The sequence below is a fragment of the Seriola aureovittata genome, chromosome 20, assembly GCF_021018895.1.
Source record: "Seriola aureovittata isolate HTS-2021-v1 ecotype China chromosome 20, ASM2101889v1, whole genome shotgun sequence".
NCBI lineage: Eukaryota > Metazoa > Chordata > Actinopteri > Carangiformes > Carangidae > Seriola > Seriola aureovittata.
Window position 1 is genome coordinate 271,445 of NC_079383.1, and position 143,882 is coordinate 415,326.

A 143,882-nucleotide genomic window follows, 5' to 3' on the forward strand; every position below is an offset into this window, starting at 1 on the left:
GTCTCTGTCATGTTGTGTGATTGTGTCTCTGTTCTGAAGGTTCGGTCTGGTACCAATGTTCTTGTGTGTGGACCAAACGGCTGTGGAAAGAGCTCCCTGTTCAGAGTGCTGGGAGAGGTGAGAACCAGTTACTGTAGCTAACTGGGAACCAAAGCTAAACCAGTTTGTTCAGTAAATAGACACATTTTGAACATGTTGGTTTGTTTATTAATATAAAGTTACTCCACATGTGTTTACAGCTGTGGCCTCTGTTTGGAGGAAGCCTGACAAAACCTGAGAGAGGGAAGCTCTTCTATGTCCCACAGGTAAACATCCTCTGTAGCTCACGTCTTCACTCACACCTCAGACTCTCACACTTCAGACTCTCATGCCTCAGACTCTCACGCTTCAGACTCTCATGCCTCAGACTCTCACACCTCAGACTCTCACGCTTCAGACTCTCACGCCTCAGACTCTCACACCTCAGAGTCTCACACCTCAGACTCTCACGCCTCAGACTCTCACGCCTCAGACTCTCACGCCTCAGACTCTCACGCCTCAGACTCTCACGCCTCAGACTCTCACACCTCAGAGTCTCACACCTCAGACTCTCACACCTCAGACTCTCACGCCTCAGAGTCTCACGCCTCAGACTCTCACGCCTCAGACTCTCACGCCTCAGACTCTCACGCCTCAGACTCTCACGCCTCAGACTCTCACACCTCAGAGTCTCACACCTCAGAGTCTCACACCTCAGAGTCTCACACCTCAGACTCTCACACCTCAGACTCTCACACCTCAGACTCTCACGCTTCAGAGTCTCACGCCTCAGACTCTCACGCCTCAGACTCTCACGCCTCAGACTCTCACACCTCAGACTCTCACACTTCAGAGTCTCACACCTCAGACTCTCACACCTCAGACTCTCACACCTCAGACTCTCACGCTTCAGACTCTCACACCTCAGACTCTCACACCTCAGACTCTCACACTTCAGAGTCTCACGCCTCAGACTCTCACGCCTCAGACTCTCACGCCTCAGACTCTCACACCTCAGAGTCTCACACCTCAGACTCTCACACCTCAGACTCTCACGCCTCAGACTCTCACGCCTCAGACTCTCACGCCTCAGACTCTCACGCCTCAGACTCTCACGCCTCAGACTCTCACGCCTCAGACTCTCACGCCTCAGAGTCTCACACCTCAGAGTCTCACACCTCAGACTCTCACACCTCAGACTCTCACACCTCAGACTCTCACACCTCAGACTCTCACACTTCAGAGTCTCACACCTCAGACTCTCACACCTCAGACTCTCACACCTCAGACTCTCACACTTCAGAGTCTCACACCTCAGACTCTCACACCTCAGACTCTCACACCTCAGAGTCTCACGCCTCAGAGTCTCACGCCTCAGACTCTCACGCCTCAGACTCTCACGCCTCAGACTCTCACGCCTCAGACTCTCACGCCTCAGACTCTCACGCCTCAGACTCTCACGCCTCAGACTCTCACGCCTCAGACTCTCACGCCTCAGACTCTCACGCCTCAGACTCTCACACTTCAGAGTCTCACACCTCAGAGTCTCACGCCTCAGACTCTCACGCCTCAGACTCTCACGCCTCAGACTCTCACGCCTCAGACTCTCACGCCTCAGACTCTCACGCCTCAGACTCTCACACCTCAGAGTCTCACACCTCAGAGTCTCACACCTCAGAGTCTCACACCTCAGAGTCTCACACCTCAGACTCTCACACCTCAGAGTCTCACACCTCAGAGTCTCACACCTCAGAGTCTCACACCTCAGACTCTCACACCTCAGAGTCTCACGCCTCAGAGTCTCACGCCTCAGAGTCTCACGCCTCAGAGTCTCACGCCTCAGAGTCTCACACCTCAGACTCTCACACCTCAGAGTCTCACACTTCAGACTCTCACGCCTCAGAGTCTCACGCCTCAGAGTCTCACGCCTCAGAGTCTCACGCCTCAGAGTCTCACACCTCAGACTCTCACACCTCAGAGTCTCACACCTCAGACTCTCACACTTCAGACTCTCACACCTCAGAGTCTCACACCTCAGACTCTCACACCTCAGACTCTCACACCTCAGACTCTCACACCTCAGACTCTCACACCAGATGTGTTCCAGCTGCAGTTATTTTAGTTATGATAGTTGTTATAGTTATAAGCAGCAACACGGTTTATGCTCAGGTAAAGTTAGCTGATCCATGACTCATGAGACCCAGATTCTGGATCAGGACATAACGTAGTGAAATCAGACACTGTGTCCATGACTACAGATACAGGTTTTACAGTGTGTTTGTACTGAATGTTTAGGGTTAAAATCTCAGTTCTGTTCAAACATCAAAGTTCAGTGATTTAAAATAAACTGTGAGAATTAAACTGATGGAGGAGGAGCTGAGTCTTCTGGTTCTGTGTCTGTCCAGAGACCCTACATGACTCTGGGCTCTCTGAGGGACCAGGTCATCTACCCCGACACCTATGAAGAGCAGAGGAGGAAAGGCATCTCTGATCAGGTGAACACCACACACACACACACACACACACACACACACACACACACCTCCACTGCTGTCTGTGTGTTTCTAATTACAGTCATCATCTGTATGTGTGTGTCCAGGTGTTGAAGGATTACCTGGACAACGTTCAGCTGGGTCACATCCTGGACAGAGAGGGCAGCTGGGACTCAGTCCAGGACTGGATGGACGTCCTCAGTGGAGGGGAGAAGCAGAGGATGGCTGTAAGGAAGCAGCACACACTCACCTCAGAGTCACATCACTGACAACACGTCATTCTGTTAGTTTAGAAAAGATCATGATTGATTTTCAGATATCTGCAACAACAGTCGATGCTCCTGATTCCAGAGACGGACTGACCAGGACTGAATCACCAGTTTCTGTGCTGAATGTCTAATTAGCATCAACATGTCCCTGTTTCTGGAAGATGAAAAGTTATTTTTTAGTCTGTGTCAAACTCTCCTGGGCCTCGACCACAGAGGAACCTTCTCACGAAGCTCAGTGGTAAACTGTCTGTCAGTCCTGTGGTTGAGGGTTCAAATCCCACTGCTGCTCCAATCCCAGCTTCTCTTCATGATGTCTGATGATCATCAACACGACTTTAAATCCAACATGTGAACAGATGAACTTCCTGCCTTCATCTGTAGATCAGATCAAATCAGTCTGATCAATCAGGTGATCAGATTTAAAGTCAAACCGAAAACATTAGAGATGGATGAGAATGAAACATTGAATTAAAAGTTAAATATATGAGACTGAAGGATGATGGTTGAACTGTTCTGTCTGCTGGTGACTCATTAATAAGGAGCTTGCTCTCAGTCCAAAGGTGAAAGGTTCAAACTGTGATTCACTTCACCAGGTTGCTGGTCTGAGTCTGTTCCTGTCTAGACCTGGTATCAACATCTGTCTCAGGTGATCCCATCACAGTGGTCAGCTCTAAGTTCAGGTGTTAACACCAGGTCTGAACAGGCCTCTGTCTCATGATGAAATGAAAACAAACACATTTCATTAACTAATGACAAACAGTCATCCACATGTTCCTGGTGCTGCTTCCAGACTTGTTTGTTTGTTTGTTTATGTTAATGAAGATGTTGGGGTCATTCAGTCATGAGACCATTGATCTTTTGTATCTGTTAAACTGTCAGAAAACCTGCATCAGTCACAGATTACTGGACCTTCATTAATGATTCTAGTTTTAGTTGATGATGATGATGATGATGATGGTGATGATGATGATGATGATGATGATGATGATGATGATGATGATGATGATGATGATGTGTCTGTTGCTGTGCAGATGGCCAGACTGTTCTACCATAAACCTCAGTTTGCCATATTGGATGAGTGCACCAGTGCAGTGAGTGTAGACGTGGAGGATTACATCTACAGCCACTGCAGGACGGTACGATACAACAACAACAACACAACAAGAGATACAGCAACGCACAACAACACAAGAGATACAACAACACAAGAGATACAACAACAACAACACAACAAGAGATAAAACAACACACAACAACACAACAAAAGATACAACAACACATCAACAACACAACAAGAGATACAACAACGCACAACAACACAAGAGATACAACAACACATAAACAACACAACAAGAGATACAACAACACACAACAACACAAGAGATACAACAACACACAACAACACAAGAGATACAACAACACATCAACAACACAACAGGAGATACAACAACACAAGAGATACAACAACACAAGAGATACAACAACACAACAAGAGATAAAACAACACACAACAACACAAGAGATACAACAACACATCAACAACACAACAGGAGATACAACAACACAAGAGATACAACAACACAAGCTCGTCACCTCCTCTTAGTCAAAGAAGAAATCATGTTGAACAGTATTTTCTCATTAATGAATTGAACTATACAGATTAGCATGTCACGTGTTGCTGTTGGTGTTTGAATGCCTCAGAGAGAGAGAGAGTGTGTGTGTGTGTGTGTGTGTGTGTGTGTGTGTGTGTGTGTGTGTGTGTGTGTGTGTGTGTGTGTGTGTGTGTGTGTGTGTGTGTGTGTGTGTGTGTGTGTGTGTGTGTGTGTGTGTGTGTGTGAGAGATGATTATTTCATGATGAAGCTGTTCATCAGATGTTAGAGTTCACCGTTCAGCCTGGTGACCGTGTGATGGAGAAGTTTCCTCCGTCACAGTCCTTGTTGTACTTCAAGTTAACACAGTTATAACCTGTCTGATGTAGATGAGGGTCTCTTCCTGTTGATCTGGATCCAGTACTACCTGTGTTTTCTTTGATTGACAGGTGGGCATCACCTTGTTCACAGTGTCCCACAGAAAGTCTCTGTGGAAGCACCACAAGGTAAGAACAGATGGTTCCACTGCTTCACTGCAGGATGTCAGTTCACACACTCAAGTAAAACATGTCTGTCCACAGAGAACAACACCAGGTGAAGATGTGGGAAATGGTCAGGTTTTACTAAAGTGTTTTCTTCTTCAGCCTCTGAGCTTCAGTACGTTTAATGACGATAATGACACTCGTTAACAGAAGAACAGTGTGCGAGACGGAGCTCGTTAACAGAAGTAACTGGACACCTGGTTCTCAGGCAGCTGTGTGTCTTTTCATGGTTACACACAGACAAGCTCGTTTAGATTGAGGTGTAGTTTTGTGTCAGTGTGAGGAGTAAAGAGGTGACGCTGGAGTGAAAACTAGAAGTGACCTGGTCACTGAAGAATCTAACCCAGTACAGAGACGCTCCTCACTAACTAACTGACTAACTAACGAACGACCTGCTCACAGCTGCAGAATCTGGTTAGCTCATACCCATAATACACTCTGTCACAGTCTCCTGCCGAACCAGATAAACTACTTGGTGTCACTCTGTTATCTTGGTTGAGGTCCGACCAGCTTCAGGTCTGTGACACCCTCCTGACACCTGACACTTTTATGAAGTGTCCATAATTTGATTTCAAACTGAATGTGCTGAAGTTCAGAGCCTGAAAAACAAAGTCTGATCAGCCCTAAACTGAGTTCACGATTTCAATGAGAAAACCAAAATCAGGAAACAGCTTGTTTCCCGGTTACCATTTAGAAAAAGGGAAACAAAAAATGGAAAGAAACAAAACAAACTGTTATCTGTTTTTCTGGGTCACACCAAAAAAATCAACATAAAATTGAGAAAGATCATTTGCGCACTGGTATTTCAATTCCTGATTTCAATTTCTAATCACATCAAGGAAAAACACATGAGTTTATTTTGTAATTTTTCCGTTTTTTGGACCGTGTTCGTTCAGTTTCACTGATCGTTTCATCAGCTTGACCTTTGTGTTTCTCTCATGCAGTACTATCTCCACATGGACGGCAGAGGAAAATACGAGTTCAAGCCCATCACAGAGGAGACAGTGGAGTTCGGCTCCTAACTGCTGAGGATATCCCAGAATGCACTGCTCTGATGAAACCAGTCCATTGATTCTTTGCACTCGAGACAGAAGTTATAGCTAAACCTAGAGAATAATGTTTTTAATCATTTGTAACTCTCAGCCTTGTTTCTCTTTTTATGGAAAGGATCTAACCATTAATTTGTTCAGTGTGATTATAAAACATCTGTAATTTATGTTGCCAACATCTGGGTGTGTTGTACACACTGGAGACGAGTGAGTGAAGTGAACAGCTGGAGTCAGCTCAGCTGTAATGTAGCTCAGTCTGGCTAGGAGACTGAGGAACCATGTTCCACAGTAAACTGGATGGATGTATGTACTGTAGTATATACTGCAGTATTACTACAGTATATACTCTGTAAGTATATACATGAGGTGATGGTTCAGAGCATTAACTGTGATCACATGATCACATCACAGTGATCTGTGGGTAAGACTTTGTTCCTCTGTCTGTTCCTTCCTGACTCTTCATCAAAAAAAAAAAAAAAATATATATATATATATATATTTTTTTTTTTTTTTTTTTTTTATATATATATATATGAGTCATGAATCATCACAACCACAAAATCAGAACGTCAGAATGGCAGAGACAACAGAAATCATTCCTGGTAAAACTGGCTTTAATTAAAATTAAAATGACCATTAGATCATGGTCTTCATCACATCATCATCAGATCTTTATCTCTAGATAACGTGATAATTAATCAGTAATAACGAGATGAAGGACCTAGGAAATCAACAGCAGCTGCTGGAGCTCCAGGACAAACAGGAAGTGAACAACCTGGTTCAGAGGAGACAGATGTTAGACCGACCTCTGACCCTCCAGTCGCTGTACGTAAACATTCCTCCTCTAATATGTTTGATGAGTATCAATAACGTTAATCTGTCATTGATCTGTGGTGGGAGCTGACAGGTGGACCTTAGACCTGGTCTCTCTGATAAACAGTCATGTGACCAAACCACTGAGGAGGAGCTGAGAGTGGGCGGGGACTGTCAGAGGAAACAGGAAGTGATGTAAGCTTGCTCCACCTTAGAGACACAGCTCGGTCTATATTCACATGAACTTCACTCTGATCTGGTTTAAACTACAGTCATTAACTGATCAACACTGATCAATCATCAAACACCATGAATAAATAATGAGCCAGTGAAGAGGGTCAGTCAGTTTATTCCTCTGCGTTTGTTGTGATCAGCTCAGGTGAGGAAACTGAAGTGAAATCTGATTGGTGGATTAGCTCAGATGAAGTAACATGATTGGTCCAAACTCAGAAAACATCAAAGTTTCATTATTATTATTAATTATTATTATTTTCATATTATAATCTGATAGTTAGCATTTCCCATGAATGAATTTCTGTTGGATTTAATATATTTCTGGGTGTTGGATGAAAAATTGTTGATAATTGTTAATTTGATTTAACAGGAGCTCAGTGGCTCTAAAGTGCAATGATGGCTTCTCGCAGTACGACATCAGACCCCCCCTCTGCCATGACCCCCCTGTCTCTGTCACACTAATACACTGAATACACTGTAACTGTATGTGAGGATGGAGAGGAGCCTAGCTGTACCATGGTTTTGTAATAATACTGCATTAATAATAAAGTGTAGGAGTAATGAGTTTTCATAAAGTCGTCTTTATTCTGTCTTCTGAGAGAGAGGAAGAGGAGGAGCGTGATGAAGGTGAAGATGAGGATGTCTGTGTGAAAGTGACTCCTTCACACAGACGTTTCACACTGGACTTGTTATTTTAATGAGGTGGTTCATTTTCTATGAGGCCAGGACATCAGGTCGTTACTGAATGTCCTTAGTTTGACCACGAGTTATTAATCTGATCAGCTTTGTCTCTAATTTGGAGAAACATCTGCAGAGTGATTGAACTGGACGCTGCTGCTTCTGGAGAAGATGAAGTTGAACTGTCGCTGTTCACTAAAGAAAAGGTGATTTTATTAAATTACATTTTATTTCTTCACAATCACCATATTTTATTTTGGTTTAAGCTGAAGTAAAATGTGTTTGTGTGTGTGTGGAATATTTTATTTTATGTTTCCAGTGAAACCAGTTGAGAGGTGTGTAAATCATTGTCTGTAGCTGGTCTTTGACAGAAATGTCACTAAAGTGTTTGATAACAGACGTCAGTCTCTAATCAGCTGATTTGAAACAGCTGTGTTCCCCCTCCCCCCTGCACTCAGAGGTTGCCATGGTGATTGTAACTGCCAACTTACTGTACTGAATGAGACTTGAAATATACCTCTCGAACTGAGGCTTGCCAGTGAAATATCGTAACTGTTATCACATGAAGGTATATATTTTCTGAGAGAGGAAACTGCTGAACGCAGGGATATAAATATTTGTCTGTGGTGTCAAACGCAGGAGGTGCAGTGATTTTAAAATTCCTTCACTTCCTGTTTTTCCCCTGATTTCCCGCTCTCAGTAGATGAGGAGGACGTGGACGATGACTATAACTTCACCTCTCGCAGTTTATTAATGAAAGCAGGCAGTGATGACATCACAGTGACAGAGGACGACCAGCAGAGGGCAGAGGAGAGGGTCAATGTACACAGGTGAATCAAAGCAACTGAAGACAAACTCAGAGGTCGAAGGTCAAACACCTCAGCTCTGCTTTATCAACATGAACTATGTGCACAGAATATTGGTTTATATATACAGTATGTATGTCTATATATGTGTTTGTGTGTTATGTCTCCCCCTCAAAGTCCATATCTGATTGACTTTCTGGATCACATTGTTTTCGTCTGGGTGTTCACCTAAAATCAACACAACAGGAAACAAGAAGTCAGAGTGAAACTAAAAGAAACAACAGAGTGTGTGTGTGTGTGTGTGTGTGTGTGTGTGTGTGTGTGTGTGTGTGTGTGTGTGTGTGTGTGTGTGTGTCTGTGTGTGTGTGTGTCTGTGTGTGTGTGTCTGTGTGTGTGTGTGTGTGTCTGTGTGTGTGTGTGTGTCTGTGTGTGTGTGTGTGTGTGTGTGTGTGTGTGTGTGTGTGTGTGTGTGTGTGTGTCTGTGTGTGTGTGGGTCTGTGTGTGTGTGTGTGTCTGTGTGCGTGTGTGTCTGTGTGTGTGTCTGTGTGTGTGTGTCTGTGTCTGTGTGCGTGTGTGTCTGTGTGTGTGTGTGTGTGTGTTACAGATGATGTGTCCCAAACATCTTTGTCTTTATGTTAACAAACAACCAGGAAGTGACAGCTGTGGTCATGTGACAGTTTACATTCAACATGTGACACTGTAAATGCATCAGTAACATTTTTACAGGCTGATAAGTGAGAGTATGTTTTACAGCCTGTTAAACAGGTTCATGAGCTGAGCTCTGAATCTAAACTCACATCACTCCTGTAGCTGTGATGTAATAAAGTACACAGCCAATCAGAGAGTTAGTTACACAACATACAGAAGCAACAAGGTGTACATGTGTTTCACAGAGAATCAGTGTGAACACATGAACTCCACGTGTCTGCACCGTTACACCAGCTGACAACACATCCGTACAAACCTGCAGCAGCAGCACAAACCAGTCAATGAGTCATTGACCTGCTGTCAGCTGATCCTGTTTGTCTCACTCTGATCCAGGAAGTCCCTGAGTTCAGGGCTCAGACTGTTTCACTTCAAACAGGTAGAAAACAATAGGATCATGGTCAGACCTCAGAGTATCCTGCTGCTGCTCCACCTCCAGGCCTGCTGCCACCTGATCCAGACTCTGGACCCAGGTACTGACACACACACTGACTCACTCACTCACTCACAGGATGTGAACGTTTGATGTTTCATCCCAGAGGGAGGACACATACACAGACCGACTGTATCGTCGTCAATAGAGAACTGATCCGCTCCGATCAGACACTTCAGATTGTTTCACTCAGTTTGATCCTGAGGAGAAAAAAGACTTTTCAACCTCAGCCAATCAGAGGAAGTGACAGGAAGTGTGTGTTTGCTCCACAGCTGCCCTGCGGTTTGTCGTGCTCGCAGACTGGGGGGGTCTTCCCGTCCCCCCGTACTACACCCCTCATGAGGAGGCTGTTGCTGCAGAGGTGGACCTGCTGGCCCAGACCGAGGGTCTGGACTTTGTCCTGAGTCTGGGGGATCACTTCTACTACAACGGAGTCAAGAATGTGGAGGACCCCCGCTTTAAGGTCAGCTCACACAATATCACTCAGGGAGGGGGGCACATGTCTGACTGTCCCCCAGCTCCGTCACAGTGATTATTAATCTTTCACGGTAGGAAATGATTTCAATAAATTTGTAATTAAATTTAAGGTGAAAATAAAAGTTTGAAGAAACATCTGGATCAGAGCCACAGAATGAAGCTGTTACATGTTATTAATACAGTTTATTCACAGTGAATAATAACAACAACAATAAAAAAATAACAATAATAATAATATACCAATAATAATACCAATAATACCAATAATAATAATAATAATATCAACAACAATAATAATAATAACAATAATAATAATAATAACAATAATAATACCAACAATAATAATAATACCGACAATAATAATGAGTGGTTTCTGATCCACAGTTCACATTTGAGCGAGTCTTCTCTCAGCCATCGCTGCTGCACATCCCCTGGTACCTGATTGGAGGAAACCACGACCACAGAGGAAACATCTCTGCCCAGATGTTTTACTCCAACACGTCACACCGATGGTGAACAGACAGATTCATGGTTTAAACAGAAACCTCCAATACACAGCTGTTTGATTATTGATCCACATCAGAGACTCAGTGACTGTCACCTGTTACCTGTGTGTGTGTGTGTGTGTGTGTGTGTGTGTGTGTGTGTGTGTGTGTGTGCAGGAATTACCCAGGGCTGTACTACGAGCTCAGATTTGACGTCCCTTTCTCCAACGTGTCGGTGAGCATCCTGATGCTCGACACCGTGGTGTTGTGTGGGAACACCTACGATCAGACCCCGCCCTCAGGACCAGAGAACCCCAGAGCCGCAGAGCGTCAGTGGGACTGGATCAGGTCCAGACTGGCCAGCAGCAGGTGAGCCGCCATGTTTCACACATACAGTCAGACATTTTTATTAGTTACACTGCACTGTAAAAAACACAGTAATACTCAACAAACATACTGTGGAATAACAGGCAACAACTACAGTCATTAAATTAAGTCGTTAGCTTCTGAGATCTTTTGTTCTGATGAAGGATGTTACACATGTAAAGACAATGAAATGAAATGACCTGTGAATGTGATCAAACAATGCTGTAACACAAATACTGAGTGCTGTTAGAAGGATTTTATTAAATGATTTTTGTAAAACATATTTAACCCTCCTGTTATGTTCGTTTCTCAGGAACAGCAATGATGTTCCTGGGTCAATTTGACCCGGGGCATGTTTAATTATCCAGAAGTGTCAGAAACCAAAAAATCCCAATAAACATTGTTTATATCTCATTATTAACTCCATTACTAACCATTTCAATCAATATTTAGTGTAATGGTGTTCTTTACCTCTCACAGATCATGGTTCAATGAGGATAATTCACTCGTTTTTCATTCAAAAATGCATGTTAAAACTTTTTTTAATGTACTTTGGAAAGACCTACATATAAAATACAAGTGTTTTACATTACATTATTTTTTATTTTTTAATTTTTTTATGGAGTGATGTTGATAAATTAACACGAGACACCTCTTCTGTTCATCCAGTGTGACATTAGGGCCTGTGTTATAGAGTAGTGGAAGTTGCTCTGCCCACTTGTCCTACACTGTCCTGATAGCTGCCAGCTTGTCTCTTGTCTCTTGTCTCTCTCCCGTCTGACAGCCCTCGTCTCTCGATTATCAAATCGGATTACTCTGGAGAAAATATGAAAAGTCTCCAGAGACATTGTGGCATGAAATATAGCCCTGCCTGTCTCTGCATCCCACAGACTGGCTGTTAATTCACCCTTTGACTTATAGACCCCAGCCAGGATGAGGACCCCCAGATATGCATGTAAATGCATTTTATCCTGTTCCTTCCACTTTCATTTCGAGAACGATTTTCTGTATTGAGTTGGGCATGACCAGCTCAAAAGCTGACTTGATGTCTGTCACACGAGTCACTGTCATCCTAGTGGGTCCTGGACCTGTCTTTATTATGTTTTCTGCAGACAGTTTTGCCTGAAGTATATTTGGGGATGAAGACCGTCTTGCTTGAAGGAATATGAATAGCAGTTTCCTCATTTGGTTCATAATCAGAATCATCAGACTCAGAATTGAGCTCAAGATGGTCTTCATCTTCAGACACATCCTCCTCTATTTCACTGTCATGATCAAAGATGAGTTCCAGAGCCTCCAGGGTCACCTGTTTACTTCTGCTGCTCATTTTGTAAAGCTCTGACAGAAAGTATTCACACCCCTTCACTTTCCCCACATTTTGTTATGTTACAGCCTTATTCCAAAATGGATTAAATTCCTTTTTTTCTCATCAATCTACACACAATTAACCCATAATGACAAAGAGAAAAAGGTTTTTTAGAAATTATTGCAAATTTATTAAAAATAAAAAACTGAAATATCGCATGTACATAAGTATTCACACCCTTTACTCAGTACTTTGTTGAGGCACCCTTGGCAGCGATTACAGCCTCAAGTCTTCTTGGATATGAAGCTACAAGCTTGGCACATCTGTATTTGGGGTATTTCTCCCATTCTCCTCTGCAGATCCTCTCAAGCTCTGTCAGGTTGGATGTGGAGCGTCGCTGCACAGCTATTTTCAGGTCTTTCCAGAGATGTTCAATCGGTCTCAAGTCTGGGCTCTGGCCGGGCCACTGAAGGACATTCACAGACTTGTCCCGAAGCCACTCCTTCGTTGTCTTGGCTGAGTGCTTAGGGTGGTTGTCCTGTTGGAAGGTAAACCTTCACCCCAGTCTGAGGTCCTGAGCGCTCTGGAGCAGGTTTTCATCAAGGATCTCTCTGTACTTTGCTCTGTTCATCTTTCCCTCGATCCTGACTAGTCTCCCAGTTCCTGCCGCTGAAAAACATCCCAACAGCATGATGCTGCCACCACCATGCTTCACCGTAGAGATGGTATTAGCCAGGTGATGAGAGGTGCCTGGTTTCCTGCAGATGTGACGCTTGGCATTCAGGACAAAGAGTTCAATCTTGGTTTCATCAGACCAGAGAATCTTGTTTCTCATGGTCTGAGAGTCCTTTAGGTGCCTTCTGGTAAACTCCAAGCGGGGTGTCATGTGCCTTTTACTGAGTAGAGGCTTCCGTCTGGCCACTCGACCATAAAGGCTTGATTGGTGGAGTGCTGCAGAGACGGTTTTCCTTCTGGAAGTTTCTCACATCTCCACAGAGGAACGCTGGAGCTCTGTCAGAGTGAAAATCTGGTTCTTGGTCACCTCCCTGACCAAAGTCCTTCTCCCCTGATTACTCAGTTTGGCTGGACGGCCAGCTGTAGGAAGAGTCCAGGTGGTTCCAAACGTCTTCCATTTACGAATGATGGAGACCACTGTGCTCTTCAGGACCTTCAATGCTGCAGAAATGTTTTTGTACCCTTCCCCAGATCTGTGCCTCGATACAATCCTGTCTCTGAGGTCTACAGACAATTCCTTTGACTTCATGGCTTGGTTTCTGCTCTGACAGGCACTGTCAACAGTGGGACCTTATATAGACAGGTGTGTGTTTCCAAATCATGTCCAATCAGTTGAATTTACTACAGGTAGACTCCAATCAAGTTGTAGAAACATCTCAAAGATGATCAGTGGAAACGGGATACACCTGAGCTCACTTTTGAGTGTCATAGCAAAGGGTGTGAATACTTCTGTACATGCAATATTTCAGTTTTTCATTTTTAATAAATTTGCAAGAATTTCTAAAAAACCTTTTTCTCTTTGTCGTTATGGGTTAATTGTGTGTAGATTGATGAGAAAAAAAGGAATTTAATCCATTTTGGAATAAGGCTGTAACATAACAAAATGTGGGGAAAGTGAAGGGGTGTGAAAACTTTCTGGATGCACTGTATATGTGTGTGTGTGTGTGTGTGTGTGTGTGTGTGTGTGTGTGTGTGTGTGTGTGTGTCTGTGTGTGTGTGTGTGTGTGTGTGTGTGTGTGTCTGTGTGTGTGTGTGTCTGTGTGTGTGTGTGTGTGTGTGTGTGTGTCTGTGTGTGTGTGTGTCTGTGTGTGTGTGTGTGTGTGTGTGTGTCTGTGTGTGTGTGTCTGTGTGTGTGTGTCTGTGTGTCTGTGTGTGTGTGTGGTGTGTGTGTGTGTGTGTGTGTGTGTCTGTGTGTGTGTGTGTGTGTGTGTGTGTGTCTGTGTGTGTGTGTGTGTGTGTGTGTGTCTGTGTGTGTGTGTGTGTGTGTGTGTGTGTGTCTGTGTGTGTCTGTGTGTGTGTCTGTGTGTGTGTCTGTGTGTGTGTGTGTGTGTCTGTGTGTGTGTCTGTGTGTGTGTCTGTGTGTGTCTGTGTGTGTGTCTGTGTGTGTGTGTGTGTGTGTGTGTGTGTGTAACAATTTGAAAACGCAGCAGTATTTTCTTGTGTCATCAGTCATTTGACAGATTAGATCGTTCTCTGAGTTTCACCTCTCTGAGCCGTGACTGTGTGTTATTAGAGTCACAGGTTGGAAACCTTTCTCAGTCAGTACATGTGTCGTGGTCCCTGTGGATCACACTGACTTGTTGTGTGACTGGTTGTGTGACTGGTCCCAGGTCAGACTACGTGGTGGTGGGCGGTCACTATCCTGTGTGGTCCATTGGCCACCATGGACCCACTTCCTGTCTGGTCAACAGACTGAGGCCTCTGCTGAAGAAGTACAGAGTCTCTGTTTACCTGAGTGGCCACGACCACAACCTGCAGGTACGTTCAGGCATAAAGTCATGTGACATAGATCCAGGCAGGAAGTCAATGTCTGTCCATCTGTCCATCATTCACACTGTAGTCCAACTCCAGCTGTTCTAGTTACTGAGACATTTATTAAAGGTCCAGTCAGGTCACATGGCAACATTTTTTATATTTGAACAGTTTATGTTCTTCATCTCTCAGACTTCAGCTGCTTCTTCACACCAACTGAAACACAGTTTATCTTCAGCTCGTTCAGAAACAGGTGAACTGACTGACTAACTGGTCACATGACGTCAAGAACCACATGAATGTTCCCAGGTGTTTGTTCCTCTACAGTTATATATATATACGTACATATGTACATTAATGTGCTGCATGGTTCTGTTCAGACTGATTCACACACACTGAGCAGCAGAGACTCGACAGTCAACACACAGTCAAACTATCATCAGATCAATGATCAAAGATCAGAGAAGAAGAGTTTCTGTTACTGAAGAAACTCTAATTATTTATGTACAAAGTCAGTTAAAATGCATGTTAGAGGAAGTGATAATGTTTTATGATGATAATAATATATGATCAGACTATTTCAAGTATCTTAAAGGCTGTTGGCACCAGGTTACTGTGTGTGTTTATGTGTGTGTATACATTGGTTGTTAATGTATACACACTGTCCCCAGGTGAGACCTGCACTGTGCTCACAGCAGAGATCTATAGACTTTATGAAGCTGCATGAATCAAACAGTAGAATTAAACAGGTGGAGATGAATTAACATCAACTCCACGGAGGTTAAAGGCTACGTTTCTAGGCAACACAGTGGGTTACAACAGTCAGTCAATTGTTGCTCACGACGTTCAGACAGGTGAGTCTGAACGTGTCTCACCTGTCTGACTCTGACATCTTTATTCTGCCTGTTCCCTCTCACAGTTCATCAGAGAGGATGATGGGAGCTCGTATGTGGTCAGCGGCAGCGGGACAGTCAGCGACCCGGCCTCCACCCACAGGGACCGTGTCCCTCAGTCCTGGCAGCTCTACTCCAGTCCTGTCAATCACACGGCAGGAGGCGTGGCTTACTTCAAGGTGACTGAGTGTCACATGACAGTGAGCTTCCTGCAGACTGATGGGAAATGTGTTTACCAGGCTGAGCTGCCGAGACGCTCAGTCAGCAGAGACGCTGTGTGACGCTGCAGTCACAGGTAGAACAGGTGGAGAGAGGAGCTCACCTGTGGAGAATATAACCTGCTACAGGCTGAACATCACTCAGGTGATTCTCTAATCAGCTGATCGGACTCTTGAGTTCAGATCACATCTGAAAACTAAGAGCTGTGTAGAAGAACAAGTTTATTTTCTATAGAATTAAACTAGAATCTCGTCTTCCACTCAGACGAGTGCATTGTCACTTCCTGTTTGTCCAGAGTCAGAGAAAATATTAAATATTAAACATCTGTGTGAAACTTTGTCACAATTACTGTGAAGTCTTGAGTAATGGGTGTTTTTCTGAGGTCAAACTGACCTTGACCTTTGACCTTTGGGTCCAGGTGACATGAGAAATCATTAATCATCAGTCATCAATCATTCAGTCTTTGGTCAAAGACACAAGGTGTTCACAGACCTTTAACCAGAAGCAGAACCTGATCCAGCAGGAGTCTGGATCTGGACTCTGGGTCCTGGTGCCACAGAACCACTGAAGACCTCGTCCTGCGGAGGTTTCTAATACCTTGTATAATATAAATTGATTAATTAACATGTAAATGTGATTGATAGGGTCGTATATAAATACTAGAGAACTGTAGTAACTCCTGTGTTTAATGACTTTAATGTTGCTGCTGCCACATCTCTGTTTCTCCTCCACTGTAAACTCTTAAGTAGCTGTTTTCCTCATGCTAACTGCTCACCAGTGCTCAGTGCTCCACCTGTCCTCCGCCCTCTCACCTGTCAACCCTCCAGCCTGCATTCAAGCTTCATCTCCAGCTGGACTCCTCCATTAACATCCACCGCCCCTCAGTCAGTCTCCCTCAGTCTCCTAACACTAAGGCTACGTCCTCACGACTCCACCACTTTTCAGCCTCTAAAACAGAGACTTTCAGAAACGCTGCTAGGCCTGTTTTATTCTGAAAACTCCTGGGTTTTATTTTGAAAACTCTGTGGTTGTGTTGTATCTTGACGGACAGAAACTGAGACCTTTGTAAACGATGACGTCACAGCCACGGCCTCTCCTGATTGGCTCTCATCAGCCTGGACTACCAGAGGTGAATACAACATGATAATGAATGACAGTGTCACTGACCTTGTTGTCTTAGCAGCTGTTGTTCACTTACATTCTCTGTTTTAATGCTACAGCTGTCTTTGCTGTTCCTCCTTCAGAGGAGACGATCTACTTCCTGTTTACACCGGCTTGCACATGTTCAGTGTAGTGAATGGTCATGTGACATGTGTGGATGCAGATGGTTTTTGTTTGAAACGCTGTTTTAAAATGAAAACGTAGTCGTATGGACGCAGCATGAGAAACATTAGCTTCGTACACAGGTCCAGCCCCCGACCCTTTGGCCCCCGACCCTTTGGCCCCCGACCCTTTGGCCCCCGACCCTTTGGCCCCCGACCCTCCATCCATGTAATGACACATCTGAGGCTGAATATGAAGATGAACAGAACAAATTTGTTTAAAATATTTATTCTTTAAACATATTATAATAATAATTTTTTAACAACAGCCTCATATACAAATATGTTAATTTCAATTAAGCACAATAAATTACACATAAGATACAAAAATAATATTTACAATTTCCCAGTCCCAAAGATCCTAGTGACAGTCACTGAAAGTTAGTACGACTATAAATAAATAAAACCAGCTGGTAGTGTTTGTTACAGCTTCAGCAGTGTTGTGTGTGTGTGTGTGTGTGTGTGTGTGTGTGTGTGTGTGTGTGTGTGTGTGTGTGTGTGTTCAGTGTCTCTACAGTCTCTTGTTCTGCAGTTTTCACACATTCAGTTCAGTTTCATAGAAACTAGAGGAAGAGATTCCAGTGTTTGACCTCAAAGCAGTCAGCTGTACCACAGTGATCAGTGTGTGTGTGTGTGTGTGTGTGTGTGTGTGTGTGTGTGTGTGTGTGTGTGTCGGTGTGTCTGTCTCTATACATCCCGCAGTGGCAACCCCTCCTTCCCTGTGGTCCGAGCATTCCTGCGGCATCTGCAGCAGATGACGGTGACAGCGATGATGATGGCGATCAGCAGCAGGATGAGGAAGATGGCAACAGCGATCACACCCACTGAGTACACTGTAAACAACAACAACACAACAACAACACAACATTACAGAGCTTGACTTCAGCAAATGATCACAGATTAATGATCAGGATTGATCCGTGCAGGTTCTCACAGGGATCTGTCACTCTGCACAGAGCTGCTGAACTCTGCCTGCAGGGGGCGCTGTGGGGTTTCTGTACACTCTCAGACTGAGGGGAGGGGGAGGAGTCTTGATCCTCTGACCTGTTACATCACATGACATCAGCTGCTCTGACCTCTGCTACTCCCTGCTGTCACTCACACTGAGGTATTGATCACTGATCATCAGCAGCTCTGTGATTAATGAACCTGAGACTCTGAGTCCATGTGCCGGATCACCTGATCACCTGAACACCTGATCACCTGAACACCGGATCACAGAGGGGGGTAGACAGACAGCCTGAGTGTGACAGGGGACAGTCAATGATCACTGAATCATATGTGACATATGATCTGTGCTGTTTGTCCTGTTACTGTGAGTCCACAGCATCTGTACAGATGTTGTATCAGTATAAACGGAGTGATATTGATCAGCTCAGCCTCACTGATCAGCTGTTAGAGAGTCTGTGATCTCTCCTGTCTCTAACAGGTAGGTCTCTAACAACCTGAGTCTGACTTCATCAGCTGATTTATAATTAATACAACAAATGATCTAACACCGGTATATACTGATCAATACACTGATCAATATACTGAACAGGGTCATGTGACAGACTCCCAGAGTCTGGGAGGAGACCTGTTCTCCATATCACAGACCAACACAACAAACCAGCTGACCATTTTATTTACGCAGAGACGGTACTTCACACTAACACACACACACACACACACACACACACACACACCTCAGTGTTGTCTGTGTTCAGCAGCAGTAGAAACCCTAACCCTGGACCTGGTCCTGGTCTCTGTGGACTCACCATCTGAGATGGACGGGTCCTCGACCTCGGAGCACTGGGTGTGGCTCAGCTCGCCCAGCTGCTTCTTGAAGCTGCGGCTGGGGATGAAGGCCTGGACGTTGAAGCAGTAGCTCTCCCCCCGGTCCAGACCGCTCATCTCGATGATGTTGGTCTTGAAGTCGGCAGATTTCTGCGGACGACACAGAGGAACAGTCAGGTGATGACATCCCCTTCAGGAGTGTTAGGTTCTCACACCTGGACGGAGGCGGGGCTCACCTTGCCGGTGCTCTTGTTCCTGCGGTAGGTGACTCTGTAGTGCAGCTGCTCTGAGAACACGTCCCGTATGCTCAGCTGGCGGCCATCTTTGAAGAGGGCGGTGAGCGGGTCGGTCACGTACAGCGTGGTTTTCTTTTTGTCCTCACTCACCTCCAGCTTGAAGTCAGGTCTGCCTATATCAGCTGTGGGGGAGGGGCACACACACACACACACACACACGCGGTTAATGTGGAAGTGTAGAGACCTCTGACCATGCGACCATGTGACCATGTGACATCACTGCAACAAAGTCAACCAACAGCGTGTCCAGAATATCTAAGATAGAGCTGCTGCTATTAGCTGATTAATCACATTATTAATTAGTTGATTAACAGAAATTCAATAGTTTAAGTTTCTCAGTGTGAAACTTTGCTGCTTCTGCTTCCTGAACGGTTTTTAATCTGATGACAATTATCTGCAGATTTATCAATTATGAACTGAATGATAAATCAATATGAAGTGATGCATCATCTGACAGCTGGAGAACAGTCTGACACCGTGAACCTGTCGGCGGTCAGACTGTTGCTCCATCATGAGGCTGTTGTTTATTAGAGTCACTGCACACCTGATCGACCTCCGTCATAACGTCCAACAGGTAAATACTGAGGCTGGTTCTCCGCAGGAGGAGCTGGGCCCAGCTGCACAAAAAGACCTTCACCTAAAACTTTCCTTAAAGTCTGAGTTAAGGTTTAAGATTTCCTCCTTATCTTAGTCTTATACTTAAGGAATCACTTAACCTTAGTTAAACTGTAACTCTAAGACCTTAGAGAATTGAAAGTACGGATGGAGCTGGACTAGAAACAGCTCTCTGTAGCAGAGGGACCTACTGTCTTTGTAGGGGCAGAATCGGGGGGAGGTGGTGTAGGGGAACTCGATGAGGTCGGAGGTCACCCCCAGTGGCGGCTCAGACAGGATGTCAGCTGTGTAGTTGGCGTTGAGGTCGGTCAGAGAGCTGGACAGATCACACACCGTGGCTGAGGAGCGGACACAGTGATGGTTCCTCTGTCTGTCCCGTCCAACCCTGAAACAGTTTGACAATGTCCACATGACTGATGGAGACAAAGACTGAAGAGACAAAGACTGAAGAGACAGAGACTGAGAAGAGACAATGACTGTGGAGACAAAGACTGAGAAGACAGAGACTGTGGAGACAAAGACTGAGGAGACAGAGACTGAGGAGAGAATCAAAAAACAGACCGGACAGTGAGACAGTGAGACTGTGGGACAGTGAGACAGTGAGACTGTGGGACAGTGAGACTGTGGGACAGTATTTTACTTCATCAGTACAAATCTTGCTGCTGGCCTTTCTAAACTGTGTTTGTTGGATGCTTCATGTCCCTGTCTCTGTTTGTCTCTTGTTGTCTCACTGAGCTCACTTTTCCTTTTACTGGATCAATACTGGCGTCTTATCACGCCCTGCGCCATTCACCCTTCCTCCAACCACCTGACTGTCTGAGACGAATGCACAGGTGAGGGTCTGACACAGGTGAGGGTCTGACACAGGTGAGGGTCTGACACAGGTGAGGGTCTGACACAGGTGAGGTCTGCAGGTACTTACACAGAGAACTCCACGGTGTAGGAGTAGTCAGCTGACGGTTTGGGCTCCCAGGACAGAACGGTTTTGAAGTTGGTGGATTTCCAGGTGACATGCTGAGCTTGAGGGAAGGAGCCTTCAAAATAAAACACATCATGTAAAACACTGTGATTAGAGACATAATTAAAACTTAACTAAACTAAAGGAAAGACTTTCATGTGATTAACCCTTCATGTCGGACTGTTAGAAACAGACGTTCAGACGCATCTTCATCAGCCTCCTGAGCTCACAGCGTCTCGTGACCTGAGACTCGTCGCTCTTATCACAGGTCATTAAAATCCTGGCTCATAGATTTTATGGACTGATTGTTCAGTCAAACTGAACAGAGAACAGCTGACTGACTCTGAGGCTCAAACCTCAGTCACTTCTTCTGCAGATTTAAACTGTTGTTGGCGCTGAGAGCAGATCATTATCACGGTGTAGGTTACATAATCTCCAACAGTTCCCATGAGACCAAACAGAAATGGACATTAAACAGCAGGACGACTGAACATGAGAGATAACGACAGACACACTTTCAAGTTCAGGCTGAGAGAGAGAATTTAAAGTGATTCAGCTCGTCCGATTTCAAATGCTACGAACTCACAGAGGACACAGTCAGACATTTACCCCCTACACACAGTCTGCACTAAATTCAGAGGATTACATTTGTACAGTGAGATCAGCCTCTTCTTACAAACAGACTTTAATGTGTTTGATCTGCAGACTGAAGCACGTTCACCTCACCACACCTTCAAACTCTGTAAAGCTCTTTATAAAACTATTTCTTCACTTCAGCCTTTAACTCACTCTCAAACTTTTCACTTTGCTCCACATTTCTGCTCAGCACTTCTTTTACATGTCTTCTCATTTAATGGTTTATTTTATTGATTATTTTATCTAATTTTACATTGATTTTAATGTTTTTCATTTTAGATCAATGCTTTTCATGTGAAGCCCCTGGTGCAGCTCATTTCTTTGTTGTAAAGCACTTTCTTGTATGAGATTATTATCATTTTATTATCATTATTATTATTATTATTATTATTATTATTATTATTATTATTATAAAGCAAAAATAATAAACACATATTTCATCTAAATACAAACTGACTGTACAGAAAACTGTTTTACTGCACTAATAACTTTACATTTAAACCGTTTTCTATATATTATTTAATCGTGCGTGTTAAAAGTATTTTCTTTCATTTTCATACATGTCTGATTGTGTATATTAAAGAGCACGAGACCCGGTGTTCACAGTGAGACTCACCTAAGACAGTGGACAGCAGGAGGAGGACACAGACGGCAGCAGGTCTCATGGTCTCCATGTCTCTGATATAATCCAGCTTCAGTTCGGTTCTCCGGGTTCTTGGTTTAACGGGTCTTTCTCCGTGTGTTCGCGCTCAATCCTTTCGTTTCTCTTCTCTCCCAACCTCAGCTCTCAGCATATAAACGCGTCGGGCGTAGCCAAATAAGGAGCGTCCGGTCTGACGTCACCGGACAGCGGTAGCCACTTTTAAAATACAGCACAAGTTCATCCCGAGTTCAGCTCATACAGACTATCCATCCAATAATCGACTTATTATTAGTAGTATTAATATTAGTATTATTATTATTATTATTATTGTTGTTGTTGTTGTTGTTGTTGTTATCAGACCTATTATTATTATTATTATTAGCATCAAACGGTTATTTTAAGCAACTGATGATGATGATGTGTTGATCATTTAGTCATAATGTCACAGTCAAAAGATTCAGATTTTTTCCTTTTTTACAAAACATCCTAAACAGATGAAACCTGAGAGAAACTTCTAATCAATCAAATGATTAATTACTTATCAAAACTGTCATCTGAGGATTCTTTAAAACCATCGTCTCATGATTACAGATCATTAAAAGTAACAGATTTTAAATTTGCAAGTAGGAAAATTTTTGCTTTTCTTTATTACAAATTGTGTTTTTCCCCTGAACTTGTCACGTGAATGAGTCAGAACACAAGAACCACACACACGGTGTTCTACAGTGTGAGACCAGATCTACACATTCACACACAGATTTGTCCAATCAAGAGCAGGAACCGAATCCACACCTGATCTAAAGGCTCTGCACCCTGCAGTCTGAGGTTCTGACAGTCCAACTGTATGGACCTGATGGGGGGTTTCATCAGGTTCTGACTGAACCCTTTGAGTCTGGGTTCTCTGCAGGAACTGATCAACGTTCTTCATGTTACAGTTCCTGCTGCAGACTGAAGGTTTCATCTCCTCCACACATCAACAGGCCAGAGACACAGGTTCTCTGTAGCTGCGCAGGTGAGACAAGGTTACACAACAGTTCACCTGAGCCTCAGTGCTTCTCATGTCTTCATCAGACACTGAAACAACCCGTGACCTGTGGATTTCTTTACACCCACAGCTCGGCTCGATGAAGAACTGACCTCAGTCGGCTCCAGAGACGAGAAGCAGAGCTGCAGCCACGATAAGTCATTTTATTTTTACTATTTATATTTTTATTTTCAAGACACACTGAAAAGCATGATATATTGTCCGTCATGTGCACGTGTAACAGATCCACCATGTAAAGGTTGATTCACAAATTGTGAATGATGTATTTAGTTTATGTTTTTTAGTGATGCTTGTTTAATGCTCACACACTGTCTGTGATGAGGAGCACAGTGTTTCTATAGTTACAATAATCCATCACTAATATTTGTTTTATATATGTTCAGCTCTATGTCAATGTGTTCTACACAGAATCACAAAACTCAACATTAATAAACAGATCTAACCATCATCAGGAGGTGAAGGTGTTTATGATTTATAAACAGTTGTGATGAATTTATGAATCATGAACAGTTGTTAACATGAAGCAGACACAAGCAGCAGTGTGTAGTAGTGTGTAGTAGTGTGTAGCAGTGTGTAGTAGTGTGTAACAGTGTGTAGTAGTGTGTAGTAGTGTGTAGTAGTCTGTAGCAGTGTGTAGTAGTGTGTAACAGTGTGTAGTAGTGTGTAGTAGTCTGTAGTAGTCTGTAGCAGTGTGTAGCAGTGTGTAGTAGTGTGTAACAGTGTGTAGTAGTGTGTAGTAGTCTGTAGTAGTGTGTAGTAGTATGTAACAGTGTGTAACAGTGTGTAGTAGTGTGTAGTAGTCTGTAGTAGTGTGTAGCAGTGTGTAGTAGTATGTAACAGTGTGTAACAGTGTGTAACAGTGTGTAGTAGTGTGTAGTAGTCTGTAGTAGTCTGTAGTAGTGTGTAGTAGTATGTAGCAGTGTGTAGCAGTGTGTAGTAGTCTGTAGCAGTGTGTAGCAGTCTATAGTAGTGTGTAGTAGTGTGTAGCAGTCTATAGTAGTGTGTAGTAGTGTGTAGCAGTCTATAGTAGTGTGTAGTAGTCTGTAGCAGTGTGTGGCAGTGTGTAGCAGTCTATAGTAGTCTGTAGCAGTGTGCAGCAGTGTGTAGCAGTGTGTGGCAGTCTATAGTAGTGTGTAGCAGTGTGTAGCAGTCTATAGTAGTCTGTAGCAGTGTGTAGCAGTCTATAGTAGTGTGTAGCAGTGTGTAGCAGTCTATAGTAGTCTGTAGCAGTGTGTAGCAGTCTATAGTAGTGTGTAGCAGTGTGTAGCAGTGTGCAGCAGTGTGCAGCAGTGTGCAGCAGTGTGCAGCAGTGTGCAGCAGTGTGCAGCAGTGTGTAGCAGTCTATAGTAGTCTGTAGCAGTGTGTAGCAGTGTGTAGCAGTGTGTAGCAGTGTGCAGCAGTGTGCAGCAGTGTGTAGCAGTGTGTAGCAGTGTGTAGCAGTGTGTAGCAGTGTGTAGCAGTCTGTAGCAGTGTGTAGCAGTGTGTAGCAGTGTGTAGCAGTGTGTAGCAGTCTGTAGTAGTCTGTAGCAGTGTGTAGCAGTGTGTAGCAGTGTGCAGCAGTGTGTAGCAGTGTGTAGCAGTGTGTAGCAGTCTATAGTAGTCTGTAGCAGTGTGTAGCAGTGTGTAGCAGTGTGTAGTAGTGTGTAGCAGTCTATAGTAGTGTGTAGCAGTGTGTAGCAGTCTATAGTAGTCTGTAGCAGTGTGTAGCAGTGTGTAGCAGTGTGTAGCAGTCTATAGTAGTCTGTAGCAGTGTGTAGCAGTGTGTAGCAGTGTGTAGCAGTGTGTAGCAGTCTGTAGCAGTCTATAGTAGTCTGTAGCAGTGTGTAGCAGTCTATAGTAGTCTGTAGCAGTGTGTAGCAGTGTGTAGCAGTCTATAGTAGTCTGTAGCAGTGTGTAGCAGTGTGTAGCAGTGTGTAGCAGTGTGTAGCAGTGTGCAGCAGTGTGTAGCAGTGTGTAGCAGTCTATAGTAGTCTGTAGCAGTGTGTAGCAGTGTGTAGCAGTCTATAGTAGTCTGTAGCAGTGTGTAGCAGTGTGTAGCAGTCTATAGTAGTCTGTAGCAGTGTGTAGCAGTGTGTAGCAGTGTGTAGCAGTGTGTAGCAGTGTGCAGCAGTGTGCAGCAGTGTGTAGCAGTGTGTAGCAGTGTGTAGCAGTGTGTAGCAGTGTGCAGCAGTGTGCAGCAGTGTGTAGCAGTGTGTAGCAGTCTATAGTAGTCTGTAGCAGTGTGTAGCAGTGTGTAGCAGTGTGCAGCAGTGTGCAGCAGTGTGTAGCAGTGTGTAGCAGTCTATAGTAGTCTGTAGCAGTGTGTAGCAGTGTGTAGCAGTGTGTAGCAGTGTGCAGCAGTGTGTAGCAGTGTGTAGCAGTGTGTAGCAGTGTGTAGCAGTGTGTAGCAGTGTGCAGCAGTGTGTAGCAGTGTGTAGCAGTCTATAGTAGTCTGTAGCAGTGTGTAGCAGTGTGTAGCAGTCTATAGTAGTCTGTAGCAGTGTGCAGCAGTGTGTAGCAGTGTGTAGCAGTGTGTAGCAGTGTGTAGCAGTGTGTAGCAGTGTGTAGCAGTGTGTAGCAGTGTGTAGCAGTGTGTAGCAGTGTGTAGCAGTGTGTAGCAGTGTGTAGCAGTGTGTAGCAGTCTATAGTAGTCTGTAGCAGTGTGTAGCAGTGTGTAGCAGTGTGTAGCAGTGTGTAGCAGTGTGTAGCAGTGTGTAGCAGTCTATAGTAGTCTGTAGCAGTGTGTAGCAGTGTGTAGCAGTGTGTAGCAGTGTGCAGCAGTGTGTAGCAGTGTGTAGCAGTGTGCAGCAGTGTGTAGCAGTGTGTAGCAGTGTGCAGCAGTGTGTAGCAGTGTGTAGCAGTCTATAGTAGTCTGTAGCAGTGTGTAGCAGTGTGTAGCAGTCTATAGTAGTCTGTAGCAGTGTGCAGCAGTGTGTAGCAGTGTGTGGTGTCGTCATGGTTTAAAGAATGGATGACTGGCTCCTCAGCGGTATGCTGACCACACAGACACTTACTACAGGAGGCTGGATGGAGCTGACTACAGTGACAACATAATGTGTGACAGATGCTGCAGCTCGGTGAGTCAGGACGTCCGTTCCTCACACAGCTCCAGTCTATTTATACAGCAGATTCCTCAGAGCTGGAGCTGAATGTCAGTCTTTATCATAATGACCAGTTAACAATAGCACTGAAAATAGCATCTTCAGTTCAGACTGACAGAGGTGTTGTTGTAGGACAGTCTTTACACAGCAGACCGGGTTCATCAGTGCCACGGAAGCACACTCATTTTCGTATATATGAATCATATATATGATATGAATTGCGTATATGAAGTAAACTGGACAGACTTCTAGTGAACATCAAGTAAAAACACTGGAGGTTTCATGAGGGACAGTCCTTTTCATGTGGGTCTTGTTTTTCTCTTGGCTGGGAATATCCATGTGGCACCGTGCCAGAGCTGGTCCCCCTGCCCCCATTATCCCTCACCCACCTCCCCCCACCCCCCCACCCCCCCACCCCCCCGGCTGTGAGAGGCCCTCTGTACCACAGTCGACTGTGGCTTTGAATACCAAGGCACCTCTGACTGGAAGGACTGAAAGCAAATGCATGAGTTCCCCAAATTCTTTCCAGTGCAGTGGCATAAGCCTCCAGAACACACACACACACACATACACACACACACACACACACACACACACACACACACACACACAGAATGGAGTGATACTCACCTGAAAGTTATGTAAATTATGAAGGATTTCTATGGAAAACCCGAACACAGTTTTTCCCTCACAAATCTACTGAGGACAGAAACAGTTTCCTGTGACTCCACTAAACTCAACTACTGGAAACCAGTGTCTGGTTCCCGGCACACTGATGACTCTGGAAATGGTATATTATATTTATCCCCTTCATCGTAACTGGAGGGTTTCAGTAGTGAAAGTGGCCTGTAGCCATACGCTGCCTTCATTGGCTGCTTTACATAGAAATATACAAAGACATGAGGTCATCAGCTTCTCTGTCTATTGTAGCAGAGCGAGGAGGGAGGATCATCGACTCGGCCTTAATTACATTCCCAGGCTCGTTCCTGCAGGAGGAATAGCAGCAGCTCACTCTTCACTGTATGTGTGTGACATGAAGCTGGAGTTCAGACAACAGGCCTCTGTGTTCGTCCTGGTTCCATCACGTCCAGCAGAGTTTGATTTCCTGTTAATTCCATGAGCAGCTCAGGCTCGTCACAGCACATGGTTCAAAGATGTCTGCCTCCACCTCTACACAGCAGCATCTCTGTAAATCCTCACAGTCCCTGTTACTATGACCACAGGCCTCAGTGTAGCTACAACCACCTTCTACCAAAATAAAAGTCTCTGTGAAAACAGAGGTGTGTGGAGAAACAACAACACTGTTTCAGGAATTTAAAAGTTACTATCATTAAATCTGAGTTACACATTGGAATAATTCACTCAATCATTGAGGTCAAACAAACTCAGCCTGTTGTCACTCCTCTCTCCTCCGTTTTTATTTTGCTTCCTTCACAGATCTGCTTACTTTTAGTTTTGTTTTTCGTCCTACTTCCTGCTCATTGTTGTCAGGAGGCTCAGTTCAGATGAAGTCATGTTTCATATCATGTTCATCATAAGAATAAATATGAATCCTTGATTTGTTGATATTGAAATGTAGTAAGATACTTGGTCATAAATAAATACATTTTGTGTATTAGTGTAACAGGAGTGTGGTCCATAGAGACTCACACTGAAGTCAACAGGTTAATTCCTGTCTGCAGATTGTTTGTCAGAAAACATGATGTCATTATATCACTAAATATTATTACCACTGATATAATGTCAGGAGCCAGAACTGATGGTGTTTGTGAGGATCAGCTGGTCTCTGTTCTCAGGAGCCAGACTTTTGTACCATCTTCACTTGTTTGCTTAAAGTTCTGAGGAAAAGGAAATTTCTTAATCAATTCTTGGGGGGAAATGTCTTAAAGACAAAGGCCTGAGACTGAGGCGGGGCGTCATCCCCCACTTCCTGTTTTGCATCTTGTTAGTTATGGTTTATTTACTAAGAGTCGGAGCCAGCATCCTCTACCAGAGAGTGTAGACACGTTAATGCTGCAGGGTGAGGGATTCCTCAGTCACTGGTTGTGACTGTTAGTTTGAGCCAAGCACCAGCATGTTAAACCTGTATAAATCATCTCAAGTGATCAATGTGCAGAGCTTATTGAGAAACAGTAACAACGTGGGGAGTCATGTAGAAATATTTACAGCAGAATCTCCTGTGTTTAACCGGTCAGAGACTCAGCTCTGCACCTTCACAGGTCCTCTGGAGGGAGCTGGACCAGATTCTGTTTAGGAGACAGGACCTGCGGTCCAGACGGTCCAGACGGTCCAGACGGTCCAGGTGGTCAAGGCGGTCCAGACCAGTCCAGACCGGTCCAGACCGGTCCAGACAGAGGTGTGGTGCTGTTTCTTTAAGTAGCGGAGCGCACAAGTGTGAACAGGCTCAGTTAAGATGTGGCTTGTTTTGCAGGTTGTGTAACAACTATTCCTATGTTAACAAGTTTACATAGATCAGTGAACTATGATCACATGATCAGATGTTAGACTGACTGTATGAACAGATTCATCATGTTGAGAATGTGACAAACAACATATCGTCTAATAGGACTTAGCTACATGTTGGACTGACTGCAGAGTCATATTATATCATGAAGCAAATGAACACAAGTAGTTTGTGTTTGGAATTATTTCATTACTCACTTTTACTGTGTTAGAAACATCTATTTGGAGAAAAGCTGCAGTGCATGCAAAGGTCAAGCTAAGCTAATAGGCTAAACTATGAAAACATAGCTAAGCTAGCTTTCATTTCCTGCAGCACAGCTGGTATAACAGGCTAGATTTATAATGTTTCTTTACAGATGAAATGATGATTTCTGCCCTTTCATATTTACTAATTAATACAGCAGGTAGGAAAAAATATATTTGAATTCACTGAGCAGCTCAGAAGCGACCAGCAGCTACCAGCAACTTTTCTTGCATGATTCTGAATTAGCGTTGCCAGAGGTTTCCAAGATTCTTCTTTTATTTTGTCCCATAAACTTTTTTCCCAGGACACAAATTGTTTTCGTGAAGATGCACTTATAATTTAGAATTTCATAGTTTCAAATAAAACCATTTGTTTCCTTATACTGCTTTCTGTCTTCTTCCTGGGTATATTCAGTATGATTGGGTGTACGCGCAACGGGCGGAGACGCCCTGAGCAGCGAGTTCCCGGTCTGACTCCTGGCTGGCCAGACTCTTTGCTGCATATCAGTCCCGTTCTTTGTCCCTGCATTTTCTGGCAATCTCTACTGTCCTACTGTTTGATTGGCTCTATGCTTTACTGATGATTGGATCTTCAAGTGCTGAAAACAATGTGTGAATTTCAACATGGAGCGGGTCTCTGGTTCCTTTTGAGACGGACTGTAACATTCAGCTCTGAATGGTTGAACTATGTGCTGCTTTTATTGATCATGTTCTAAAATATCTTTTCAAACATGAAACAAGTCATAATATGAATCAGCTGTCTGGATGGCGATGGTGTGTAAAACGGAGGGAGACCGTGTGTGAGCTGAGGCATGCTGGGAGTCAATCAGCAGCAACAAAGGGTGTCTGCAGTCAACCTGCTTATCAGCTCAGATGACTGATAAGAGCTTGACACTGGGTTTACATTCCTGTGTTGGAGGAGAGGCGGGGCAGCCGCTCATTATTCAGTCACACTTATTAAACTTATTATGGTCATTGTCAGCACCTATGGCTTCTTGCTAATCCAACCTAATCTACATAAGATCATACATGGTATTCTTTTGTCCCTGTCTGAAAATGTCATATTTGATAATAATAACTAGGATAAACTTTATACAAGAACTATGAAAACAACTGCTTATCTTTTACATCTTGTCAAAAACGCTTCTGTGAAGCTTCAGGTCTCTGGGTCTAATATTATCAGAGCTGAGGACTTCATAGTTTATTTTTTCACGGGCGTCCATGAACCTCTCTAAAAGGAAAACTGGGGGCGTCGTGTAGCGTAGTGGTTTAAGCAGGCGCCCCATGTGTAGAGGCTACAGTCCTCACTGCAGTTGGCCCCGGTTCGAATCCCACATCGGACGGCCTTTCGCTGCATGTCATTCCCCCTCTCTCTCTGCCTCCCTGTTTCCTGTCACTCTCCACTGTGCTGTCCATTAAAGGCATAAAAGCCCAAAAAATATATACTTAAAAGGAAAACTGGACAAATGTACCTTAACTCTTTAATGTGAAACAATAGAAAACATATTGAAGAAACGTTTTTTTATGTATACAGTCTATGTTTGAAACCATTCATATATATTTTTATATACAGTCTCTGATGCAGACCAGAGCTGACCCTCGTCTCATACACTTAATGCCTGTTGGCCTTAGCTCAGAAGTGCCCCACCCCCCTTGTCTGCTCTCATTAGACAGGGCAGACGCTTGTCTTCAAGCTAGAACGAGTCACACAGGCGGTAACCAATAGCAGTGCTTTGTTGCACTCTGACATGTTCGCTGTCTCCCGGGCTGTGATCGGATGTTTACAGAGAGCCCTCCATATTGTAGCTAAGAAGCTAACGAACACGATGTACCTGCTGACGCAGGCACAGATGTTGCAGGAAGAGAGAAGTGAACTGAGAGAGCAACATGAACTGAATATTTGAATTCTGGAGACTCTAACCGATCTAAGGAGGTACAGTCTGTCTATTTTGACTAAGGTTTAAGCATTTAATCTGTCAGGACAGTTTGGACCGTGGCCGGGCCGCTGGGCCACTGGGATGTATGAGGTGAAACGTGGGGAATCAGAGGAGTAAAACAACTGCACAGTGACTGATGTCTCTGGGGTTTACAGGTTGATCTGGTTTTGTATGAACATAGACTGTAAATAAAGATGGATGTTACCTCTGTGACGTCACCCACATGTTTCTGGAGAGGTTGTGAAGTTCATAGTGGGATGTTCCACGCCATCTTGGCAGTGTCTTACTCCCCCTAACCCCCAGCTAATATAAAAATGGCCAAAGAGGAGGGGCATGATTAGAGCTGAGACTTCTTTGCATGTTGGTTTGTTGCAAGCATAAGCTCACCCACCTGTCAGTCAAAGAAGCCACACCCTCAATCCTCCATAAGTTTAGTCCTTAATCAAATGTAAACAGGTGAGTTATATAAACAGGTGAGTTATATAAACAGGTGAGTTATATAAACAGGTGTCATGAAAGAGGAAATTAGCTCTAGAGACCAAAGCAGTTTTTGTACCAGGCTGTAAACATGTTTATTTCTGCTGTAAAGTTGGACATTTTAACATGGGAGTCTATGGGGACTGACTCACTGCTGGAGCCAGACTCTAGTGGTCGTTAGAGGAACTGCAGCTTCTGCTTCTTCACTGTTGGCTTCATGTTTTTGGTAGTTGATGCTTGGGTATGAATAAGAGTTCAAAGGCACAACTGGCCAACTCTCAAATTCATATTCCACACCGATAGTGAGCAGCATACACCCCTCCCCCTGTAAAGTCAGACTGGAACAGATCCTGGTGGACCTTCATAAACTCTCTGTGTACCTGTCAATCAGGGTGTAAATGAAAGCATGTTGCAGGACTCAGTTCACTGTCCAGTCACAGCCAGGTTTTAACCCTCCCCCTCACACTGAGCTAATGTTAGCTTGAATATATCTAACCTCAGTGTAAAGCAGTTGTTGACATGTTGTTATTTATTATTTCTGTAGCTGTATGTTTCCTGGTCCACATACTGCTCCATAGTGAATGAGCAACAAAAGTTGGGTGGAGCTTATAAAGAGCAGATGATCTGACATATTTACTAAAGAACTGAACTGGTGAGCAGACATCTGAAGAGTCTAGTCTAATGTCTGTCCCTTGTCAGAGTCGTTAACGTCTTTCTGATGTTACGTTAGTTTCCGGAGCTTCTAGGCTGCATGCTCTCAGATGCTCTCTCTGCAGGGCACTCAGGGCAATGACTGAATATTGATCATGTATTTAATGTGAATTTGGAGCTTGAAGGAGAGAGAGTGATGGTGTCGGTCTGAAGCAATGTTTGTCCTACTACTTCTAATCCATGAAGCTACACAGAGCAGAGGGACGTGGTGGAGCAGCAGTGAGCTCTGACCCACAGGGAGGTGTGGTGTGTATGGGGGGGGGGGGGGGGGGGGCAGTGAGCTCTGACCCACAGGGAGTGGCTCCAGACTAAACCCAGCCTTGTTCCCATGGAGCTGAAGTGCTGAGGTGTCAGATTCTCCACAGACAGATAAAGGCTGAATGAAGCAGCTACTGTTGTTCACCAGGAGAGAGTGGGAGGCCTAATGTTCACTCACTCACCCCCCCACACTGGAATTAATTAGTGGGAGTTGTGATGGGATAGTGGGAGTTTAGAGGAGGTTCAGCCCTGGTTTCTGTCAGTACTTATACATTTTCTTTCTGTTCTTTGAGAGCAGAGTCAGCTCAGTGTCTCGGTCTGTGTGTAGTTCTATCTACCTTATTATACAGTATATAAACAGTGTGTCACCACCTTTACAGTCTGAAGCACTTCAGTACATCACTCATGGATTTGACCTTTGAAAGACCTCTGGCCTCAGTACAGTCCAGTCTATCTCTAACAGCAGACAGGTGAAGGGACCTCTCAGACTGTGTCACAGAAACTGAAATGTCTTTATCAAAGATTATAAAGGATATTATTTGTTTTTCTCCACTGCAGTGCTGGGAGGTTTATACAGGGTGTGACCTCAGAGTGCATCAACAGGCCACCAGAGTAACTTTGGTGCTGTGGTAATACAATATGTGTACTTTACAGTAACTAAACAAAGCTCTACCCTGTTGTGTGTACTTGTATGTTGTATCATGACAGTAGTAGACATAAGAGCACTAACAGGTTCCAAAGGTTGTGTAGCACCAAACTGCAGCAGTGAGTCTGCAGGCAGCATGAACCAGGAGTGATATCCACTGGCCAGCAACAGTGAGTCTGTTATCTGATGGTGTGTGAAGGAATCTGTTCCTGATCACTCTTTGTTCTTCATTGAACAGGAAGTGCTGTAGAAGCAGAGTAGGTGGGAGAAGGTAAGAGCTTTGTCAGCATGTGGCAGAGAGTTTCAGTGTGACCCTGGTTCATAAAGACACCAGCAGAGAAGGTCAGTTTAGTTTGATCTTGATTGTCCACTGGAGCTTTCAGTATATGAACAAGACAGAGTGGAGCTCTTCAGTTTGTGTCTGGCTTGGCCGCTCTGTGTTTACATGCAACACTTCCTCTCTGTCATTTCCCCTCCAGCACCTAAACACAGGAAGAAAGTGACCATGACCAAAGGACCAGGACCTGAACCCATCACAGAGTCTAACTAAAACAAATGAACAACAGCACATCTTCATGATGTAAAGAGCTTCATGCTGATGTTGCCTCAGAACTAGATTCATGTTTTAACCTGAGAAAAACCCTGCTGCTTGTTCTAGTTCTACCTCTGTGTTAACTTGCTGTTGTGTTCTAGTTCTACCTCTGTACTAACCTGCTGCTGGTTCTAGTTCTACCTCTGTACTAACCTGCTGCTTGTTCTAGTTCTACCTCTGTGTTAACTTGCTGTTGTGTTCTAGTTCTACCTCTGTACTAACCTGCTGCTGGTCTAGTTCTATTTCTGTACTAACCTGCTGCTGGTTCTAGTTCTATTTCTGTACTAATCAGCTGCTGGTCTAGTTCTATTTCTGTACTAACCTGCTGCTGGTCTAGTTCTATTTCTGTACTAACCTGCTGCTGGTCTAGTTCTATTTCTGTACTAACCTGCTGCTGGTCTAGTTCTATTTCTGTACTAACCTGCTGCTGGTTTTAGTTCTACCTCTGTGTTAACTTGCTGTTGTGTTCTAGTTCTACCTCTGTACTAACCTGCTGCTGGTTCTAGTTCTACCTCTGTGTTAACTTGCTGCTGGTTCTAGTTCTACCTCTGTACTAACCTGCTGCTGGTTCTAGTTCTACCTCTGTACTAACCTGCTGCTGGTTCTAGTTCTACCTCTGTGTTAACTTGCTGTTGTGTTCTAGTTCTACCTCTGTACTAACCTGCTGCTGGTTCTAGTTCTACCTCTGTGTTAACTTGCTGCTGGTTCTAGTTCTACCTCTGTACTAACCTGCTGCTGGTTCTAGTTCTACCTCTGTACTAACCTGCTGCTGGTTCTAGTTCTACCTCTGTGTTAACTTGCTGTTGTGTTCTAGTTCTACCTCTGTACTAACCTGCTGCTGGTTCTAGTTCTACCTCTGTACTAACCTGCTGCTGGTTCTAGTTCTACCTCTGTGTTAACTTGCTGCTGGTTCTAGTTCTACCTCTGTACTAACCTGCTGCTGGTTCTAGTTCTACCTCTGTACTAACCTGCTGCTGGTTCTAGTTCTACCTCTGTGTTAACTTGCTGTTGTGTTCTAGTTCTACCTCTGTACTAACCTGCTGCTGGTTCTAGTTCTACCTCTGTACTAACCTGCTGCTGGTTCTAGTTCTACCTCTGTGTTAACTTGCTGTTGTGTTCTAGTTCTACCTCTGTACTAACCTGCTGCTGGTTCTAGTTCTACCTCTGTGTTAACTTGCTGCTGGTTCTAGTTCTACCTCTGTACTAACCTGCTGCTGGTTCTAGTTCTACCTCTGTACTAACCTGCTGCTGGTTCTAGTTCTACCTCTGTACTAACCAGCTGCTGGTTCTAGTTCTACCTCTGTGTTCTGCAGACTCTCAGTAGTTAGAGTGGCATTAATCCAGCAGCAGTAATGAGCTTTATGCAGCCAGCCTTTCCTGTAATAACACGTCAGACTGAAAACATACTGTTCTGCTCTCCTGCCAGGACAATGAGCCAGAAACTGTTACCAACCAGTTTTTGGAAGGGCTTTGTACGTGGTGCACGTATTATCCGTGGTATCTTCAGTACGTTAACGTGCTGACGCCTCAGTGTGGAACATGTCTATTCTTTTACCATTTCAGTCAAGGTTTGGACTCGTGCTTAAGGAAACACTAACTCAGTTTGAGTGAACAGGGCTCAGGTTGAACAGCCTGGAGCTGGAGTGTGTAAACAGTGAGTTTCCACTCTCACAGATGGGGCTGGGCCTCGACGCCTCAGCTTGCCCAGGAATGTGCAGAGGGATGTTTGGTGTGTTGGTATGCAGGTTGTTGGTAGAGAACAAGTGGGATACTCACCTGTCGGAACACGACTGTCTGCACATGAAACCAGGGATGAAAGAACAAGTGGTATCAGATCAGCAGATAGGTGTGTTTGTGTGTGTGTTAGCGTGTTAGTGCTTGGCTTCAGACTCTGGTTCCTTTGGAGGGATAAGAGGATGATGGTGGTGAGACGTGTACGGGAACTCACAATGAGTTTCTGTGGAGATAAGATCACCCTGAACCTTTCTGATGCAGTCTGAGATGACCTGAGCAGATTAACAGGAATCTCGTTTCAGTGAGCGAAGACGAAGAGCTGATGATGACAGAGGGTTTGTTAACGATGTAGCCCTCAGCCAGTCAAAGTGAAGAGGAGCAACAGGGTATAATCTACAGTGAAATGAGTTCATGTCAGTCTGCTCAGTAACAACGCTCCAGTGTATTACAACGTGTGTTCTCACAAGGTTAATGATCAGGATCAGAATACTTTATTGATCCACAGGGGGAAATCAGGTTGCTCCCCTAGCAAAGAATAGAGAATAGGAAGTGAGATTATAAAGATAAAATGTAAAAATATGTCTTTATCCCATGACATATAAATAAAAAAATAGCACTATGTAAAGAAATATAAGCCACTACTATTGAAAGGTGACAGTTAAAATATACAACATAAATGCAATTACACAGATTAAAGTTGCACTGGTTTCAGTTCAGCAGGCTGTGGAGGTCGACCTGCAGAGAATACATCGATGAGCTGAGTTATATCTACTTGCTCTCTTAGGGGCCGACTCAATGATTTGGGCCCCTATGCAAAGACACACACATCCCCCGGTGGGCCCCTTGGGCCCCTGTTTGGACATGGATCTGCCCCCGCCTCCTCTGAGCCCGACACAGTCATCAAGGTTGGGAGTCTCCCAGTAACGGTGTCACTAACATTTGCCAAAACATGCTCAGCACACTGATGGGAACTGGCTGCAACCCACACAACATGAATCACCGATCATCATCATGTTGTTGTCAATCCTCCCAGATCTGTGTTGTGTCTCAGAAAGTGATGGAGAGGATAATACAGGTGACCTTTGGCCCGTTTACATTGGCGTGGAGGTCGTTTCCAGACTGTGGTTGAGGTGTGTCGGCCTCTGTCAGGTCTTATCACCGTGATGTCTGTCTGAGTGATGTCTGACCCAGATGCACATCGCACCTGCAGCTGTGTGCAGTGGGTGTGTCTTGTTTGAATCTGTTATCTTTATTGAACATTACTGTTGGAAACATTATGAGTTGGTGTGAAAACACTTCTGCTCGGACCAACTGTGACCTCAGCACGCAGCGGATGTGACTCAGGAAGTGTTGGAGTGTGGAAATGAACACAGAGGGATCAGAGTGGCAGCGACTCTCCAAAAATAACCTTCTGTTGAAATGATATAACATACTGAGTCTTTTATTATACTTTTATTATTTCCTCAGAGTTATACATTTTTAAGGAACTAACCACTGAGCTTTAGAAGAGCTTGAACCAGCTGTAGAAGTAAATAGTGCTTACTCTTTATTCATCATTCCCGAGTGTCTGTGTGAAATTGTATGTATCTGTGAAAGTACTCACACTCCACAGAGGAGCTACTGATAGGAAACAGTCAGTGGTTCATAAAGCTTCATGTCTCCACAGTGACGTACAGTAACAGACTGTGAATATTTCCTCTGAAATCCTCCTTCACCCTCCGACTGTATATATATATGTATATTTATATATATATATATATATATACATATATACATATATACATATACAGGTACACACTGTGTCACACTGTGTGTACACACAGGTACACACAGTCACACACAGGTTCCTGCTGATGACCCACAGGTATGTTTCTCCGTTCATGTTATTGTGCGTGTGCGCTGTCACATCGGGCTGATGTCGGACACAGTGAGTTTATATGAACTAGACTCCAGCAAGGAGTCATGTGGCTCAGAGGCTGCAGGTAAAGGTGCTGCTGACTGTGATAACAGGACATGTTACGGTCCCCTCACTGCAAACATAAAACATGCATATTAAACTAAAACTGAGGCAGTAAAAGACGGTTGAGTTATGATGAGCTACCAGAGATCTCTCTGTCGTCTGGGAGAAGAAGAATGCTGTCAGAGGTTAAATTGAGTTGTGTTTGTTGTCTCTAGCTCCTGGAGGACGGCAGAGACCTCCTCTGGTCCCCTGCTCCCCCGCTCTATTAATAACCATTTCCAGACATAAAAACAAGAAGTCTGTCATGAACATGAAGCAGTCTGACCTCTGTGTGGCAGACAGTGTAAAAACAGTCACATCTGTATATCCTGCACTTTCCCTCTCACCCTGATGATTCACATGTTACAGCTCTGAGTCTCTGCAGGTCGTCACTTCAGTGTGAACAACACACAGCAACAACAGTCTCTATAAAGCATCTATACCACTGTGTTCTTATGGTTATACACAGCTGCTGTACAACGCAGCAGGAGGACCACATCAGGAAAACAACATGAAAGGAATGAAGTCAGAATACTAAGAGAAGAAAGTTGTAATTTTAGGTTGTGTGTTTTCGAGGGGAAATATCAGAAGCTTTAAATGAGAAACGTGGAGCATCCTGTGATGTTCTACTTTAGCTTCCACAAATAAGGAGATTGGCTCATCATCATCATCATCATCATCATCAAGAAACTGAGTCTATTCTATTGTTAGACAGACAAACATCAGCTGCCACTGACTGTCTTTCCACCTGTTTGATTGGTTGATGTAATATTAATAAACATGTTTTTTTTCTCCTAAAAATTTAACATTTTTAATTCTTGTAAAATTACGACTTTATTCTGGAAATTTCAGATTTCTTCTTCTCCTGAGGTCTGACACTCTGTCATACTGTTGAACTGTAACAGGCAGAATGTTTTATCATACTTGAATCAAATCATTAATACAACAGGTGTCAATTATCATGTGAATATTTAATTTCTCTGAATTGTTCTGTTTCAATAGAGTCATTATGGGACATGTACATGCTGCAGTACTGTGGTTGAATATCAGATGAGTCAGTTTAACTGAAGATGTTTTTTGACGGTGACACTGGCTCTGACTGTATTTCACACAGTTCTGTCTGTTTCCCGTTAAAGCTGTATCAGTGTTGCGCTCAGCCTGGTGTCTGCCTGGTGATCAGTCAGTCTACACTTCAGTAATCTTATCAGTCACAACAGTTCCTGATCCTGACATGTGACCCTTTTCTGGGCAGAGACCAGCGTCACCAGCCTGAACGAGCAGAGGTCAATTCCCTATGGAAATGAATCACAAGTGTTTTGTTTCCAGCTGTTGTTCAGTTTAACTCTGTCTTTCATGAAGCTCATGAATCTCTGCTGTGTCTTTGCCGTTCCTCGTTCGAGTAGACAACCTACTTCCGGTTTATACCATGTCCAGTTTTCCTGAGCGGTCATGTGGTCTGTGTGTTCAGGTGTGTTAGTGTGGACGGAGCTAAAATGTCCATCATCAGCTCCTGTTCAGGTTTCCATGGTGACGGTACCTCGTCCCTGATCGTGACTAGAAACATTGATTCACATCTACCCATCACTTATTTTGAATGAAAATCGGCCGATCAATCAGAACATCCCTATTGAAAAATCAACCACTGTTCAAAAATAATGTTGGAGCTGAAATCAGTTTAACACATATGATGATGCTTAGTTTGGTTTAGTTTATTTCTTTATTGATTTTACAGGGACGATGTCATTCACAGTTTCAGGACAGAGCGTGAAGCTAACGTGTTGCACAGAGTTTCTAGCTGCTGCTGATTCTCCAGTCAGACTTTTACATGTTTAATGTCATTAAAACTGTCACTAACAAAAACAACACAACTGATTATATCCTACAATTATCTACAAATATACAGATAACCCTAACCCAGTCTGAAAAGAGACGGCAACAACAACAACAAGCTACAGGCAGTCAAACAAAGACAATTAACAATGGATACAATTAGCCAAAGATGAGAACAGCTCTGGTTTGATTTTAGCCATGATGATGATGATGGTGATGATGGTGATGATGATGATGATGATGACTGATTGACTGATGTTTGTGGAGGATGATTTCTCCAATCAGCTGATTTCTTGTAAAAATACTGAAACTGATACTGATGATTTTTAAATATGACATCACACAAACACACACACACACACACGTTGGAGGAAGTGAAGCTGTATGTTACCACATAACTTGGGGTTTTCCTGTTCACTGTAACAGTTCAGTTGAAGCGAGGGAGGTGCAGCTCTGCAGCCATGACCTAAATATAGTTTAACATTTACTTTTACCTATGTCCTCTGAGTTGACCTGAAGTGTTAATGGAGGTGTGTGTCTGTGGGACGTTTCATGGCTCTGAAAGGACTGATGTTCTTCGCCTCTGTGACTCCACAGACCACCTCTGGTCACAATCCCTGAACCCTCTGAAATATGTGCAAACAGTGTAATCAGCTTGTCAGCAGGCCCCGCCCCTTCCCTCAGAGAGCATTTCCTGTCATTTGGCATAGTTGTCATAGCAGGGTCTGTTGTTCCAGATGTGTGATTACTAACTGAGCTGCTGTGGGGCTGCAGGGGTCTGAGACCAGAGTCCAGATCTTGTCTGGACTGGTCACTCTTCATTAGTATAGTTGTGTGACTGTTTGAGAGGAACCAGATGCAAAAACCTTCTAGATCTTCAGATCTTCTCCGTTCTCATGCTTTTATCTCAGACATCTAAACGCCTCAGTGAAATAATCTGGGTCTGTCTGTGTCTGGACCTGGTTTTATGTCGGTTCGGACCAAGTCCCGAGAGCTTTCTTTTCTTTGGCCCAGCTCCTCCTTGCCCACCCTTCAGGAAGTTAACAAAGGAGGAGGAGGAGGAGGCCAAGGTCGCTTTTCAGTGAACACACAGTAAAGATAAGAGTTCTGATTTCAGTGTGAATGTTCGTTTTTTATTTTCACTGAACAAAATATAAAATGATGATGTGATTTTTGTTGTTCTTGTACCAAACAATCATGTTCCTCTACATCTGGAGAACATGATCTGTAGGTCGGGGCGTCTCTGTAGCACCACAACACTGATGGTGCTAACAATGCTAATGCTAACAACAGACAACAATGAGACACATTTTACCTTCCTCAAAGAAACTGCAGCTGCTGTGATGTGGATGTTGCACTCAGCCACGTTGTGATTCCACTTATATATTTAGATTAATTGTGCAACTCTAAATTAATCTCTTTCTTGTCTTGACCTTTGTCCTTCGCTACATAAGGAATGAAACTTCTTACTTACATGCAGTGTCCACACTCTGAGTGCATGTGGTGTTTGGTTGATGATGTGGTGACCACACCTGCAGCCACACAGTAGATGTTGGTAACTCATGTTTACAGACACACACACACACACACTGTGACGTGACCGTTCACATACAGATCTTATACTGTAGAGGAGCTCTGTCTGCAGAGCTCATGTTAGTGAGTTGCTGATTAGAAAGAAGGAACCTGTTTGTTCCACTTTAATCTCCAACTGTAGAGAAAGGTTCAGGGTTTTGTCCTCTGGAAGAATGAAGCAGTGACCTGATCATTCAGATCACTGTCAGCTTCTTCTTCATGTCTACGCTGAGACATTTGTAATGAACAGTACAGTCTGTTATTTTTCTATCATCTCTAAACTTCCCTGCTCAGTGTTTTATCCTCACCTGTGACCTCCAGCTCTACCTGAACGTCCTCATAAAGACATGCAGGACCTGGACATGTTGGTTCGTTGTTGTTTCTGTTGTCAGGATTAGTTCACAGTAGTAAGATGGTGGTTACCATTGTCTTACCTACATTGTTGTCTCCCTCCATGTTGTGTTCAGACAATAATAATATGATAATAACTTTATTTATACAGCACTTTTCTTAACAAAGTTACAAAGTGCTTTACAAGGAAAAACTAAAACCAAGTAAAAGAAAAATCCAAAGAACCTCAGCAGAATAAAAAGAGTAGAACAGTATAAATGAATAAAAATCAAATCAACATTCTGCAAGAAGATCTGACAGGAAGTGAAAAGAGGCAATAAAATATGTTAAAACAATAAAAAGATAATAAAACAATAGAAGTGAAACATGTATGAGACATTATCAAAGAGTAGAAGTTAAAGAGTCACAGCGTCTGAGGTTTCATCTCAGTGACACCTCAGACAACCTGAAACTTGTATTAGTATCACCTGTTGTGCAGAGTCCAAATGTAGTTCAGGTGAGAAGTTAAGCCCCGCCCCCTTGGCTGACAGCAGTGGTAGGACCGGTTCATGTTTCCTCGGGGGGTAATATTTACCCTCCCCACCTTGAGAAGGTGCAGTCAGTTCACAAAGGCACTGTTGTTTGTGAGGTGTTGTTTAATGACGGGGAGCAGTCGTTACAACAGACGTGTGCACTTCACTGTCACTCTGGAATTTAGACACTTTCCTGATCTTTCAGAGTCACGTCTAAACACAGTGACTGATCTGAGGTTTCAGGGCATCACATGACTCAGTCTGACCTGACAATAACAGTAAATTGTGTCCATACTCTGAGTGCATGTGGTGTTTGGTTAATGATGTGGTGACCACACCTGCAGCCACATAGTAGATGTTGGTAACTCCCATGCACTGACACCGGTTTTTTTTTGGGCATTTATACACACACACAGTTCTTTATTTCATACAACATACATATTTCTTTGAAATGCATTAGTTCTATTTGTAGCACATTCAACATTTACATTTAGTCATGTAAATGTATCTAATCCTCCCAGCGCTGAGGTTTCCTCACCTCTGCTGCAGGGGTCATCTGGTCAGGACTGGGTAAAGGAAGCGGGGTCGTAAATAGAGGAAGTGCACATTAAGACTGTACCAAGTGGCTTCCACATCACGGGGGGGTTGGGGTTATTTAGTTTGGATTATTGTGTAATTGTTTAGACTGAGGTTTGGTGTTAGGATATTTCTTTTGGCAGAATCAATAGGATCTTTGTTTCAGTCAACAGACTCACTTCCTGTGTTGTTTGTTTGTTAAGCTGTTTTCATGTGGGTCAATAAATATGTAAAATTGTATGTAAATAATGGGTAAATAAAACCCTCATTTTAAAAATATACATCATAGTCAGTCAGTCAGTCAGTCACTCATTCATCAGTATTCAGTCAGGTAGTCAGTCATTCATCAGTCAGTCCGTCATCAGTCAGTCAGTCAGACAGATAGTCAGATAGTTAGTCAGTCATTCATCAGTCAGTCAGATAGTCAGTCATCAGTCAGATAGTCGCCAGTCAGTCAGTCAGTCAGTCAGTCAGTCAGATAGTCAGTCAGTCAGTCAGTCAGTCAGTCAGTCAGTCAGTCAGTCAGTCAGTCAGTCAGTCAGTCAGTCAGTCAGTCAGAGGCTTTGATCTGAGCTGCGTTCACAGACGTTAGCTCTGCCTGGAACAACGTTGTTCATTCATCCGTCCATACCATGATGAACCTGCTCCAACTGTTACTGCTCCACACTGTGACATCATCATCTGGCACACCGCTGCTCCAACCAATCACACACAGGCTGCAGGCCTCCATCGTCCAACTGGTCATCCTGGATATTTCCCACATAAAAATGTAATATATGACATTTTTGTCACCTATGTTATTATCACATATACACATCCTCTGGATAAATTAAGATAAAGGTTTATAACTTATATGAAATACCTACAGTAAAATTTGTATTCTTTTACATGATATAACATATTTCTTAAATATATGTATATCTCTATAGATATATATGACCAGTCCCAGCACAGACCCTGAAGGCCTCGTGTGGGGGCGTGAAGAGACAGACTCTAAGATCTTTGTGGTTGTTGTTGTTGTGATGACTCTGACACTGACCTGACCCGCCTCATGAACATGGAGCACATGCAGCAGTCGGCCTCTTCGCTGTGTCACGGCTCAGAGGATCCCAGGACTCTGGCCTGTGCTGAGTCAACAGCAGGAGTTCAAGTGTTTGATCCGAGCTGCTCCTCAGTGTGGGAACGCCCCTCCCCCCTCCATCACTGTGCTGCCACCTCCTTTCATGGTCATGTGAACGTACAGAGAGACGTGAGAGACGAGGCCTCCTCTCAGTCATACAGTACATACAGATGTTCAGAGAGCAGACTCTACCTGTCTCAACACTGTTAGGATGTTCATGCTGCTCCTCAGACTGACTGGTTTCCATTCATTAAATATATGGCAGTCTGAAGTCTGAGGTATGTCAGTATGTTCAGTCCGTCTGAACTCACAGAAACAGGGAAACTTCAGCTGCTGAATCAGAGGTAAAGCTGTGTGCTGTGTCCTGTCTAGAAATAGAAATGAGACAGGAGGAGAATTATGCGAAGAATGTTGTAAATGTCAGAGCTGAGTGTCTTTGAGCTTTATGGACAGCTCCTGGTTTAATGGCATGGTCTGTTGTCATGGTTTGGTTCAGTTCACTCAGTACAACTATAAATATTATCTTAATTAAGAGTTTAGTCTACAGAATGTAACAAGATCATCTCAAGTTCCCAGATGTTAGACACATGTTTCTCCTTATCTGTGATCTTCAGTGAGACACTCACACTGACCTGAAACATCCCCTCAGAGAAAAACATCATTTAAACGAGCTGTTTGTAAGTGTTGCTATTGCTACATAGCTAATGTTAGCATTAGTAGCTGTTCACTGACCAGTCTACAAGAAACGTTGTGAAACTTCATTCCTTTACTAACCAACAGCTGTCTCCAGATGTGGAAACAAACACCAGTGTTAACTCTATCCCGTCTTCCCTTCTCATGAAGCTAGCATGCTAACCAGCTAGCCCCACGACTCTGTAGTGTTTATGTGAAAGCTCTGATTCAAGACTGTGTTTAGAGAAGAGAAAATCATTATTATTATTAAATCTTGAATGACTCAGTGTGTGTGAACATCAGCATACATAATGATATAATGATCCCTGTCAGAGTGCCACATGATTCTCTGTGTTATTGAACAGGATTATTATTGGACTGATGATGAATTAATGTGTTAGCACAACATTAGTGTTGTAGCTGTAGCATGTCTGATCTCTAACTTAATGAAATAGTCTTATTTGAGTCATTGAACTCAACAGGTTTTAATTGATCACCTGACACCAGCCTTTAGCCAAGACACAGACATATAGGAGTTTTATCTAATTCTCAGTTTTATTATGTCAAAGTCTCAAAATATTCATGTTTGTATCAGCTCCATGTTGTTTCAGAATCTACATCGTTTTCATAATTCAGTGATTTCTGTTCCCAGAGAGGTCACATAACATCAACCTGTTCATATACTGTATATATATATATATATATATATATATATATATATATATATATATATGAACATGTGTGTGTGTGTGTGTGTGTGTGTGTGTGTGTGTGTGTGTGTGTGTGTGTGTGTGTGTGTGTGTGTGTGTGTGTGTGTGTGTGTGTATGTACAGTGTATACATATATTATCACCATAGTAAATGCAGTGAACTGTTTTCGAACCCCTGATTATATTATATTATATTTATTATATTATGACCATTAACAGCTTCACAGCTGGAAATCACTGCATACATGTCTTAAGGAAGACGTCCTGAGTTGTGGTCACATTACAAACATTTACAGACAGATGACACGTATAGTTGCGGACAGGATGAGGCTCATTACTGTTGATCTCATGGAAAATCAATCAATCAATAACAGGATCAACTATAAAGGAACCAGTGGTTCTGTGAATTCTATATTTGGATATTTCTCACAACCTACGTCAGTGTGGTTTGAATTATTTCAGCTCCTTTCATGTTTGCATGAAGAGACAGACATATACTCCACACACACACACACACACACACACACACACACAACACACACACACACACACACACACACACACAAGTATGTTTACTTCTCACTTTGGGGAAATTACATGATTTATGTTCACTTCCTGGAGACTTAATCTGACTTTTTCTCAACTGGAGACACTTTTGTCCCTGATTGACCAATGGTCCATAATTAACTGGACCTAGTGTGACACACACCCACACACACACACACACACACACACACACACACAGATGACAATAATGACCCTGTGGCTCTAAAGACTAGTTCCTGTTCAGTTTGTGAATCCTGAATGATGTAATTATGAAATTATGTAATGATGAAATGATGAAATGATGAAATGATGGTCTGACTCAGGGATTTTCTTTTTCATTCTTTCTTCTTCTTTACTGGAATGATAACCATGTGATGAATGGTAACCATGTGTAGGAAACTTCCTGAGAAGTAAACTCTGTAGTTTAAACTGAAATAGTTTGAAATAAGTGGAAACCAGAGCCTGAAGAGTCACTGCAGAGTGAATATGTACCAGGCTTTATGACCTGCATCAGCTGCAGTTAGTGGACGAGTCAGTCAAAAGGAGGAGGATGAAGATTTGTCTCCTCATCCTCAGAGAAATCATTCATTTGAACATTGAAATGTCAGAGGACTCTGTATCCGTCATCAGGTGCTACTGTAAGTGAATATTTATCTGAGAAGATGAAAACGAACTGATCAATAAAACCCGACAGATCCTTGATGTATGAAGTCATTATCTCTGTTATTCAATCACTCGTCTCCTTGTACTTGAACAGACATCTGTTGCTTCCTGTTTTCCAGTAAGAAGCAGTAAATTGTTTGTTTTAGTAAATGAGAGGAAAATGTCCCTGATCCACATATTTTCTCAGCCCGTCTGAACCAGCCTGAGGCTGTAAACATGTCTGCTGGCTGAGATGGGACGGTTCTGTGAAGAACAGACGCTCAGGTTTCAGCTTCTGCTCGAGACTCAGACTGACCAGTAGACACACGTATGACAGTGATCATCCAGAGGAAACCTCCTGACCTCTGACCTCTGTGATCTGAGCCAGGGAACAGTGATGGAGGGATCACTGTGATTGGTTGATTCAGGCATCAGATTGAAATGGTTGTTATAAACCCGGACATACTGACAGGATGAGTTCATATTATCTTCATGTTCTCTGAAACAGGAAGTTGTTGCTGCAGTTAATGAGGAGCGAATCAGAGGCGACCTGATGATTAACTGTTGATTTATATATTAATATAGTGTATTGATTAGCTCATAAGCAGCTGAGAATTAAAGACCATTTTCCTGATAAGTCATTAACTCAAAACAGCAGCAGAAACTAATAACAATTAACATATTAATGAATTCATCTTTAATTAGTCTTCTCATTCCCTCTAAGCAAAGAGACTTTCTGAGCAGTTCCTCATTACGTCATAATTATCTGATCAGCATGTTGTTTCTCTAAAGTTAAATAAAGCATGAAAATAACACAACACACTTTTTTTCACTTATGAATTAATAGTTTCTTAATAATCAACAGAGACAACAGGACGCTCAGATTAAGTTTTTTATTAATAAGTAACATGAGTATTGTAATATTACTGATTATGATTGGTTTATCTCCATCAGTCGGCTCGTTTGAGATTAGCTGCACTTTAACTGTAAAACAGACAAGGAGCATGTTTCATGTTTATGCTTCGTGTTTCATGTTTCATGTTTCATGTTTCATGCTTCATGTTTCATGCTTCATGTTTCATATTTCATGTTTCATGCTTCATGCTTCATGTTTCATGTTTCATGCTTCATGTTTCATGCTTCATGCTTCATGCTTCATGCTTCATGTTTCATGCTTCATGTTTCATGCTTCATGCTTCATGTTTCATGCTTCATGTTTCATGCTTCATGTTTCATATTTCATGTTTCATGCTTCATGCTTCATGTTTCATGTTTCATGCTTCATGTTTCATGCTTCATGCTTCATGCTTCATGTTTCATGTTTCATGTTTCATGCTTCATGTTTCATGTTTCATGTTTCATGTTTCATGTTTCATGTTTCATGCTTCATGCTTCATGTTTCATGTTTCATGTTTCATGTTTCATGCTTCATGTTTCATGTTTCATGTTTCATGTTTCATGCTTCATGTTTCATGTTGCATGTTTCATGCTTCATGTTTCATGTTTATGCTTCGTGTTTCATGTTTCATGTTTCATGCTTCATGTTTCATGTTTCATGTTTCATGTTTCATGTTTCATGTTTCATGCTTCATGCTTCATGTTTCATGTTTCATGTTTCATGTTTCATGTTTCATGTTTCATGTTGCATGTTTCATGCTTCATGTTTCATGTTTATGCTTCGTGTTTCATGTTTCATGTTTCATGTTTCATGTTTCATGCTTCATGTTTCATGTTGCATGTTTCATGTTTCATGTTTCATGCTTCATGTTTCATGTTTCATGTTTCATGCTTCATGTTTCATGTTTCATGCTTCATGTTTCATGTTTCATGTTTCATGCTTCATGTTTCATGTTTCATGTATGTTAGCTGGAGGTTTCAGGTTCAGGACTTTCAGGACCACATCTCTAGGACTCTAGGTTTTTGTTGACACTGCCCCCGAACCAGAAATCCAGTTTGCTAACCCGATCTCTAACACTGTGTAATTCACCAGGTGACGCTGTATCAAAAACCTTGGGTCCCAGTAATGTGGTCTTAGGACTGTGGTCTTGAACGTCTGAACCTGCAGCCTCTAGTTCTGCAGAAACATGTTAGTGACAGATGTCATGACCCAGCTCGTGGGCCATGACAAAAAAGTGGAGATACACAGAAACGTCAAAACTTAAGGAATTTATTTATAACAAAACAAGATAAATAATAACAACCAAGTAAAATAACTAAGAATTAGGCCGAAGCCAACCAAGTCAAAGACGGGGCGCCGTCAGGATGGACCGAGAGAGTTCCCGGGAGAGCTGACAGCCAGATCTTAAATAGGCCACCCACTGGGAGACTGGCCAGGTGCTCCCAGGTGGCCTAACTAGGCTCCGCCTACCAGCCAGGTACCTGAAAGAAAAACAAAGAGAACACACCAAACAGGCGCTGCGAGGCAGGGACCGTCACACAGAGGACAGGGACACAAACCTACTGAAGTCTCAGAAACCCTCCAGTCACATTGGATAAATGTAATCAGGCCAGTCTTCAGCTGCATTTGGGCCTGATCAAGTTGGACAGAAATCTACCCAGCATGCATTGTGTTCTGCTCCGACAAGCCTGAACTCCTTAATGTTACATGGAGGCAGCAGATGCACACTTTTAGTTCAGAGCTTTTAGTAGGCAGTTAGCATTTTTACAAACATGCTAACACTAACCTACATGAGGATCTGCTAACGTAGCTTCATACTGTCTGTCAGTGAGTCTTGGTCAGGAAGTGACGTCTGCTCGTTTCACCTGAACTCCTCTGATTTATTTTAGATGAGAGGAGAAGATGTTAGCATTGTTAACATCCAGCTAACAACTGATGGACCTAAAAGCCTTCTTCTCCTCTGCTGTGGTTGAACTGTACAACTGAGTCGTCTCGCACATTGTTACAGGAACTCGTCATTAACCACTCGATCACTGAAGAATCACAAACATGGAAAAAGGGTCAGATAATGATGACGTAATGAGGAACTAGTCAGCGAGTGTTCACGTTGATGTGTCACTTTCCAGGGGGGTGAGGATTGAGGTGTGTGTGTGGGGGGGGCTTCACAAAAAGACTAATAACTTATGATTGTAATTAGTAATCAATGAATCACTGCTGGTATGTTCTCTGAGGCTGATTCAGAGTTAATCAGGAACAAAGTGTTCGTTACTCTGTTTTACTGATGCTCCTGAACTCATCATTACTTCACTCCTGACTGACACTAATGTCACAGCTAACCTCCCAGTCTCATCATTATCTCAAAAATCACCCATAATTCATAGTTAATCAGGAACGACTCGTTAACCTTTATTATTGGGTTCATTTCTCAGTAATTAGTCATTTTCATTTGTTCTGTGTGATTTCCAGTGTGACTGTGGTTCAGTGTGAAGATGAATCCTACAGTTCGGCTGAAGCTTGAACAGTTGGACTGTAGATCTGAGTTCGTCCTCAGAGGGACGAACCCTGACTGAGAACTCACAGTGGAGCTTGAACATGTTTATGACTTTAAATAACTTGATTTGTGTGACTCAGTTTCAGATATTTCCACTCTCATCAAAGTCTCCCTCCTCCACATAATCAGAAGTGACAGAGTGGTCACTGCGGACTCATCTGAGGAACGGGCGCTTCAGTGCAGCCGACGGCGCAGTGTCTGAGGTCTGTTCAGAGGATTTCCCGCTCTCTCTCTTTGTATTTGGTGATTGTCTCTGCAGCGTCCAGGCTGACAGATAAGGACCCTCCTGGTCTTTGCTGTGTCCTTTGCTCTCCTCTCTATCCATTTTCATTTCTGACAACTGCTCATGTCAAACAAGCTAACAACATCCACAGAGACCAACAAAGAGCCGTTCCTGTGATGTCATCATTTGGCTTGTTCAAAGATGGCGGCGCCTTGGTGACAAAAAAATTAAAGTACTGTTTATTTTTACAGCAAAACGATTTGACTTTCAGGTTTAATCACTGAACCACATCTAACCTGAAGTAAAACCAACAACAGTGTTATTGTTCAGAGCTTCATCTGGAGTCAGGCAGGACTGAGGACCAGCGTCCATCCTCTCTGAACATGTGTCTGTAAACCAGCTGTTTCTGCTGCAGTGAAAGATTCACAGAGAATCATGTCATCATCATCATTATATATTGTTTTGGACTTTACATTAACAGGATGTGTGTTATAGAGGGCTGGAACTCATAGAAATATTCACACTGTACAGAATAAATACTCAAAGGAATAGAAAAGTGCTTTGCTGAGTAGCTAATTATGAACAGTGAATATTAAAGTTCGGAGTTGTGATGGTCCAGGAGAAGAACCTGTTCTTCAGTCAGTCTGTCTTTTGATGGTCCTGTAGCGCCCACCAGAGGACAGGAGGGTGAACAGGTGGCGTCCAGGATAAAAGGGGTCCTCCACAGTCCTGTAGTGTGGTCTCAGACTCAGCTGTCAGTCTACGGTCCTCAGGTCTAAAGTTTATACACAGACACGTGTGTGTGTGCGTGTGTGTGTGTGTGCATGTGTGTGTGTGTGTATGTATGTGTGTCATGGGAAAGCCGTCCATTTTGTCTTCCTGAAGTCGGACTGTAGTTGATGAGAGAGTCCAGCAGAGGTCAGTATCATCAGACTCATTGAACATGCCTTCCTCCCTCTGATCACCAGGTGCCCTCACTTCACTTCTATTCTTCTTTGATCTAACATGGTGACTGCAGCTGTGATGTTCTTCACAGCAGGTCTGTGATGTCATCATCCAGCTGTTCATCATCTGCTCTGTCCAGATGTGTCAGTGAAGTTAAACTGTGCTGAAAATAATTCACTTATACTTTCATCTGTTAAAAGAATAAACAATAACAGTTACTGTCAGTCTCTAGATACTTACAGGCACTCTCCTAGTGACAGTTGCCTTAGCAACCAAGGTCATGCCACAGACTCTATGTATTTAGTGGAGGATCTGATGAGTAAACAGTCGCTGCTCCAGTCTTCTTTTCTTTCATCATCACAAAAAAGGAAAGGAAAAAACAAGTAAAACAAAGAACAGTAACATTAGGGGAGTTTCATTCTTTCCATTTTCAAGTCCTCATTTCCTGAGTCATCATGTCCATTTTTCGTTTGTGTTTTTAAATTGTGTCCATTTGTCCCATTCTTGCTCTCCCTGCTCCTCCTGCAGTCTCATGCAAAAAGTCATCCTCTCCATCACGTAGATTTCTTCCACTATTTCCAACCATTGGGGGATGTGGTTTACTCCACTTTCTGGTGATCAGTAAAATCTTTACCAGATATCTATCACTTACATGCACATTTCCCTCGTTGAAATTACACATGTATAAAGTTTTACAGTCCATAGGAATATTATATCCTAGTATCTTTTGCAGAGTATTATGCACCATTTCCCAAAACACTGACAACAAGACATGAGCATGGTCCGCATTTAACTCAGCACATTCTCGCCAGCATATATAATTAGTATTTGAATATTTATTCTTAATCTTAGGTGTGATAAAGTAGCGTGTTAAGTTCTTCCAGGAGAACCCCCTCCATACATCCACATATCTTGCCATTCTATGTCTGTGATTTCTATACCAAATTCTGCTTCCCATTTCTCCTTAATATAGTTGGTTGAGTTCTTATTTGCTGTTAATGCTTGATATAGTGCAGATATAAGTCTGATTGGGTTTCCTTTGTAAGACTTGATTATGATTTGGGTCACACCACTCGCTTCTATGGAAGAATCTCTTTTCATTTCTTTCTCATAATAATCCCTTAACTGTAAATATCTGTACACGTCATGTTTCCCCAGGTTGTACTTGTCCTTCATATTTTGAAAACTCTCCAGCTCTCCTTTCTCTTCTACGGTACGCCAGTCTTCTTGATTAAACTTGTACAGGATCACGTGAGGGTCAAAGAGGTTGTGATGTTGTAAAGTGATGTTCACTGATTCTTCCACAGTTTGTATAAACCTGAGAAATAAATCCTCAGGACTGGTTGTGTTTTATGCCTGTTTTCTTCTCAGGGCCTCTGTGGTTGCCGCGGTTACGTTTGGTCTCTCTCTATAACTCTGTCTGTGTGGACAGGAGCTGTGGTGCATTGGATCTGCTCGTCATTATTATCATTATCTCTATTGATTAATTACCTGATCAGTCTGAAAACAGTGAGAGAAACTCTGTATGACCGTGTGTGGGATTTATGGAGTTGATGAGATGTTGATAATCATATTTTCATTGTGTTGTCATTACGTCAGATTGATCCTTCATGTCTGCACAGGGAGCAGGTCGTCATGTTTCTACAGGAGCCCAGAGAGGACAAACCCAGCTCTGGCTCCAGAGAGGAGCTCTGTGTTTCACTGTTACCTGAAGGCCACAGTAGATTCTCCTACATGCTGCTATCAGGAGTGATGACAGCTCCGGGACAGATGTGCTGTATTCTTCTCATGCAGATGTAAAGTAAACAGCACTGTCACTGCTGATCTGAGCTGGGCGGCCATTTTGTGTCACAGTTTTGCCTCCACTGAGTTTGACATAGAAACTGAGCTGAAGCTCCGCCCACACCTCCGTCAGCTGTGGGTGATCAGCTGCAGGAAATCAAATGTTCACCTCCGCCCTCTCACCGTCCCAGTCCTCCATGTGTCTGCCAGGAGACTGCACACCTCCTCCTCTTCCTCCTGCTCCTCCACACTGTGCAGAGGAGCAGAGTCTCTGAGTGTTTCCACAGACACTGACTGTCTCACTGATCAGGTCCCAGCTGGGACAACATGGAGACGTGGAGGCGAGGGCTGATCCCAGCATCATGAAGAGGAGAACAGATCAGCTGTGAGACAGTGTGTGAACACTGTCAGCACCAGACACACACCTGATGTGTGTCAGTGTAGGTGGTTTTACCTGAGCAGGTGAGACTCTCAGTCTCTGCAGCTGAACAGTGAAAATGATCATTTATACAGTATCTGACTCTGACTCTCAGATGTTGCTGGCCTCTAGCAGCGTGTGTGTGTGTGTGTGTGTGTGTGTGTGTGTGTGTGTGTGTGTGTGTGTGTGTGTGTGGTGTGTGTGTGTGTGTGTGTGTGTGGGTGGGTGGGTGGGGGGGGTGGTTGTGTTTTATGCCTGTTTTCCTCTCAGGGCCTCTGTGGTTGCCGCGGTTACCGAGCGTTTGCACTCTCTCTATAATGACTCCTGCGTTTTCACCCTGGATTCTGCAGTCCAGCACAAAGCAGTGATTATTCCTGAGCGGGGGAGGGGTGGGGGGCAGGGGGAGGGCCGGGGTGGGGAGGGGCTCTGAATGAATGCCACTACATTCTCACGAAGCTGATTGGCTGCTCGCTCGGCGTTGTAAACTTGGTGAAGTCCAGACTGAAGCCATGGAGCAGACACTCAGCCTCCGCTCATTTAACCTGAGTCACTGACACGACCTCAGCTCGTTACATGGACCATTAATGAGACAGTAAATAGGTTCTACAGCGTATAAACAAACACCACAGAAGAAGAACTCTGACGCTTCTTCAAGTCACTTCACTTAAACTAACACAGCCCTGTGTCAGTGATTACATGTGTGGAGTTTGGCGTCGCTTTATCAGACTACAGGTTTTATAAATGTTTTATAATCAGGGTAATAATGAGGTTGTTAACACTTTATAAATCATAAATAAACGTTATGAACAAGTTTTAACAGCTTTCATACATAATCTGACTGATGACTTACTACCATGTGTAACTGGAACAGGAGCCTCACAGTAACTCATTAACAAGTGATGATGTGTTTTACACTTTACTATAAGGCTGCTGTTACTAATTGGTAGGAACGCATAAGTGAAATTAATGATAATATAATTGTTTACTAATGATTTATAAAATGTGAACAACTGAATTAATAACCTAATTATAAAACATTTATAATCTTTAGACTGATTATAAAGTGGTACAAAAAGGTTTGATGCTGTTGGCTGTTGTAGGATATCAAGTTGCATTATGGGAAACGTAGGATCCAGTATTTTTTAGCTTGACCCATATTAGGAACCAGTAGGACATGTTGGTCTGTGTTCTTTCTCTGTCTCTTGTTTTGTTTTGACCTAATGATCGACTGGAACAGCTGTTTTTATGATGAAGCTGCAAAAGAAATCATACTGAGATTATTTTGGCAGATGTTTTGATATAAGTCACGTTTTTTCATTTTTTCATTTTCACTGAAAAAAATCTAAAATGATGATGAACAATGAACAACAATGAGACACAGTTTACCTTCCTGAGATTTGGTTTGAACATATTGAGCTTTAGATCATATTTCGATGAATTGTAAGAGTGAACTCACAACAGCCTGCACAGCTGCATCACCATGGTCGTTTCTCAGCTGACTGAGGGATGAGCAGCTACCAGAGGACTGGTTGAGTTTACAGATGTGGTGAGGAAATCAGTGGGTCTGTCTTTCAACGACAGAATGTCTGAGTCCAGATCCAGTTCACCAGAGAACCAGAATCTGCTCTCTGACTGACTGTTTCACACAGAGACAGAGTTTATATAGACACATCAGAGTAACTGCAGTTTAAACCACCTGTATATAACACAGATGCTCCGCTATGATTCTGTCTCTGTGTGTTGGTGAAGAATGAATCTAACTGGAGACTCACACTGTGTTTCTGAGGGTTTCCATCATGTTGTAGTTGTAAACAGTGTCTCCGCTGTGAGTCGCTATGTTGTCCACATGTTGATAGAGTCACAGCTTCCTGGAAAACTCTGCTCTGAAACCTGACCTGAGGAAGGCTCCGGGTCTTTCCACAGTTCTTCCTGATGGAAATTCAGAGTCTGATTTTCCGACGTGTCTGGAACGCATCGTGTGTGTGAGTGACCTTTAATCAGAGCAGCTGCCTTCACCTCAGTGTAGATGGAGCATTTTACAGTTTCTCTCTAACTTACTCTCAGAGTGTGATCAGCTGACGTCCTGCCGTGATGTTTATTTCATTCTTCGTCACAGAGCTTCTCCAGGTTCAAACTGTTTCCAAAACTGATCTTCAAGGGAAAACTTCAAATATAAGGTTCAGTTTTTCATCCACACACAAGCGTTTTGCTTTAGACAGAAGTGTTGTCACAGTAAATGCAGTCTTAAAAAAGTCTTTAAAGGTGCAGGTAGAGGTGAGTTTCATATCAGTCAGCTCAGTGGACGGAGACGTTTTACTCTTCAGAGGAACAACACATGCAGAGTTCGTCCTCTAATGTTCTCCAGATGTTCTCTTGATCACTTTCTGATCAGTTTGACCAGTTTCTTGTGCACAAACACAAACTTCAGTCTGACTCTATAATAAACTACAGTGTGTTGACTGTAGTGAAGAACATCAGTGCAGCTGCACTTTACACACCCTCTTCATACCCACGAGTATTCAGGTACACAGGTGTCATTAGTATTATCACACTTTTCTATTCTACCAGTAATCAAAGATTTTATAACACACCTTTACCTGTGGGTAAATATATTCAGTCTACAGTCAGTTATATTTTAATATACAGTAGAGCCCGACCGGTATTGGATTTTTGGGGCTGATGCCGATAGTAGTAAAAAAAATCGATTTATTGGGCAATATATATATTATATATACTGTATATGTATATATAAACACTTGTGAAAAAGATATGTAATGAAAGCAGAATATTTTAGTTTCACAATAAACTTTATTGTCCAAAATGACATCAGCGCATTGAAACGGTAAATTTCACTGGGAATTAAATAACTATGAATAAAAAACATAAGAACAAAAAGGTGTGTATATATATATACAGTATTTATATTATATTTAACTTGAATGAAAACAAAAGATCAAATATACATAAAATGCTGCCTATATAACTTGACTTGACCCGAGCATTTCCACTGCATTATTGCTTCTTAATAAAAGTCTTCATATCAGCCCACATCGGAGAATATATGCGTCGATACTGATATATCTGTGATAGACTGAAATATCGATCGGGCTCTAATATACAGTATCTCCTCAACCTGCACGATGAACACAGTGTGTTACTGAGCAGAACCACTGTACAGATTATGGCTATTCAGTCTTATTATTATTTTTATTTTTTAATTATTTATTTTTTTATTACTATTATTTTCTATTTGTGTTTTTCTTTAAATCAGATCTTTTATTATGTTTCTATCCATTAGTTTCTGTTTCCTCTGGCTGCTGAAACATTGGATTTTTATGGACTTAATAATGTGCTCTTATCTATTAATATGAGTATATACACATTTATCTATAGATATTTTTATATATGGAATAATGGAATAAGATATGAAATTTTAGACAGCCAATTTTTGTTAGCAGGATGTATTCATTATTGCTTTGACTCTTATGTCTTACTCGTGATAAACAAAACTACCCTTTAAAACTGAGTCAGCCATGATATGAATATCTATATTTTTATGAATATCTATATTATATTTATATGTATATCTATTAGGGCTGGGACGATAATCCGACATAATCGACGTTGTGGATTATAAAAATTATTCGACGTGGAATTTTCGTGTCGACGCGTCGTGTAAAACCACACAGGGTCAATGTTCATAGAACAGAACCGGAACTTTCTAATGGGACCGTTTATATCCATCGTCTTTGGTTTACCCGGATACAAGCGCAGCGCACGGACTGGGACAACGCGGTGACGTAATTGAAGTCATTGACTACGTGAATAATTTGCGTCTGTGTAATCTACTTGAACAACATGGCGGCGTCTACCAGCAGCACGACGGAGCGTGTGGAGCAACACGCGGCAAAAAGGCTCGTTCACGGTCCTCCAGAGTTTGGGAATACTTTAATCTTGACACCAACAGTGCGGTAGTAAGTGCATCCGGCATATCACTCTAGCACGACAGTCATGCACGAGCACATACGAGCACACCACCCTGGTGCAGCGAGTCAAGATGGCAGCAAAACTTAACTGCAATAAAATTACTGTTAGGTTAATAAAAAAAAAAAATCGTTAGATTAGTCGAATAATCGAAAAAATAATCGTTAGATTAATCGTTTAAAGAATAATCGTTTGGGACAGCCCTAATATCTATATTTATATCTACATTTATATTTATATCTACATGTATATTTATATTTACATTCCACCTTGTCTGAATTGAGTCGGATACATATGATCTAGAGCAGTGGTCCCCAAACTAAGGCCCGCGGGCCGGATACGGCCCGCCCCCACATTTGGCCCGGCCCCCTGAACCATTATTATTTATTTCATTAATAGTGTTGTTATTTATTTCCTGACTTTTTTTTCTGTGAAGAACCTGGAAAGGGTTATTTGGTTATGTGTGGCTTTCTGGAAAACAATAAATCTTTACGTTTAGGCACCCCTGCGATCGTCACACTTTTTCTGTTACAAACTGAACCCGGCCCCCCATCAGAGAAGGGAAAAGTTATGTGGCCCTCACAGGAAAAAGTTTGGGGACCCCTGATCTAGAGAGTGTTGCTGCTAATTAACCAGAGGCATGTTTCCTCCTCCATGTTGTCAGTGTGATGTTGTCAGATGTTAACACTGTGGAGACAGTGAAGGCAGCACCTCCTCTGACTGAGTCTGAAACATTTGGAACAACAGTTTTCAGCCAGAACTGAAGGATTTAATGTTTTATTTATAACATACCATTTTCTTTATGAACCATATAACAGTTTGTAACAAGAGTCATCCCAATAAATACAGTTTGGGAATGATATGAAGACAGGTCATGTGATGACAGGTGGAGGGGGACAGGTCATGTGATGACAGGTGGAGGGGGACAGACGGAGCTTCAGGATTCATCATTATAAACTCTACAGAGTAAATGTGGTGAAACATGAGGAGTCAGTGGCTGGTGTGTGAATACAAACGGGGGGGGGCAGCCTATTGATGAGGACATCACATGATCAGTGACGTCTCAGTCCATGAATAAAAACAGAGGAAGGCAACAGCTTCACCTGAACACAGTAATCACTACGTCAGTGCTCCATCAGTGAGACAGCTGTAAGAACTACACTACTGTAACTCCTCCCACCCGCCGCCGCTTGGGTCAAAGAAGGAGACGCTTTATTTATGCTTCAGGAGAGTAAAGACTAGTGAGGGAGGCAAAAGACTTGCTCTGTTGTGTAGAATACACGTTAATACTTCTCTGGAGGCGGACCTCGCCGCTAATAGTCAATGCCCTGCTCGGTGTAGTGGGAGCTGTAGTTGTCATGGTAACCGCCGTGGTACTCGTCCTCCTGGAACTCGGCCTGATAGTCACTGTCGCTGATCTCGGACCCGTTGGTGCCAGTGCCCTGGCTGCCGTTGGTGTGGATGACCGGCTCCGTCGGGGGGGCGCAGTACTTGGGGTCGTACACCTGTCGGCCCAGACCGTACACACTCATGCCCCTCTGGGACGCCACCTTGTTGGTGCCCATCTGCAGGGAGATGGTGGAGTTGTCCAGCGGCTGCAGCGCCACCTTCTGGTCAAAGATGTCTCTGCGGGTACCAGGAGCTGACATGCCGGCCTGCAGGAGACCAGGACCAGACCAAGACCAGCAGAGTTTACAACAGATGCTAAGCTGGTGCTGGATGAGATGATCTGATTGGACCAATTCTTGTACATGGTTCATAACATCATTCACATGGATCAGGGTCTGACCTGACTGGCTCCTTTGTTGGTTCCCATCTGCAAGCTGATGGTGGTCTGGTCATACGGTTTGTCCGTCTGGGTCTTTGGATCATACAGATGTCTCCTGGTTCCATATGCTGTCATCCCAGCCTGACTCGCACACTTGTTGGTCCCCATCTGAGGACAGAGGGACAAAGACAGGACAACGATAGGACAATGATAGGACAACAACAAGACAATGATAGGACAACGATAGGACATTGACAGGACAATTACAGGACAATGATAGGACAACAATAGGACATTGACAAGACAATTACAGGACAACGATAGGACAACAACAAGACAATGATAGGACAACGATAGGACAATGAAAGGACAATTACAGGACAACAATAGGACAATGATAGGACAACAACAAGACAATGACAGGACAACAATAGGACAATGACAGGACAATGATAGGATAACGATAAGACAGTGACAGGACAACAATAGGACAAAGACAGGACAATTACAGGACAAAAACAAGACAATAATAGGACAATGACAGGACAACAATAGGACAATGATAGGACGACGATAGGACAATAACAGGACAACGACAAGACAATGATAGGACAACGATAGGACAATGACAGGACAATGATAGGACAACAATAGGACATTGACAAGACAATTACAGGACAATGATAGGACAACAATAGGACAACAATGGGACAACAATAGGACAATGACAGGACAACAATAGGACAATGATAGGACGACAATAGGACAACAATGGGACAACAATAGGACAATGATAGGACAATGATAGGACGACAATAGGACAACAATAGGAGAACAATGGGACAACAATAGGACAATGATAGGACAACAATAGGACAATTACAGGACAACAATAGGACAATAATAGGACAATGATAGGACAACAATAGGACAATTACAGGACAACAATAGGACAATAATAGGACAACAATAGGACAATTACAGGACAACAATAGGACAATAATAGGACAATGATAGGACAACAATAGGACAATTACAGGACAACAATAGGACAATGATAGGACAACAATAGGACAATTACAGGACAACAATAGGACAATGATAGGACAACAATAGGACAATTACAGGACAACAATAGGACAATGATAGGACAATGATAGGACTGTCATCAGCGCCAACACAACTTCTTTAAACTAAAACAGCTGACATTTTAGTTTCAGGTGTTTCCACCACAGTAACTTTAGCCCACCCCCAAAAAACTCCCTGGAAGAGGGGCTCTGAGAGTTCAGGAACAGTGCTCATCACTGATTGGTCCAGTATACTAGCCTTTACAGCTGCACTGTTATACACCTGGAACCGTTTGTGCTGGACTCTAAACCTGATTCTGTCACGGAAAAGACTGGGTCCTGCTTCACAGAGCCAAGTATTAGCCTAGCCTAGCCTAGCCTAGCCTAGCCTAGCCTGTAATGGAGAGTCCCATGAGTGTTTCACTGCAGGAGAAATAAACTCTCTGAGGAAAATACCTGAACAACCAGGTCTCGGTTACCTGCAGGACCAGGTCTTAGTTATCTGCAGGACCAGGTCTTGCAGGACCAGGTCTTGGTTACCTGCAGTCCAATGACACACTGCCCAGCCTTGATCTTCTCGTCGTCAAAGTGTCGCGCCTGTTTGTCTGCGTACTTCACCCCGATGTCGATCTTGGTGTCCATCCCTTTGGTCTTGGCCTGACAGAGACCACATAGTTCATGTCAGCAGGGGGTATGAGTCTGACCTGAAGCAAGTTTGGACCCTCTGTGCTGCGTTCACTTACCATGCTGGCCAGAGCGAGCAGCGTGGTCTGGACCTGGGTCATGTTCCCGTTCTCAAACAGGTCGTTGGCCTCGAAGATGTCGTTGGGCTTCAGGCCATAGGTTAGGATCGCTTTGATGAAGTTCCCCAGGTTTTCTAACTGCAGAGACACAAAGGGGGGGAGTCAGGTCCAGTTCATCAGGGTCTGACCTCTGACCTCTAGTGACAGGTGATGTCTTACCTTGTGCCAGTTCAACTGTGACAGGTTGATTTTCTTCACTGAACCAGGCTGAAGCTTATTGATCAGTCTGAGAAGAGGGACACAACCAGGGTTAGAGACACTCACACAGACTGAGACAGACACAGAGAGAGAGACACAAACACACACACACTCAGACTGAGACACACACACACACACACACACACTGAGAGATACACTTATACACACACTCAGACTGAGACAGACACACACACAGACACACACACTTACTCGCAAAGGATGACTCCGTCCTTCAGACCTTTCTGGAAGTTCTCTCCTATCGACATGCCTGTGACCTCCTCGATCCAGAAGCGAAGCTCCTCCTCCTTTTGAGGGTCGTACTTCTGCGCAATCTGACACATACAGCATCATCATTAAATATCAATATCAAATATCAAATATCAGTGATCAGTACAAGCTGTGCAGCTGTTACTTTTCTCATCAGGAAATCAGTTGATCCATCAAAACTGCTCCAGTTCACTTTCAGTTGATACTCATCTAATTAACTGATGATGGCCAGAGGGACGGAACCAGAGACTAGACCAGAGACCTGAGACCAGACCAGAGACTAGACTAGAGACCAGACTAGAGACCTGAGACCTGAGACCAGAGACCTGAGACCAGATCAGAGATCGGAGACCAGAGACTGGAGACCGGAGACCAGAGACCTGAGACCAGACACCTGAGACCAGAGACCTGAGACCAGAGACCTGATACCAGAGACCAGACACTTGAGACTAGACCAGAGACCTGAGACCAGAGACCTCAGATCAGACCAGAGACCTGAGACCAGAGACCTGAGACCAGATCAGAGACCAGAGACTAGACTAGAGACCTGAGACCAGAGACCAGAGACCAGATCAGAGATCGGAGACCAGAGACTGGAGACCTGAGACCAGAGACCAGATCAGAGATCGGAGACCAGAGACTGGAGACCGGAGACCAGAGACCAGAGACCTGAGACCAGAGACCTGATACCAGAGACCAGACACTTGAGACTAGAGACCTGAGACCAGAGACCTGATACCAGAGACCAGACACTTGAGACTAGACCAGAGACCAGAGACCTGAGACCAGAGACCTCAGATCAGACCAGAGACCTGAGACCAGAGACCTGAGACCAGATCAGAGACCAGAGACTAGACTAGAGACCTGAGACCTGAGACCAGAGACCAGAGACCAGATCAGAGATCGGAGACCAGAGACTGGAGACCTGAGACCAGAGACCAGATCAGAGATCGGAGACCAGAGACTGGAGACCGGAGACCAGAGACCAGAGACCTGAGACCAGAGACCTGATACCAGAGACCAGACACTTGAGACTAGAGACCTGAGACCAGAGACCTGATACCAGAGACCAGACACTTGAGACTAGACCAGAGACCAGAGACCTGAGACCAGAGACCTCAGATCAGACCAGAGACCAGAGACCAGAGACCTGAGACCAGATCAGAGACTAGACTAGAGACCTGAGACCAGAGACCTGAGACCAGATCAGAGACTAGACTAGAGACCTGATACCAGAGACCAGACACTTGAGACTAGACCAGAGACCTGAGACCAGAGACCAGAGACCTCAGATCAGACCAGAGACCTGAGTCCAGAGACCTGAGACCAGATCAGAGACTAGACTAGAGACCTGAGACCAGAGACCAGATCAGAGATCGGAGACCAGAGACTGGAGACCTGAGACCAGAGACCAGATCAGAGATCGGAGACCAGAGACCAGAGACCTGAGACCAGAGACCTGATACCAGAGACCAGACACTTGAGACTAGACCAGAGACCTGAGACCAGAGACCTCAGATCAGACCAGAGACCTGAGACCAGATCAGAGACCAGAGACTAGACTAGAGACCTGAGACCAGAGACCAGACCAGTGACCAGAGACTGGAGACCAGAGACCAGACACTTGAGACCAGATCAGAGACCAGAGACTAGACCAGAGACCAGAGACCAGACCAGTGACCAGAGACCAGAAACCAGAGACCTGAGACCAGACACCTGAGACCAGAGACCAGAGATCAGACCAGAGACCAGACAACAGACACCAGAGACTAGACTAGAGACCTGAGACCAGAGATCAGACCAGAGACCAGAGATCAGACACCTGAGACCTGAGACCAGACCAGAAACCAGACACCTGAGACCAGACCAGAAACCAGACACCTGAGAACAGATCAGAGACCGGAAACCAGAGACCAGAGCCATTAGACTAGACTAGAGACCAGAGCCATTAGACTAGACCAGAGACCAGATCAGGGACCAGAGACCAGAATCCAGAGACCAGAAACCAAGGACCAGAGGCCAGAGACCTGAGACCAGATCAGAGACCAGAGACTAGACTAGAGACCTGAGACCAGAGACCAGATCAGAGATCGGAGACCAGAGACTGGAGACCGGAGACCAGAGACCTGAGACCAGAGACCAGACACTTGAGACCAGATCAGAGACCAGACCAGAGACCAGACCAGAGACCAGAAACCAGAGACCTGAGACCAGAGACCAGACACCTGAGACCGGAGACCAGAGATCAGACCAGACACCAGAGACTAGACCTGAGACCAGAGACCTGAGATCAGACCAGAGACCGGAGACCAGAGACCAGAGATCAGACACCTGAGACCAGACCAGAAACCAGACACCTGAGACCAGACCAGAAACCAGATACCTGAGACCAGACCAGAGACCAGAAACCAGGCACCTGAGAACAGATCAGAGACCAGAAACCAGAGACCTGAGACCTGAGACTAGACCAGAGACCAGACCAGACACCTGAGACCTGCGACCTGAGACAAGAGACCTGAGACCAGACACCTGAGACCAGAGACCAGAAACCAGACACCTGAGACCAGATCAGAGACCAGAGACTATACCAGACACCTGAGACCAGACACCTGAGACCAGACACCTGAGACCAGAGACAAGACCAGAGACCAGAAACCAGAGACCAGACCAGAGGCCAGAGACCTGAGACAAGAGACCAGAGACCTGAGACCAGAGACCAGAGACCAGACCAGAGACTAGACCTGAGACCAGAGACCAGACCAGAGACCTGGGACCAGAGACCAGAGATCAGACCAGAGACCAGACACCTGAGACCAGATCAGAGACCTGAGACCAGATCAGAGACCTGAGACCAGACCAGAGACCAGACCAGAGACCAGACCTGAGACCAGAGACCTGACACCTGACACCTGAGACCAGAAACCAGAGACCAGACCAGAGACGAGACCAGACCAGAGACTAGACCAGAGACCAGACCAGAGACCAGAGACCTGAAACCAGAGACCTGAGACCTGAGACCAAAGACCAGAGACCTGAGACCAGACACCTGAGACCAAAGACCAGAGGCCAGAGACCAGACACCTGAGACCTAAGACCAGAGACCTGAGACCTAAGACCAGAGACCTGAGACCAGACACCTGAGACCAGAGACCTGAGACCAGAGCAGAGACCAAATCAGAGACCAGAAACCAGAGACTAGAGACCAGACCAGAGACCTGAGACCAGACCAAAGACCTGAGACCAGACCAGAGACCAGAGACTAGACTAGAGACCTGAGACCTGAGACCTAACTACATTGCTGTAGTAGCATACAGCTGCAATTGCAGTTACAAATGTCAAATCCACCGAGTACCGAGAAAATAAGTAGGTCTTCTTGAATTTTGTCGGGAGGCGGCCACCCCCCGATTTTCTATGCAGGAAAAACCCTGATCTCTGAGTGAGATCTGCTGTAAGTTAGAGACAGAACATTGTTACAGGAGTAGAGGGGCGTACAATTTCTCTCTGGGCATCGTGACCAGGGGGGGGGGGTCACAGCGGTGGCTGTGAAATTCCTCCCCTGGTTGTTAGTAAGTCTTTGTTATTAGAACGTATTAGTGTGACAGTGACGCTAACACTAGCATCAGATGTGTAAACCAGCTGCTGGACCAGCACCTGGACCTGGATTTGTTACCATGACAACAGCAGATCACTGCACCACAGTCTGTCCATGCAGCTAAACTGTGACTCTAACAGACTGAACATCTTCAAACAACATGTGTCAGAGCACACACACATACACACACACACACACACACACACACACACACACACACACACACACATTGCCCCACAATGTGTGTGTGTGTGTGTGTGCAGCCCACGTATGAAACTATAAAATCCAAAGTGTTTGTGGTAACAGAGAGAATAGAAAGTCCTTTCAAACAGAAACAAGCAGCACTGACAGATCCCAGGGTTCCTGAAGTGAACACATGATGAGGTTTAAGATGAATAGAAAAACATGTCAGTGTATTTCACATGGAGGAAGAACATTGCTCTGCACGGATGCATTTTACCAGATCACACTTTTACTGTGGTTAACACCTTTTGGATCAAAACTAGCTCTACAAACAACAATTATTTAATTTATTATTAGTGTTGTGATTACTGTCTCAGTTAATCACTTAGACTGTGATAAAATGTCCAAAAACCAAACACATTTAGTTTCCTTTGGTATTTTTACTTGCAAAATGACTCGATTCATTAATTATCTTTTTTTATTTTGGTGATTGATCATCTGATTTACTGACTCAGCTCTAATCAACTAAACTATATCTAACTAACCCTAACCCTAAACTATAACTAACTAACCCATATCTAACTTAACTATAACAAACTAAATGATGACTAACTAAATTATAGCTAACTAATCCATAACTAACCCATGTCAAACTAAACTATAAATAACTACTAACTACCTCCTCCATGACCCCCCCTCCTCCTCCTCACACCCCCCTGTTAAAGAGGATGTTGTGTCTGTGTGTGTGTGTGTGTGTGAGTGTCTGTCTGTCTGTGTGTGTGTGTGTGTGTGTGAGTGTCTGTCTGTCTGTGTGTGTGTGAGTGTCTGTCTGTCTGTCTGTGTGTGTGTGTGTGTGTGTGTGTGTGTGTGTGTGTGTGTGTGTGTGTGTGTGTGAGCTTACAGAGCCTGGATGATTAGAGGGAAGACATTTTTCTCTCCTTTGCAACAGCTCTGCCAAGAACTGAGCCACTGAAACAGGATCTACTTCTCTTGATGGAGCCATTAAACTGAGCTCGGAGGGAAATCTGGAAGGTTACCATTGGAAACCAGACAACCCCCCCAACCCCACCCCCCCACTTCATCTCTGTACCCAGAGGCATTTCCTGATGACAGCACAAAACTGCACACATTTGGAAAATAGGTTAGTGGAGTTAGTGCTACTGCCCAGCACAGTGAACAACCAGGGGTAGTTTCAGTCAGGCGTAGATTCTGTCAGGGGTTGATTCTGTCGGGTAGATTCTGTCAGGGGTTGATTCTGTCAGGGGTTGATTCTGTCGGGTAGATTCTGTCAGGGGTAGTTTCAGTCAGGGGTAGATTCTGTCAGGGGTTGATTCTGTCAGGCGTAGATTCTGTCAGGGGTTGATTCTGTCAGGGGTAGTTTCAGTCAGGGGTAGATTCTGTCAGGGGTAGATTCTGTCAGGGGTAGTTTCAGAGGAGTTGGTGAAGCTGATTGGCTCGTGTCACACACACACTGAACCAAGGTGAGCAAACAGACAGGCCTCATTAATCTATAACCACTCAACACACACACACTGTGGAGAGAAACGACGACAACAACCAACCTTTCAGGATAGAAGAAGAGATTTACAGCTGGACCTAATCCACTGACTGTAACTGTACTGATACATTATCCAGACAGAATGAAAATAATGATGTGTTAGTAACTCAGTAACTGTCTGCCACTGGTAAGAAATCGCATCAGCTAGCTTTGTGGCTAACTAATTTAGCACCAGATGAACTGCAGGCATGTGTTTCATAGCAGCTGTCAGCGCTATGACGACAAGAGACGGCAATTGTTCATTTACTCACTACAACTGACTGTTTGGTTTGTTAACAAGATACAATTTCCAGGTGTCCCCTGAATGTCTCACAGGCAATCAGTCTCCTCAGGGGGTGGAGCAGTGAACTGTGTCGAGTATTTATGGAGGTTTAAGGCAGTTTAGAGTTGTCAGTGCAAAATGTGTCAATAAGAGGGGCCTTCAGGAGCCATCAGGAGTACCAGGAGCCATCAGGGGCCTTCAGGAGCCATCAGGAGTACCAGGAGCCATCAGGGGCCTTCAGGAGCCACCAGGGGCCTTCAGGAGCATCAGGAGTACCAGGAGCCATCAGGGGCCTTCAGGAGCCACCAGGGGCCTTCAGGAGCATCAGGAGTACCAGGAGCCATCAGGGGTCTTCAAGAGCCTTCAGGAGCATAAGGAGCCATCAGGGGCCTTCAGGAGCCTTCAGGAGCATCAGGAGCATCAGGAGCCATCGGGAGCCTTCAGGAGCATCAGGAGCCATCGGGAGCCTTCAGAAGCATAAGGAGCCATCAGGGGCCTTCAGGAGCCTTCAGGAGCATCAGGAGCATCAGGAGCCATCGGGAGCCTTCAGAAGCATAAGGAGCCATCGGGGGCCTGACACACGCTCATACTGTCACTGACTGAGACACACTTATCAAGTTCATAAGGCAGAAATTATGTTTCATGAGGTCACTGTGACCTCAACGTTTTACCTTGGATCACCAAAATCTAATCGGTTCATCCTTGAGTCCAAGTGAATGTTTGTGCCAAATTTGAAGAAGTTCAGTTGAGGTGTTACGGAGATATATTGTCCACGAGAATGAAACAGACGACCTGAAAGCAAAATGGCTGCTCTGACTGACGCCAACGTGGAGGAATAAAAATGTTTGACAGAGAAGCATCAACTTTTCTTTCCCTTCTCCATGTCACATTCTCAGACTGTCTGCTGCTACAGAGAGCAGTTGATAAACCTCCTGGTGGTTCAAACAGAACGACTTCAGCTCCTGTCAGATATCACAACAGCACCCTGTGAGGTGACATCACCATGGACCACCAGAGGAGCACGCCACCTGCAGGTGAAGCATGGAGGCTAAAGGCTAACCAGCACAGAACATCTCCACCAAGCATCTTCCTGGTTAAGGTTCAGTCTCACAATTCACATCCTGTTTCACTGAAGCATGACGTAACAACAGCGTCTCAGCCTGACTGAGCTGGATGGGCTACATACCTCCAGAGCAGAGGGAGAGCCATGTTCCTCTACACAAACACACCTGTACACTGGGGTTGTGTTTTATTTTGAAAACTCTGGGGTTGTGTTTTATTTTGAAAACTCTGGGGATGTGTCATCATCTGGACAGAAACTAAGAGCTTTGTGAACGATGAGGTCACAGCCACGGCCTCTCCTGATTGGCTGTCATCAGCCTGGACTACCAGTGGTGAATACAACATGATGATGAATGACAGTGTCACTGACCTTGTTGTCTTTGCAGCTGTTGTTCACTTACATTCTCTGTTTGAATGCTACAACTGCAGAGGAGACAATCTACTTCCTGTTTACAACCGGCTTGCACATGCTCAGTGTAGTGAATGGTCATGTGATGTGTGTTTTCAGGTGTGTTAACGTGGATGGAGATCATATCTTAAAACCAGTGTGGACGCAGCCTGACACTGGAGTGTTGGAGTTTCCTGATTGGTTCTTGCTCTCTCAGACAGACTTGGCGGGAGCAGTGCAGCCATCTTGGCCCCTCGGTCACCTGATTTACTGATTTTTCAGATTCTGTTTACACAGCGCCTGGTGTCAAACCTCAGTGAGTCTCCAGTGTTGGATTTCCCTCCACAGACTCACCTCTCTGTTCTGACTGAGCCTCTGACTCTCTCTCTGATTGTGTTACAGTGAATCCAGCTGAGATCTCAGCTCAGTCTTTAACTGATATGATTTTATAAAACCAGGATCTTAGTGGTCCAGACGTAGACCTGGTTCTGACCTGGTCTTGTTACTATGAAGCTGGAGCTGCAGCTGACACACGTGTGTTATCAGCCTGAGAGACGCTGTGATGCTCCCTGAGCACAGTGAGCTTCAGAGCTGGTCCTCGTCGGGGGCTTGGAGCTGAAGAATGTGAGGAATGTGGAGTCTGTAGCTCAGAGAGGAGCTGGACTACTGATCACACATTATGCAATGGAGCACAGATGGGCCCCTGCCTGTCCTCCTTTTGTTCAGAGCTGCAGTTACTGAACTGAGCTCAGACTGAGGAGGGGGCAGGACTCTGCACATTCACATTATTGTTGAACCTGAAAACTCAAAGTGAATCTCAGAGGATTCTGTTGAAGGTCTGAGCATCTGTGGTTCTGTGTATGGAGGGGTTACCAGAGGTCTACAGTGGACACACAGGACCGGTCCAGTAGAATTTGGTCCTCACACTTCACTGTGGACACATCACAGGACAAAGGACAAAACTCAACCAGCTAGAGGACTCTGAGAGTGACAGACGACAGGAGACATCACTGAACACACTGAGGCTGATCTGAGATCAGTTTCACACCTCAAACCGTCCAATCAGAGACACTGCCCAGTTCTCTCATCAACACACTGAGCTTCAGTCTCATCTGTGGAAACCACAGAAAACAGATTTAAACAAACTGGAGCTTTCTATCACATCACATGAACTTCACCAGGAGTGTTTATCAATCATCATGAAACGTAATCATAGTAATGAATGTAAAGATGTAGATGTTCCAGTTTAGTTACATGGAGTAACAGTTACTTAACGAGTTACAGAATGCGAACCTCGTTAACGTCACAGTCTTTAGTACATAATTAAAATCCTAATGAGCAGTTTCACCTTCATCTGCTGTGGTGCAGAGACGATGTTCTGAGATTCAGTGTCTCCTCTCCAATACAATTGAACGTTAGAGGAGGAGTTATCACTGGACTGTGTTCCTAATAAACTGACCACTGAGTGTTCACAGTAAAACCTACAGCAGCAGAAGCTGAACATCGGATTTTACACAAGCTGCTTGATCTGAGTGCTGAGGGTCTGTTTCAATACTACCAATATAATCATCTTAGATTATTGATTTGATATTGATAAACTGGGTGACTCCTGAACCTGATGTGATCAGTTAATCACCTCAGTCCTCTCTGATTGGACAGAGGAATGGAGCCTCTTTGGTCGAGTGCAGACTGCCGAACCTGACGACACGTTTCATTCAGATCACAGATGTTACTGTTAATGATAATCATAATAATAATGTTGATGATAATGTTACGCAGTGACATGCTGTATTGCAGAGCCCCGCCCCCACAGCTGACAGCTGCTTAGCAACAGCAGCAGGCTTAGTGGACAAACACAGCAGAGTAAAGAAAGGATCAATGTAGGGTGGGGTATCGTTTGAATTTATCAATTCTGACTCTGATTATTGATTGAGGTTCTTATTGATACTCTATTTCTTTTCCAAAATGGTTAAAGAGATCAGATGTTTAAAAAACTAAAATCCTTTTAAACGTTAATCAAACATTCACAAAGTAAAGAGTATTTACAATAAAACATTTACAGACGTGCATTAAAATATAGAACATACAGATCAGTGTAGAGCAGTTCATTTCATTAACTGCTGTCTTACTTTAGTGTCTGGTGACAAACACATGCATCTTTGTTTGTCCTGTATTTTACTAGTGAGGGACGTCACACACTGTGAACACACACACCTGGTCCACAGGTGATTTTCTGTCACGACAAGCAAATGTAAAGAGATTAAACTGTTGAATTGAGGCATTTTAAGAAGAAAATAACAGCACAGGTCCCGGCAGATATGTACGTCCCTGTAGATGTGTAGGAGACGATAAGCAGAACCAAAATTAAATCGTTTTTTCAGGTACTTGGTTCTTGGCGTCTTGGATCTGGGTTTCGATCCCCACACTTCTGACATGTGATCAGGTTGATTTCAGCTGAAACTGATCCGACTGATACTGATCCTCAGTGACTTTGACAGACAGTGTTTGGAAGCTGATTGGTTAAATAAACCACCTGTTTACAAAGAAAGAGTTGTAGGAATTATAGCAGAGACTGTAAAATGAGATAAAGCCAAGGAAACTCCACTGTGAGGAAGCAGTGGTTTGTACCAAATATGTCTCAATATAACTGACACCAGCGTCACAGCACAACATGAACCTTGATCCTGTGGACAGAGACGTCCAGGCTCAGGACAGTGGCCTCACTATCTACACCAAACAAAGACAACGTCCTCTGATCTGTGTTCACATAGCAAAGAGTCAACCTCTCAAAATGGCAGCTCCACTCCTCAAAGTTCAGATGAGTCACTTCCTGTTGGGGGAATATTTTCCACAGTGACCTTACACATGCTTCAGATTTTAATGGGTCAACCACAAACTCATGTGTGTCTGCTCCAGTCTGAGTCTCTGGTCCAGTCCTGATGTTAAATATCAGAGAGCTGCGAGCTGATGTGCTATGACCATGTGTTTAACCACACTGACTCTCTACAATCACACATATTATCCCTGACAGTCACTGTGTGGGACCTGAGCTCAGCAGAGCTAACAGCTAACAGCTAACAGCTCCACCACTAGAGGCGCTAGTGTGTGTCGGTGGGGAGTGTGTTACTGTTGTGTTAGTGTGTACTGTATGACACAGGTGTCGGCGTGCTCGTGTGTTTACTACTAATGATGAAGAATTCATCTTCTTCATGTACAATATTGTTTGTCTGACGATAGTTATCAGGCTGGCTAATGCTAACACTAACACTGGAGCTACAGTCAGACACTAGCACAGCAGCTGCTACCGTAGAAACATACCTCTGAGCCATGTCTATGACGTCATGGGTGGGAGGGGCCAGAGAAATCGGCTTCACTGAACTTCAGCAGATGAAGGGAACACAGTTCACACACAGTGTTGAGACGCTCTGATACCTGAACCTGTATCAGCTGATACTAATCCAATACCAATACATCAAATAAAATAAACAGCTGTGAACTACTGACCCTGTGTGGATGTGATGTGATGATGTCATTGTTGCATGACTCAGGAAACACCACAGAATCTTTAATCATCTGATCTGACTTTGATTCATAAATAATAAATCTATGAATAAATAATCTGTAATCCCAGCTCCTGACACAGAGCCCCCCCCCCCCCCCCCCCCCATATCAAAGCCTGACATACTGCACATGATGACTTTACTGGTGGGACACTGTGACATGTAACGTCTTCTTCTCTGCTCAAAAACTGTAACTGCCAGTGGCTGCACAGTAATTCGGGTGTAGGCTACTGTTTTAGATCAGAGAAGAAGAAGTGATTTGAAAACTGCTGCTTTATCATAGAGGGAAACTAAAAACTTTATTAATAAATAACATGGAGTCAGATCAGAGCGCTCGCTTATTGGCTGATACCTGATCCAGTACATGAGTCAGTATCAGAGGTATTTCTGATACTAGTGTCAGTACTGGATCGACTCTACAGTGTGAAACAGAATCAGCTGTTTTAATGTTATAAAACAGTGAACGTCAGTGATTAATGACTGACAGCATGTAAAACTGTTATGGTCTTCTTCAGTTCCCTTCACATGAACCTCATCACTTTAATGTCCTGTGTAGTCTAATGTGGTGAATGCTAACTAACATCATAGATCTAATAGGATGATCAGCTTTCTCCATGAAGACAGTGAACACATCACCAACTGAAATCACCTTCACTCAGATATAAATTTGTTTACATCAAAGGTTCAGTGATGAAATCAATCCAGAGCTCTTCTCATTTCCAGCTAATTTTCTTTGTTTGACTGCCTGTAGCTTGTTGTTGTTGTTGTTGTTGTTGTTGCTGTTGCTGTTGTTGTTGTCGTCTCTTTTCAGACTGCGTTAGGGTTATCTGTATATTTGTAGATAATTGTAGGATATAATCAGTTGTGTTGTTTTTGTTAGTGACAGTTTTAATGACATTAAACATGTAAAAGTCTGACTGGAGAATCAGCAGCAGCTAGAAACTCTGCAACACGTTAGCTTCACGCTCTGTCCTGAAACTGTGAATGACATCGTCCACGTTCAGAGGATCACAGAGACGAACCGACTGTTCTTTATGACTGAAGCATCAAAGTTTCACCTTATAATCTTCACTTCATATCTCTTCATAGACCAGACGACATGTAGCTGATGTGAACCTGATGGAGGCTTTGCCTGCACAGCGATGATGTCATCCTTCAGACATGTAGCAGTCCAACACTTCTGTCCCCCTCACTGTCTCTCACTCATTACACCGACTGTCCCTGAGCAGCTGGAACACTGAGCTCCTGTCATCAAACTGCTACGTGGCAAGACAGACACAGAGAGACACTGAGACACAGAGACACACTGACAGAGACAGACACAGAGAGACAGAGAGGCAATGACAGAGACACTGAGAGAAAGACAGAGACAGACAGAGAGAGACAGAGAGGCACTGGCAAAGACACTGAGATACAGAGAGACACTGACAGAGACAGACAGAGACACAGAGAGACACTGACAGAGAAACTGAGACACAGAGACACTGACTGACACTGAGAGACGGAGAGAGAGAGAGACAGAGAAACACTGACAGAGACACTGAGAGAGAGACAGACAGAGACACAGAGACACTGACAGACACTCAGGGAGACAAGGAGACACTGACAGAGACACAGAGAGACACTGACAGCGATAGAGAAAGACGGACTGAGACGCAGAGAGACACTCAGACAGAGACAAAGAGACAGACAGACAGATACACTGAGACACAGAGGGAGACACTAAGACACTGAGACACATAGAGACACTGACACGCAGAGAGACACTGACACGCAGAGAGAGACACAGAGAGACACTGACAGACACAGTGAGGCTCTGACAGAGAGACACTGAGACACTGACAGATACAGAGACACTGAGAGACACTGACAGAAACAGAGAGGCACTGACAGATACAGAGACACTGAGAGACACTGACAGAGACAGACAGACACAGAGACAGACACAGAGGCACTGACAGACACTGAGAGACACTGACAGAGACAGACAGACACAGAGAGACACTGACAGAGACACAGAGACACTGACAGAGAAACTGAGACACAGAGACACTGACTGACACAGAGACACTGAGAGACACTGACAGAGAAACTGAGACACAGAGACACTGACTGACACAGAGACACTGAGAGACACTGAGAGACAGACAGAGAGAGACGCAGAGTCACTGACAGACAGACACTGACAGACACTCGGGGAGACAAGGAGACACTGACAGAGACACAGAGAGACACTGACAGACACTCGGGGAGACAAGGAGACACTGAGACACAGAGAGAGATACTAAGACACTGAGAAACACTGACATGCAGAGAGACACTGAGACGCAGAGAGTGACACAGAGACACAGAGAGACACTGACAGAAACAGAGAGACACTGAGACACTGACAGTGACAGACAGACATAGAGACACTGACAGACAAAGAGACACTGAGACACTGACAGAGACAGACAGACATAGAGACACAGAGAGACACCGACAGACAAAGAGACACAGAAACAGACTGAGACACTGTGACAGACACAGAGACAGACAGGGACACTGAGACAGACACAAAGAGGCACTGACAGAGAGACAGATAGAGACACAGAGAGGCACTGACAGAGACACTGAGACACAGAAAGACACTGAGATGCAGAGAGACATTGACAGAGACACAGAGAGACACTAGGACGCAGAGAGTCATTGAGACATAGAGACACAGAGAGACACTGAGACAGAGACAGTCAGACAGAGAGACATTGAGACGAGAAGAGACACTGACAGAGACACTGAGACACAGACAGACACTGAGACGCAGAGAGACATTGAGACGCAGAGAGAGACACTGATAAACAGAGAGACACTGACAGACACAGAGACAGACAGGCACAGAGACAGACAGGCACAGAGACAAACAGGCACAGAGACAAACAGGCACAGAGACAGACAGGCACAGGGACAGACAGGCACAGAGACAGACGGGCACAGAGAAAGACAGGCACAGACAGACAGGCACAGAGACAGACAGGCACAGAGACAAACAGGCACAGAGACAGACAGGCACAGAGACAAACAGGCACAGAGACAGACAGGCACAGAGACAAACAGGCACAGAGACAGACAGGCACAGAGACAGACAGGCACAGAGACAGACAAAGCAGCTGTATCAGGTTCAATCAGTGAATTACTCTCGGTCTCTACCAGCTGAACTGCATGTGAAAACACGCAGAGTCTCTGAGGACAGTCTGGGTCCACCTCAGACCCGGGTACTGATCTGCAGAGGGTCTGTAGACCTGGTCCTGGACTCTATAGAGTTCTGGTTCTATGTGGTCCTGCGGGCAGGCCTCCATCCAGCGGGAAACCTCGCAGTGTGATGTGGGTCACATTCCTGTCTCCTGCCTTTGTTGGAGTCAAGTTAAAGACACGGAGCCTCGTTCAGGACTCCGGACACCGCCGAGCTCGGGACACCAACTAAACAAGTTCGGAAAACTTCGGAGAGCTCGTGCAGCCCGAGCGCAGACGGTAAAGTTCGTCTGAAGAACGGGAGGTAACGGACTGTGTATGTGTGTGTGTGTGTGTGTGTGTGTGTGTGTGTTGTGTGTGTGTGTGTGTGTGTGTGTGTGTGTGTGTGAGAACTCTTTGTTAACTCTTAAGTCACTTACTTTGCTGCGGACTTCAGCTGATAATCCGTACGCGGGTCCTTTATTAAAATGAGTCATGGTCTTGGTTTCGCGCGTAAACACAAACTTAGATCCTCGTAGTCTGGTGGAGAAAAGTCCCGTCGATCGGCAGCTGCTTCGGGTCCCTGAACAGACCCAGACCCGGGGAGATGATCCGAGACCGTTCACAGTGAAGAGCAGCACGGACCCTGCTGGAGACTCAGGCTGCAGAAAAACAGCCCCAGCAGCCAATCAGAGCGACCTCCGTGTCTGTGGCCACGCCCCCTCGATGCTCCTCTCTTCAGGGCGGGTCACACTCCTGGTCAGAGAGGAGTTCAGAGTTAGGTCCTCCTCAGAGATGATGGAGGTTCTGGTGCTGGATCAGAGACTACAGCAACCTTTACTGCCTTTCCTGCAATGTTTACTCCTCTTTACTCTTTACTCCTCTTTACTCTTTACTCCTCTTTACTCTTTACTCCTCTTTACTCTTTACTCCTCTTTACTCTTTACTCCTCTTTACTCCTCTTTACTCTTTACTCCTCTACACTTAGAGACTTTACTCCTCTTTACTCCTCTTTACTCTTTACTCCTCTACACTTAGAGACTTTACTCCTCTTTACTCCTCTTTACTCTTTACTCCTCTTTACTCTTTACTCCTCTACACTTAGAGACTTTACTCTCTTTACTCTTTACTCCTCTTTACTCTTTACTCCTCTACACTTAGAGACTTTACTCCTCTTTACTCCTCTTTACTCTTTACTCCTCTTTACTCTTTACTCCTCTACACTTAGAGACTTTACTCCTCTCTTTACTCCTCTTTACTCTTTACTCCTCTTTACTCCTCTTTACTCTTTACTCCTCTACACTTAGAGACTTTACTCCTCTTTACTCCTCTTTACTCTTTACTCCTCTTTACTCCTCTTTACTCTTTACTCCTCTACACTTAGAGACTTTACTCCTCTTTACTCCTCTTTACTCTTTACTCCTCTTTACTCCTCTTTACTCTTTACTCCTCTACACTTAGAGACTTTACTCCTCTTTACTCCTCTTTACTCCTCTACACTTAGAGACTTTACTCCTCTTTACTCCTCTTTACTCTTTACTCCTCTACACTTAGAGACTTTACTCCTCTTTACTCCTCTTTACTCTTTACTCCTCTTTACTCTTTACTCCTCTTTACTCTTTACTCCTCTACACTTAGAGACTTTACTCCTCTTTACTCCTCTTTACTCTTTACTCCTCTACACTTAGAGACTTTACTCCTCTTTACTCCTCTTTACTCTTTACTCCTCTTTACTCCTCTTTACTCTTTACTCCTCTACACTTAGAGACTTTACTCCTCTTTACTCCTCTTTACTCTTTACTCCTCTTTACTCCTCTTTACTCTTTACTCCTCTTTACTCCTCTTTACTCTTTACTCCTCTACACTTAGAGACTTTACTCCTCTTTACTCCTCTTTACTCCTCTTTACTCCTCTACACTTAGAGACTTTACTCCTCTTTACTCCTCTTTACTCTTTACTCCTCTTTACTCTTTACTCCTCTTTACTCTTTACTCCTCTACACTTAGAGACTTTACTCCTCTTTACTCCTCTTTACTCTTTACTCCTCTACACTTAGAGACTTTACTCCTCTTTACTCCTCTTTACTCTTTACTCCTCTTTACTCCTCTTTACTCTTTACTCCTCTACACTTAGAGACTTTACTCCTCTTTACTCCTCTTTACTCTTTACTCCTCTTTACTCCTCTTTACTCCTCTTTACTCCTCTTTACTCTTTACTCCTCTACACTTAGAGACTTTACTCCTCTTTACTCTTTACTCCTCTTTACTCTTTACTCCTCTTTACTCTTTACTCCTCAACACTTAGAGACTTTACTCCTCTTTACTCTTTACTCCTCTTTACTCTTTACTCCTCTTTACTCTTTACTCCTCAACACTTAGAGACTTTACTCCTCTTTACTCCTCTTCACTTTAAGACTTTTACTCCTCTTTACTCCTCTACACTTAGAGACTTTACTCCTCTTTACTCCTCTACACTTAGAGACTTTACTCCTCTTTACTCCTCTACACTTAGAGACTTTACTCCTCTTTACTTTAAGACTTTTACTCCTCTACACTTGGAGACTTTTACTTTTAGCAGCCCCAATAGTTGAACTCAGTAAACTCTCAGAACAGCAGCCACTCTTATTATATATCATATATAGTAAATACATGTTACACCTGAGCAGAGGAGCTGTTCTCGGAGGAGGAGCTGTGACTCGGGGATGGAGCTGTGACTCGGAGGAGGAGCTGTTCTCGGAGGAGGAGCTGTTCTCGGAGGAGGAGCTGTGACTCGGGGATGGAGCTGTGACTCGGGGATGGAGCTGTGACTCGGGGATGGAGCTGTTCTCGGAGGAGGAGCTGTGACTCGGAGGAGGAGCTGTTCTCGGAGGAGGAGCTGTTCTCGGAGGAGGAGCTGTGACTCGGGGATGGAGCTGTTCTCGGAGGAGGAGCTGTGACTCGGAGGAGGAGCTGTTCTCGGAGGAGGAGCTGTGACTCGGGGATGGAGCTGTTCTCGGAGGAGGAGCTGTTCTCGGAGGAGGAGCTGTGACTCGGGGATGGAGCTGTGACTCGGGGATGGAGCTGTGACTCGGAGGAGGAGCTGTTCTCGGAGGAGGAGCTGTGACTCGGGGATGGAGCTGTGACTCGGGGATGGAGCTGTTCTCGGAGGAGGAGCTGTGACTCGGGGATGGAGCTGTGACTCGGGGATGGAGCTGTGACTCGGGGATGGAGCTGTTCTCGGAGGAGGAGCTGTGACTCGGGGATGGAGCTGTGACTCGGGGAGGAGCTGTTCTCGGAGGAGGAGCTGTTCTCGGAGGAGGAGCTGTGACTCGGGGATGGAGCTGTGACTCGGGGATGGAGCTGTGACTCGGAGGAGGAGCTGTTCTCGGAGGAGGAGCTGTGACTCGGGGATGGAGCTGTTCTCGGAGGAGGAGCTGTTCTCGGAGAAGGAGCTGTGACTCGGGGATGGAGCTGTTCTCGGAGGAGGAGCTGTGACTCGGGGATGGAGCTGTTCTCGGAGAAGGAGCTGTGACTCGGGGATGGAGCTGTGACTCGGGGATGGAGCTGTTCTCGGAGGAGGAGCTGTGACTCGGAGGAGGAGCTGTGACTCGGAGGAGGAGCTGTGACTCGGGGATGGAGCTGTGACTCGGAGGAGGAGCTGTTCTCGGAGGAGGAGCTGTTCTCGGAGGAGGAGCTGTGACTCGGGGATGGAGCTGTGACTCGGAGGAGGAGCTGTTCTCGGAGGAGGAGCTGTGACTCGGAGGAGGAGCTGTTCTCGGAGGAGGAGCTGTTCTCGGAGGAGGAGCTGTGACTCGGGGATGGAGCTGTTCTCGGAGGAGGAGCTGTGACTCGGAGGAGGAGCTGTTCTCGGAGGAGGAGCTGTGACTCGGGGATGGAGCTGTTCTCGGAGGAGGAGCTGTTCTCGGAGGAGGAGCTGTGACTCGGGGATGGAGCTGTGACTCGGGGATGGAGCTGTGACTCGGAGGAGGAGCTGTTCTCGGAGGAGGAGCTGTGACTCGGGGATGGAGCTGTGACTCGGGGATGGAGCTGTGACTCGGAGGAGGAGCTGTGACTCGGGGATGGAGCTGTGACTCGGGGATGGAGCTGTGACTCGGGGATGGAGCTGTGACTCGGAGGAGGAGCTGTTCTCGGAGGAGGAGCTGTTCTCGGAGGAGGAGCTGTGACTCGGGGATGGAGCTGTGACTCGGGGATGGAGCTGTGACTCGGAGGAGGAGCTGTGACTCGGGGATGGAGCTGTGACTCGGAGGAGGAGCTGTTCTCGGAGGAGGAGCTGTGACTCGGGGATGGAGCTGTGACTCGGGGATGGAGCTGTGACTCGGAGGAGGAGCTGTGACTCGGGGATGGAGCTGTTCTCGGAGGAGGAGCTGTGACTCGGGGATGGAGCTGTTCTCGGAGGAGGAGCTGTGACTCGGAGGAGGAGCTGTGACTCGGAGGAGGAGCTGTTCTCGGAGGAGGAGCTGTGACTCGGGGATGGAGCTGTGGACTTTGAGGCTTCAGGTTTTGTAATGTGATGAAACTTGTTGAAGACAGACTGTCTCTGGTGAATCAGACTGTGACTGTGGGATGAGACGGTCATAAGGACACACTTATACAACAGTATGGGGAGGGTTCAAACATCATCAGCTCTGTAGCAGCAGCTGTCTGAGCGTCCATCACTCACCTGCCTCCATACAGTCAGTTTAACCTCTGGAGTCCGTCTGTGGCCGCTGGTTTATTCACAGTTACATAACTTTACATGTCAAGACCAGCTGAGGAAATCAGTTCAACGTGCTGATGTGTGACTTTCACACACGATCACACACAGTTTGAATTGTTCATATTTTCCATGATTTCCATTGTTTTATAATTTTAGTGAAAAAGGCCCCAAAATAAAACCCCTTTGATTGTAAATAGACTGTATTATATTTGTCAGAGTTCCAGTGGAGTTTGTGCTGAGAAAAGGAAACAAGGCATGTGGGCAAGGACGGTTCAGCAGCTGCTGCACAAAGACACATTAATGTATAAAGAAATCATCACAATGGACACCAGAGGGTTAAATCTGTGTTGTGTCACAGTCAGTTCAGTGTGACTCCATCACTGATGAAGTGAGGACCAGACTGACACTGAGGTGATGGTCCCTCCTCTGATCATGTGATCAGCTGCAGCTCAGTGAGTCTATAAACAACTCCAGATGTGAGGCTGCTGCTGCTGCTGCTCCTCCTCCTGCTCCTCCTGCCCCCCCTCCTGCCCCTCCTCCTGCTCCTCCTCCTGCTCCTCCTGCCCCTCCTCCTGCTCCTCCTGCTCCTCCTCCTGCTCCTCCTCCTGCTCCTCCTCCTCCTCCTGCCCCTCCTCCTGCTCCTCCTGCCCCTCCTGCCCCTCCTCCTGCTCCTCCTCCTCTGGGGTTTGGTTTAACAGCCTGTCTCGGAGCTCTTCCTGTCCACAGCTCTGTCCAGGAACAGGAACCAGGGCACAAAGAAAGACAAACAGCGCTGACAATGGTCCTGACACACCAAACATTTAAGACAAAACATGTTTTTTCAAGCAAAAACTTCAGTAATGAACAATCAGGGCGACACAGATCTGTCTCCATGAGGAAGGAGAGAAAACCCTTATTTATATAGATTATTGTTATATATCATATATACTGTATATGTATATATATATATATATATATGTATTATATAATATAAAATGTATACTTGGATTAGTCATTCCACCTTTTCACTAGTTTGTGTCATGTTGCTTTAGGAGATCCTGTAGAATATGATCTATAGTCCAAGGCGTCTTCATCACTGTCTGTTGTTGCAACACATTTGACCTTTGACCTGTGATCTGGATGTTGCTTGCGGCCATGTTGATTGTTGAGCAGTAGTTTTTTTAAAGAGCGAGTCTGTGTGTCACCGTTTAAAGCTTTGGCTCTGAGCAGAGTGAGTCGTGATCCCATTAAAGAAGGAAGGTGAATGTTTTCCTGTGTAGCAGCAGGTGAACTGTCAGACCTCAGAAAGATTCATGCTCAGACAATAAAAATAGATTTATTTATTCACATTCATACAGCAGACTCATGTTTTCATAAGATGTAACCGATGTTTTCACACGATTCTTCCCAGGAAAATGGAGCGGGGGTATTTGTCCCTCAGAGAGGACCACTGCACAAAGAAGTAGTCTGAGACCAGGTACAGGATCCTCCCCGTCAGGGACAGAGTCCGGACCCGGCAGATACTCTCCACATACACAATCAGGACTTTCTTCATTCCCAGAATTCCAAGCAGCAGTCCCGCCACACACAGGGGAACGCAAGTCCCAGGGCCATTACACAGCACCTGAAACACACACACACACACACACACACACACACACACACACACACACACACACACACACAGAGAGAGTCAGTATCTGTTTAATCTCTGTGTGTGTGATGATGATGATGATGATGATGATGATCTATTTTACAGGTAGTCCCTCTGGTTCTCTGTGGGGGGGGGTGGGGGGGGGAGTGTTGAATATGTGTGTTTCTGTGTGTATATTATAGTTATTATCAAAGTCCTTTAAACTACTTTGAATTTCTCGATCAAAACTAAACTTTGTTTAAAACCATTTCAACACGACCGACCTTCAGGGGACCAACTCTGAACAGGACACATGGACCGTCTGATCACACTCAGCTGTTCTGGGTAGACTGTTATTGATCCATTGGAAAGATTATTGCTCCTATCAATCATTATTATCTTTAATCGTTATCTTCATTTATCAGTTACCTGTCGGAAGCGTTTATATATATTATATTAAACAGCAGCTCTGATTGGCCGGACACTCAGCAGCTGCACTGAGACCAGTTAGATCAGTAACACAGTAGATCAGTAACACACTGCCTGTAGATCAGTAACAGTGTAGATCAGTAACACACTGACTGTAGATCAGTAACACACTGACTGGAGATCAGTAACACTGACTGTAGATCAGTAATACAGTATCACGTCTGATCACTTCAATTACACTTTTAATGTGTGAAATGGAGTTTAAAGAAGAAAAGACACTTCCTGTTTCTCTAGAGTGAATGTGTTTGTTCTCACAGCTGTTCTCTTTTTTTAATGAGAAGAGAACATTCATTATCATTAATAATCTGTCTGACATGTCGTCTCTGAGTCTGTCTGTCTGCTCAACACAAACACCTGAGACAGCTGGTGTGTGTGTGTGTGTGTGTGTGTGTGTGTGTGTGTGTGTGTGTGTGTGTGTGTGTGTGTGTGTGTGTGTGTGTGTGTGTGTGTGTGTGTGTGTGTGTGTGTGTGTGTGTGTGTGTCTCCACTGAACCTTAGCTCAGCTCTGTGTACATGTGAACAGACTGGTTTGATTTTCACTGTGAGACACTTTGTGAACATGAAGCTCATGTGGAGCAGGTTCATACAGCGTCAGCACAACACCATAGATATAATAACAACAACAACAACAACAACAACAACAACAATCATGTAATGTCACTAACACTACAAACATCTAACAGACAAAGAGACTCTCTGATGCTTTTCTCTCTGTTACATGTTCAATATCTTTATCTGAGTTAGTCAGCTCCTGACCTGCAGGTGAACCGTGTGACATCATACACTCAGGTGTGTGTCTTTCCTAACTGTCCAATCAGGTGTGTTTACCACAGGTGAACTCCCATCAAGTTGTAGACTCATCTCAGTTATAATTAAAGGAAACAGGAAGCAGCTGATCTCAGATCAGAGACACTGAAGAGTCTGAGGACAGATTGAGTTAATGAAAGATTTCAGTTTTGACTTTTAATAGATTTACTAAAATTTGCAAAAACATATTTTCTTTCATCATGATGGATTACTGAGAGCAGATTGGTGAGTAAAGGTTTAGGGTTAAATCTATAGAGACAGTGAGGAGGTGGACAGAAACAGCTGTCCAACATGTGTCCACACAGCAGCTCTGTGTGAACCTACAAACTGCAGCTGATGAACACACCTGGTCTTCTCTGGACAAGTTGTCTCCAGACTGTCACTCAGTGTATCTTCCATCTGTCTTCTACATCCAGCTCCAGCAGCCTGACTCCAGGTCTCAGCTGCGACTGGAATAATGACTGTGGTTCTGCACTGATCACATTTCCTGCGTCAGAATGTGTCCATGAATGAGACAGAGGCTTGTAACTCAAAGAGCATGATCTCGTTATGTAACATCGTTATGTTTGTATGAGGAAGTTTTTCTGTTTATATCAGTGGATTATCTGCGTGTGGCTGCAGGAGGGAGGGGCTCTGTAGTACTCTATAGGACTCTGTAGGATTCTGTAGGACTCTGCAAGACTTTGTAGTTCTCTGCAGGACTCTGTAGTACTCTGTAAGACTCTGTAAGACTCTGTAGGACTCTGTAGTACTCTGTAAGACTCTGTAGGACTCTGTAGTTCTCTGCAGGACTCTGTAGTTCTCTGTAAGACTCTGCAGGACTCTGTAGTTCTCTGCAGGACTCTGTAGTTCTCTGCGAGACTCTGCAGGACTCTGTAGTTCTCTGCAGGACTTTGTAGTTCTCTGCAAGACTCTGCAGGACTCTGTAGGACTCTGCAGTATACTGTAGTACACTGTAGTACTCTGCAGGACTTTGTAGGACTCTGTAGGACTCTGCAGGACTCTGTAGGACTCTGCAGGACTCTGTAGGACTCTGCAGGACTCTGCTGTACTCTGTAAGACTCTGCAGGATTTTGTAGTTCTCTGCAGGACTCTGTAGTACTCTGCAGGACTCTGTAGGACTCTGCAGGACTCTAGTACTCTGTAAGACTCTGCAGGACTTTGTAGGACTCTGTAGGACTCTGTAGCACTCTGCAGGACTCTACTGGACTCTGTAGTCTTCTGCAGGACTCTGTAGCACTCTGTAAGACTCTGCAGGACTTTGTAGGTCTCTGCAGGACTCTGCAGGACTCTGCAGGACTGTGACTGTGTCAGTGAGGGTGCAGATCTAACAGCAGACTGGTCTGGTCTCACTCACCATGTCAGGCCTGAGTCTGAAGACCAGGGGGAGGGAGAACCTCAGGGCCTTCAGGGTGCTGACCACAGACGAGGTCCAGGACTGATGGACTTCCCGGCTCCGTGGGATCCGACAGATGGTGAACTGAGGGACAGAGAGGGTCAGTCCAGGATCAGAGACATGTTGTTCCTCCAGTCTCCAGACCCACACAGAGGAAAAGATTCAAACACATCAGGACCAGAACCATCTACAGACCCAGATTCATCCGCAGCAGAAAGTAGTTCTCACACAGATCAAGCAGGAACCAGTTTGTTTCTACCTGAGACCGTGTCAGGAGCAGAGGCTCAGGTGAGAAGAGCGCCAGCACCACCTGCTGGCTGGCTGGCGCTCTCTCTCTCTCTCTGTCTGTCTCTGTCTCTCTGTCTCTCTCTCTCTCTCTCTCTCTCTCTGTCTGTCTGTCTCTCTGTCTCTCTCTGTCTCTCTCTCTCTGTCTCTCTGTCTCTGTCTCTCTGTCTCTGTCTCTCTCTCTCTCTCTCTCTCTGTCTCTCTCTCTATCTGTCTCTCTCTCTCTCTGTCTGTCTGTCTCTCTGTCTATCTCTCTCTCTGTCTCTCTCTCTCTCTCTCTCTCTCTCTCTGTCTGTCTCTCTGTCTCTCTCTCTGTCTCTCTCTCTGTCTCTCTCTCTCTCTCTGTCTCTCTCTCTCTCTGTCTCTCTCTCTCTCTCCTTTACTGTATGTGTTTATTTCCCTGGCCCTTACTGGAAAGGTTTCTGCATATATTACTTCCATGTAATAATAATAATAATTATAAAGATAAAAACGAGTACTCTATGTAAAAATGTGAAATATTTAAAAGATATTCAAAAGTTTTGTGACAGAAACATGTTGTGATTTAAAGAAGAGTGGGTTTGGTCCAGTGGTCTCATCAGACCAGGACTGATGAGACCAGGACTGATGAGACCAGGACTGATGAGACCAGGACTGATGAGACCAGGACTGATGACTGGTCTAAGCTCCATGTCAGAAGATCTGCTTTATCCTCCATGACTCACTGCAAATGACTGTACAAACTTATTCATTTGAAATCTTCTAACTTCTCTTTGAACCTGCTTTAATTCATTTTGTTGATACATTATTTATTAACTGTATTGATATGATATGATTTTCAGGTTTAAATAAAGACGTAATAGTGAACCTGTGTACAGGTGTGTAGCTGTGACGTACCTGTGACTCAGAGTTTGGGTGTGGTCTAGAGTTTTCAAAGGAGCAGATCTTCTCCTCGCTCATCCTGTCAGTGTCAGCGATGACATAGTGTCGAGGTGAGTAAGCTGAAGACAGACTGTCCATCAGCCGCAGGATCTCTGTGGTGTGACCGCCTGGACAGACACACACACACACACACACACACACACACACACACACACCATGGAACAAATGTATTATTCCAATTAACCATCAAGACCATCAAGACAAAGAGAGTGATCACATAAGACATAAGATAATGTTACCTGACGGCATTCACTACTACAGAAAACAGCTGACAGCCCTTTGTTATTGCTATAGATTAAATTATAGATTTCAACAAGACGAACAACGATTCCTTGCTTTTAAAATCTGCAATTGATAATTATTTTGTGCATTAATTTCAGAAACACTGAGACACTGAATGATGTAAAGTTAAATAACAGGAAAGACAGAGGTGTTCTTCAGATTAATAGACCCTTCATATGTTCAGATAGTATTTGAGTTGTTTGTAGTCTGGGCTGCACTCAGTCTGAAGAGGAGGAACTAGACCTGACCCCTGACCCCTGACCCCTGTCCTCAGCCCAGTCCAGCTCATCAGGACAGACCTGGACCAGAACCAAGCCTTCTCGCCAAACCTCAGTCCTGGGCCTCACTAGTTCTCCGGAGGCTGGAGGAGACCAAATCCGCGCAGTCTGGTTCAAAGTCCCCAGAGGTGAGGAGGCTTTTCCCGCGGGAGGTTAATGACCGGAGTGATGACATCACATTAGCAGGTGTCTACGTAATTATGACCATGTAGTTTATCTGTTGTCTTTACTATGATCAGATACTGTTCCTGTCTGGAGAAAACAGTAATGATGACCACCCCCATCCTAACCGATATTTTGGTACAGTCCAGTACGATACTTGTTGTTAGCATGGAAGCTAAGGAAATCGGCTAACGGCAGAACTCGCTTGATCTCCCTTCTGCACTAGAATTTGACGTAATATGTGACACGTCGTGAAGTTCAATAAATGGTTTGTCACTAGAACGTGTTTGAGGTAATAGTTAATCTGTATGACGTCAGAGAGCAGCAGATATGACAGTACGTGGACGTGAGTTTACGTTAGTAACGTTACCTGATCCCGCGACGACGAGCACAGAGACCGGACCTCTGGTTCCGGGTTTGAACTGCGATCCAGTCTTCACAACGACAAAAACCCGGATAATAAATAACACACAGAGGAGTAACAGAGCGAGCACGGCTCCCTCCACAACCGACATGGTGGATGTGACCAAGTCAGATGCTGCGGAGGGTTTACAGCCCCGAGTTCAGCCTGTCAGGCAGCGTCTCCTCTGAAGATGCGTTCAAGTCCCTCCGCCTCCAGCCGAGGGTGGAGGATCTCCACACAATCTGCCCCGTGGTGTGATGCTTTATTAATTTTATCTTTAAAATAAAACTTTATTTTATTATTGATTTTCACAGAAAGGTATAGAGGAAAGCAGGAAGTGAACCACAGACATTAAACACGCAGGAGTTTTTCGTTGCTTTGGGATTTCAGTAGAAAAATCTGAAATCTTTCCTCTGTGCCACAGAAAAATATCTTTTAAATCCTGCCTGGAAAACGTGTTTCAGGGCAAAGACTGAACAATAGCATTTTATTCTTCTCTTATCAAAAGAAGAATCAAACCCTCAGGGAGAGATAACGTGAAAGGCTGGTTAACAAATATTCAGATTGTCTGTGTAGCATCAGTTCTTTTTTCATGCAAAACAAAGATTTTGAAAACTTTGTAATAATATTGTGGCTCTGATCGTTTCTATAGTAGTCAATGTCGTTTTTGTAAATCTTGTTTTATATCTTGTTTTTTACCTTATGCAGACTTTTCATCTATAGACAACCCATCTGAAAAATATATTTACATTAAAAAAGATTTTTAAAAAAAAACTAAAGTTACATTTATTTTGTCTATATTGTTATTGTATTTTATCTCAGTTTATACATTACCTACATGCTATGCTAACACATTATTTTGAGAAGCACCCTATATGCAAATTTAATGTATGTACATTATTGAATATCGATATATGAAATATATGCACATATCAAATATATCTCAATACAACATATCTTAAATAATAATGGGATAAAAGACCTATTGACGTATATGTCCAGCCAATACAAATATGTATGTTAATGTATGTATGATTTTATTTTAGACATATGTTACATAAATATATATCCATCTAAAGCCTGTAGCTATTATATATAACCTATTATTATTATTATTATTATTATTATTATTATTATTATTATATCTAGGATAGACATTAAAAGGCAAGAAAAATATCCATAATCATAGAAATTTTAATTGTATGTTGTTTTTACGCAACACATAACACCATATAAAAATTCATCATACAGATATTTTTTATTATTGTACATACACCAATTTTACTATTGGTATATCATCTATGTTATAAACGTATATGTTTATATATCCAGAGGATGTATATATGTGATAATATAGGTGACATATATGTCATATATTCCATTTCTGTATGGGCCCCTCTTATCTCCGACAGGACGTGAACGCAGCATGTGTTCAGACAGCGGAGGCTGAGCAGCAGCAGCATCAGGATGGACAGTTAGCAACTGGTCAACGTCTCTGCGTGAACACAGCGTCCACGTGAAGGACAGGTGAGTAGCACACCGTCGCTCCGTCCCTCTGTGTGTTCTTCATCTCTGTGAGCGAACGTGTCGTCATGTCGCTGAGTGTGTTGCTCGCTAGCAGCGGCAGCAGCGGCAGCAGCGGCGGCAGCAGCGGCAGCGGCCGCTGCAGCGCTACAGGTGCGGACAGGCTGCAGCTGCCGCTCCGCGTCCTTCACCGGAACAAGGTCTCAGTCAGAGAAGGTCACAGGATCCGGATCCTCCCGGTCCACTGACCTGCTGCAGGAGAAGAGGGGTCAGCAATGTAGAACACACCGGCCTTTATTACCCCCCCACCACACACACACACACACACACACACACACACACACACACACACACACACACACACACACACACTGGGCCTGTGTTTTGATGCCACTTTCTAATGAGTTTATACGTTGTAATTTAGTTTTATCAATGTTTAATAAATCCTCTAATAATGCCTGATGATCAGTTATAAGTAATTAATAAGAGCAGCTTTTGGTTTGACAGCTATTCTGTAGAAAGTCTCTGGGTTCCACTTTACAATCAGACAACCCTTGTAAAGAATTTATTAATGTTTTATAATCAGGTTATTAATTCAGTTAACACTTTATAAATCAGAAATAAACTATTATAAACAAGCTATAACCGTTTTCATACATTGATGCAGGATCACTATTTGGCAAGAGCAAGTTAATTATTATTACTCATTAATCTGTTGACTACCATTTAAAACTGGTAAATGAGCTTTATTATAAAGTGTGAAACACATCATCATTATTAATGAGTTACTATAAAGCTCCTTTCACCAGTTATAATTATTAGATAAAACCTAATTAATAACCTAGTTTGGATATTTATAAATCCTTTATAAGCAGATTCTGATTGTCAATAAGTCATTTATTATTGTTAATAAGTCATTAATAGATAATTGTTATAATAATCCAGAGCAGAACGGACTCTGACTGATGACATCATCTTCATGTGTCCAGTTAGTGGTAACCAGTGACGACCTGCTTTATGATTGGTGCTAATTACAACCACAGGGATCAGCTGATGCAGAGTCAGTCTGATCAGGACGTCAAGAACAAGAGCTGATGAATAATCAATGCTCTGCTTGTCCTTCTCTTCCCTCAGTGAAGTCGTCCTCTCAGTGAACCACAGAGTGAGCAGAAGGATGGACTCCATCTCTATGATGGGCAACAGCCGGAGCCCTGTGTTCCTCACTTCCTCCTCCTCCCACTGCCCCTCTCACCACCCCCAGGCCTGCTTCCTGCCCAACGGCACCAAGAACGGCATCAGAGACGCAGGCGCCGCCTGTCAGCCGGCGGTGGCCATCCTGGGCTCCGGTGACTTCGCCAAGTGTCTGACCCTCCGCCTGCTGCGCTCTGGCTTCCATGTGGTGGTAGGCAGCCGCCACCCCAAACTGGCAGCCCAGTCGTTTCCTCATGTGGTGGACGTGACGCACCATGAGGACGCCGTGGGGAAGGCGAGCGTCGTGTTCCTGGCGATCCGCCGTGAGCACTACTCCGTCCTGTGGGACCTCAAACATCTACTGGAAGGTAACAACACAACAACACAACTACACAACTACACAGACACACACTGAGAGCAGGTCACAGGATCCGGATCCTCCCAGTCCACCGAGCTGCTGCAGGAGAGGAGGTTCCTCCCGTCACACTCACTGTACAGTGATTATAGAGGGAGGAGGGAGTGATTTCATCACAGCCTGTGATGAGAGTGAAAACACCTGAACCTGAGCTGCAGGTAAAGTGAGTCTGAGTCACACTGAGGGTCTTCAGTGTTAAAACCTCCGCTGAGCTTCAGATGTGTCTGCTCTCTGACAGTGTAGATCCACTGTGACAGGATGTATAGATATATCAGTATACACAGTGTGTAGGAGAGGACACATGAGGACCAGTGGGGACAGAGTCTGTCAGTGTGGACTCATTAGTTTTCCCTCTGGTTCTTTCTGTGTCTCAGACATTGATGCTAACAGCTGCAGCTCAAACATTTTGTATGAGGTTTAGATTGTATATGTTAATGAATACTGCACTAATGATGCAGTCATCATATAGACAGAGCAACATGAAAGTGATGGTGTAGTTCTGAGTGGTGGCCGTACTGAAGCAGGTCATACATGTGTGATGACGAGCTTTCATTTAAATACACTGACTGTTCATGCAGCAGCAGAGACTCCCTCAGACTCAGAGGTCTAATGTACAGCTGCACTTTAATGTATATTCAATATATTAATCTACAGACTCGTATGTTTCCTACAGGAAAGATCCTGGTGGACGTGAGTAACAACAGGAGGGTGAACCAGTACCCAGAATCCAACGCTGAGTACCTGTCCTCCCTGCTGCCAGACTCCACCGTGGTCAAAGGCTTCAACGTCATCTCTGCCTGGGCCATGCAGCAGAGCTGCCCCAAGGACGCCAGCACACAGGTACACCCACACCTATCACACATACCTGACAACAACAACAACACAAAACAGTAACAACAACAACAACAACAGTAACAGCAACAGTAACAACAACAGTACCAACAACAACAACAACAACAGTAACAACAACAACAACAGTAACAACAACAGTAACAGTAAAAACAAAAACAGTAACAACAACAACAACAACAACAGTAACAACAACAACAACAGTAACAACAACAACAACAACAACAACAACAACAGTAACAACAACAACAACAGTAACAACAACAACAACAGTAACAGTAAAAACAAAAACAGTAACAACAACAACAGTAGTTGCAACAACAACAACAACAGTAACACCAGTAACACCAGTAACAATAACAACAACAGTAACAACAACAACAACAACAACAGTAACAGTAACAGTAACAACAACAGTACCAACAACAACAACAGTAACAACAACAACAACAACAACAGTAACAGTAACAGTAACAGTAACAACAACAGTACCAACAACAACAACAACAGTAACAACAACAACAACAACACAAAACAGTAACAACAACAACAGTAACAGTAACAGTAACAACAACAGTACCAACAACAACAACAGTACCAACAACAATAACAGTAACAACAGTAACAGCAACAACACTAACAACAACAACAACAACAGTAACAGCAACAACAACAGTACCAACAACAACAACAGTAACAGTACCAACAACAACAACAGTAACAGTAACAACAACAGTACCAACAACAACAACAGTACCAACAACAACAACAGTAACAGCAGCAACAGTAACAGCAACAACACTAACAACAACAACAACAACAGTAACAGCAACAACAACAGTAACTACAACAACAACAACTGTGAAGTTATCCCACCTTCTGTTGTAAATTCATAGCGACCTCTTGTGGTAGTAATCCCCCCTATAGGTTATTAAGTTAAGAGATGTATACAATTTGATTACCTGGCGAACAGCACGGTTACTGTTTAGGTGCTAGTTAGCATAGCATGTGTGATTTTGGAATGCTTATGCAAAAATAAACACGTGGAAGACAGTAAACGGATGTCCGAGCTTGAGTGTGACACTGTTTCATCAGTTCAAAACACCCTCTACAGCGGGAGTTATTAGATTAATGTAGTTATTTTAATAAAACCGTACAGTAATCAACACTAAGCCAGCCCTGTGACGGAGAAGTGGAGGTCGGACAGTGTCGACAACAACAAACTACAGCAGACTAGCGTGCGGAAGAGACCTGGCAGAGCGTCCCTGCCGATCGACGATGCCTCGGACTCACATCAAGCCCTCAGCAAAAGTTATCGCTTGGCCTGTGACTGTGCTTGAGTGACTTTCATTGTGACTGTTTAGCGAGATCCTTGCAGTATGTGTGGCGAAGAGGGGCATACCGGACGTTTATACCGCGGTTAGAAGGCCAACATTCAAGAAGGCCGACCCATCAGAGCAGAGGACTCAAGTAAAGAAGACCAAAGCCTGCCCCAAATGCTTGGATCTACATGGGAGGGACAGTCCGTACAATAAAAACTTTCTGTGTCGTAATGACTAATGTAAAAGAGGGGACGCACCTAACAGCAGCCAACCCACACTCTGTCTTCACTCCAATAAGACTAGTCTGGGACAGCAGCCGGGATTTTTAGGGCCCAGACATCTTGAACCCCATCCGGGCGGTTCTGCTCCGTTTCCGGGAGGGGGAGCACGCGGCGGTTGGAGATGTGTCCAAGATGTACAACTCGGTGTGGTTAGAGGATCAAGAGGTGCATGTCCATCGATTCCTGTGGAGGGACTCTCCGGCGGATGACATCGAAGACTACGCCGTGGTACGGGTGAACATGGGCGATTAGCCGGCTGGTTATATATGGAGACCGCCATCGTCATGTCATCGTAGACGACGCCTACGTGGACAACATTCTGGTGTCCCACAATGACCCCCAGAGGCTGAGCGAGATCCTTCAGGGGGTTGAGGCCATCCTTGCATCGTGTTGCCCAACCAGTTACGTGATGAGGACAACATGGCCCTGGGAGTGGGTTACCACGTTGGGGAGGACAAACTTTTCCTCATGGTGGCTGTTAATTTCTCCGCAAGGAAGAAAAAGATGCGCAACGAGCTCGACCTCACCATGGAGGACATAGAGGAGAAGACACCAGATCCCCTTACCCGTCGTATGTTACTGAGTCAGGTGGCCGGGCTTTATGACCCCCTTGCTCTGGCAACGCCCCTGAAATAGAAGGGCGTCATTCTTGTCAGGAGGGCCTTTCAAGAGGCCGGGACATTGACTAAGGATACGTGGGACAATCCACTGTCTGGTGAGCTGCGCGGGAGGGCGATCGAGCTCTTCAAAGAGTATGCCCAGCTGAGTACCATCACTTTCCCCAGAAATATTACACCTTCCGGCTGGTCTGGGTAAACCCTGCCTGATTCACTACAGACCTGAGAGAAAACTGAGGTCCAGGTCCAGCAGCAGCTGCAGGAGGACCAGCCCAGAGTACATCACCTCCAGATACCACCGAAGAAGAAGCTCACCGAGTGTTTTTAAAAGACAGATAAAACCTCATCTCTTCACCTCAACTTCAACCTGCTCTCACTCTCCTGATACAAGATCTAATTCACACTGATGCACTTCTGTAATAATAATAGTGATAATGATAATAATCTTTGTTTTGATCTTATTTGTATTATTATCAAGTGGGTTTAATTTTCCATTTTATCTTTTATTAATTATGACCATGATGATTATCTGTCCTAGTTTTTATGTTAATTTCACTTTCAGCTGCATTTCTTGTATGAACAAATAAAGTTAAATATTATGATTATTTATTTTTACCTGATGAAGCAGCAGTGTGTTTTCAGAAACGCTCTAGAGACTGACATTCATTTAGGGAGGAAATCAAACTGAACGCTTTAGAGGAGAATTATTTTTGTTGTGTACAGAGGGAGAAAACTGTGACTGTCTGAAGGTTTAAAGGGAAATATTCTATATTTTTATCAAACCTTTCCCCCTGTGTGCAGGTGTTCATCTGCAGTGACTCTGTGGAGGCCCGGCAGCAGATCATGGAGCTGGCCCGTCAGCTCAGCTTCCAGCCCGTGGACATGGGGACTCTGTCTTCTTCGCGGGACATTGAGAACATGCCGCTGCAGTTATTTCCTGGCTGGAAGGGCCCCGTCCTCGCGGCCGTGGCCCTCTCCATCTTCTTTTTTGCTTACTCTTTTGTACGAGACATCATCCACCCATACGTGAAATACAAGCAGAGTGACTTCTACAAGATCCCCATAGAGATGGTGAACCGGACTCTGCCCACTGTTGCCATCACCCTCCTGGCTCTGGTGTACCTGGCGGGGCAGCTGGCCGCCGCCCACCAGCTCTACTACGGCACCAAGTACAGGCACTTCCCTCACTGGCTGGAGGGCTGGCTGCAGAGCCGCAAACAGATGGGTCTGCTCAGCTTCTTCCTGGCTGCGGTGCACGTCCTCTACAGCCTCTGTCTGCCCATGAGGAGGTCTGAGCGGTACCTGCTGCTCAACACAGCCTACCAGCAGGTCAGTGGGGCGGAGGGAACGACATGAGGTCCACACAGACGCTCACACATTTCAACTTCCACCACATGAAGCTGAGGAATATGATCAGTGTCAGTATGTTATCCGTTAGAGAGAGTTCAGGCTTCCTCAGTGTCACTTCCTTTAACTTCAACTTTAACAGTCAAAAGAACCTTTCCTTCAATCCATGTATTTATATAAACTGTTATCACCTAAAGTGTCCCAGTGCAATACGTCCTGCATAGAGTCAAAAGACATAAAAGAAAATATATCATGTCATAAAATAAATCATAAATGATGTGAGTAGATGACAACATGAATATATTTTATGGCAGTTAAACTGTCAGCAGAGGGAGACCTTCCAGTAAGTTCAGGTGGACACAGCTTCTTATCGTCACAGGGATGTTGCCAGGTTTGATATTGTTGTACCTGAATGATACTAAAACAAAACCTGCTCTCACAGACTGGATCTGGCATCCCACACTAAAGCGAGGGATGTTGCACATGAGTATCAGGCAGATGGATCTGCTGTTGTTCCAGCACATAACTCTCCCTAAAACCTCAAATCATCATGTTTCCTCTTCTCTTTGTGCACAGGAAGACAGGTTAGCCTGGTTAGCTCCCATGCTACCTGTCTTTATGCTAAGATAGACTAACTACATACACTCTGCAGTAAACTGACCTCATGAGAGCTTCAAGGTGAGTCCAGCTTTATTTGTGAGGTGATAAAAATGTAGTTTGGAACACCATCAGTGTTTCATGTTCCTGAATGAATGTGTTTAACCAGATCTGAGACAGGTCGTATTGTTCAGGCTCGACAGAGCTGAAGCAGCTCACCTGTGTCCCAGCCTTCTCCTGCAGGTGACAGGTGACAGGTGACAGGTGATGACTGTGGTGTCTCCGGTGTGTCTGCAGGTCCACGCTAATGTGGAGAACGCCTGGAACGAGGAGGAGGTGTGGAGGGTGGAGATGTACGTCTCCTTTGGGATCATGAGTCTGGGGCTGCTGTCCCTCCTGGCCATCACCTCCATCCCCTCCGTCCACAGCACGCTCAACTGGAGGGAGTTCAGCTTCATACAGGTACACACACACACACCAGAGGCTGACACTGTCTCACTGTGTACTGCAGCTTGAGTTGAGGTGGACTGAACATCTGACTGAGTTATGACTCTGGCAGGAAGGAGGATGTTTTTGATGCCATCAGCTCCACAGGTTTGTTTAAGAACCTGAACCTCCTCTCAGAGCTGTGTTTCTGCCTGGAACTGCTGAGCATGTTGGCCATGGTGTAGGTGAGGAAATAAAATCTCCACAGGTCACATGATCAGGTTGAAAATCATCTACATTTTCTTTTTTAAGTATAGTTTTTGGGCTTTTATTTGAAAGCAGACAGTAGAGAGACAGGAAATGGGGAGGCAGAGAGAGGGGGAATGACATGCAGTGAAGGGCCGTCCGATGCGGGACTGAAACCGGGGCCGACTGCAGCGAGGACTGTGGCCTCTACACATGGGGCGCCTGCTTAGACCACTACGCCACACGACGCCCCAACATCATCTACATTTTTAAGATCTTAAAGATCTGATCACTAAAGAGTCTGTCATGCAGAGAGCTGATAGAAACTAATGGTCACAGTTTTCATATTGACCTTTAAGGTGTATTGATTGATTTCCAAATGTCAATCATACACTGAGGAACACACAGGAAAACATTCCACCTTAAAAGGCGGTAGCTGCCGGCAGCCTCTGAGCTGCTCAGATGGTTCATCAGTAAAAACATCTTTTCATTCATCCTTCACTCTCTGACAGTTTCTGTATCTGTGATGCTTTTACACAGAAACATGACAGAGTCGTCTGTTACACCTGGACAGAAAGCTAGCTTAGCCTAGTCTCTTAGCTTAGCTACATTTTCATAGCCTAGCCTGTTAGCTTAGCTTCTCTTCTGAACAGGTGTTTCCAATGTGGATTAATTTGCTCAACACAAGTCAGTAAATGAAAACGTAATAATATATATATATATATATATATATATATAATATATATATATATCATACACCTTACACCTTAATATATACCTGCATAGTCTTAATTCATATACATCCTAATGTTCATATAGCTTAGTGAACCTGTTCATACAGTCAGTCTGACATCTGATCATGTGATCACTGTTCAGCAACAGTGGTTACATAACCATAGAAACAAGCCACAACTTAACTGTCCCTGTGCATGCATGCACGCACGTCATAGGTGTGTTCTGGAACAAATGGCACTACACCTCTGGTGTTAGCGAGTGCTCAAATCTGCAATAACTAACCTGTACTTGTTTTTAGAACAGCAGCAGACACCTGTCCCCTACATCTCTCCCTTCACACCCCCCTGTACCTGTCCTGTTTGCCCTTGGGAGGGACACCTCAGAGATATAACAGTAAACAGTGTCTCATGGGAATGCAGCAGTGTAGCTGGAGTTGTGTGTCTGACCTGCTCCCTGTCTTTACTCCAGTCCACTCTGGGCTACATCGCCCTGCTCATCGCCACCCTCCACGGCCTGCTGTTCGGCTGGAAGCGAGCCTTCGAGGAGGAGGCCTACCGTTTCTACCTGCCCCCCAGCTTCGTGGTGGCCCTGGCCCTGCCCGTGTGCGTCATCCTGGGCAAAGTGCTGATGCTTCTCCCCTGTGTCGCCCGCAAGCTCCATCGGATCCGGCGGGGCCAGGACAGCAGTCAGTACCGCTGCCAGCGCCTGGAGCCGGTGGGCTCGGCCGCCCACGTCTCACCTGAGAGAGTCACCATCATGTGATTGTCATGTGATCTGTCTTCACTGGGACGTCCACATACTCAGCCATGAGCCATGCTGTTTATTAAAGCTAATGAAGACTTGTCACTGAAAGGACAAATGACTGTTTGTTCTTGTGAACAGTGTCTGTCTCATGTCACCTGTCCACCTGTCCACCTGTGTATCGACTCCTCACTGTAACTATGACCTGCTGTTATGTCACAGCTGTTGGCCCAGACTGAGTTTGGACACATCATATATCACATACACATGTCAAACTGAATATTATTGTCAATATGCTCCAAATAATTTACCAATAATTCATCAATACTTTGCTCTGACAGACATTACTCTGAGTGTTGCTTATTACTTTACAGAAATCATTTTTTATTCCACTCAGCTTGTAAAAACAGGAGGATAACTGTCTGAGAGAATAACTCCTGTGATGTCATAGTGATGTCACAGAGGGTGGAGACTACAGATTTATGTGCAACAGAAAACCTGGGGAATAGACCATATTCACACGGCGGCCATTTTCCTCTGACGTCACACTGAGGGCGGGAAATCTTGAACACTTTAATGTCTTTGAATGAATCCTGTGAGTCGTCGTCGTTTACTTCACCTTCTTTTGACCACATTGATTAATGGACAGATGAGTTCTCCAGGTGCTAAAGTTGAAGACAGGCCCACACTGGAAACACTGGAAGCTAATGCAAGGCTAGCAAACAGGACGTTTACAATTAACATAAATGTCAGAGTTAGCGCTTCTAAAGTTGTCAGATGACACATGAATCCACTGGTTAAACATGAACTAATGTTGTGTGGTTTCATAATCAACCTGCATCAATGATACAGTCACATGACAGAGGAGCATCACTGCTAACTTCACCAGGTGAAGAGCTAGCAGGGCGGCTAATGCTACATGGCTAGCTTGATTCCATCCAGTGTTTCACTTCCAGACTGAACTAAACGTGTCTGAGCTCTGTGTTGATGTTTCAGAATGAATTCATTTCTCTCGTCTTGTATCACACAGCTCTGTCAAACAGTAATGCTAGCTAAGAAGTGGTATGCTAATGTTAGCTGTAGCTAATGGTTTATCAAATATGTGGTTTTACCTTGAGATATGAGTCGACGTCTCTTCAGGTTTCTGTTGCTCATCGATCGAACAGAAACAATCAGTCAGAATCTCTGTTGATGTGACGTCAGGTGAACGTGGTCTCGTGATGAAAAGATGCTGCTGAGTAGTTTGTGAGCTGACGTTTTGTCTGTTGATTCTGCAGTTTGACGGTGTTGTTATGTTTTCTGTCATGTGACTGTCCCAGTGAACACTGTATCTGATGGGTGACAGGGAGCGAAGCTGTTGTTAAAAATCAATTAGTTTGTCTCAGTAAACACAGTCACATGACCCGGTCCTCCTCAGTGTGTTAGATGTGTGTGAATCTCCATCAGCTCGGCAGGGTGTAACATCTGGGCTGATGTGAGTCCGTTCAACGTGACCTGTCGTCTTCATTATGTGACAGAGATGCTGCTGTTTCCTGATCAGTGAACATTTAATTCTCTGTAACGAGTTCAGCAGTGAAGCTCTTTGTGTTTCTCTGGTCGTCACCATGTGCAACTGTGACAGGAAATAAAGATGTGTCAGAGCCGCGGCTGTAACACAGCAGCAGATATCTAACAGTGTGTTCACTGCTCTGCGTCCTGCTGATTGGTCACGTCACGTGATCCTGGTCTGATGAAATCCAGTCTAGTTCTGACTGCAGGTCAGAGACGGTGAGGAGACGTCAACTTCAAGAGGTCAGCAACAATCATGAAGGTGAGAGACAGAAGTATTATTATTATTATTATTATTATTATTATTATTATTACTAATGAGCTACTGGACACCTGGTAAAGTATCTGTCAATCTATCAATCTATCCATGTATCTATCTATCTATCCATCTATCTATCCATCTATATCTATCCATCCATCTATCCATGTATCCATCAGTCTGCAGACAGGATGCTGGTGCAGTGGAGGTGATGGTGCTGTTGTGTCATCAGGGGAATACCAGATCACAAAACACCTTAATTTAATATTTTCCTTAAAGTCTGAGTTAAAGTTTCCTTAATATAAAAACAGTTGCACAAAACACCTTAAGTCTCCTGAAGGTTTCCTTAAAATGTTCACTGAAGTATTTCAGGTTTTCCCTTATCTTAGTCTTAAACTTCAGGAATCACTTCAAGTCAGTTAAATTGTTAAACAAAAGACCTTAGTGACTAAAGTTCACCTGGTGAAGTTCCTGTTAAATCAACAGGATGAGATCACAGGTGTCACAAGTGCTAATGGCAGCAAATCGACTGTCTCCATGGAAACAGCAGAATTTTACTGCTGTAAAATGTCTTTTGCTGCTGTAAATACCTTAACTTTTAAGAGATTCTGTGCGACACCCTTAAGTAACTCCCTGAGCTAGGGAGAAATTAAACCTTAAGTGTGAGATTTAAGTAGAAAACTTAAGGTGTTTTGGTCTCCATGTCCATCAAATCTTCTCATGCTCTCATTCTTACAGCAGCAGCGACCTCTGCTGCAGTGTGTGTGTGTGTGTGTGCCTTTATTAGGAACACCGGTACACCTGCTTATTCATGCAATTATCCAATCAACCAATCATGAGGCAGCAGCAGATCCAGGTGAAGAGCTTCAGTTAATGAAGAGTCATGTGACTCAGAGACTTGGAGCTCAGGAGGTTGGTGTGATGATCATGTCCACACAAAGCAGTCTCACCTGGTGGGTCCATGAAGAACTGTCCAGTGTTACTGAGGTGTTCCTAATAAAGTGATCACTGAGTGTCATGTTCCCTCCCTCAGGCACTAAACCAGCCAATAACAGGCCTCCAGACCCTGACGTGTCATGGTGGCCCTCCATGTTCAGACAGGTGTCAGATCAGGTCAGTCAGGTGACCAGCAGGTCGATGCCACAACAAAGATGGAGGACACAAACTCACCAGTAAACATTTAAATCAAGTGTTTACTGGTGAGGTCAAACAAACAAACAAACAAACAAACTGTTGAATATGCATGAAGCCTGTTCTTGCAGACACAATGTGAGGACGAACACGTGTAGTATAAAAATAATTTTAATGAAAACACTTAAATCTCATTTTACAATCATTATGGAAAATAAAACGTTTCACATTTGGAGTTTATAATTTAAGAAACACGAGGTTAAAACAGAGTCAGAGCTTTCACAGTGACACTGTCTCCTACAGGAACGATCCACTCTGTTTCCATGACGGTAAAACTTTAAAGTAAAACTGAGAATAAAGAGGATTTGACCTGAAGCAGTGACGAGACTCAACGACAGACATTTTAAAGACAGTGATAAAACAGCTGCAGAGACTGTCACACACACTGTCACACACACACTGCAACACACACTGTCACACACACTGTCACACACACTGTCACACACACACTGTCACACACACTGTCTCACACACACTGTCACACACACTGCCACACACACTGCCACACACACTGTCACACACACTGTCACACACACTGTCACACACACTGTCACACACACTGTCTCACACACTGCCACACACACACTGTCACACACACTGCAACAGGTTTAACAGACTGTTCACTGTGTGAATATAAAACCAAACAGCCCTTAAATGTTCATCCAGTTTCACTCTGCTGAGGCTCATTCTGATCAACATATGGATCAGGGTTATGGACACAACATTTATTTTTTAATCATTCAGAAAAAAAAGGTGAATTGAACTCTGATTAAACTTTAGACTTTTTTTTCCAGAATTATTAAAAATAAATTGAGGTGAGCTGCCCCTGCTCCGTCCTCCTCAGTGTGACCAGGGTAACAGACCCGGAGACCTCAGTCCTCTGCTCCGTCCTGAGCAGCTGATGTACCGACTAGAAGATGCAACATGTCCGGCTGCCGGTGCGTGTTCCCCGGCTGCACTGATTCAAGTCTCGGCCTCAGCTGCTCCAGTTGAGGCAGCAGCTCCTTGGCGCTGGGTCTGCAGCGGGCCTCTCCGCTCCAGCACCGGCTCAGCAGAGTCCTGCACAGCCGGCCCTGCTCCGACCCGAACCACGGGTGTTCCTGGACCGACGGCCGCAGGTTGTGCGCCACCACGGCGTAAAGCACGTGCTGCCGGTCTCCGGTGTAGGGCTGGTCCCTGGTGATCAGCTGCCACACCGTGATCCCGAAGGAGAAGATGTCCGCTTTAGGAGACACCCCCTCGCCCTTCAGCAGCTCCGGGGCTCGGTGCGTGTACGTGCCGCCGACGTGGCTCAAGTGGGGGCTGATGGCGCTCGGCTCAGACCCGCGGTCCAGTTTCACAGAACAACCGAAGTCCACGATCTTGCAGACGTCCTGAGCGGACACGAGCACGTTGGCCGGTTTAATGTCCAGGTGAACGACGCCGTGGGAGTGAAGGAACCGGAGCCCGCGGAGGATGTCGGTGGAGTACCTGAACCACCGGTCCCCCCCCAGCTGCTCCGCGCCGCCGTAGATGATCTGCTGCAGGTCTCGGGTCCCGACGAACTCCATCAGGATCGTCCCGATGCTGCTCTCATCTCCACGGTCCGCGGGCACGCAGGTGGTGGCCGCGATGACGCGCACGATGTTCTGGTGTCTCAGGTGCGCCGCGTTCAGCTCGGCCCAGAAGCTCTGGCGGGAAGCCAGCTGGTTCTTCGTGCACTTCTTCACCCGCTTCAGCGCCACGGTCTCCCCGAGGTACTCTGCCCGGTACACGGAGCCGAACCCGCCGGAGCCCACCGGCTGCACGGACCGCAGCTCCTTCCACAGGATGACGGAGGACCAGAGCCGGCTGCCCACCCTGCCGTGGAGCCGCTGAGCAGGGACCTGCAGGGTGGAGCCGTGCGGGTGTTTGGTCAGCGGGCTGCTGCACGTCCCGATGTCCAGGGAGGGGTAGAGGTCTCTGGGCAGCAGGCGGGTCACAGGGATCGGGGAAGGCATCGTGCATGGTGGAGACTGAACGAAGAGCAGAGCTTTTCAACACACACACACACACACACACACACACACACACACACACACACACACACACACACACACACACCACACACACACACCGCCGCCTGCTGGTGTGGAGGATGAACTGTTCTCTGTTTGGGTTCAGCGGGTTCACCCCGTTGGTTCAACACGGTTTACTCTATCTGCCGCAGGGGACGATGGGTAATCTGAGCCTCTCTCTGCTTTGTGAAGAACAATAATATTTGTGTGTTAAAAAGTAACTCCCGCCCTCAGCCAATCAGCTGCTTCCCGCTCAGTGAGGCAGGTTTAACATGAGGATGAGGAGGAGTCTTTAACAACCAGTTACTCACTGTAACTCTATTCACCTGGCTGAGAAAACTGCACATGGACAGTTATTGATCAGACTTATTGATCAGACAAACTTATTGATCATGTGCTGGTTGGTTCATCGTCTCATCTCTGAGTTATTTGTCCTCTGACACTAACACTAACACACCCCCCCCCCCCAGTCCACCTCAGTAAAGACATTTATCTCTGCTCATGTATCAGTCATGTGTATATTAGAGGAGACCAGGTCAGCTGTAACACCTCCGGTTCCTTCAATCAGGAGTAAGTTAAATCACCTGATGTACCTGCTCAGGTTAGTCCTGAACACACCTGTGAGAAAGCAGCATCATGTGACAGACTCAAGTTGAGGTAAGAAAGTTTTTTACTGTATTTATTTGTGTGTCAGCTGCTCACACTCTAATCATCTTTACTGTGAGTCTGTACATGTGGTTCATGCTACTTCTCACTGCTAATGTGTTGCTGCTAGGCGGGTTAGATGTAACAACACACACACACACACACACACACACACACTGTTAAAAAGTCAGTGTTGAATAAAATCTTTAAATATCATGTGAATGTCACACGTCACCTCAGTGTGTCACAGCAGGACAATGAGCTGATGTCACGTCTCTCTCCGTGTGTGTGACACTGACGCTCACACGTGTTTTAATAACACACACATGAAACTAGTTTGTATTTGATTTGAACAAACTGGATTCAAACAGAAATGTCAAAGAAGTTACAACCTTCCTGCTCCGCCCTCATGCTGTGATCTTTGATAATGTCACATGTTGTTTTTGAAAATGTTTACCTTTTGAAATATGTTCATCTTTTGAAAAAATGTCAAAATAGTGACAAGATGAAGAAGATGATGATGATGATGATGATTGGTCATGTTACCTTGTGCTGAGTGAAGCCTGAGGAGAAACAACAACAAACACTGATTTAACTGTATTGATCTGTTAGGACCTTCAGTTGTACAGTGGCATCTCTAGAGTCTGTTGCTCCTTCAGGCTTCATCAGCTTTATGTAAAGGGGCCTTGGACTCTAGAGTCATAGCAGAACCATAACAAAGAATTAATCTGGAAAAGAAAGATAAATGTGGAAATATAAAGAAATATAAATGAATAAGAAAAATATTTTTGCACCTATTTGCAATGGAATAGATAAAAGCATTTTTCTTATTCTTCTGTATTTACAAATTCTAAATGTACTTATTTATTCCTGGTTATATTTGTAGAGTATATATTGTGAGTGTGTGTCAGTGACGAGGGTGAGGATGTGAATGTAAAGACACGTGACACAGTGTAATGAAGGAGCAGACAGCTGTTGGATCCTTCTCTTATGTTTATTAAACTTTCATTACATTGTGTAAAAACACTGGAGTTGACGACTGCAGCTCTTCTCTCTCATAGCAGCAAAGGTATGTAAATCAGATCAGGTTACTCTGCCAGACAATAAATAATCTGCCTCTTTGGATGATGTCAATGTTTAAAAAACAACGGATAAAAGCTGCAGCATTAATTTTTATTTTACACAACCTATAAACATATACATATATATTTACTTATATATATGTTTATGTGAAATACTTTGCCTATATTTATAAAAATACAACAGTAGTTTGTAAAATAGATTTGAAGTAAAATATTGAGAGTTATCAATGAGTCCATCATTGTCACAGGATGGCATTATTGAAATGCAGCGGATAACAAAACCAACATGGCTGGAATGCAGTTCGTCTCTGAACTTCCTCAGCTCGTTTCCATGGCGATGCACCGAGTCGCGTTCCTCGGCATCAGCACCGATGTCTTCGCCTCTACAGAGAGAGACCTCCCACCACGACTCAGTGTCCACATATCAAAACACACAGGTGGGGGGGGGGGGGGGGGGGCAGTACAGGCAAGTCTGTTAAAAGACTACAAAAGTCACAGTACAATAAAATATATGTAGCTATATAGTACAACCAGGCACACACATGCCAACTGTTCAGCTAAACTGGATGCTTTGTTTGTACAAATGATACATTTCAAAACTAGAAAAGAGGTCTGTAGCACCTTCAGGAGCTTTAGAAGGATGTTAGCAGCTTGATCCAATACCAAAATATATTGCAGTATTGCAGTGTTTCTTACATACACATTCAATAAAGTTCACTGGTACCAATGAAGCTTATAAAAAAGGTTTGACGTGATTTGCTGAAGGTCTGTGCCTCTCACCGAAGAGCTTCTCCTTCCTCTCTGGGACACACTCGGTCTCAGTCCGGGACAGGTTTATAATGATGGACTTGATGTGACCCCAGACTCTGGATCTGACGGAACAGGGTCGGGGCCACATGTGACAAAAATTATGTTTTTAAAAATCATGACTTTAAACTCAAAATCTTTCTAAGAAAAGTCTGAATTCTAAAAACAAGTGTTTTCACAGTGGCCCTAATCCTCTTCTGTAGAATCTGGATCTACATGTCCAATGTTAAGAGTTTCTTTTTTGATCCACAGTTTGTTGTTTGAACTCTCTGGGTTCTGTCACGGTCCACAGTCGTCATACGTTCAGATGAAACTGACTGTACACTCTGTGTCCATGCAACAGCTCTCAGACAGAAACCACCAAGAAATCAAGTAATATTTTATCATCATGTCACACTGAGGTCAAAGGTCGACTGAAGAGGACACAATCACTGTGGGAGTTAATGAACATGTGTCTGGTTTGTCTTAATAATGGAACAACCCATGACAAGATGTCGTCATTAAGTGCTATAGAACTGTCCATTGAAGCTTCATGTCTGTGCTCTCAGTCTCCTCCTGTAAACATCTGTTTAAACATCTGTTTACAGGTCTGATAAAAGGCCCCTCAGTGAGACACACAGAACACTTGTGCAAGTAAAGCAAAAATGACACTTTGATAGGAAAACACTGTCAAAATTGTACCTGTAAAAATAAACATTTATATTGTATTTACATGTTATTGTTCTCTGAAAGAGCTAAATATATAATCTATACTGTAATAAAGGTTTTAAACAAAAGTATTGTAGGAAATGAAGGCATTCAATTTACAAAAAGTGCTATTATTACTATATATATATACATATATATACATACATGTATGTGTCTGCTGTGTCTATATATGTGTGTTTGTGTGTGTGTGTGTCCATGTGTTTTTGTTTTGTGTGTGTTTGTGTGTGTGTATGTATGTATATCTATATATATATATATATATATATATATATATATATATGAGAGAGAGAGAGACAGAGAGAGAGAGGTTTGCTAAGACAACAAACCTTCACAAGATACAAAGTTCATAAATGCTTTGAAACATTCAACTCTACATTTCACACAAAGACATCGTCTCATCACGTCTCATCACGTCCCGTCGTTCAGGAGACAGACAGGGGAACTGAACACGTGTAGTTGATGGTTATTTTTACATCCCGGAGCACAAGAACAACATGAGTGTGTGAGGTAAATGATAACACTATCAGGTTAAATATGCATCAAACATCTCATGTAACTACGATGCACCGTCTGCTAACTGCTGTGGTGGTTTTTGAAACCTGCGACGTTCACATTTCTAGTGTCTGTGGAACATGTAGATGAAGTGTGAAATCTTTGCTGTGTGGAACGTGAGCTGACACGACCTCTGTGACCTTTCATCCTTCATGTTGTTGTAGAGCTGGGTGTCGACTGAAACGTGTCAATATGATAAAACAATATCTTGTAAACCTAGTTATTCTACTTAAATATTTGTTTTAACTAACTAAAGGTCAGTGGTTCTCAACCTGTGGGCTGTGACCCACTGGTGGGGCAACAAATCATCCGTATCTGGTATTAAGACTCGTCACTGTGATAAACCAATGACAGGAACTGGACCTCATCATGTACTTGTTTACTACCGCAGCCTTAACAGATCACATCCATGCGAAAGACTGGAGCATTAAAATGAATAGCTGGTTAACAACAGGAAGACTAACACAGGCTCCACATGCAGCTGCTACAATGGTTAGAAATATTTATATTTTTCCATGTCTGTGTCATATTCAGATTCAGACTGGACATAAGCTGTGTCTCAGTTCAGGGTCTCATCCTTCAGAGGATGTGTCTGAAGACTGGCTGCATCACAGCGACCAGACTGTCCCATATCAGACTCCTTCAGATGTGTCCTTCTTTTCCTGGACAACCAAGGCTCCAACTGGTGGATCCATCTTGGTCCAACATAACCCAAGATTCACTGCGCACCCGTAATGCAAGCGAACAACACCGACAGAGAGTCTGAGGATCACACTGTTAAATGTCAGTATTGTGTTTCAGCTCAGTTCAACAGTTAACGGGACAACCGAACAAGAGACTGAAAACAAAACGGTTTTGTGAATAAAAGGTACATGTCGAGGTTTAGCAACAGGAGCCGCGCTTTGTGATGCAACGGTAATGGCGGGAACAGCTGGTGACGCAGACCGTAAATCCTCCGTAGGCCGGACCATCTAATTTCAGTTCGGTCCTGTGAAAGCTGCGGCTCCTGAACTGGGACACAGCTACAGAGACTACAGTGAAGGTGAAGCTTTCACCTTCATGTGATGGTGCTGATATGGTGTTTTCTCTGTCTGTTTTTGCTGGGAAACACGTTATACGTGAAAAACAGGAGACGGTTACGTGACGCAGCCGCGACGCAGCGTGACGTGTGTCACGCAGGCAGTGAGTCGCTCTGACCTATTAACATGGCGCCGAAATGAAACAAGACATGAGCTGAAGGAGCAGTTTGTTCAGCTTCTCTGTTGATGTACACCTTTGAACCAGCACCTCACTACAACAGGTGAGAGCTTTCCCTCCATTTTAATCACAAGTTTGATTTAACACATTGTATGTGCTACACACGTCTCAGCCGATGCCCAGCCCCGCTAATCTAGCTAGCACGATTGTTAGCACGATGCTAACTGTATAAGAAAGGAGACTCCAGTCATTAGCCCATGGTTAACAACAAACACAGGAACTGGAACAGGACTGAAAACGGAGCCTCTGTGTTCTCCATGTTTCTCCATGATCTACACAACAGACTTAAATGTTTGTGATCTCAGGTTTTAGAAACTGTGCGTGAGCAGTGATGTGTGCAGAGCTGACGTCACAAAGTAGGGTGACCTCAGACTAAGCAACAGGTAATGAGCAACAGCAGCTGTAGATAATCTTCAATGCAACACTACAGCTGGTAGAAAATCTAAATACAGTCAATAGAGGTAATGGCAGTTGCTAATGACAAAGCAATGCATCAGTGCTAACTGTAGTTTACTGTTTGATTCTGTTAGCTGAACCTTTCCACTTCATAAACATGTATCTGCTCGTTTAAACACGTCTTCCACATTCAGAGTAAATGTACAGAAACAGAATCTAAAGCTGGTCTTACAGGATGTTAACCTGTGGAAAACAAGGTATAAAATATATGTGATGTGCATCTGTTTCAACAGCTGTTATTTCTGCCATTTTCAAAATAAAAGCCCTTCTGTATTTCTCACAGTGATTTGAACTGACAGCAAACAGCTGATGTGTGATGTGAATGAGACTGTCACACTGATGACTTCATGTTGAAAGAGGTGAGGTGTGTGTTTGAGGCACTGAAGGCTGCAGCTCCTGAACAAACCTGTTTCATTAGCAGTGACTGTCGTGTGGTGAAGCTAGTAGCTACGCTAACACAACTCCAGCTTCACCCTCATTCAGTCAGCTAACAGAAGCTTCAGAAGCTCTGATAGTTTAATGTGGAAGTTCGGACTAACTTCAGAAAATGATCATAATACCACCTTCAGAATTGAAATAAGAATAATATGTTCACACCAACACAGAAGCTGTGTCCCAGTTCAGGGTCTCATCCTTCTGAGGATGCATTCAAAGACCAACTGTGTCACAGCGACTAGTCTCCCATTTCAAAGGCTCCTTCAAATATGTCCTTCATTTCCTGGGCAACAAAGGCTCCAACAGGTGGATCCTTCTCGGTCCAAAATATCCCAAGATTCATTGTGCGTCGGTAAAGAAAATAATATGTCAACAAACAACACACATGACAGATAGCCTCTTTTAAATGTCAGTATTGTGTTTCAGCTCAGTTTAACAGATAAAGGTTCAACTGTTAAAACCAAGGACCTTAAAACAAGAAGTTTTTATAAAGAAAATGTATATGTTGTCAAGGTTGCTAGGCAACAGGAGCTGCGCTTCATGATGTAATAAGAACAGGAACAGCTCTGGAAATCCTCCGTGGACCAGACTGCCAGTTCGGTTCAGCCTGCGAAGGACCACATCTTCATGGACCACGTCTTCTGAAGGATGTGGCCCCTGAACTGAGACACAGCTATAATGTCCTTTTTTTTTTTTTAAATTCAATCTCTGTTTTGTGTTTTTAGAACTAAAGGTGTAGTTCACCTAAATCATAAAACGTTCTCTTCCCTCCAGTGGTGTCTACCCATGTGGGTAGCTTTGGTTTCGTTCTCCCAGGTCTCGAGACTTCTACCCCCATCACTAAATACTGTTCTCTTTGTGGAGCTTAGAGCTTCAAAGACTTTCAACAGCAGCATGTTTTTCTACTAACTCTGTTAATAGAGTCTCCACACAACACAGTCAGCTGTTTCCACTGAGCAAAATCTCAACTGTTTGTAATGATGTTAAGTGTTTTTACATGTAATTTATCACCAGACAAAACTGATGACATCAAACAGTCCAGCAAAATGTTCAGGTTTAGATTCAGGTTTAGAATCAGATTCAGATTCAGGTTAAAATTCAGGTTTAGAATCAGATTCAGGTTTAGATTCAGATTCAGGTTCAGATTCAGGTTAGAATCAGATTCAGGTTCAGGTTGTCGATTAACATTAAAAGGTCTGTGACAGAAGGTGAACTCCTGTTTCTATGTCAGACCAGACGTCCACAGGTTCAACATACAGATCTCTTCCTGCACTGACTGCTGTGTGTCATCCTGTGTGGACACAGCTCATGTTCATACAGCTGAAGTTTCCACCCCTCATGTGTTAGAGTCTCAGAGGCAGAACAACCAAACACCCACATGGGCAGGTACAGTTCTACTGTAGCAGCAGCAGCTGGAGAACATGTTCATGTGATCTGTCAGTGAGTGACACTCTCTCCATCAACATGTAACTGAGGTGATGATGATGATGAAGTCCTTTAAAGCTTTGAATAGGATTAAGTCTAAGATGGTTTGACCTAATGGATTTATTTGTCTTTAAACCGGGGGGGTCAGCTGTCAGCTAAATGCTGTTATATGATGTCACATGACATGTTGTCAGCTCGTTCTCTCACACAGAAACACTTCGATCTCTATAGACCAGCTGAAGATTTGATTTTGATGTTCCTTTTTATCTTATTTACTGGAGGTTTAATGAGTCAAAACTCTGAGTGACAACATATTGTAAATATCATTTTCCAGCTGTTTCATTACTGTTATCAAAGAGCCACTACACCGGATCTCTCTACACATGTGACAGAAAGTTCCTGTCACAGACTCAGATCAGTTACAACCTTCAGGATGACGTGAGCTGTGAATTTGAGACTGTGGACGTTTGATTTAACTCCTGAACTGATTGTGAACAGCAGGATATGTGTTTTATTTCTGGGTGTGTGTGTTGAGTTTTAGTCGAGGCAGAATGTAGTGAATGTTCTCCATCTGCACTAGATCAGAAATGATTTATGATTTATAATAACACTTAGAATCACTGTGTGGAGCTGCACACATAGTTGTGTTTGTGTCACTTCCTGTTCTTCTGGCTAAAAGACCAGAAACAGACTGACTTCATACAGCTCCACAGTGTTGGCATGTTTTATATTAATATTCTATATCACAGATACAGAGTGTGGAGAAGGTTTGTTGAACAACACATCTTTAATATGTTTCTATAGATCTACTGGAAAATTTAAATGTTTAAATTGGATTCATCATCTTAAATAGTTTATGTTTTATTCATGATATACTTTGGGGGGGGGGGGTCCAGTGAAAATTAGTCTATGGAGGCTCTTGCTTCAGTATTAGACTCCGCCCCCTGCCCACCTCCCTAATCTACATATTTATGGTTCCTCCTCCTCTGACACATTAAACACAGCAGGTACAGATATAAACTCTCATCATGTAAAATTAACTTTATGGATCTTTCTCATTAAGATTTTAGTTTCAGCCAAACGTTCACAAACAAGGCAGTTTAACCTCTTCTAGTCTGTGTTGGCTGTTTCACTACAGATACTTCATGTGTCATCACCAGTTTTTGGATTAATAACTTCGATCGTCCTTAACGAGGAGCTGACTTTGTGTCTTTGATAATTATTTAAACGAAAAACAGGAAACAAGCTGAAGGAGAGGAACAGCTCAGCTGTGACACTCAGTCTGGACTCTGGAGAGGTTGACTGACTGACGACTTACTGACTGACTGACTGATGACAGACTGACTAATGACTATCTGACTGACTTACTGTCTGATGGCTGACTGATGACTGTCTGACTGATGACTGACTGACTGATGACTATCTGACTGACTATCTGACTGACTGACTGTCTGATGACTGACTGATGACTATCTGACTGACTGATTGATGACTGACTGTCTGATGACTGATTGACTGACTGACTGATGACTGACTGATGACTATCTGACTGACTATCTGACTGACTGACTGTCTGATGGCTGACTGATGACTGTCTGACTGATGACTGACTGACTGATGACAGACTGACTAATGACTATCTGACTGACTTACTGTCTGATGGCTGATTGATGACTGTCTGACTGATGACTGACTGATGACAGACTGACTAATGACTATCTGACTGACTTACTGTCTGATGGCTGACTGATGACTGTCTGACTGATGACTGACTGATGACTGACTGATGACTATCTGACTGACTGACTGTCTGATGACTGACTGATGACTATCTGACTGATGACTGACTGATGACTATCTGACTGACTATCTGACTGACTGACTGACTGATGACTATCTGACTGATGACTGACTGACTGATGACTATCTGACTGACTATCTGACTGACTGACTGTCTGATGGCTGACTGATGACTGTCTGACTGATGACTGACTGACTGATGACAGACTGACTAATGACTATCTGACTGACTTACTGTCTGATGGCTGACTGATGACTGTCTGACTGATGACTATCTGACTGACTGACTGTCTGATGACTGACTGATGACTATCTGACTGACTGATTGATGACTGACTGTCTGATGACTGATTGACTGACTGACTGATGACTGACTGATGACTATCTGACTGACTATCTGACTGACTGACTGTCTGATGGCTGACTGATGACTGTCTGACTGATGACTGACTGACTGATGACAGACTGACTAATGACTATCTGACTGACTTACTGTCTGATGGCTGATTGATGACTGTCTGACTGATGACTGACTGATGACAGACTGACTAATGACTATCTGACTGACTTACTGTCTGATGGCTGACTGATGACTGTCTGACTGATGACTGACTGATGACTGACTGATGACTATCTGACTGACTGACTGTCTGATGACTGACTGATGACTATCTGACTGATGACTGACTGATGACTATCTGACTGACTATCTGACTGACTGACTGACTGATGACTATCTGACTGATGACTGACTGACTGATGATGACTGACTGACTGACTATCTGACTGACTGACTGTCTGATGGCTGACTGATGACTGTCTGACTGATGACTGACTGACTGATGACAGACTGACTAATGACTATCTGACTGACTTACTGTCTGATGGCTGACTGATGACTGTCTGACTGATGACTATCTGACTGACTGACTGTCTGATGACTGACTGATGACTATCTGACTGACTGATTGATGACTGACTGTCTGATGACTGATTGACTGACTGACTGATTGATGACTGACTGACTGATTGTCTGACTGACTAATGACTATCTGACTGACTTACTGTCTGATGGCTGACTGATGACTGTCTGACTGACTGACTGACTGATGACTGACTGATGACTATCTGACTACTATCTGACTGACTGACTGACTGTCAGATGACTGACTGTCTGATGACTGATTGTCTGATTGACTGACTGATTGTCTGACTGACTGACTGACTGATGACTATCTGACTGACTGACTGATGACTATCTGACTGACTGACCTACTGACCGACTGATGACTGACTGTCTGATGACTGACTGATGACTGACTGATGACTATCTGATGACTGACTGATGACTATCTGACTGACTGACTGATGACTATCTGACTGACTGACCTACTGACCGACTGATGACTGACTGTCTGATGACTGACTGATGACTGACTGATGACTATCTGACTGACTGACTGACTGATTGATGACTGACTGACTGTCTGATGACTGATTGTCTGACTGATGAATGACTGACTGACTATCTGACTGACTGACTGATGACTATCTGACTGACTGACCTACTGACCGACTGATGACTGACTGTCTGATGACTGACTGATGACTATCTGACTGACTGACTGACTGATTGATGACTGACTGACTGTCTGATGACTGATTGTCTGACTGATGAATGACTGACTGACTATCTGACTGACTGATGTCTGACTGACTGATTGATGACTGTCTGACTGATGACTGATTGACTCATTGACTGACTGATGACTGACTGATTCACTGATTGACCAATGACTGTCTGACTGACTGATTGATGACTGACTGTCTGACTGACTGACTGTCTGATGTGTGTGTTTGTGTTTCATGGTGGAACTACAGTTAACACTTATATAACTTATAATAAAACACATGAAAACAGGCAGAACACAAACAGCTTCGTCAGTTTGACTCAAGAGCTGCAGATACTCACAAAAGTGATGGACCAGGCACTTGTTCAAAGCTTTGTGACGTTTGAAGTTAAAAGCATTGAACACCAGCCTGGTCCATCACTTTTTAGTGTCCCCTGGAAACACTTCCTGATGAAGCTGTTTGTGTCGGTTTCTTTCAGCCTCAGTGTTTTGAGCTTCAGGGCCACCGTACAGACCGGTGCCTGTTGACGTGACGATGTCTTTGGTGGAGTCAGATACCTGACCAGTCTGCTGTGACGTGTCTGGTGGACTGTGGTTTGGGGCTAGGGGGTAAATAAGAAAAGTCAAAGACCCCTTCAGTTTCCATGGAAACGTCCTCACTGTGAGAACGGAGATGACACCAGAATATAAACTGTAATACTGCTGCTCTGTAGTTCCTTCTCAGTACCTTGTCTGTCTGTAACAATGTGGAGGAGCTTCTGTTTCATGGGTCGATCAAAAGGACCAGAGCCACGTTCACATGTTTCAGTCTATTGATTACTGATCAGTTTTTACTGATCACAGTTTTTCAGCTTCAGGGAAACTGTTGCTTTCCTAGACCTGAAACCAGGTGGTGTGATCCAGCTCAGTGAACATCGCAGAGTGATGATGTCACTGACAGACACACAGGATCACTGTGATGGATTACCTGACCCAGGTGAAAACTGTGGACTGGTCCTTTAAAATCAACCTACAAAGACATAAACAAAGTGACGTGTGAAACATCACTGAGGTCAAAGTGCTAAAAACAATATACATCTCAAAATCTGCATCTAGGGTCACAAGGTCACGAGGTCAGCGACTCTAAAGAAGGTCAAAGCACTGTGTGTGTGCTTCCTGCTGTTACAGATGTGTGTGTGAACTGAAGCCTCATCACTTCCTCTGATGTCAGATCAGCTGATCAACAGGAGACAATTTTCTCTCTGAATCTCTGATTTATCAACTTCATGAAAAGAAGTGTGTGTGTGTGTGTGTGTGTTAGAGTGCAGTGTGCGGGGGGCAGTACATACTGGATCACTGAAAGGCTTGGTGGAAGCGGGGCAGTGTGGTGGGGGTGCTCAGGTTGGATATGAAGGGGAGCCCCTGTAGTGGACTCTCTGCAGCCTCCGGGCCCTCAGAGGACTGGGGGGGCAGCTGGACGAGAGGTGCGGGCTCTTCGGCGGGTGGGTAGGCGACACCCTGCCCCCCGCTGCCCCCCGCCTGGTTGTATGGGGGCCCGTTGAGCGGAAGGAAGTTGAAAAGCTGTGAGAAGTCCATCAGAGAGGAGGACGAGGCCAGAGAGTCGCCCGCAGCGGCTGCCGCCGCCGCTGTGGACATTTTGGACAGGGACACGTCCTCGCTCGCCCCCTCCAGCCCCCCCACCTGAGGCTCCAGCTCCAGTTTGGAGGAGGAGAGCTGTGGTTCTGGGGCAGCAGAGGAGGAGGAGGGCATGCTGCTCTGCAGCTCCATCAGGTAGGTCTCCAGTTCTCCCTTTAGGTGGTGCTCCCGCTCCGCAGAGGAGGCGCTGTATGAGGTAAAGTTGGAGCCCAGTGGGTACTTCAGAGAGAAGGGGTGTGTGTGGGGGGGGAAGGGCTCTGTGTCCAGGACGGGGCCTGTGTACATGTTGAGCTGGTGCGGTCTCGGCGTCAGCATCCCCGGGAGCTCGCCCTTGATGCCCCCGGACGCCAGGTCGTAGACAATGGGCTCCAGCGAATCAGCTGGCTCAGTTTTTACCCTCAGCAGCTCCTGGGGGTGGCTCTTCTTCATGTGACGTGTCAGGTGGTCCTTCCTGCCGAAGCGCTGGGCACAGTACTGACACAGGAAGTCCTTGCGTCCAGTGTGCACCACCATGTGGCGTCGCACGTCCTTCCGGGTGTAAAATCGGCGCTCGCAGTGCTCGCAGCGATGCTTCTTCTCTTTGGTCCCGCCTGAGGACTTGCCGGCGTGCGTTTTGAGGTGCTCGAGAAGAACCCCAGTGCTGGGGAACGGCTGCAGGCAAACCTGGCAGGTGAGGTCTCCGCTGTTGGCGGCGTGGAGGGCGAGGTGGCGTTTGAAGCCCAGCTTGGTGTTGTAGCTCTTGCCGCACTCCTGACAGGTGAAGGCCTCCTTGTACGGGTCGTGAGTGTGCAGGTGGTTCTTTAAGTGATCCTTGCGGTGGAACATTTTCTCACAGTATGAACACTTGTGGTTTTTTTCCGGTGAGTGAGTTGCCATATGCCTTTGAACACAGACACATTCTATGAGCAGAACAATCATGGTTAAGTAGCATGCTTTACACAGACACACAAACACATCAACACATCACTGCGACTACTTCACACTATGTTACAGTAAAGAAAAGCAACATGGCGCAGCCTGCAGCGCCGCTGGCGCTCTGTACCGTAGCAGCTTGTATTTGGAGACGAACGCCTTGGTGCAGTCGGGGTGGGAGCAGCGGTATGGTCTTTCTCCTGTGTGAGAGTACGAGTGCACCTTCAACTTCTCCAGACTGTTGAAAGCTTTCTGACACTCCTGGCAGGGGAAGTTCTTCTTGGGCTTCCCCTCGGCTCTCCTGCGCCTCCCCGTGGGTGGCGTGAGCTTGGCTTTCTCCAAGATGTGGTCACGGTGGCCCTGGGTTCCTGTGGCCATGGCACCCTAAGGCAGACCAGCTACATGGACAGGGGCGCAGAGCCCAACTAGTACTGATGCAATTATTCTATCCAGTTTTATGTGCTCAACACCGCCCGGACTCAGAGGCCTGCAAGACACAGAGAGAGAGGATCATGTGAGCGGTTGAGCTGAGGTCTGAGGTTCAACTTCATCTAATGATCCTGGATGTTTACTGCTGACATCATCAGAATGATCAGCTCACGTTATTCCTGCAGGAAACGTCATTAATGCAGCAGCAAACACTGATATTCAGCTCAACATATATGATGCAGAGACACAACAACACAATACCTGTACAACACTGGACCTCATCCAAATATTAAAAGTTAATAATGTGTTTTTTTTTATCTTTTTTATCTCATGATTAATAAACTAAGAAGATTAGAGCCACAAAGTTTAATCTCAGAATCGTTAATTTGAAGTCTAATTAACATGTAATTCTATATCTGGTGACTTTTATCACTTTTTTCTCATTTCTGTTCTTTATGTTCTGTTGTTCCTTACAGGACCTGCGTGGAGGATCTAGTGACATCTAGTGGTGAAGCTGCAGATTGCAACCAACTGAACACCCCTCCCCTCCTCAGCCCTCCCTCTCCAAGAGTGAGAACCTACAGTGGCCTTCAGGTAAAACACAGAGCTGGTCTCTAGAGCCAGAGTTTGTTTGTCCGCTCTGGGCTCCTGTAGAAACACGAGGACCTGCTGTAGATATGGAGCATCATTTTGAGCTGATTACATTCTTTTATATATATATTATATATATTATATTCCATGATCTCCCTAAATCCTACCCACTGGCCCTTTAATTCTGTCAGTGAACATTAACATGTTGGTATCATCATTTAGTGACTAATATGTTTATGTAAGAAAAACAAAACACATTTGGTGTCGTATTAATTATTAGTGTGTAAACATCGTGTGCAGGAGTGAGGGTCGCTGGCATTACAGTATTGTAGCAGCTGCACCTGGACAGGTAGAGGAGCTGCAGCTGTCAGGTGACTGACAGAGGTCAAACATCTGAGAGCAGGTGGAAATAATAACTGGCTGCATTCATACAGCACCTTAATGTCCAGAGCTTCATAGGTCACATGATCACCAAAAGAAGTTCATGACATTAGCTGGACTTGTCTGTCTGTGGTGATCTCAGTTAAAAATGAACCAGTCAGTCTTAGTCTCCGCCCCCATCTGAGAGGAGACTGTTCTTACTTCAGTACATGAAGTCTTCAAAGCATCTTAAAATGAAAGTCATTTAAATCATATGGTTCAATTCTTTTAATGCACAATAAAACTTAATGATCATGTAGAAAGTCTGTGATCACTGTTGGTTTGTACTTGAGGAGCTCAGCTCGTCTCACTCAGGAACATGTTTTCACTGTTTCTGAAGACGATGCTGTTTCATTCATCAACAACCCTCCTGATCAATATGATATTACAATATTAGTTAACACATATTAAACCAGCATGACTCACTGTCAAGCTGCATTCACAAGAGCTATGTCTCAGCTGACCTCCCAGGACACTTCTACCTTCTCTACTTCAGAGTTCACTGAACACGTCTTCATCTGTGTCAAAGACAAACTGTGTCTGTCCAACAGCAGCAGGACTGGACCTCTGCCGTGAACACAGGTGATCCAACCACAGGTGAACAGCTCATCTGTCCACACCTGGCGGCAGAATGACCATGTGACACATGAATCATCTCTGTTTACAGAGAGCGAACTGTGTAGTTGTGTGAAATAGTAAAAGAATATAGAAGATCAATATGTGGTGGTTCATGGTGACATCATAAATCAATGCATGTGAAACACTGAGACTGGGACCAATCAGTCAGTAGAGTGGGCGGTCCTTCAGTGTGGCCACATGGTCCAGACCACCTCTGAATGTGGTCTGAGTGGTCGGATCTTTGAACAGATGTGATCGGGTGCGACCAGGTGTGAACAGGTCCTTAGATATAAGAAACAGGCGATCAAACTATTTTTCAGGCCAAACGAACAGATTATTAATCATTCTAATAAAGTCAAGCCGCTGCTGGTCATCAAAACAACAAGCCTGCTGTGATGTCATAGTGGGAGGAGCTTCCTGCCACTCATCTACAACTCTAGTCCAGACATTAAGGTGAATGAAGGTCAGAACTAAGAACAAAATTTAATTGACTCTCAACATTCATTTAAATGTTTTTAGATTTGATGAACTGAAAAGATTTTATTCTACATGTTACGATGCTGGGCTCCAGCCCCCCCGCGACCCTACTAGAGGATAAGCAGTAGAAAATGAATGAATGAATGAATGTTACGATGTAAGACGTGACGTCTTTTATATGTATTGACTATTTGATTGATTGACTGATTGATTGATTGATTGATTGATTGATTGATTGATTGATTGACTGATTGATTGATTGACTATTTGATTGATTGATTGATTGATTGATTGATTGATTGATAGTAATGGTCATTGGCTGCTGATGATGTTTTCACCATCGTAGATGTGTGAGTCTACAGAGGACAGAATCAGAGGACAGAATCAGGACAGAGGACAGAATTAGACGACAGAATCAGACGACAGAATCAGTGGATGGAATAAGAGGACAGTGGACAGAATCAGACAACAGAATCAGAGGACAGAGGAAAGAATCAGACGACAGAATGACAGAATCAGAGGACAGGATCAGACGACAGAGGACAGAATCAGGACATAATCAGAGGACAGAATTAGACAACAAAATCAGACGACAAAATCAGACAACAAAATCAGACGACAGAATCAGACAACAGAATCAGAGGACAGAATCAGGAAAGAATCAGACAACAGAATCAGAGGACAGAATCAGTTGACAGAATCAGGACAGAGGACAGAATTAGACGACAGAATTAGACGACAGAATCAGAGGACAGAATCAGACAACTGGATCAGTGGACAGAATCAGGACAGAGGACAGAATCAGAGGACAGAATCAGGACAGAGGACAGAATCAGACAACTGGATCAGAGGACAGAATCAGGACAGTGGACAGAATCAGACAACAGAATCAGAGGACAGAGGAAAGAATCAGACGACAGAATGACAGAATCAGAGGACAGGATCAGACGACAGAGGACAGAATCAGGACATAATCAGAGGACAGAATTAGACAACAAAATCAGACGACAAAATCAGACAACAAAATCAGACGACAGAATCAGGGGACAGAATAAGAGGACAGAATCAGGAAAGAATCAGACGACAGAATCAGAGGATGGAATAAGAGGACAGTGGACAGAATCAGACAACAGAATCAGAGGACAGAATCAGGACAGAATCAGACAACAGAATCAGAGGACAGAATCAGTTGACAGAATCAGGACAGAATCAGAGGACAGAGGAAAGAATCAGACGACAAAATCAGATGACAGAATCAGGGGACGGCATAAGAGGACAGAATCAGGAAAGAGTCAGACGACAGAATCAGAGGATGGAATAAGAGGACAGTGGACAAAATCAGACGACAGACTCAAGAGGACAGAATCAGGACAGAGACAGAGGACAGAATCAGAGGACAGAGGAAAGAATCAGAGGACAGTATCAGGACAGAATCAGAGGACAGAATGACAGAATCGGACAACAGAATCAGATGATAGAATCAGACGACAGAATCAGGACAGCATCAGAGGACAGAATCAGGACAGAATCAGATGACAGAATGACAGAATCGGACGACAGAATCAGATGATAGAATCAGACGACAGAATCAGAGGACAGAATCAGGACAGAGGACAGAATCAGAGGACAGAATAAGAGGACAGGATCAGACGACAGAATCGGGACGGAATAAGAGGACAGAATCAGGAAAGAATCAGACGACAGAATCAGAGGACGGAATAAGAGGACGTAATCAGATGACAGAATCAGACGACAGACTAAGAGGACAGAATCAGGACATAGACAGAGGACAGAATCAGAGGACAGAGTAAAGAATCAGAGGACAGTATCAGGACAGAATCAGAGGACATAATGACAGAATCAGAGGACAGTATCAGATGACAGAATCAGAGGACAGAATCAGGACAGAGGACAGAATCAGAGGACAGTATCAGGACAGAATCAGAGGACATAATGACAGAATCAGAGGACAGAATCAGGACAGAGGACAGAATCAGAGGACAGTATCAGGACAGAATCAGAGGACATAATGACAGAATCAGAGGACAGAATCAGGACAGAGGACAGAATCCGAGGACAGAATCAGAGGACATGATCAGAGGACAGAATCAGGACAGAGGACAGAATCCGAGGACAGAATCAGGACAACAACAGAGGACAGAATGACAGAATCAGAGGACAGAATCAGAGGACGGAATAAGAGGACTTAATCAGGACAGAGTCAGACAACAGAATCAGAGGACAGAATCAGAGGACAGAATCAGAGGACAGAATCAGAGGACAGAATCAGAGGACAGAATCAGGACAGAGTCAGACAACAGAATCAGAGGACAGAATCAGGACGGAGTCAGACAACAGAATCAGAGGACAGAATCAGTTGACAGAATCAGGACAGAGTCAGACAACAGAATCAGAGGACAGAATCAGGACGGAGTCAGACAACAGAATCAGAGGACAGAATCAGATGACAGAATCAGGACAGAGTCAGACAACAGAATCAGAGGACAGAATTAGAGGACAGAATCAGGACAGAGGACAGAATTAGACGACAGAATCAGAGGACAGAATAAGAGGACTTAATCAGACGACAGAATCAGAGGACGGAATAAGAGGACAGAGGAAATAATCAGAGGACAGAATCAGAGGACAGAATGACAGAATCAGAGGACAGGATCAGACGACAGAATCAGGACAGAGGACAGAATCAGGACAAAATCAGAGGACAGAATGACAGAATCAGAGGACAGAAGACAGAATCAGAAGACGGAATAAGAGGACAGAATCAGAGTACAGAATCAGACGACAGAGGACAGAATCAGAGGACAGAAGACAAAATCAGAGGACGGAATCAGAGGACAGAATCAGGACAGAATCAGACGACAGAGGACAAAATCAGAGGACAGAATCAGACGACAGAATCAGACGACAGAGGACAGAATCAGACGACAGAGGACAGAATCAGAGGACAGAATCAGGACAGAATCAGACGACAGAGGACGGAATCAGAGGACAGAATCAGAGGACAGAATCACGACAGAATCAGAGGACAGAATCAGGATAGAATCAGAGGACAGGATCAGGACAGAATCAGAGGACAGAATCAGAGGACGGAATCAGGACAGAGGACAGAATCAGAGGAAGATGTTCAGAGGAGGATTTCCCTGCAGCAGCTGGAGAAACCAACACTCTCCTGAAACACCAGAGTCGACTGGACTGATGAGGGACAGACGAAGACCAGGACCAAAGAGTCAACAGGACGAGGTGCTCACTGTGCATCAACACATGATCAAACCAGCATCATGGACACAAAAACAAACATATGTAAACGAGCAGGTCTCACACTGTAAATCTCAGTTCACCCATTCAACTTAAATGTTTATTGGAAACAGCTGCACTCAAAACTTTAGTTTTGTACAGTAACATGAAAGTTATCAGTTCACCTGACACAAAATAAATGAGTCACCTGACCCTCGTCTGACTGGAAATTTATGTCACTTCAACATGACCTTTTTAATCACACAACAAATTACATTTGATTTAATTAAACATTTAATTATATGTTATATCAACAGAAAGTTTACATGTTATATGACTTAAAATTATGAGGTTACTGAATCTGTATTATGTTTAGTCAACACAAATAAATTAATGTGTCATAACTTAGTGATTTCATGTACAAACATCATCATATGTTGGGAGTTTAAAGTCAAATGAACTTAAACTTTTTCATTACTCAGCTGAATCCCAATTCACTCACTCAAAGATTCATTGGACAAAAACTTTCCAGTACAGTAACGTGAAAGTTGAGAACATGTGATACATGACCCGCGGCTGCCTTGAGATGTTTGTCATTTTGACACAAAAATTTCAGTCAAATAATTTTTGTTTTAATAACATAAAATTAGAACTGTATCAGCTTTATAAATTAAAGTAAAATGAACTCAAAAATCATTGACTTAGCATTAAAAAAATCATGTCCACCTCACAAGGGATGAGCGTTTGTTAAGTGAACAAAGTTTTTATGTCATTTTGACAGTCTTGAACATTTGAATAGACTTAACAATGAACCTTTATTCGACAGTAGAAAGCATCATGTCTCATCAGTCATGTGGTAGATTCTGTTGTTTTTAGTGACTGTTGTGGCTGTGTCAAATTCAGAATGTCATTTTATAATTGAGTAAAGTTTTTTAGTGTAAATAGTTTTGCTCTGTGTCTTTACTTGGTTAATAAAATTATAACAGTTCAGACCAGGAACAACACAGATGATATTTAAAACTTCAGAATAAATGTCCAAACTACAGACACTAAATGGTCTGTGATAAACAGCAAATAGTGTTTCCTCTGGTGTTTGTTAAAGTTAAAATAATCCATAAATAATAATGATTTGACTAAAAAACAAGTTTTACACGTTCAGCTCAGTGAGGCCTAAAAAACGACAAGTTCCAGAGAAAAGAGAAAAACCTGTTGATTTTAGAAATAAAATGATCTAACTCAGCGTCAGCAGGTTGTTATAGATTCATAAAAACGTATGAATTTAGACTGTGAACACAGAAGCTGTGACATGAAACAAACAGCCAGCCAGAGGAGTCGGTGTCAGCCTGCTTCAGTCTCAGTCCACTAACTCTGCATAATCTGTCGTTTCCACATATGGACAAAGAATTCCAATAAATCAGCTGGAATTATTTAATTGTGTATTTCAAATAAAGAAATCTATAGAGTTTTAGCTTTTACATTTTAAAACAAACATTTATTGTAATAAAACACAAAACTGGGCTGAATATAGATGAATAAATCATCCACTCAGATTATATTAATATTGAAAATTCACACTAAAAGGTTTTTAAAAAATCACACGGGGAATTATCAGTGAGCAGAAATTTATGATCTGTAATCATTCTTCTGTCAAATTAAAAATACTCATTTATCTTTATTGGTAATAAGTTTGAAGTCTTTGTGCAGCTGACACCACGTACAGTCTGATATTTTTCTATTACTTTAATTAAATTTATTATTAGTATTTCCTGTAACCTGACAGATGAAAACAGTCAGAGGACTCAGTCTTTGAGTCTTTCTGCTGTTGAAATGAAGTTATCAGAGTCACTCGTGTCTGCACTGATTCCTACATTTCTAACAGAAATTACCTCAATTACTACGAATAACTACACTAATAATTAGTTATTACTTTGTAATAATTAAGACTTATTAGAGCTTGAAATTATAAAGAGCTGAACTTTTTCACATCAATAAAAGAAACTTACATATTCTTTAGCAAAAACTATTTTATTCTCATTACTAACCCTTGATTGGATTTGATTTAATTTGATTTTAACACATGAATGAGCTTTTTATGATTCATGATTTGTTTTGGTAAAAAGTTTCTGATTTTTATATAATTTAAAAAACAATATTAATAATGATAATACACTATCTAGTCTGTATCTAGTTACTCACTTCCATCTTGACTTTAGCTACTGAATAAAAACATTTATCAATAGAAATAGAAACAAGAATTACATGTTTCTAATGATTTTGTTGATATTCCTTCAAAATAAAAGTGCATGATAACTCAATGTTACAACAGCATAGTTAATGTTAATGTCAAGACAAAAATAGATCTTTTATAAAAACCATTGTTCACAACAGCAGCTTTATATTTCAAATAAAAGAATAAAGTCTGGGACCAGTTTGACAGAGACTGGTCAGACTGGTCTGTGTGCTGGTCCAGATCAGTCTGATGATAATACAGACTGACAGAAACATTAGACACCTTACCCCCAGACTAACTCAGGTCTAAGACCAGTGTTACCATGGTAACAATCAATGACACCTGAATTGACCAGCAGCACCCAACAACAAGAAACAGGAAAACATAGCTCATAACTTGTGGTTTGCTAACGTTGTTATGGAGAGGGTGAAGAGAAGGGAAAGAGCTTTTAGAGACGGCAGCCATTTTTTTTCCAAATCCGATTTTTTCATTGTTTCACTCTTCCCTGAATTTCCAAAGTAAAACATCCTTGTAGCTGTTCAACTCTTGTTAAACACAAAAACTTTCTGCTGAGGTAAATAGAGTTGACGGTTGCTCAGTCTGCCATTTTTTTTATTTGCAAGAAAGTCTTAATTACTCAGAATTCATTGTACCACAGTCCGGGATACTAAACTGCTTTGTGTAACAGATGAATTCAGACTCAGTCTCTCTGAAGTCTGACTGTTCTATCTGAGACAGTCAGAACCCTAACCCTCTATCTGAGACAGTCAGAACCCTAACCCTCTATCTGAGACAGTCAGAACCCTAACCCTCTATCTGAGACACAGACAGAACCCTAACCCTCTATCTGAGACACAGACAGAACCCTAACCCTCTATCTGAGACAGTCAGAACCCTAACCCTCTATCTGAGACACAGACAGAACCCTAACCCTCTATCTGAGACACAGACAGAACCCTAACCCTCTATCTGAGACACAGACAGAACCCTAACCCTCTATCTGAGACACAGTCAGAACCCTAACCCTCTATCTGAGACACAGTCAGAACCCTAACCCTCTATCTGAGACAGAATCTGTCTCTGTGGAACCAGGTCCTGGTCTCAGCTGCAGTCACACTGTCTCAGGACATAAAGCAGAGTTTACACAGAACAACAACAACAAGTCTGAAGTGTGACAGATATCACTGGTCTGTATGTGACACAGCAGCCTCAGACCAAGACAACCTCAGACCCGTAGGTTTCTGGTACAGGACAGGTGTCAACAGAGACTGGAACCAACACTGACAACACACTTCAACAGCAGCGGGAACCATGACACAAACACACGGACTTCAGCTGTGCAACAACAACAATAAGAACAAACCAACAACAAATCAACATAAATATACAACGACAACAAATCAAAGACAACAACAACAAGGAGCCAGTGATCTGCAGCCACACTGCAACTACAGACCTCTACAACCACACTGAGAACCAAGAACCAGACTGAGGATCAAACTGAGAACCAGATTTAGAACCACACTGAGGATGACACAGAGGATCACACTTAGAACCACACTGAGAACCACACTTAAAACACATTGACTTCAGGTGTTAAAAGAAGCTGCAGAAGAAAATGTGAATCTCTGCCTAATTAGTTTGCCTGAAGTTCCGCCTCCATTTTGCTGCTTTATTGACAAGTAATAATTGTTGTTGATCAGCCTCTGACTGACATCAGCATGATCGATACCTGCACTGGATGTCAATGCGACACAGTTTATGGAGTAAAAGTGAAAGAGCGTGGCGGAGTGTGAGTGTGGCCGCTGCGTGGTTCGCAGTTCGGGGAGTGAGATGCTCGGATCGATCCGGACATGTTGACACCGCTCTGGTGAAGTGTGTGCAGCCGTGAACAGGCAGCTCCATGTGAATGCAGACTGAAGGAAAAGTGACATTACAGCTGAAACCAAGTGCGTCTGTTGCTGTCGGTGTCCATCGCACTGCTGCTCTTATTATATTAAAAATAAAGCCAGTGTGGAGGCTATGTTCAACTTTACTCAACTTTCCCTCATTCTGCGGATCCCCGTGCTCTTTAATGTTCGTGGACACTCACCGTGACACTAATATCACCAGTGACATAATTTATTTTATTTTTTTCTCCAGTACTTGTACCTCCCTTGGTTTTCTCTGTGGTCCCAAACTGGGTACTGATTAACACTAACTTTTTCCCCAGCTCACCCCTCTCTCATAATTTAAATAACCCCGATATTTTAATTCAAGAACTGTGTAACCGTTTACTTAATTTACATCAAACTTACCCCGGACGCTTTAACATCCTTTCTGTTGAGTTTTTCTTCACTTTCAACTATTTTCCGAATTTTTAATAATTTTTTTCTCATATTTTTTGCTAGACGCGGCGGGCCTGAAAATTGTTTGCTTTCCCCTCTTTCGAGCAGCCATTGTGTATGCGCTGCGATGCAACCGCACTAGGATTTAGCCACGCCCATTCGAAGTTCCGCCCCCTTGTGCCTTTTTGATTTGTGTAAGTCGCTGCCACTTTCCCTCCAGTGTCAGTTACAGTCCCTTTCAATAAAACTCCATTTCTGGACTTGCTAGATGTACTGTCAATCGTTTAAAGTTGGTTAAGTCCGATATACAACGATAGGAAGAGCAGCGTGTCGGCCAGGAAATGCTATTCGCTCGGTGGGCTGTCAGTCAACGTGGTAACTTTTCAGAGGCTCCTATTGGCTGACCCTGCTGTCAGTTGTCGGTGACGGTGTGGGTGATTTTCCTGGTGCGCTGTTGCAACAGCGAGACTAGAGTTGTCTTGAGCATGACAGGGAGGTTGTGTCTTACGGCATGTGTAGCTTAACTAGCTAGCTACATGTAGCGTAAAGCTGTCCGCTAGCGTTTAGAAGCAAAAGTCTTGCTAGCATGCTAAAGGGATATAGATGTCAACATCATCTTTGAAGGCAGGAAGCTGCACAGGCCTGTCGGTTATCACGGTCTTTTTAAAAACAGGATAACCTTCACTGGTGAAGAGACTAGGCGCATGCACACATTCATTAGCCTGGAGAAAAGCTGGCATTTGTCAAAGGTAGGTGTCGTGTAGCTGTATCTCCCTCCACCCCTGAAGCTAGTCCTTCTATTTTAATGAGAGGTCAAAGTTTCCCCGTTTTCCGTTTGGTGAAATCAGTGAAGGTCAACAGTGTAGTAACGTTACATATACTGGAGGGAGGGGGTCCGGGGGCTGCGTCACCAAACTCTGTTGAGAAACATAAAGTTTACGTAAGACGTGTTTATTTGTAAAGTGAACACCACACGTCGTTATTAATTAATACGTTTTTCCTATAAAGGAACAGCAGCTGTTAAATTCGGCATACACTTTAAACACCAAAATGAGTTACAATAAAAATCAAAAGGATATTTAAATACATCAAAACTCAACGTGTTTATAGGATAAAGTGGGAACCTGACCTGTGGCTTTGTGTAGTATAACTTCTAGTAGGGACTATAAATATGATGTATCATGATTTTATATATACAGAATTCTGGAGCTGTGTATGTTTTTGCTGAATATAATGTGATGTGTTTTCTCTCTACATATGAGCTGCACATGTATAGAGGCCTGTCAAAAATAAGCCTTCCATAAGTCTAAATTATCCCACAGCAGAGTGTTCGTATTTGTGTGATAGATGTGATGTAGTCATTTGTGCACAGAAATGCAGTGAAAAATTCTACATTTTAATAAGAATTACTTCCCTTGTCAAAATTAGAGCCTGATTGATATAGTGGTTATCACAGATACATCAGTATTGTTGTCTATGTTTGCTGACAAGTAACAGCAAACTACACGTACAATATGTTTGAATTAACGTTAAGGATAGGACAGTAAAGACGGGACAAGGAATTAGTGACAATGAGGAATGTTCTGGTTCTTGGTCGGCACCTTAAACCCACAGCTGCTATGGTTCCCCTCAGGCTTTCATTTTTACTGCAAAGCAAAAGTAGTCAGATCGATCAATCTGTGTTTTATTATCAGGACGCAAGCTGCAGTTTTCCCACAAATATCTATTAACAATATACATTATTATAATATCGTTGCTCAATATACATGTAACTTCATGTGTCATCAAGTGTTTAGGTTTGTCCAACCAGATATTCATTTTATTGTCAAACTGACATCAGCAAATAAAAGTGTGTGAACATGAATTTATAGAACGTGGAGCTGATTAGTTGTGTGACTGACTTCTGTAAATATTAAAATGAACTAATCAGGAGAAGTGTCTGCCTGCACAAACTGAGCATCTTTATGTTGTCTGTCCGTTCAGATCCAAATGGATAAAAATCACAAAAAACTTCGGAATCAGGACAGTAACCCGTGCATGGAGGTAAGATCCCCACCTTCACACTCCGTCAAACATCTGCTGCTGCTGGAACGTCTCTAATCCTGCGTCTCTGTTTCAGGAGAGTGATGCCTCCCATAAGTGTTTGGATGCCTCCAACTACGATAAGAGAATGTGTTCAGCTTATTTCCAGAGATATAAGGACTGCAGGAAGTACTGGGTGAGTGGTTTTTGGGAACCATGCAGCTGGATGAACGTGAACATCACAGACCTTAGCTTTGATACCAGCAGCCGTACCTGTGGTTTGTCTAAACTCACCTGTTCATGTTGGGTAGACAGCAAAGCTTCCTGTCCCTGACGCTGCAACAGCCCCTGGTTGATCAGGGCAGCTGCACAGTGAGGGGCAGAAGGGGGTGAGGAAGAAGCAGTGAGTGGCAACACACTTTGATCTGCAGAAGAGTCGTCACCACAGAGGGAACCTTTGGTAGAGAACAGACTTACCTGTCCTTATTTGTGCTCACCTAAAGGTTCCTTTGGTAGAACCATTAACAGCTCTCCACTGGTTTAATGTCACAAGATATTTACTGCAGACTGGTGGAAACTGAACAACAGAGGCGGCGATATGTTTCACACGAGCTGTGTTATGATAACATGATGATGATTTTACATGTTTGTCTCATGTTAATGTAAAGGTCACATCAGCACAAGGTCCTTTACACAACTGTGACACATCTGTCCCTTAATTATCATTGGTTATGTTTTAAAACATTGTTCATTAAATGAACAAATGATAAATCACAGGTGAAGTCACTTTAGTTGCAGTGAGGTTTATTTTGTATTTTCAGTGTATTCGATCTGACCTGACCTTAAATTCAAATAGTGCAGTTCTGAGTCATTTAATATTTTACTGATGTTGGACAGAGGTTTGTTGTTACTGTAAACTGAACTTCACAGCTCTCCAACAGGAAGTCATCAGAGGAGCATCAGCATGATGCCATCCTGTGGTCGCTGTCACAGACACTGACGGATTACAAACATTACTCTAAGACACCGAGTTACTGCAGTTACCTGCACCACCTTGTTTTCTTTTGGAACAACTGCCATGAAAGTATTACCTTGAAAAATATTTATGAACAAATACAGTAAATCATTTTCTTTTATAATAATGCATAGATGTGTGAGATGTGTTTAAATAGTTTTTATCTAGATATGAAATAATCCATAGAAGAAGCTTCACTGGGTTTTAAGGAAACAGTTTGTACAGTTCTCAAAACAAAACAGGCATTTTCAGTTTTCATTCAGTCTCAACTGTGAGGCCATAACAATGACATGTTCATCTGAATAACTGAATAACTTCACATGAAGAACTAAGACCTTCAAGCCTCTTGTGTTTGTTTCCATTCAGCACAACATCATGTTGGAGAGGAGGAGGAACGGAGTGAGGCCCGACATGCCCACTGCTGCAGAGAGGAGGGAGATGCTCACTGCTATCGGAGGAAAGCCATACTGAAGACCAGCAGGGTCCCACAGAGACCAGCAGGGTCCCACTGAAGACCAGCAGGGTCCCACTGAGACCAGCAGGGTCCCACTGAAGACCAGCAGGGTCCCTCAGAGACCAGCAGGTCCAGGAACCGGGCCTACACACCCTGGTGATGCTGCTGGGTGACCGACACTAACTGAACTGTTCTCAGGTCACACTGAACTGAACATCTGTAGCTGGACTTTTATTCTGAAATAAAAAAGGAAGTATTATTTATTGAGGTTATTGACCATGTGACATGAACTGACATAGTATGAAGTGAATTAAAGAAAATTTAAAGTATTTTTTGTTATGGTTTGAAAAGTCCAAGGACCTGATCCAGAAAGTGAAACTGAACCTGAACTCTGAGATCGAACAGCTGATCAGAGTTCGTTCAGTCAGCTGTTGAGCGTGTTCGCTCAAGTATCCAATAGAGTCAGTCTGTTAAACTCACATTTATTCAGTGGAATCGACTCATTTATCCGAGTTAATGGATGATCTATGATTATAACTTATCATCTGGTCCAGGAACAGCTGAGTGAGTTTATTGATCTGCAGCTGAAAAATGTTTCTCAACATCATATTTAATATCTGTATTTAATATAATGTAAACACTAACTTATGCTGTTTAAACAGTAAGTACGGTGGCCCTGAAGCTCCACATTCTGCAACTTCAGAAAACACATGAGCTGCAGACACTCAACACACAGGAAGTGTTTCCAGGGGACACTAAGAAGTGATGAACCAGGCTTTTAATGCAATGCGTCTAACTTGGGACGTCACAGTTGGGCAGAGTCCCCTGGAAACACTTCCTGTGTGTGTGTGTGTGTGTGTGTGTGTGTGTGTGTTGCAACAGGAAAAGACAGAAGTGTCCATATGATTCTGACCATATCCCTTCAGTCCCACCCCCTCATCTCCATCAGTCTGGTGTTTGATTTCCCTTGTTCTGATGTTTTTGCATCATCCTGGTTCTGTACATGAATCCAGACCTCCGTCAGTCTGATCAGGTCTCAAAGAAACAACACAGATATAATGTTGGATCTTTTTAAGATTTTAGACTGAAAGTTTAAACGGTAAACAGTCGGTGCGTTGTGGTCGGTGTTGACATGAAATCTCCTCCTCGTGTTTGGTTGTTGAGCTGCAGTGGAGAGGTCTTCATTCTGACTTTAGATCTGTGATGCTGCAATCTGATGTTATCTACTGATCAACCTGAGGAGTTGTGTTAACAAATATACGTCATGATTGTAGAAAATATATATACATGATATTATTATGTAGTTTGATTTAAATCAGATCTTCACACTGGTTAAATGTGTGAGATGTGATGAGGTGAGTTTATCCAGAGCTGTAGACCAGGACCAGGACCCAGACTGATCAATAATCAATCAATAATCACATTTCCTGCAGCAATAATAAAATAAAAAATACCTGAAGTATGAAAGTAATAAATATTATTAGAAAAAAGCATTTAAATAACAGTATTCATAATGCAGCAGACTGGGGGTCAGTTCACATCCCTACAGTGTATCATATGATTGGTTTATCATTGACGGATCATTGACGGATCAGGTGAAGATGAAGCATCACCTGTCCAACAGTCACAGGATGACGTACATAAGTATTTAAACTGTCTCTCCTCCACATTGTAGTGACTCCAGTGATGACTCACCTGCAGCAGGTAAGACACATTAACACATTAATAACTGAACAATAATGATGAATCATCATGGAATCAACTTAAAAAATAGGTTTCTTTATTAAAAAATATAAAAAAGGTCAATTATATCCAGAAAACGTTATTTCCCTTTTTAATAACTTGTATAACTTGTTACCTGAGACTGTTTCTCTTTATGTTCTGTAACCTCTCTCTCTCTCTCTCTCTCTTTATTATATTATTACTTGTATGACATTTTTACTATCATAATTATTAATATCATGATTTCTAAACAGAATATGATTTTCTTATAGAACATAAGTAACTGATGTTTAAGTTTATAATGTATGAAGTTAAATAACCTTTATTCTTTAACATGTCAGTGTTAATTGATCTGTACAACTACAGGTTGTCATGGTTACGTGAATAAAAAAAGATAAAATATTAGTGATGAATGTGAGAGTTGATCTGATGCTGTACGAGCTACTGTTCCTCACTGTTTACCTGTCGCTTACCTGTCCTTATCTCTGCTACGACCAACCAACACCTGACCCCAGCCCAGCTAACTCCACCCACACTGTGACCTGGGGGCGGGGCATTTCACGGGGGCACACACGTCGTCACCTCGGTCACAGGTAGGCTGTACGTTATCACCGTTAGTAGCCGTTATGTAAACATGCTAATAACTGTCCTGATTTATTCAATGAGACAAACATTCATTAGATGAATTTAAGTCTCTTCTTCGTCTTATAAAATACAGTCAACAGGAAGTTCTAGTCAAACTAATGTCTCTAAAACAGCGAAGAAGATAGAGCTGAGCTAATGTTGAGGGTTAGGGTTAGCTAAGTGTTATTAATTAGCATTTAGCCTACGTGCTGACGTCATGTTACGCTGCAGGTTAGCTGATTGTCACAGTTGATGACTTTAAGTTGTTACACTGTACTCTGAGGCCTCGTGACGTCATCAGTTAGTTTACAGTGATCCTGAAAACCTGTTAATATGTGTAATTAATTATCGTAATTAACTCTGAAACAGTGAGTCCATTAATTACTGAGTCCACTGACAGAAATTCACCTGAAACATTTGTGAATTTTGTTTTATTAATTACAAATATCAAATATTCTCAGAGTGAACATTTGCTGCTTATGTGTTTGATATTATTTTAAAGTGGCCTTTTATAACCACATAGTTAATCAAAAGATTATTGACTTATTAATCAATAATGAAACTAATTGTTAGTTGCAGCTTGTTTCTGCAAAGGAGCAAAGAGACTGATGTTACTTTGAGTCTATATTCACCTGTGCTGCAGTGTGAGGTCACTGCATGGACAAGGTGTGGACTCGGGTCACATGACCTCGGCGTTTGCACAAAACACTGAGTTTTTTACTAAAGTCTGACACTTAAGGTTTCATTTCTCCTTAGCTGAGGGAGTTGCACAACATCTCTTGAAAGGTTTCAAAAAGTTACAAAGTTTACAGCAGTGAAAGAGATTTTACAGCAGCAAAATTCTGCTGTTTCCATGGAGACAGTCGATTTGCTGCCGTTAGCACTTGTGACACCTGTTATCTCATCCTGTTGATTTGACAGGAACTTCACCAGGTGAACTTTAGTCACTAAGGTCTTTTCTTTAAGTCCTGAAGGTATGAGACTAAGATAAGGGAAAACCTGAAATACATTTTAAGCAAACCTTCAGGAGACTGAAGGTGTTTTGTGCAGCTGAACCAACTGTGTGATGGTTTCTGATGTGACAGAATAAAGAAGGACGTGAACACCTTCAGATCTCTGCTGTCACCTGCTCATGGACGAGTACGTTGATCTCTGCTGTTCCCTCGGGTGAGATACAGTTTCCTTCATCCCTGATACTCAGCTAGTCATGCAGGAGTAACGATAGTAAAGATCCACCTGACTAGACTTGTGATGTCCACCTCTGCCCTGTCTCAGACTTCCTGTGTGGATGGCATCACTCATCCTCTCCGCCAAAAGACTGAGGAGTGACCGCGCCCGTCGGAGGAAGGTGTACAGGCTCCTGCAGAGGAAACTGGTCTGTGTTCATGTAACAGTTTTAACCATGTATGTTTGGCACATTGATGACATAATAATAACAATAAAAACTTTATTTATGAAGCACTTTTCAAAAACACATGGACGTGGCTGGGGAGAAGAGCCGGGACCTGGAGAAGCAGCAGAAAATGGATTTCTGGACGGATGAAAGAATAGATGAAATGATGAATGACTCATCGATCATCATATATTGCCTCAGCTCTTCCTCTTTTATTCCAGATGTTTCATAAGGTGGGGGTGAAGGCGGGGAGTCTGTGTCGGCCCACCTATGTTTACCCTGAGGAGGTGAAAACGCTGATACGCTCCGTCTTCCCGCTGGACGTCTGTGACTACCCCGACCCCTCCCACCACCAGGTGAGTGTGAGTCACTGTTCATCAGTCTGAAATCAGTCAGCGCAGCTCCTGAGGTCAGATCACATGATGACCGTGAAGCAGATGTTCAGTACAGATGTTCAGTGACAGGTCTCACCTCTGGAGTTACATAAACCAGAGACAGTTGGTCTCAGGTGAATCTGGAGGTTAAAAAGATGAATGAAACCTAAGAGTCAGGAAACAATGAAGAGCAGAGGGACTGTAGCTGTGTCTCAGTTCAGGAACCAGAGGACTCAGTCAGAGCGCTGCTCCTGTTGCCTAGCAACCCTGACAACACATGACTTTAGTTTTCAGTCTCTTGGTTTTAGCAGTTGTACCGTTGTTGAGCTGAAACACTGTACTGACATTTAACAGTGTGATCCTCAGACTCTCTGTCACTGTGGTTTACTGACATGTTATTTTCATCACCGGAGAGCAATGAATCATGGGATATGTTGGACCGTGAAGGATCCACCTGTTGGAGCCTTCAGCAGAAGAAGGACGCACCTGAAGGAGTATCGCTCTGTTAATCAGCAGTGTGGATCAGTCAGTGTTCTCCAGACCTTCGATGGCTTTTTGTTCATGTGACTGATCAGTGTCATGCCGTCCTCTAAGACCTCTGATTGGCTGTCAGAGCAGCCAATCAGAGGTCAGCCAGTTAGTTTGTTTGTCTCTTTTCTGTTGTCTCTTGGTTTGGACCAAAGGTTTGGTGTTAAAGTGGATGTAACAGAGACTCCTCCTGTCTGACCTTACACCTGAACAGGTACGTCCCAGTGTAGATGAGCTGTGTGAGAATGATCTTTATTCTAGGATAACCTAATGTCCTGATGTGTACCTGTGTGTTTCAGGTGGTGTGTGTCACTACAGAGGATCTACACAGAGTTGACCTCAGCTGAAGTCTGTGTCTCTGCAGTCTGAACCTTTGTATTGATCTTGTACAGTTATAGATTAAATGACTGTGTGTATTATTCCTACACAGTGACAGTAGGTTTATTATTACCTGTTTGAAGGTGACAGGGAGCTGCTGTCATTGGTTGTTCTGTGTGATACAGTATGAATGGACTGTTCAGGTGACTGTGTTTCATTTCATCATCAGTTCATCAGTTCATCATCAGTCAGCTGTGATCACTGTGAATTAAAACAGTAGTTCAGTGAGTCAGGTGTTCATCTCATTCAGCTGTTGAAGATACTGCAATACTATTGTACTATAATACTATAATACTATAATACTGTTATACTATAATACTATAATACTATAATACTGTTATACTGTTATACTATAATACTGTTATACTGTTATACTATATTACTATAATACTAAATACTGTTATACTGTTATACTATAATACTATAATACTATAATACTGTTATACTGTTATACTATAATACTATAATACTATTATACTGTTATACTATAGTCAGTATAACAGTCAGAACAGTCAGTACAACAGTCAGTACAACAGTCAGTACAACAGTCAGAACAGTCAGAACAGTCAGTACAACAGTCAGTACAACAGTCAGTACAACAGTCAGAACAGTCAGAACAGTCAGTACAACGGTCAGAACAGTCAGTACAACAGTCAGTACAACAGTCAGAACAGTCAGTACAACAGTCAGTACAACAGTCAGTACAACAGTCAGAACAGTCAGTACAACAGTCAGTACAACAGTCAGTACAACAGTCAGAACAGTCAGTACAACAGTCAGTACAACAGTCAGTACAACGGTCAGAACAGTCAGTACAACAGTCAGTACAACAGTCCGTACAGTCAGTACAACAGTCAGTACAACGGTCCGTACAGTCAGTACAACAGTCAGTACAACGGTCAGAACAGTCAGTACAACAGTCAGTACAACAGTCCGTACAGTCAGTACAACAGTCAGTACAACAGTCAGTACAGTCAGTACAACAGTCAGTACAACGGTCTGAACATCAACTGACAAACAGTTCACTGATTTAAAATAAAGGGGGCGTGTCACTATGTGCGTGTGTCACGTGGCTCTGCCACCAGGGGGCGCTGCAGGCCTTCACTGACCTGTGCACTGGGGGCAGAGCAGCAGACACTTTGAAGGGGCGTCCTGGGACTTTTAATTTGAAAAATTAAAGTCGTTTACACTGGAGGTTTCCGGGCTCAGTTAAATCCTGGACGTGCGAGTGATTACTAACTCTAAGACTTGGCGCGCTTCGGAGCTGGCATCATCATCATCATCACCTTCCTCCCACAGCAGCAGCAGCCAGTGTGTGAGAGGACAGTTGAGGACAGTATGGGAGACCTCCGTGTTGCCGCGCTGAGCTCTGACTCCAGTCCCAGCCGGTTCTAGGTGAACGGAACTTTGTGTGGACCAGGACCCCACGGGGGCGGCGGGGGTGGGGGGGGGGGGCGGTCATGGAGAGCCCGGCCAGCAGCACGGACACGTCGGAGAACAGCGGGTTGTCCCGGGGAGAGCCGCCGAGCGGAGGACGGTCGGAGCTGCTCATGTACCTGAGCTGTTTACCGGAGAGATACCGGACCGCCAAGTTCAGCCTGGCCGCCTACCTGCTCTGCTGGGCTCTGTTCAGGTGGTACCAGGTGAGTCTTTGTGACGTCAGAGTGAGCTTTAGAATTGGTATAATCATCACAGTAACAGTCTGATGAAGTAATGTTCACTTTAAAATGGGTGTTAACAGGATCCTGCTGAGGAGGGGAATAATGTGTGATTGATGTAATTTAATCTTAATCTTTAATCTTTTATTTCTTCGCTTTTACTTTTCGACTACAGCTTCAGAGAGTTATGATCAGTTGAGTCAGACTCAACCATATATGTATATACATACTGCATATCTATACACACACACACACACACATATATATAAACAGTATATGTCAGTGGCCTGGTATCATCATGACTACAACACAGTCTGCCGCCCAGGTTAATTATTCAAAGTTAACTATAATTAAGAACCAGTGAGTGACTTTTCAGCCACAGATCATTCAGCTGTTTGTTCACTTCAGTTTATATGAATCAATAAATTCACTCAGTTGGACTCAGTTTTCAGTGTGACAACAACCAGGTTATTGATACAGTTATCACATCATAAACTGACTTCCTGTTGGATCATAACACCAAGCCTGAGGAGGAAACTTTACCTGGACCTGATCCATCTCTCTCATGATTATTCAGTTCAGTGTGAACATGAAAGTTTTTAAACGTCTCAATGTAAAAGTTCCTTGTGAGGGTTAGGATATTGTATATTGTATATTGTTAATGTACGGTGGCTCCTAAGGACAAAACACACGAACATTTAGGAAATTTGTTCCAAATACAAAAACAAAAAACACATCAAACATGTTCTAAATCCACAAATAACAATAAAAACACACATGACTGATGAAGCTGTGAATATTTGAACAGGAAACAACAGACCAGCTCTGTGTATCTAATCAATAACTGATGAAATATTCATTATTTGTAATATTGATTTATTAGTTATGGAATAAATGGATACGTGTGAATCAACAAAATAGAAAGAAAGAAAATAAATAGATGACGTCCTCTGTGACAGCTGGTGTCACATCTTGTAACCTTTGTGATCTTCTAATATCAATATTAATATTGATCAGTCCAGTTCGTTAAATTATGTAGTTATGCACTGATATGAATGTATCCTATGCAAAATGCCTCTATTCACCTGTCCATAGTGACAGGACTATCCTGGGAAATAAAATATGATTAACAGACTGAGTACAACCCTCATCAAACATGCGTCTGCAGCTGCCTCCATTTTTCCCGCCATTAGAAAAAAAGTGTTCGTCTTAATGAAAATGCTTCATGAGCTCAAATCGGATAAAGGTAACACACCTGGTTGGGTTCTGTTGTCATGGTAACCATGTTGCTACGGTAGAAAACACAAACACAAACCTCATCATCTCATGCGGGTTGAAGTCATTTTGTGCCGTTGTGTGTTTGTGGTGTGTTTTGGAACATTGTAAATTTTGGAGGTGCAGAGCTCCGCCCACAGCTCTGACATCATCTGTGCCCATGATCAGTGAGTGAGTATTGATCGGTCCTGATCAGAGTCTGGAGGAGACGGGCTGTAACGTGGAGGAGCAGGTGTTTCTGCATGAGCGGCTCAGCTGACTGTTGGTGTCTGCAGCAGGAACCAGTTCTGAGCCGGTGGAACCAGTTTCTGTTCCAGGTCACACCAGTGAAGTGACTGAACCGACTGTTACTGCGTGGAACCTCATTGTCATGAGCAATCAATGAGCAGATGATCAGGGACTAATCCAGACAAGGTGAAGCAGCGGGTTCACACTCGTTACATCAGTAAGGTGTCTCCAGTGGAGAACCACTGGTCCAAAGGAACACCCGGTGTTTATTACTGGTGTCTTTATGAGTTTGATTCAAACTGAGTTTCACTGGTGTGTTCTGTCTCCAGGAAATAGCCATATCTCCAAGACGCTGACAACAGCTCTCACCTGCTCACACCTGCTCACACCTGCTCACCTGTTCCAAGTCGTCATATGTGACTGTGTTAAACACTGTGGTGCTGTGTGACAGAGTTTAGGTGAAATGATCATTTTCATTTTCACTGAACAAAATATAAAATGATGATGATATGATTGTTGTTGGATCATGTTCCTCTGCGTCTGGAGAACATGATCTGTAGGTCGGAGCGTCTGTAGCTCCACAACACTGATGGTGCTAACAATGCTAATGCTAACAATGAACAACAATGAGACAAATTGTACCTTCATCACATAAACTGCAGCCGCTGTGATTTGGATAGTTCACTTGGTCACATTGAGATTCAGATTATATTTGGACTGTCGTGGTGACGGACTGAGGCCCCTCCCCCTCAAGTCTGAGCGTCGCCCTGTGGTTCAGAACTTCAAACCTCCTCAACACCACCCTGCAGTCACAGCTGTGAACACTGACCTGAAGTCCTGTGAGGTCACTTCAGTGTTGTTTGTATAAGACAGAACCTTTGTGCACTAATATTGATCTTGTTTACATAAAGCCCATAATTCATTCGTTCATTCGTTCATTCCTTTAAACTGTACAGTGGCTTCCTTCAGTGGCTCAGCGGCAGGAAGAGAGCAACATCTTTCTGACCAGGTGTTTCCCCTGCACCACTTTCACAACAACAGTCGTCCTTGATCTCTGAAGTTCAACCACTGACCTTTACATGACCTTAGCCTGAAGGTCATCTGTAACCTTTGACTCCCCCAACAGCAGGCCTGTACTGGTGTATACCACACAGAGAACTGTCAGAGAAGGTCTGTGTGATGTCACAGAGAGAACCAGGACCAGGACCAGGATCAGGGTCAGGATCATGTTTAGGATCAGGATCAGGGTCAGGATCAGGTTTAGGATCAGGGTCAGGATCATGTTTAGGATCAGGATCAGGGTCAGGATCAGGATCCAGCTCGTGTTCATAATCTGAGGAGACAGGCTGCAGTTCCAGGCGCAGAGGAGTCCTGACCTGAACCAGCCTGTAACAGGAAGTCTTTCAGAAGCTGTCAGGTGGTTTCATCATGTCAACACTTGAGTGAAAGTCAGTCTGGACTCTGAACATCGACTTGACAGAAGCATTATCAGGCTGAGAGAGGGGAGGGTGTGTCAGGAAAGAGGCTGATCCTGGAGGTGAAGAACGTCAGTGGTTCAGGTTCATGTTCTAGACAAGAAAATTCATGTAGAGAATCTGCCTCAGGCCGCTCTCTGCTGACTGATCCACTTCCTGTTTGAGCTGCTGATTCAGATCATGTGTGCAGACCTGACTGCTCCTCACTCTTCACATGTGGGTTTGGAGTGAAAAACTTTGTCTCTGGGTTTAATTGAGGTATTTTTGTGTTGTGGTTTGTTAAACCACATGAATCCAGTCTGGTTCTCCTCCTGCTCTGAAGTCGGATGGGGTTGAGCTTCAGCTGTTAAACCGGTTGTTGCAGATCTTTAAAGTTCTGTAACTATTAAAACGTCTAAAAACAACTAGACCTGTGTTCTATATCAGGGTCGGCAGTCCACGGCTCCTCGGCCCTTCTGCAGTGGCTCCCTGTGGCTCTGAAACAAATAAAATAAGATCAATATAGTCATCGTCTCCATAGCAACGTTTACAGCCCACTGCCTCTTCCTGCCGCCGATAGGCTAAGCTTGAGTTTGGGACCGCCGGTAAGATAACCATGGATAAAGTCCCAGAGGAAAAAACTGGCCTGTTCTCATGTTTACTCTTCTTAAAGCTTTTAGGCTGCAGTTACATGTTTTATTCATTTCAAAGTGGGTTACTTTTTATTTTTATAATCCTCCACAAATAAGAGAAGGACTCAATAGGCCTGCATAGATCTGTTTTATTTAAAAGTAGGCGTACACATGCCAGAGTTTGTTCCTCCTGTTCATAAGAGTTTGGTGTTTTGCTTATAACAGGTAAAACACCAATAAAACATCAACAGTTTTTTTGTAGTTCTATAATTTCATAAATGCAATTAACTATAGTTCTTTTATACGTAGTAAAACAATCTATAAAACTTTAACGCTGTGTTATCTTCATTTTAGGGGTTGAATAGGTTTTACGGCTTCAGATGATTTTTATTTGTGGGAGAGAAGACAAAAGTGGCTGTTTTCATAGTAAAGGTTGCAGACTTCTGTTCTATATGTTGTTGAGTTGTGTTCTTACATCATCACAAATGTTTCCATCAAACCAGAGAAATCTGTGACTTTAATCATGGTGATGGACTTCAGTGGTGCCTGCCAGAACTATCAACATTGTCTTTTATCCAGTTTTAAGTCTCATGTTTAAGATTCTCTTTTTGCACCTCGGTGGTTTTCAGCTCGTTGTTTGAAGCAGATGATTTTAGTCGTGGGACGTCTGGATCTGAAGTTCTTAGAGGAACAAGCTGCTCAGCTCCAGCTGCTGGAGACGTCCTGTCCTGTGTCTCTGAAGAGCGTCGCTGAATCTTGATGTTTAACATCAAAATGCTTTATTCAGTGTTTCTACTGGTTTTAATCCCCTGGTGTGTTTGTTGTGGAGAGGAGGACTCCTCTGTGGATCATTCAGCTGCTGGTAAAAACCTGCTGAACGTCTGCTTCATAAGTTATCAGAGAAACAGTCAGAACAAAGGTTAGCGTCAGTCTCAGCTCCAGCTCTTCCCTGAGTCTCTGTCCTCCGTACAGCGTCGCTCAGACTCTGACTTTAACTGTGAAGCTGCTTCATTCAGTGTTTTGTTATAATCACAGGGGCTGTTTGATATTCTGAACCACTCACACTGAAAGAATCCAAACCGGGAGGAGCTTATGGTAATGAAGACAACAACTCCCATGATCCCATGCTATTTCATGACATCACCAAACAGCATCTTTTATTATTGTTTTGTTTGAGAGACGCCTAGAGTCAGAAGTTACTGACTGTGTTTGAGTTCTAATGTTATGAACCTGAACTGATTTAAAGATGATGTCATTGATCTGTGAGAAGAATCTGATTTTGAACCTGCTGCTCCGTTAGTGACAGGCTCTGATTAGTTCAGGTGTCGACTGTCTCTTCCTCTTCTTTGTGCCTTTAGACTGAGTCAGCAGCATCAGTGTGAGGTGATGCCTTAGACAGGTGTGTGTGTGTGTGTGTGTGTGTGTGTGTGTGTCTGTGTGTGTGTGTGTGTGAGAACACAGATGTTGGTTGGTTGGTTTGATGTGGATCCTGGTTCCTCTGACAGACCACATGTTCCTGCTGCTTCAGAAGAACCATTGAGTTTTTATGAACCTTCAGTGTGAGGCTGAGGACTCGTCACCACGTGTTCTCTGTTACAGAATCACTGAGAGGAATATTCCTCATAAACCCTGTGACTCACAGGATGAAGCTCTGTGGACTGAAGAGTTCCTGTGGTGGGACGCTGCTGTCGTCAGTGAAAGACAGACGTGAACAAGGAAGATGACAGGGTGGCTGAGAGATCACACTGAGCACAGAGTGGACAGAGGACAGGGGTCAGATGGTGGAGGTTACAGAAGTGGTCTTTACAGTTTTAATTCCTCTGCATCAGTGACAGTGAAATGTGAGGTCAAAGGTCAAGGTCACTATGACCTCATAAAACACGTTTTGGCTGTAACTGACAAATTCATTCACTAATTAAGACACAGTTTAACTCAAATGTCTGTATAGATAAAATGGAGTGATGATATTTTATATGCAATAGGTCATAGGTCAACCTCACTGTGACATCATAACATTGGGACTGGGACCATGTTTGCTGATGCTTGTTGGGTGGTGGAGGAAACAGCAGGTGGTGGATGTTGGTGCTGTTTATTTTCTGTGACAGTGGCTCCATTGGAACGAACTGTAACTGCAGTGTTTGACATTCACATCATCAGCTGATCATTGAATTCTATAAATGATGTTGATTGGTATTTTTCTCTTCTGTCCTCAGAGACTCAGGGGACGGTCTGCTCCTCTACAGGTAAGAGCCAAAACTAAACTCTTCTTCTGAACAGATGGTCTGTTAGTCTGTGGGTGAGGGGTTGAACACCTTGGGTCCCTGGATGGATCAGGGTCCTAACAGACAGCTGGATGTGAAGTGATGTAGATGCAGCTGAAAAAAAGATCCCAGGCTTTGACATCACAGTGTTTACAGGTGGGCATGTTGTTACCTGTCGTCCTGCTCAGCGTCACAGCTGACTCACCTGAATGCTCTCCTCTCCTAAAGCTGAGTCAGGTGCTGAACTCACCTGTGTGTTGGAGACTGGAGGTGAAGTTGTGTTAGACCTCTGTGTTTCTGTAACTTGACACTGAATGTTTGTGGTTTGTGGTTTCTCTGTTTCCTGGTTTGTTCTCTGTGTGAAGTCACTGCTGATCTGAGCCAAACACTTCCTGTTTCACAATAAAAGCTTCATCTGACAAACTCTGGAGGGAGGAGGAGTCATTGAGTCAGCTGCTGCCTGTATATAGCTGACTGTTGGTGTCTGCAGCAGGAACCAGTTCTGAGCCGGTGGAACCAGTTTATCTGCATATATATATATATTATATATATATATATATATATATATATATATATATATATATATATATATATATATATATATATATATATCTGTCTCTGTGTCTCTGTGTCTCTCTGCATCTCTGTGTGTCTCTCTGTGTCTCTCTGTCTCTCTGTGTCTCTGTGTGTCTCCGCTGTGTGTCTCTGTGTCTCTGTGTGTCTCTGTGTGTCTCTCTGTATCTCTGTGTGTCTCTGCGTGTCTCTGCTGTGTGTCTCTCTGTATCTCTGTGTGTCTCTGCGTGTCACTGCTGTGTGTCTCTCTGTATCTCTGTGTGTCTCTGCTGTGTGTCTCTCTGTATCTCTGTGTGTCTCTGCGTGTCACTGCTGTGTGTCTCTCTGTATCTCTGTGTGTCTCTCTCTGTGTGTCTCCGCTGTGTGTCTCTGTGTGTCTCTCTGTATCTCTGTGTGTCTCTCTCTGTGTGTCTCCGCTGTGTGTCTCTGTGTGTCTCTCTGTATCTCTGTGTGTCTCTCTCTGTGTGTCTCCGCTGTGTGTCTCTGTGTGTCTCTGTATCTCTGTGTATCTCTCTGTATATCTGTGTGTCTCTCTCTGTGTGTCTCTGCGTGTCTCTGTGTGTCTCTCTGTGTCTCTGCTGTGTGTCTCTGCGTGTCACTGCTGTGTGTCTCTCTGTATCTCTGTGTGTCTCTGCTGTGTGTCTCTCTCTGTATCTCTGTGTGTCTCTCTGTATCTCTGTGTATCTCTCTGTATCTCTGTGTCTCTGCTGTGTGTCTCTGTGTGTCTCTCTGTATCTCTGTGTGTCTCTCTCTCTCTCTCTCTGTGTCTCTGCGTGTCTCCGCTGTGTGTCTCTGTATCTCTGTGTATCTCTGTGTATCTCTGTGTCTCTCTCTCTGTGTCTCTGCTGTGTGTCTCTCTGTATCTCTTTGTGTCTCTGTGTCTCTGCTGTGTGTCTCTGCTGTGTGTCTCTGCTGTGTGTCTCTCTGTATCTCTGTGTGTCTCCGCTGTGTGTCTCTCTGTATCTCTGTGTGTCTCCGCTGTGTGTCTCTCTGTATCTCTGTGTGTCTCCGCTGTGTGTCTCTTTGTGTCTCCGCTGTGTGTCTCTGTGTGTCTCTGTGTGTCTCTGTGTGTCTCTGCTGTGTCTCTGTGTGTCTCTGTGTGTCTCTGTGTGTCTCCGCTGTGTGTCTCTCTGTGTCTCTGTGTCTCTCTCTCTGTGTGTCTCTGTGTGTCTCTGTGTGTCTCCGCTGTGTATCTCTCTGTATATCTGTGTGTCTCTCTCTGTGTGTCTCTCTGTGTCTCTCTGTGTCTCTCTGTGTCTCTGTGTGTCTCTGTGTGTCTCTCTGTGTCTCTGTGTATCTCTCTGTATCTGTGTGTCTCTGTGTCTCTGCTGTGTGTCTCTGCTGTGTGTCTCTGTGTGTCTCTGCTGTGTGTCTCTGTGTGTCTCTGTGTGTCTCTGCTGTGTGTCTCTCTGTGTCTCTGCGTGTCTCTGCTGTGTGTCTCTCTGTGTCTCTGTGTGTCTCTGTGTGTCTCTGTGTGTCTCTCTCTCTGTGTCTCTGCGTGTCTCTGCTGTGTGTCTCTGTGTGTCTCTGTGTGTCTCTGTGTGTCTCTGCTGTGTGTCTCTGCTGTGTGTCTCTGTGTGTCTCTGCTGTGTGTCTCTGTGTGTCTCTGTGTGTTCTCTGTGTGTCTGTGTGTCTCTGCTGTGTGTCTCTGTGTGTCTCTGCTGTGTGTCTCTGTGTGTCTCTGTGTGTCTCTGCTGTGTGTCTCTCTGTGTCTCTGCGTGTCTCTGCTGTGTGTCTCTGTGTGTCTCTGTGTGTCTCTGTGTGTCTCTGTGTGTCTCTCTCTCTGTGTCTCTGCGTGTCTCTGCTGTGTGTCTCTCTGTGTCTCTGTGTGTCTCTCTGTGTCTCTGTGTGTCTCTGTGTGTCTCTGTGTGTCTCTGCTGTGTCTCTGTGTATCTCTGTGTGTCTCTGTGTGTCTCTGCTGTGTGTCTCTGTGTATCTCTCTGTATATCTGTGTGTCTCTCTCTCTGTGTCTCTGCGTGTCTCTGCTGTGTGTCTCTGTGTGTCTCTGTGTGTCTCTGCTGTGTGTCTCTCTGTGTCTCTGCGTGTCTCTGCTGTGTGTCTCTCTGTGTCTCTGTGTGTCTCTGTGTGTCTCTGTGTGTCTCTGTGTGTCTCTGCTGTGTCTCTGTGTATCTCTGTGTGTCTCTGTGTGTCTCTGCTGTGTGTCTCTGCTGTGTGTCTCTGTGTGTCTCTGCTGTGTGTCTCTGTGTGTCTCTGTGTGTCTCTGCTGTGTGTCTCTCTGTGTCTCTGCGTGTCTCTGCTGTGTGTCTCTCTGTGTCTCTGTGTGTCTCTGTGTGTCTCTGCTGTGTGTCTCTGTGTGTCTCTGCTGTGTGTCTCTGTGTGTCTCTCTCTCTCTGTGTCTCTGTGTGTCTCTGTGTGTCTCTGTGTGTCTCTGCTGTGTGTCTCTC

General features: G+C 44.0%; 9 protein-coding genes across 13 annotated transcripts in view; 4 read left to right on the top strand and 5 right to left on the bottom strand.

Annotated features, from left to right (window-relative positions):
- abcd3a (ATP-binding cassette, sub-family D (ALD), member 3a) overlaps positions 1-7,572 on the top strand; it is a 21,231-nt gene extending 13,659 nt beyond the window's left edge. For all 3 annotated transcript variants that reach the window (XM_056364635.1, XM_056364634.1, XM_056364636.1), the window contains exons 17-23: positions 40-117; positions 240-305; positions 2,424-2,513; positions 2,618-2,737; positions 3,811-3,915; positions 4,819-4,875; positions 5,856-7,572. In XM_056364635.1, the coding sequence (XP_056220610.1) occupies positions 40-117; positions 240-305; positions 2,424-2,513; positions 2,618-2,737; positions 3,811-3,915; positions 4,819-4,875; positions 5,856-5,933 (594 nt within the window). In that variant the 3' untranslated portion in view covers positions 5,934-7,572. The remainder of the gene's footprint in view (positions 1-39; positions 118-239; positions 306-2,423; positions 2,514-2,617; positions 2,738-3,810; positions 3,916-4,818; positions 4,876-5,855) is intronic.
- Positions 7,573-9,429: 1,857 nt separating this feature from the next.
- acp5b (acid phosphatase 5b, tartrate resistant) lies at positions 9,430-17,269 on the top strand. 2 transcript variants are annotated; one of them, XM_056363820.1, is made up of 6 exons: positions 9,430-9,669; positions 9,902-10,092; positions 10,491-10,618; positions 10,769-10,960; positions 14,609-14,756; positions 15,670-17,269. In XM_056363820.1, the coding sequence occupies exons 1-6, from the start codon at positions 9,594-9,596 to the stop codon at positions 15,922-15,924; spliced, it is 990 nt and encodes a 329-aa protein (XP_056219795.1). In that variant the 5' UTR covers positions 9,430-9,593; the 3' UTR covers positions 15,925-17,269. The 2 variants fall into 2 exon arrangements, with proteins under 2 accessions (XP_056219795.1, XP_056219796.1); XM_056363821.1 differs by having other exon boundaries at positions 10,832-10,960.
- Positions 17,270-17,397: 128 nt separating this feature from the next.
- Positions 17,398-22,250, bottom strand: f3a (coagulation factor IIIa). 2 transcript variants are annotated; one of them, XM_056363743.1, is made up of 6 exons: positions 22,082-22,249; positions 20,794-20,905; positions 20,063-20,256; positions 19,197-19,378; positions 18,942-19,110; positions 17,398-18,017 (listed from the first exon to the last, which is right to left on the bottom strand). In XM_056363743.1, exons 1-6 carry the CDS (start codon positions 22,137-22,139, stop codon positions 17,872-17,874), a joined length of 861 nt encoding a protein of 286 aa, XP_056219718.1. In that variant the 5' UTR covers positions 22,140-22,249; the 3' UTR covers positions 17,398-17,871. The 2 variants fall into 2 exon arrangements, with proteins under 2 accessions (XP_056219718.1, XP_056219720.1); XM_056363745.1 differs by having other exon boundaries at positions 17,880-18,017; positions 18,870-19,110; positions 22,082-22,250.
- Positions 22,251-57,385: 35,135 nt separating this feature from the next.
- On the bottom strand, positions 57,386-75,200 carry cnn3a (calponin 3, acidic a). The gene is made up of 7 exons (XM_056364711.1): positions 74,980-75,200; positions 60,671-60,792; positions 60,422-60,488; positions 60,203-60,340; positions 60,000-60,116; positions 58,414-58,560; positions 57,386-58,279 (listed from the first exon to the last, which is right to left on the bottom strand). The coding sequence occupies exons 1-7, from the start codon at positions 75,034-75,036 to the stop codon at positions 57,938-57,940; spliced, it is 990 nt and encodes a 329-aa protein (XP_056220686.1). The 5' UTR covers positions 75,037-75,200; the 3' UTR covers positions 57,386-57,937.
- Positions 75,201-80,533: 5,333 nt separating this feature from the next.
- On the bottom strand, positions 80,534-86,176 carry alg14 (ALG14 UDP-N-acetylglucosaminyltransferase subunit). Its single transcript, XM_056363724.1, has 4 exons — positions 85,837-86,176; positions 84,700-84,851; positions 83,500-83,622; positions 80,534-80,837 (listed from the first exon to the last, which is right to left on the bottom strand). Exons 1-4 carry the CDS (start codon positions 85,979-85,981, stop codon positions 80,607-80,609), a joined length of 651 nt encoding a protein of 216 aa, XP_056219699.1. The 5' UTR covers positions 85,982-86,176; the 3' UTR covers positions 80,534-80,606.
- Positions 86,177-87,272: 1,096 nt separating this feature from the next.
- On the top strand, positions 87,273-97,827 carry steap2 (STEAP family member 2, metalloreductase). The gene is made up of 6 exons (XM_056363987.1): positions 87,273-87,396; positions 88,528-88,952; positions 89,673-89,839; positions 92,870-93,397; positions 94,310-94,474; positions 95,888-97,827. Exons 2-6 carry the CDS (start codon positions 88,568-88,570, stop codon positions 96,179-96,181), a joined length of 1,539 nt encoding a protein of 512 aa, XP_056219962.1. The 5' UTR covers positions 87,273-87,396; positions 88,528-88,567; the 3' UTR covers positions 96,182-97,827.
- Positions 97,828-99,251: 1,424 nt separating this feature from the next.
- Positions 99,252-101,234, bottom strand: mos (v-mos Moloney murine sarcoma viral oncogene homolog). Its single transcript, XM_056363990.1, has one exon. The coding sequence runs from the start codon at positions 101,135-101,137 to the stop codon at positions 100,031-100,033; it is 1,107 nt and encodes a 368-aa protein (XP_056219965.1). The 5' UTR covers positions 101,138-101,234; the 3' UTR covers positions 99,252-100,030.
- An 11,741-nt stretch (positions 101,235-112,975) lies between these two features.
- On the bottom strand, positions 112,976-125,153 carry plag1 (pleiomorphic adenoma gene 1). Its single transcript, XM_056363989.1, has 3 exons — positions 124,857-125,153; positions 114,670-115,026; positions 112,976-114,507 (listed from the first exon to the last, which is right to left on the bottom strand). The coding sequence occupies exons 2-3, from the start codon at positions 114,915-114,917 to the stop codon at positions 113,325-113,327; spliced, it is 1,431 nt and encodes a 476-aa protein (XP_056219964.1). The 5' UTR covers positions 114,918-115,026; positions 124,857-125,153; the 3' UTR covers positions 112,976-113,324.
- A 211-nt stretch (positions 125,154-125,364) lies between these two features.
- chchd7 (coiled-coil-helix-coiled-coil-helix domain containing 7) lies at positions 125,365-128,706 on the top strand. The gene is made up of 4 exons (XM_056363991.1): positions 125,365-125,635; positions 126,870-126,929; positions 127,006-127,104; positions 128,290-128,706. The coding sequence occupies exons 1-4, from the start codon at positions 125,591-125,593 to the stop codon at positions 128,392-128,394; spliced, it is 309 nt and encodes a 102-aa protein (XP_056219966.1). The 5' UTR covers positions 125,365-125,590; the 3' UTR covers positions 128,395-128,706.
- The last annotated feature ends 15,176 nt before the right edge of the window (positions 128,707-143,882 follow it).

Excerpts from the sequence above, each read along its gene's own strand:
- mos (XM_056363990.1), bottom strand. The coding sequence starts at position 101,137 with ATGCCTTCCCCGATCCCTGTGACCCGCCTGCTGCCCAGAGACCTCTAC.
- chchd7 (XM_056363991.1), top strand. The coding sequence starts at position 125,591 with ATGCACACATTCATTAGCCTGGAGAAAAGCTGGCATTTGTCAAAG. Across the intron at positions 125,636-126,869 it reads AAAGCTGGCATTTGTCAAAG|ATCCAAATGGATAAAAATCA; the intron begins GTAGGTGTCGTG and ends CTGTCCGTTCAG. Across the intron at positions 126,930-127,005 it reads ACAGTAACCCGTGCATGGAG|GAGAGTGATGCCTCCCATAA; the intron begins GTAAGATCCCCA and ends TCTCTGTTTCAG.
- cnn3a (XM_056364711.1), bottom strand. The coding sequence starts at position 75,036 with ATGACTCATTTTAATAAAGGACCCGCGTACGGATTATCAGCTGAAGTC. Across the intron at positions 60,117-60,202 it reads TGCTCGCTCTGGCCAGCATG|GCCAAGACCAAAGGGATGGA; the intron begins GTAAGTGAACGC and ends GGTCTCTGTCAG. Across the intron at positions 58,561-59,999 it reads AGTGTGTCATTGGACTGCAG|ATGGGGACCAACAAGTGTGC; the intron begins GTAACCAAGACC and ends CTCTGTCCTCAG.
- f3a (XM_056363743.1), bottom strand. The coding sequence starts at position 22,139 with ATGGAGACCATGAGACCTGCTGCCGTCTGTGTCCTCCTCCTGCTGTCC. Across the intron at positions 20,906-22,081 it reads CCTGCTGTCCACTGTCTTAG|GCTCCTTCCCTCAAGCTCAG; the intron begins GTGAGTCTCACT and ends TTTATTTTGAAG. Across the intron at positions 20,257-20,793 it reads TACACCGTGGAGTTCTCTGT|GGTTGGACGGGACAGACAGA; the intron begins GTAAGTACCTGC and ends AAACTGTTTCAG.
- acp5b (XM_056363820.1), top strand. The coding sequence starts at position 9,594 with ATGGTCAGACCTCAGAGTATCCTGCTGCTGCTCCACCTCCAGGCCTGC. Across the intron at positions 10,619-10,768 it reads TCCAACACGTCACACCGATG|GAATTACCCAGGGCTGTACT; the intron begins GTGAACAGACAG and ends GTGTGTGTGCAG. Across the intron at positions 10,961-14,608 it reads TCCAGACTGGCCAGCAGCAG|GTCAGACTACGTGGTGGTGG; the intron begins GTGAGCCGCCAT and ends GACTGGTCCCAG.
- plag1 (XM_056363989.1), bottom strand. The coding sequence starts at position 114,917 with ATGGCCACAGGAACCCAGGGCCACCGTGACCACATCTTGGAGAAAGCC. Across the intron at positions 114,508-114,669 it reads TCCAAATACAAGCTGCTACG|GCATATGGCAACTCACTCAC; the intron begins GTACAGAGCGCC and ends CTGTGTTCAAAG.
- alg14 (XM_056363724.1), bottom strand. The coding sequence starts at position 85,981 with ATGTCGGTTGTGGAGGGAGCCGTGCTCGCTCTGTTACTCCTCTGTGTG. Across the intron at positions 84,852-85,836 it reads GCTCGTCGTCGCGGGATCAG|GCGGTCACACCACAGAGATC; the intron begins GTAACGTTACTA and ends GTGTCTGTCCAG. Across the intron at positions 83,623-84,699 it reads ACCCAAACTCTGAGTCACAG|TTCACCATCTGTCGGATCCC; the intron begins GTACGTCACAGC and ends TCTGTCCCTCAG.
- steap2 (XM_056363987.1), top strand. The coding sequence starts at position 88,568 with ATGGACTCCATCTCTATGATGGGCAACAGCCGGAGCCCTGTGTTCCTC. Across the intron at positions 88,953-89,672 it reads CCTCAAACATCTACTGGAAG|GAAAGATCCTGGTGGACGTG; the intron begins GTAACAACACAA and ends TGTTTCCTACAG. Across the intron at positions 89,840-92,869 it reads CCAAGGACGCCAGCACACAG|GTGTTCATCTGCAGTGACTC; the intron begins GTACACCCACAC and ends CCCTGTGTGCAG.